This window comes from Microcaecilia unicolor, chromosome 7 (genome assembly GCF_901765095.1).
Source record: "Microcaecilia unicolor chromosome 7, aMicUni1.1, whole genome shotgun sequence".
Taxonomy (NCBI): Eukaryota; Metazoa; Chordata; class Amphibia; order Gymnophiona; family Siphonopidae; genus Microcaecilia; species Microcaecilia unicolor.
The window spans coordinates 49,526,371-49,647,530 of NC_044037.1; the positions used below are offsets into that span (position 1 = coordinate 49,526,371).

General features: G+C 43.2%; 1 protein-coding gene across 1 annotated transcript; it reads left to right on the forward strand.

The window, feature by feature from the left end:
- The first annotated feature begins 1,048 nt into the window (after nucleotides 1–1,048).
- Nucleotides 1,049–89,108, forward strand: LOC115474987 (sodium- and chloride-dependent neutral and basic amino acid transporter B(0+)-like). The gene is made up of 14 exons (XM_030210728.1): nucleotides 1,049–1,081; nucleotides 3,536–3,677; nucleotides 13,279–13,410; nucleotides 17,830–17,991; nucleotides 20,092–20,224; nucleotides 26,779–26,911; nucleotides 28,681–28,821; nucleotides 36,418–36,646; nucleotides 42,279–42,404; nucleotides 54,823–54,941; nucleotides 65,105–65,204; nucleotides 67,795–67,904; nucleotides 81,974–82,141; nucleotides 88,971–89,108. Exons 1-14 carry the CDS (start codon nucleotides 1,049–1,051, stop codon nucleotides 89,106–89,108), a joined length of 1,866 nt encoding a protein of 621 aa, XP_030066588.1.
- The last annotated feature ends 32,052 nt before the right edge of the window (nucleotides 89,109–121,160 follow it).

A 121,160-nucleotide genomic window follows, 5' to 3' on the forward strand; every position in this document is an offset into this window, starting at 1 on the left:
GGGTGGTATATTGGTGTATTAGGTTCTGCCCAGTGTAATATTTATGGTACAGTAAGGTTCAGAGTGTGTTTTTGCACAAAGTTGTGCATAGTGTTTTGCAGTTGAGCGATTGTGGTTAGTATATGCTTTGAGCAACCACTTTATTCTTTGACATATGATACATAGCTAATATCTAAATTTAATAAAAGGTATTAATTGTGACATTTATTTTTTTTTTTTCTGTGTGTGATCAGACAATTATGGATTTAAGCTCCACCCCTGGCCCCACCCTTAACCCCACCCCCTTTAGCCTCCCCAAACAGTTGGGCCACCGACCGCCTATGGTTGTCAAGATATAAATCCCCAATAACATAACATAACATAAATTAAAGAGTGATCTAGAATTTAGGGGGAATTCTATATAGCGCACCTGGAATTCTACCTGGAATTCTGTGTGGAAATCTAGGCGTATTCCATAACAATGCGTGTAACTTAATTGTCTTAAGCTAATCAGCATTGATAACAGCACTTAACAAGCAATAATGAGCACTAATTGGCAATAATTAGAATTTACATGCACAACTTGCTAAGCATATTCAGTAATGTACTACGCCTAAATTCTAGTGTGCGCAGTTCAAAAGGGGAAAAAGAGGCAGGGAAATGGGTGTTTTATGGGCATGCTAAATTTCCATGTGCTATTCAGAATATGGAACTGTGCACCTAAATCTATGTGCCAGTATTAATGCTATGTTTTCATTGGTGTAAATGGGTGCATATCAACAAAGCGTATTCTATATATTGTGCTTAAATCTTATAGAATATACTTAGTTGAAAGTGTTTTCCACACAGATTTTTTAGGAACCATATATAGATTCTGGCCCTTAGTGGCTAATATTTAATGCTAAAAATGATGGGTCATGGATCTGGGCAGCAAAAACCTGAGGGTGCAGTACAGTACAGGGGGGTGAAGCACTTCAGTGTACAAAAGAAGAGTGGGACTCGGGAGTGATTGTATCAGATGATCTAAGGTGGCCAAACAGGTAGAAAGGTGACAGTGAATGCCAGAAGGATGCTCTGGAATGAGAAAGCATGGGATGAAGGTGTAAGTGGATAGACTCAGAATTAATCTAAGGAAATACTTCTTTATTTATTTTCCAAATTTCTATACTGCTTACAGCAAAGTGGTTCACAAAAAAAACAACAAAAAACAAAATAAAATCCATAATCCAGCACCATTCCAGCATCCGGCACCCTTTACAGAAAAGGTGCTGGGTGCTTGGAATGGCCTCCTGATGGAGACGGTGGAGACCAAGACTGTGTCTGAATTCAAGAGACCATGGGACAACATAGAATCTCTAAGAGACAGATAGAGATAGTGGATGGTATAGGACCTCAAAAAGGAGAGGAAGATGTAGTGGATGGTGTAGATGGGAGGACTAGATAGACCATATGGTCCTTATCTACCATATCTACCATCATTTTCAATGTTACTATGTTGCTATAAAAGTGCAGGTTAAAGTATGTGCTGATAATTCTATCACTTTGTGTGGTTGACAGGACCTATTGTTTTGATTTGACTGCAGCTGCCCTTTGCTACCCCTAGAAGCCACAATCTAGTCTTGCCTATTGGTTTGGTTGGCTCTGTAAACACAGAAGGGTACATTTATGGTGCCTTTTACATGAGTTAACTATTCTAAGCAGTACCCAACAAGGTGGAATTTTAGCTGGCAAATTCTTTTGGATGCTTAGAAAGGAGACATTCCATAGGCGTAATTTGGGGTAAGCAGTGGGCAGGGAGGGGGGAGCGCCCCCTCAACTGTTGTGGTGCTAAGGTTGAATTGATCCTCCTGCCCAAGCTTCCTCTATGACTTTCTCATCCTATGCCCTTGTCCAAAATAAGCAGACAAACTACACCATTGATTCCAGGAAACATTTTGGTGACACAGCAAGGAACTACATGCATATGTTTCAGTTTTGAAAATTTGAGTGTAGTGAGCATGCCATTAATTTCATATCTTACGCCAGTGTTTCCTAATTCCAGTCCTAGGATACCCCTTGTCAGTCAGGTTGTCACGATATCCACAATGAATATGCATGAACTTGATTTGCATGCACTGTCTCCATCATGTGCAAATCTCTTTCATGTGTATTCATTGTGGATATCCTGAAAACCTAACTGGCAAGGAGTACTCCGGGACCAGACTTGGGAAATACTGCCTTACACCATCATTTTGGTGTACATTTTAAGCCAAACAAGTCCATTTTCAAAAACAATGCACGTGATAAGTTTTTGTTTTTTCATTATTAGAGTGGGGTAAGTTATTTACAAGTACAGTAGGTATTTCCTTGTCCCTGGAGGGCTTACAATCTAAGTTTATACCTGATGCAATGAAAGGTTAAGGACTTGCCCAAGATTACAAGGAGCAGCAGTGAAGTTTGAACTAGGTTCCCTGGTTGCCAGCCTGGTGTTCTAATCACTAGGCTATACCTCCACTAGCTTTAGCAGCTGCTAAAAAAGTGTATATTAGTTAGGCAATCTATTGAAAATTTATCCCACAATGTATAACCAGAGAACTGGCAACAGTAATAGTGCTTATAATGCAATCCTCAAAAGCCCAAATTTACAATGGTTTCTTTTACACTATATAAGTGAGCACAGCTAGCTCAAACCTTCAGGTAGATCCCATGGACAACTGCTGTACTCCCACTCACCCGTCCCGTGACCCCTACAATTTAGTCTATCAACTGACCTGATGCATAAAAGCTATACATCTGTGTTTCTCAACTTCAACTAGATCATTTCTGGTTGCTTTGGCTGTGCTTGGAAAAGCTATAACAGCTCAGGCCCTTTCTGGCACCCTTGTAAGTGGGGCAGGGAGAGAGTATAGAGGAGAGGGGATGTTTCTGAAAGGGGAGGCGGGAGTGAAGATGGGGGGGATGTATTTTTTATTTTTGCTTTATAAATGACAGTTCAGAATATTGTTCCTTTTTATACTATAATAAAAAGGTTTAAATATAAAATCAACTGTTTGAGGCTTCTGTGGACGGGGACAGAGTCTACGAGGGATGAGGACAGAGTCCGCAGGGATGGGGTGAGGACAGAATCCTTAGGAGAGGGGTGAGGAAAGAATCTGCAGGGACGGGGTGAGGACAGAGTCCACAGGGATGGGGTGTGGATGGAGATGGGGCTGGGATCTGGACAAAATTTATCTCCGTGTCATTCTCTAACTGAAATACTCCATTTGTCCACAGAACCAATTCAACAGGAGTAGTGGCAGTATGAGCTTTCTTGTGCTGCCCTGCTAGTATACCTCAACCCTGCTCCGAATGGAAGAGAGAGAATAATTTTACTTCTCAGAGACCACCAACAATAGTACCAATCAGTGTAATGTTTTTGGAGAAATGAGTACCCATTCACTAGGAGCTATACTGGGACAACTACCTTATTTGACACAAACTACTACATTTTCCAGATTGTAATCTGAAAGTGTTGGCTGTTTGCACAATTGATTCACCTGTCTGCACAATAGTAAGTTGTTCTGTTGTTTGTTCCCAGGATTCACACCCGGATGACGATGATGAAATAGAGCGGGGAATCTGGTCAAGTAAAACGGATTATCTCCTTTCCATGATTGGTTACGCAGTGGGTTTGGGGAATGTCTGGAGATTCCCTTACTTGGCTTATAAGAATGGAGGAGGTATAGTGTCTCCATCATTTAGCTTTTATCATCTTCTTTTCTTAAGGGATCTTTTACTAAAGTATGCTAAGCAGTGTGTCTATATTTAGGTGCACACAGGATGCCTATGTTGCACCTACTTTCCTTTATAAAATGCAAGTGTAATCAGATAGATATATGCATATGTTGTTAAGGCTTGAAATCCTTTAGGTTAATCTAAAGACCTGGGTTCTCAAGCAAGCTTTTGGGGACTGATGACTCCCTTGGGATCCCTGTGATAGTTGTAACCACTACATTTTATCTGTTTTAGTGTTCTGCTCCTCTATCCTTTCTCTTCATTAGAATGAATGTGCACCTTTCCTGTCATTAATAGAGTTATTTTTTTTTCTAAAAGTTTAGATTGTACACTGTTATGCTCTGCCAGTGCAGTTAGAGCAGTATAGCAAGTTTTAATAAACCATAAACCAGTGGTTCCCAAACCTGGTCCTGGAGGCATCCCAGCCAGTTTGGACAGCTGATCACAAGAACGTTCACAGCTCAGATCTCTTGATCAGTGGCGTTCCTAGGCTGCCTGACATCCAGGGCGGATCGTCGATGCCCCCCCCCGGGTGCAGCACACCCCCCCCCCGGTGAAATTACCCCCCCTGGCAAAATTACACCCTCCCCCCCGGGTGCATTTTTACCTGCTGGAGGAGTGTCGCGCGCCTGTTGGCCGAGTCCGCTCGTTCCCTCCCTGCTGCTCCCTCTACCCCGGAACAGGAAGTAACCTGTTCCACGCAGAGGGAGCAGCAGGGAGGGAATGAGCGGACTCGGCCAACAGGTGAGTGGCACCCCCCCAGCGGCGTGCACCCAGGGCGGACTGACCCCACAGCAGACCGCCCCCACCGCCCCCCCCCCCCTTGGTATGCCACTGCTCTTAATAAAGCCCTTGCAAAATGGGTACCCGTCGGGGTCTGAGGAGCCGTCAGAATGCTAAAGCTGATTACATTCTTCAGTTGATTTTCCGCCTTTAATTACGCTGAGAACAACTAATACTGAATATTGTTTAAAAAAAACTATAACAAAAACATTGCAAAAATATTTAATGAATTTGGAGGAGGGGGTTGGCCCGTGATTATAACCAACACAAAGGGGCAGTAATCCAGCAATTGAATGCCTCGATTTGTGGAACTATGAAGCTTTTTCTCCCCCTCTTTTCAAATCCAATTTGATACATATGTGGACCAGTATTGTCTATTCCTGTTATCAGTTTGCCTATTCAACAATTGTGAATAGACTTGGGTTTTGCTATTTTTGTTTAAGGGATCGTGACCTTCCTTAGAAATAAGCAGTATATTTTCCCCAAGTCCATCTTAATAATGGCTTATGGACTTTTCTTTTAGGAAGTTAGTCAAACCTTTTTTAAAGCTCGCTAAGCTAACTGCTTTTGCCACATTCTCTGGCAATCAGTTCCAGAGTTTAATTACATGTTGTGTGAAGAAATATTTCCTCCGATTTGCTTTAAATTTACTACTTTGTAGCTTTATTGCGTGCCCCCTAGTATTTTTGGAAAGAGTAAACAAGCGATTCACGTCTACCCGTTCCATTCCACTCATTATTTTATAGACCTCTATCATATCTCACCTGAGCCATCTTTTCTCCAAGATAAAGAGCCCTAGCAGCTTCAGCCTTTCCTTAGGGAAGTCATCCCATCCCCTTTATCATTTTCGTCACCCTTTTCTGTATCTTTTCTAATTCCACTATTTCTATGAGATGTGGTGACCAGAACTGCACATAGAATTTGAGGTGCGGTCACACCATGGAGCGATACAAAGGCATTATAAAATCCTCATTTTTTCCCATTCCTTTCCTAATAATACTTAACATTCTGTTTGCTTTCTTAGCTGCCGCTGCCGCACACTGAGCAGTGGGTTTCAATGGATCATCAACGATGACACCTAGATCCCTTTCCTGGTCGTGACTCCTAATGTGGAACCTTGCATCATGTAGCTATAGTTCGGGTTCCTCTTTCCCACATGCATCACTTTGCACTTGCTCACATTAAATGTCATCTGCCATTTAGATGCCCAGTCTCCCAGTCTCATAAGGTCCTCTTGTAATTTTTCACAATCCTCTTGTGATTTAACAACTTTGAATAACTTTGTGTCGTCAGCAATTTTAACTGCGTCACTAGTTACTCCCATCTCTAGATCATTTATAAATATGTTAAAAAGCAGGGTTCCTAGCACAGACCCCTGCAGAACCCTGCTATCTACCCTTCACCACATCCTCCACCAGTTGTCTGGTGAGGATCAACATTTACTATTCTTCCTCCTGATGATATCAACATCCTCCTCTTCCCCCTCCATGTCCTCTTGTTCTATTGTGGGGAATGAGGGTGATGGTGCTTGTGGAAGGTCATCTGCAATATAACCTTCAGCTGATGCCCATGTGTCTCCAAAGCTTGTGGCAGGGGTGGTGATGCTGTGTCTTCAGACAGGTGTGTGGTCTCGTGATGTTGCCCTTTTTCTCTGGCCTCCAACTCCTGTCATCCTGGTTGTTGGTTTGTGTTCTGCCTCTCAGGGGATGCTGGAACATCCTGTTGTGAGATATTTGCCTGGGATTCACCTGTGTGCATAGCAAATGAGAATGACATAGACATAACATTCATCTTGTGACTCCACACTAGGAAAAAAAAATAACTATCACTCCAGTTTCTTGCTCAGCCTAGTGCTGCTCCAACACAGCTGTCTCATACTTGTTAGCAGTGCTTTTTTTGTAAAAAAAAAAAAAGGTGCCGGTATTCATTATGAGTGGGGTCACCACAATGGCTCCACCCCTATGATAGCCACACCCACATTAGCCACACCCCTTATACCAGCCATGGCACATATAAACAGACATCATTGAAAGTATTATACTAGTACAGGAGAAAAAATAACGTGATTTGTTTTCATTATAAATAATTTCTGTAAGCTGTTACAGCTCCAGTATACCCAGTGCAAAATTATACAGCAGATGTAAATTCTCATATTGGACACATTCCAAACACTAAAATGAAAATAAAATGATTTTTTTTTCTACCTTTGTTGTCTGGTGACTTTGTTTTTCTGATCATGTCGGTCCCAGTCTCTGATTCTGCTGCTCTTTATCTGTTCCCTTAACTCTGTTTCCAGGGATTCCTTTCCATTTATTTCTTTACTTTCCTCCTTTCTTCTTCAAAGGTAAAAGCTGGGTCCTCCACAGACTTGACTGGAGGAGGTATAGAGTGGATCCAGTTTTTGCCTATTTTCTCCATCCATGTGCAGTTTTTCTCCTCTTTTCCCTTTCCCTCATCTCCTTCCTATTCTTCCCTCCCCTCCATCCATATGCATCTCCTGTCCTTCCTCTCTCTTCCCTCTCATCCATCCATGTCCAGCATTTCTCCTCTCTCCTCCCCTCCATCCATGTTCATCTCACTTCCTCTCTCTTCCCTCCCCTCCATCCATGTCCAGCATTTCAACTCTCTCCCCTCCATCTGTGTCCAGAATTTCTCGTCTCCCCAAAATCCATGTGCATCTCCTCCTCTTTCTTCCCTCCCTTCCATCCATGTACAGCATTTCTCCTCTCCCCCTCCCCTCCATCCATGTTCATCTCACTTCCTCTCTCTTTCCTCCTCTTCATCCATGTTCAGCATTTCAACTCTCTCCCCTCCCCACCATCCATGTGCATCTCCTTCCTCTGTCACCCTCTCCTCCATCCAAGTCCAGCATTTCTCCTATCTCCCGAACCCTCAATCTGTGTGTATCTCCTTCCTCTGTCTTTCCTTCCCTCCAACATTTCTCTTCCCTGCCCTCCACTCCATCCATGTCTAGCATTTCTCCTCTCTCCCCTCCCCTCCATCCATGTGCATCTCCTTCCTGTCTTCCCTCTCCTCCATCCATGTCCAGCATTTTTTCTGCCCTCCCCTCCATCAATCCATGTCCAGCAACTCTCCTCTCTCCCCTGCCCTCCCCTCCCATCCATGTCCAGGGTAAACTTCTACAAAATAGATGAAGATGTGATTCTATGTGCCCCAATGAAAGGAGAGTTTAATTCTACTTCCATTTAATTTTAATATATTCCATCATCTTTATAAACACCAGGCTTCCCAAGGCAGATTATAACCAATTAAGATGAACCCATCAGGAAACAGAATATTCTCACTGACATCTGGCCATCTGAATTGTATAGATGCACAGTGAAGAAAAATGAGCACAAACTACAGAATTTATAATTGCTGTTTCTACTAGCTACAATAATTTTCGAAGTTGTTTTAGTGATATTCAATTATGGTTTTTTTTCCTCCACCTTATAAGGCACTGCCTATCCAATAAAAACAACGTTAGACTTGTTACAGATGGACCGACAATAAAGAACGACAATGTGGATGCAGCAGCTCACAGGTTTGCTTGCTGCGTTTTGAGTCAACGGCGACGGCTGCGCGGGGGAGTGGAAACAGAAATTAATCAAATGTCTTCCTTATTTACAGTGGACTAGATAGGCTCACTTCCACTCCACTCTCTATTTACCGAAGTTGCAGCGGTGAACCGGCAGGTGGCGGCAGTAAAGGCAGCAAGCAGGCAGGCTCGACTCCGTCCTTCGCTTCCCTGCCCTCTCAGTGTCCCGCCCTCGCGAAAAGGAAATAACATCAGAGGAAGGCGGGGTGCTGAGAGGGCAGGGAAGCAAAGGATGGAGGTGAGCTTGCCTGCTTGCTGCCTTTACTGCCGCCGCCTGCCGGTTCGCTGCTGCGACTTTGGTAAATAGAATATTTTGCAGGGGGCAGAACGGAATGTAGGGGAGCTGCCGGCACTCAGAAAAAAAGGTGCCGGTACGCCAAACCGGCGCGTACTGGCACAAATATTCACTGCTTGTTAGTCAACACTGATACTCTGTGTGCACCCTACCCACACCAGATATGCATTCTTGGCTGTGCCACTAGATAATATAGGCCTCATCATGCATATTCTGAGACCCTGTGACAATGCACATATGTGTTTGTGGCAGCCATTGGAAACCACATGGTGTAGTGCTATTCGCAGCTATGTATCACGTGGGTGACAAAGAGGGGTAGTTTTGAAAGGTACGTCCAAGGTGCAATTTGGACGTCCTTGCTAAACGGCGAAATCCAGGGGCGGGGAAACCCGTATTTTCGAACCAAGATGGACATCCATCTTTTGTTTTGATAATACAGTCAGAGACATCCAAATCCTTAAATTTGGACATCCCTAGACATGGACATTTCTGACTTTCAGCGATTTTTGAAACCAAAGACGTCCATGTCAAAAACATCCAAATGCAAGTAATTTGGGCATGGGAGGAGCCAGCATTTGTAGTGCACCGGTCCCCATGACATGCCAGGACACTAACCGGGCACCCTAGAGGGCACTGCAGTGGACTTCATAAATTGCTCCCAAGAACATAGCTCCCTTACCTTGTTTGCTGAGCCCCCCAAAGCCCACTACCCCCAACTGTACACCACTACCATAGCCCTTATGGGTGAAGGGGGCACCTATATAAGGGTACAGTGGATTTGTGGTGGGTTTTGGAGAGCTCGCTGTTTCTTCCACAAATGTAACAGGTAGGAGGGGTATGGGCCTGGGTCCGCCTGTCTGAAGTGCACTGCAGTGCCCACTAAAACTGCTCCTGGGACCTGCATGCGCTGTCTTGGACCTGAGTATGACATCTGAGGTTGGCATAGAGGCTGGTATGACTTATTTTTAAAGATGTTTTTTGAGGGTGGGAGGGGGTTAGTGACCACTAGTGGAGTAATGGGAGGTCATCCCCAATTCTCTCTGGTCGTCATCTGGTCATTTCGGGCACCTTTTTGTGTCTTATTCGCAATAAAAACACATCCGGGTGAAAACATCCAAGTGTTCGTCAGGGACGTCCTCGTTTTTTTCGATTATGGGTCAAAGACGTCCAAGTGTTAGGCACGCCCAAGTCCCACCTTTGCTACGCCTCCAACATGCCCCCTTGAACTTTGGACGTCCTTGCGACAGACTGCAGTTGGAGACGTCCTAAATTAGGTTTCAATTAAACCGATTTGGATGTCCCTGGGAGAAGGACGTCCATGTTCCCATTTATGTCGAAAGATGGACATCCTTCTCTTTTGAAAATAGCCCGAAAGTGTACCATGTCACACAAAGTAGCATATATACTCCCCCCAAACCCCTAGCAGGCTATGAGAATGCCCCATCCCATGTATGTCAGCATTACAGGTGTTATGCCACATTGACATCCATGAGGCACCTCAGCAGGCGAGGACATAATTTAATCCCCCTCTATTCTATCTATCCTTATATGCCCCACACTCTGGGTGAGTTATATGCCGGTGAGCTGCCGTTTGGGCACAGATGTAGACACTGTCAAACATTGAGGCATATATCCCCAGCTACATACAATTTCAGATGCATACTATATGGACCTGTACACACGCATCAGACATAAATTAGAATTGCCATCTGAGTTGTAATGGCAAAGCACCCACATAGCTAGGGATGTTAATCACCTCTTTGTTACATAATACCATGACAGCACATTACATGTCATATAATACCCATACCAAGGGTTAGCGACAACAGCTGCACAAACAGTGATATGGGAGAGAGTGGATTTTCATACCTGTGCATTAGTTAGGCTATGCAAAATACCTAATATTGAAAAGTAGAACAGAATAACCACATGAAGTGGAGTACTTTCATGGCTCATCTGGCTGCGAGCTATCTTGTCCCACTACTCCTGAAATGGCCACCTCCTTCACAGTGTCTTGCATCCTCATTTCAAGGAAACTCAGTACCTGTCATTGTGTGTGTGTGTTTGGGCGGGGGGGGGGGGGAGCTGCATACTTGCAGCTTGCTTTTTCTCGGCATTATTGTGCAACATGCACCACTTTTTCTTCATGTCCTCCACATTTTGATTGTGCTGGTATATGCAGTTCACCTGGCTGTGTAGCAATCTCTTGCCACATACACTGCTTCTCATGGGCATCTGCTGTCCCAAACAGTGTGTCTTAGTACCAGGCCTGTGGCCATCTCAATCTCAGTGATTAGAAATTTGCCTTGTGCGAGTCTGGCATCTATCAGAAAATTCTCAAACCCAACAGAAGCTCAGTCAGTTTTGCTTTTTAAATAAAACCAGATAGAAATTTGCTAATGAGCCAACACCTACATAAATTGACTCAATTTATGCGGTGATTAATTAACCAGTTATATTTTGGAAACCACGATTCCCCAAGTTTGTCACTTATATCCGGGAATATTCAGTTTGCAGCTGTTTAGATCTTAAATGGTTATCACTGAATTTTGGTCTGTATGGAAATGGTTTGGTCAATGCACAGTTGCACAGGGTCAAGTATGCTGCCCTCATTATATAGCAAAGTTGTGGCCAATAATAATAATGTGTATGCTAGATAAGCCATTTATCTTGGGGGGGGGGGGGTGTAAATCAACGTTTCTAAGGTGTTGCAGATGTTATAAGGAAACTCTCATAGGTCAGACAGCCTATACAAAGTATCAGGATCAAGCGGTAGGGCAGGTGCAACAAGCCTCACCTCATATACTATCGTCTCACCCATTTCCATCTCACAGGCACATCTGTAAGGAGATGTGGCACCCTTTTGAACGTTTTGGATCTGCATGGTTATGAACCCACTGAACCTTGGAATTGTGAGAAAGAAGTAGCTGGATTCTTGTCTTTAACCTTCCAAGGATAAACTGTATTTTTTTCTGTAATCCCATTCATCTTGTTTTCATTTCTTGATTTTAATATGACAGCATCTGGGAAGGTTTGAAACTAGCCTTGTAACTCTTTATACTGTTTATCATAATCATCAGGGGTTGAAGCTACCTTCAATCGATTGTTAATGTCTTCAACAGTAGATTTCAGTTCTTGCTCTGCTTTAAAAGTGGTTTCAAATATCAACAGCATCAAGACTTTGCTGCTTCTATTAAGAATTACATTCCATTTAGACATAAAAATGGCATCATAGGTAAAAAAAAATCTTCGGCTCCTTGTTTATCTGGAGCCCCTTTGGTATCATATGCTGTTTAATATATTGAACCAATGTATCACCGTGCAGTTCAGCTCTAGTCAAACGTTTATACAACGATTCCAAATCAGACCAAGAGGATTCATTCTGATTATCATCTTGTAATAAAGCTGTACACTGTAGAATGATAGACATTTGCTCCTCTGAATAGCCAAAAGTGTGACATTTGGATTGAGCCATTATACTGATGGACTAATGAGATATACCGCTGAACATTTATTGTCAAAGTCCCAATGTCAAGTGCAATGCTGGAGATTCTATAGAAAGCTACCAAACAACTTCTCAGTGTATATCACATATGACTGAAGGAAACTTTAGTAATGTCTCAAAAGATTGACATACTGTTGCTTTGAAAGTATATATTTTGGGAATATCATTAATGAAGCTTACACTATGCTGCATACATGATGAGTTTAATTTACTTTTTGCAGGAGACCGTGAGTCCTGAAGCAGTTAAATGAAACATAGCTATGTCGGCTACTTGTTCTCCTGAACAAAATAAGATAAGTTTGACTTTCATGTTAATTATTTGAGGAATTCAAGAATTAATATATTCAAGTTCGGCATGAAAAAGATTGAAGATAAAAATAAAAATTTGAAAGAAATGGACTGATGACAGTTCATGATGTGCATGATTCTCCAGAGTTATAAATGAGTTACTTGGAGTTAGCCACTTCTGACTGGTCCGCTATAAATATTTATTTTTCTATGCAGTAGAGCTACAGTTTCCTATAGTCATATGTGATATGCACTGGGAAGTTGTTTGGTAGTTTTTGACAGAATCCCCCCCATTATACTTATTTGATATTGGGTCTTTGACAATAAACATTCAGTGAATGCCACCAGGCATACTATAATCTCAATCATAGGTCCAGTTTTACTGTTCATTGTGTGCTAATATTCCAACTCAATCAAGTTTCATTTTATTTTTGATATACTGTCTATGATAATCACAGCTAAGCGGTTTACAAATACAAATTAAAGATAAAAGGGGGAACAGAAAAAGAGTAAATAAGAAATTATATTTCAAAAAGAAAGAGGGAAGAAAAAGATAAACAAATGTGGCAACTCTATAAACCATAATGCAGGTTGCTCCCAAGGCTCCAATGGTGTCATATATATGGTGTCAGAAGATAACTAATATATGCAACACTCAGAAAATTATTATTAAAAGTAAGGCAAGACACTTGGAGTTATCCCAGAAATGCCAATAATCAGTGCTTGTATCTAGATCACAATTCAGACAAGTTAAGACAGCTGTTTTGTTGTCTTAACTTAGCTAGATAGTTATCCGAGTACCGACAGTGAATATCGATGGTATCCAGATACATTCTGGATCCACCTTGGCTTCACCCTTATACTGCCCCAGCATTATCTGGATAGCGCTGAGACAGTGAGTGGGGACTTTCAACACACTTATCTGGGTGGGAGCCTCCTACTGCTGAATATCACAGCCATTGTTTTTCAGAATGTGGCAGTGAGGTTTTGAAATATAAGTGAAATATCTAAGTTTTGTAATGAGAAGTGCAAAGAAGGTTAATTTCACAATCTGTAATTAAACTGTTTTTTTCTCAGGTGCATTTCTTATTCCATATACAATGATGCTGGCAATTGCTGGTTTGCCTTTGTTCTTCCTAGAATGTGCTCTTGGGCAATTTGCCAGCTTGGGACCAGTTTCAGTGTGGAGGTTTGCACCAATATTACAAGGTCAGTGACATTTTGTTTTTCATTTCTGTCCTTTTGACATTAACAATCAATATTAATGATTGATTGATTGGTTGAATCAGCCTCAATAAAAAATGAGATTAGCGGAGGACACCAAAGAAATTAGTGTTCCATAAGGCAACTTGAAAAAATGATAGAATGAACAAGGAACTCAGGTATGAGGGTAAAAAGATGGAGGGAAAGAGAAAAGAACATGTAACATTGGAAATGGAAACTCAAATATTTATGCAGTGATAATTGCAAATAAGATTTGATAGTTCCACTAAATGAAGACAGTTATTCTTCAATGATGCAAGCAGTGGGCATTAAATTAAAATAGGGAATACACCTATGGAAAATAGATGAAAATGTAATTAGAAATACACTGGATAGTATGTGTAGGAGTATCTTGTGTCAAACTGTTATAGGAGTTATAAATTTAATATCTAAGAAAATGAGCTCAGCAACTGAGAAAACAGAGGGAGATTCTTGTTATCTACAGATTCTGATTCAAAATATTCAGTTTATTACTTCAAATTATGTATCCACAAAAGAAAATCAAAGGAACTTTTATATGTTATCATTGAAAATTGCCTCAAGTGAAACTCTTTTCTAGAGAATAAATCAGCACTTAAAATTAAGATAAGATTTAAATTCATGCAATCTCTCTATATAATATGCTTGCTATGAAGTGGTATCTTTCTGACAGGAAAAAATGGCGTGCATATGTATACCCTGCTAAGGAACTGCTCTTGTAGCACATCAGGATGAGGGGGCTCCTGGGGACAACAGCCAGGCCCTTGCCATGGCCTTGATGGTACCAACATCACTGCCTTCTTGCTTCTGTTGCTGCCATGCTCCTACTTCTGTTTTCTCCAAACCAAATGGGTCAGCAGATTCAAAAGACAGCCGGCTTGCCTCACATGGGTCCGAGGGGGTAGCGGTAGCAGTACGGCAGCAGTTTGTAGATAGGGACAGCTGCGCTAGTGCTGTCAGGAAGGGACGAGTGTGTATTACCTCCAATATCTGCTAAGTTACTAACTGAAATGGGAACAAATGATGCCTAGAAGTATTTTCATCCTAGGGAATGCAATTATATATTCTTCTACAGATGACATGGATCACACTCATGCATTCATCTCCTATTTAGCAATATTTCATGGGTGAAGTTTTGAAGTAAATAACACAGAATCTCTTGTAAAATATGAGGATTCTCCATGTCTTGACTTGGACATGTGAATTTTATTTATTTATTCGTTCTTTTATCCAAAAACAAGTTTCGGTTCAATGTGGCTTACATTCAGTTGTCGGTTGGGTTACATATTATAGAGACAGTTAAGATTGGTGGATGGCGTAGGTTGGGTTACATAGTAATGAGACAGTTAGGATCAGTGGAAGGCGTAAGCGTTTTGGACAGTTAGAAAACATTCATGTGTTGGTTGAGCAACGGGAGTCTGTTATAGTTTGCCGTAAAACTTTCTGAAGAGATGTGTTTTCAGTTCTTTTCTGAAGTAGAGATAGTTGTCAATGCTTCTTATGGCTTTGTGGATTAGGTTCCACCATTTGGAGCTTAGGTAGTCGAATCCTGCTGTGTAGATTGATTTGTAGGTTATATTTCTGTATTTGGGTAGATGAAGTAAGGAGGTATTCTCTGGTTCCTGGTGTCGCATTTCTAGGTGATAGGTTGATCAGATCTTGCATGTATTCAGGGGTTATGCCGAACAGTATTTTGAAAATGATCATGCCAGTTTTGAAAATTAGTCTGGTCTTTATTGGGAGCCAGTGTAATGCAATTAACAGGGGTGTGGCTCTTTCATATTTTGGTTTTTTTTGAAGATTAGTCTCGTTGCCATGTTTTGAACAATCTTTAGTGTTTTCAGCATGCTTTCCTTACAGCTGACATATGCTGCATTGCAGTAGTTAAGTTGGGATAGTATTAGGGATTGTGCTATTAAGTGGAATGTCTTTCTGGGAATAAAATCTCTGATTCTTCTCAGTTTCCATAGCATTTTGAAGCACTTTGCTGTCACTGCTGAAACCTGATCTTCGAGCAACCTTTCCATATGTTATCTAAATCTGCCTCTTTATATTTTTACTAGTAACAGAGGCCCGTTTCTGAGCAAATGAAATGGGCGCTAGCAAGGTTTTCGTCGCCACCCCCCCCTCCCTCCCTCCCTCCCTGGCCAACCCCTTTGTTGTTCTGCCATAGCTGCGCCCCCAACATCATGACATTTGACGCGAGGGTGGGGCCCGGAGTGATTTCCCCCCCCCTCCCTCCCTGCCAACCCCTTCGTTGTTCTGCCATTGCTCCACCCTCGAGGGCGGGGCCCGGAGCGATTTTGGTGGCTTCACCACCACGAACCTTCGAACCTTTTTGAAGGAAGTCAGGGCTTGGCTTCACTGACGTCAGTGTCCTCAGAACGTTGAGGGTGAGTTTTATTATAGTAGATTATACACAAAATATGTTGCTTAATTAGCAAATATTTTGCTCTGACCATCTATATTTACTGAAATTTGTTACAGGATTTCCACACACTAATGGCATTTAGCATGTGTTTTTAGGAACTAGCTGTCTTTGCATAAAATGGGACTTGGAACATTAAAGTTTATTATCACAAGTTAACCCTGTAGCACCTTTTAGTAAATCTAGCTCTGAACTTGATGATCAAGACTCCATGCTATTATGCAGAAGGGCTGAAGAGGCTGCCCCCACTGCAGTCCTGTCCCCCCCCCCCCCCCATCCCCTTCCCAGGCTTAACAAGGGGATCCCTGGGGTTTAATGGAGTGGGATCAATGCCCATTTGCTCCCTCCTTGATGCTACTGGCCCTCAAAATGGCCACAGAGACCTCTAGAGGTAATACTGTAGTATTAGTGCTGGGGGGGGGGGGGTAGGCTTCCATATATGAGCAAAAGGAAGCCTGACCTATTAGCAGTAATGTCACATTATTACTGCTAGAGGTCTCAGTGGCTAATTTAAAGGCTGGCATTGTCTTGAAGGGAGCGAGTGAGCATCATTCCCACCCCACTAGACCCCAGGGACCCCCAGCAAGCTCAGGGAGTGGGTCAGAGGTGGGGGCTGCAGTGAGGAGTTTCTTTGGCCCTTCTGCCCTTTGGAGGAGGGCTTTAGGTCTTGGTGGAGGGAGAGGGTACCACATGGTTAAGTGTTTTCTCACCACATGAGAATTGTGGGGGATTTATTTGAGATGGTGATGGTGGTGGGGACTGCTGCCATGGGGGATGGATGCTGCAGGGAGGAGGGGTGGGCAGCAAGAGGTACTGGATATCAAAAGGATATCTATGGGAAGGGCAGACATCAGGGGGAGGGGGTGGCAGGAGAGGGGGTGATAGCCTCAGAGGGGGCCCAAACATCAGTATTTATATCTGCCCCTTACAGCAGGCACATACACATGCCTCAGACAGGTATAAATACCAACATCTATTTTTTTTCAATATAGACGTGGATTTCCTATTTGAAATGGGGAATCCACGTCTGTGTTTTAGGCCCACCCAGGACACTCCCTTCTCCCCGCCCTATCCATGACTCCCATGACTCTACTACTACTACTATTTAGCATTTCTATAGCGCTACAAGGCGTACGCAGCGCTGCACAAACATAGAAGAAAGACAGTCTCTGCTCAAAGAGCTTACAATCTAATAGACAAAAAATAAAGTAAGCAAATCAAATCAATTAATGTGTACAGGAAGGAGGAGCGGAGGGTAGGTGGAGGCGAGTGGTTACAAGTGGTTACGAGTCAAAAGCAATGTTAAAGAGGTGGGCTTTCAGTCTAGATTTAAAGGTGGCCAAGGATGGGGCAAGACGTAGGGGCTCAGGAAGTTTATTCCAGGTGTAGGGTGCAACGAGACAGAAGGCGCGAAGTCTGGAGTTGGCAGTAGTGGAGAAGGGAACAGATAAGAAGGATTTATCCATTGACATCCTTGACATCTATACCTAGGAAGTATCCCCACCTGTGAATGGCACTTTTTCTAAAATAGCATTTAAATATCTGTGCCTCTACAGATGTTTAAATGCTGCCATTTAGTCATGGGGGTTCTTCTAAAACAAGGATCAAAATCTTTCAAAGTTTGTGTAGATGAAGCGTTTATTTATTTGTTTACGTAATTTTTTTATTTTCACCTTTTAAATTTCTTTTCACATAGGGGTCCTTTTACAAAGGCACGCTAGTGTTTTCAGTAAGTGCTAAAAATAAGTGTGCTCTAAACGCTAGAGCTGCCCATATATTCCTATGGGCGTCTCTAGCGTTTAGTGCATACTAATCATTATCATGTAGTAAAAAATTTAATGCACCTTTGTAAAAGACCCCCATAGCTTATAAGAAGGACAACTATGAAGCATTTATATGTACCTTGCATTTGACATTTGTATCTATACTGAGTTTTTGTACTGGGTTTTTTTTTCCAGGTGTGGGATGTGGAATGGTTCTAATTTCAGCCTTAGTGTCTATCTATTATAATGTGATACTTTCCTACAGTCTGCATTATCTATTTTCCTCATTTCAACGTGTGCTACCATGGTCAGACTGCTTTTCGTGGGCAGATGAGAAGTGCAGCAGGCACAGCAAAGGTAACATTTTATATCATTTTTTGGCATGACAATCCATACTGCAAATGCCTTGATTAACTATAAAGGGGTCAATATTCTAAGATGTACTTTGTGTATGTGTGTGTGTGTGTGTATATATATGTATATATATATTGTCAGCATGCACCTCTCCGTGCTGTCTGCTCTCGACCCCCCAACACCTCTCCGTGCTGTCCTCCTTCACCCACACAATTGGGGCTAATCCACTTCCTAAGAGGAACTGCTTCTGCTCACTTGCAAAAAGGTAATTATTCACAGTACTATATTTATTCTGCAGAGTACTTTATTCCACAGCGGTACCAGCGGGAAAACAGTATGTCCACTGTACTACAGCTGCTGGTCTCTGTGCCCCTTGCTTCACTTCTCAAACACACAACAGTTCAGAACAGTTCAGTCTTAGAATTCGCTAACCACTTGGGATAAACCTGTGGTTCAGTCTATTCCTCCTCTCCTTTCTTCTACTGCCTAGGAGTAGGAGGCATTTTCACCACCCTCACTTGTCAGCCACCAGCACACTGACAACCTCCCACAAAATGTTCAGACTGACCTTCTTCAGGTACTTAATCCTGCTAGTTCCATGAAGTCAGATCTCCATTAGGCATTGTCACTTAGCGGCCCCAAACCTCTGGCTTCTCTCTCTGCAGTCTCACCCATTTCCACCTTCCTTTGTCCAGAGCAAAAGAACTCCATCTGCTCCTCCCCACTCTCCTTCATGACATTTTCACTTTCCTCCCCTAGTTCAATCTCCTTCCACTCCATGGAGTCTTCCCCCATCCTCTCCCCCAAGTGCTGCTCCTACCCCTGATAATCCTCCATCTCCCAATCACCCCCTGACTCTACTACCTGCTGGGAGTTGTGGTACTGTTTCTCTTGTTCCCTCCTCCCTTGCAAGTGTTGCTGGGCTCTGTAGTTCTTTTCCCTTCTCATCAGTCTCCTACTCCCTTTTCCCCTCTGAGGGTTCTTCTCCTTTCCTCGCTTACTGTCACTAACAGCTCTTCTCTGCCTTCCTTCTACCTCCTCCTTACAATATATATATATATATATATATATATATATATATATCCTCCCCCTGATAATCCTCCATCTCCCAATCACCCCCTGACTCTACTACCTGCTGGGAGTTGTGGTACTGTTTCTCTTGTTCCCTCCTCCCTTGCAAGTGTTGCTGGGCTCTGTAGTTCTCTTCCCTTCTCATCAGTCTCCTACTCCCTTTTCCCCTCTGAGGGTTCTTCTCCTTTCCTCGCTTACTGTCACTAACAGCTCTTCTCTGCCTTCCTTCTACCTCCTCCTTACAATATATATATATATATATATATATATATATATATATATATATATATAAAACTAGACATAGTTAGGACTGCATTATATGTGGTTCATCATGTCCAGTTACCTATCCAGGCATAGGCACTGACATTGAATATCTGCTGTACCTGGATAAGTCCGACTCTCTCTTCAGACTGCCCAACACTAACTGTATAGTTCTATAGTGGTCATTACTAATATTCAATATCAGTAAAGTACCGCTGAATATTAGTGGTTGGGCTAGCCTGTGTGATTTAGCCAGGCAGGAGTCTCTCCTACCCATTTAAATCATTTTTGAATGTTGGACCCATAATTGTTTTAATTTGTACATATGAAAATCTATATGAAGCTTTTTTTTTAATGATCTCCTTCCTTCTCCTGCTGGGATTTGTTACTACATACTTCAGCAGGTCTTCTAGGGCCATTGGTAGATAGGTTGAGGGCAGTGGCATCTCTCAATTAGAGCTTAGATGGAGAAAGTGTTGTATTAAAATCATGTATACCACATCAAACAACAGGTTTTTTCCAAATGTATTTCTAATAGTCATTCCCTATATATTTGCAAAATCATAGTTTAATTATAAAAACTGGTGTCATGTTTTCCTTCATGAATTTGATGTTCCAAACTGTAATATCATACACAACAAATCTGACGTTCAGAAATATTTTTTAAAATTTTGTAATAGGGCTGTTGCAATGTTAATTTCATAATTTTAAAACATTAATGATATGCATTTGTTCACAAATAAATATTCATAATATATCCTTTTTCCACAGGTATATGCAATGTAACTTCGGGAGGTACTGTCACCATAGTGAACTTGACATGGGTGAAAGAAAAGAATCTAACTTGTGACCCCAACAGTATAATTTATCAGGCAGTGGAACCCCCAAGCAAGCAATACTGGGAGTAAGTGCACATGGCCTTATATATCATTCAAATATATAGTAACCTTTGGAGTCTAGGCTTATATCTGTTTATGTGTATAATTAAATTTAACAAACAAGTTGAAAGAACACCATTACATTTGTTTCTAGCTTTCAAAGCTAAGCTCTCATCATGTGATCCGTGCAAACTCATAGATATTCAATATTAGCTGCCAGCTCACTCAGCGGGATTTAACTGGGCAGGAATCCAATCTTCCCTCAGCTGTATGGGAGTCCTTCACATACATTTCTGCCATTACAGGGTGCTCTTTCAGTATCATATTTTCAAAAGCTGTGCAAATTTATAGCTATGCTGCCTGTCTCGAGAGATTGAAAACACAATATTGTAGCATCACCCCTCACTGGCAGGAATGCAATTGGAGGACTCCCGCATAGCTTAGAGGTAGCATTGGTCATATCCTCAGTATATCACTTTCTACTGCAAGTGTTCCTGATGCCTTCAAACATGCTGTGGTTACACCACTCCTGAAAAAAACCTTCAATGGACCCTACCTGCCCTTTCAACTATTGTCCTGTCTCCCTCCTCTATTTTGCATCAAAGCTACTTGAATATGTTACCTCTGTCTTGACTTTCTTTCATCTTAAACTATTCTTGATCCATTACAATTTGGCTTTCACTTTCTACATCCTACAGAAACAGCCCTTGCCAAAGTCTCCAGTGACCTGTTCCAGGCCAGATCCAAAAGCCTTTACTCAACCCTCATCCTTCTTGACATATCTGCTGCTTTTGACACTGTTGATCACAACCTACTCCTTGATCTGCTGTCCTCAATTTGATTTCTGTTTGGTTTGTTCTGTTTTGGTTTTGTTCTTATCTCTTCCATCACACCTTTAGTGCACACTCTGATGGATCCTGCTCTACTACTAACACAGTATACCACAGGGCTCTGTCTTGGGACCTTTTCTCTTCTTTTCTAATTTGTTTCCTTGGTTCTCTCGTCTCCTCCCATGTTTTACAGTACCATTTTTACACTTATGACTCCTGTAACTACTTCTTTATACTAGAGATTTCACCAGGAATCTAGGCACAAGTCTCAGCCTGCTTGTCTGGCATTGCTGCCTGGATGTCACACTGCCATCTGAAACTGAACATGACCAAGACTGAGCTTCTTATCTTTCCCCCATTCTCCATTTTTGTAGAGATCACTGTCATCCACTCTGTCTCCACAGCTCTGAACATTGGGGTGCTCTTTGACTTCTCTTTCCCTTTCTCACCACACGTTCAGCACACTGCTAGAAACTGCCATTTCTTTCTCTATAATATCACCAAAATTTGTCCCTTTCTGAACACATTACCAAAACTCTTAACCACACTCTCTTCACCTCTCATTAAGACAACTGCAACCCGCTACTAGCAGGTCTTCCACTGAATCATTTTTCTCCTCTTCTATCTGTTCAGAATTACGTTGCATAACTTATCTTCTGCCAGTATCGACACACTAATATAACTCTTCTCCTCAAGTTACTTTGTTTCTTCCCTATCCATTTTTGCATATAGGTCAAACTCTTCTTACTGACTTACAAGTGCAGTCATTCTTCAGCTCCTCAGTATCTCCTCTCTTTCATCTCTCTGTACACTGCGGTGTAGAGCTTGAGTACAAAGGACAGAAAGAGAGGATTAGAGGAATAATACCTCAGTTAGGCTACTCGTTAAATTAGAATTTTAAAAGGCATTTTCCTTTAAAAGATTTGTAACTACAAGACTCACAAGGCAATAGGGCATATTGTCTAGATGCCAACTGAATTTCGGTTTTGACTTTGGCACTGAAACCGGCCCAAAATTTGGATTCAATTTTGTTTTGATTTCAGCCAAAAATGCTAGTGCATTTTTGTCCAAACCAAAACTGTACTGTGCTTTCCCATGACATAAAGAGCCTCCTTCCAGAACCCAAAAACCACAGGTAGGATCTCTCCTCCTCCACACACCCAACACAAGGAGTCCCCCCTCCCAGAACCCGGAACCTGGAAGCACAGGGGGGCCTGCCCCCTCCCCCAGGCCTATCGTATCATTGGTTATCTAGAGGGGGCATGAGCGGTCCCCAGTTTCTCCTACCAATGCTGATGCCGCTAACAAAATGGTTGCTGGGACAGAGAGAGACATGGAAGGAAGGCAGCAACTTCTAGGTCTGGGAGAGACAGGAAGAGAAAACTGCATTCCCTGGGTCCAGGAAGGGAAATCTCCACTCTGACATGGTTATTGCCAGGGGCTTGAAGCAGGACCAGGAGGGAAGAGGAGTTTCCTCAGACCGTAAGTCTCCATCCCAGTGCCAGGTGGTTGAGGGGGTTGAAGCAGGATCCCCAGGGGTACTGAGAACTAATGAGCAGGTCATAGAAAGTTCCCACAGCTACCAATCTCATGGGGAGACAGGATGGTGTGGGAAAGGTCCTCCAGAAGGTTTCCTATGGTGTGGGCATTGACTGAGTGCAGAGTGAAAGTGTGCCCTGTGGAAACTGGTCAAGCCATTACTAAGGAGCCTTTCCTGCTTATTTTCGAAGGAAAAGGGCGACCATCTTCTGACACAAATCGGGAGATGGCCGCCCTTCTCCTAATAGCGGCCAAGTCGGTATAATCGAAAGCCGATTTTGCCCACCCTCAACTGCTTTCAGTCGCAGGACCGGCCAAAGTTTAAGGGGGCGTGTCAGCAGTGTACCGAAGGCGGGAGAGGAGCGTGGTTAACAGATGGCCGGCCTCGACTGATAATGGAAAAAAGAAGGCCGGCCCTGATGAGCATTTGGCCGACTTTACTTGGTCCATTTATTTTCAGGACCAAGCCTCAAAAAGGTGCCCAAACCGACCAGATAACCACCGGAGGGAATCGGGGATCACCTCCCCGTACTCCCCCAGTGATCACCAACCCCCTCCCACCCAAAAAAAAATTAAAATTTATTTTTACCAGCCTCTATGCCAGCCTCAAATGTCATACCCAGCTCCATCACAGCAGTATGCAGGTCCCTGGAGCAGTTTTAGTGGGTGCAGTGCACTTCAGGTAGGCGGACCCAGGCCCATCCCCCCCCCACCTGTTACACTTGTGGTGGTAAATGGGAACCCTCCAAGACCCACCCAAAACCCACTGTACCCACATGTAGGTGCCCCCCTTCACCCATAAGGGCTATGGTAGTGGTGTACAGTTGTGGGGAGTGGGTTTTGGGGGGATTTGGGGGGCTCAGCACCCAAGGGAAGGGAACTATATACCTGGGAGCAATTAACTGTTAGCATACGCCCGTGCTGTATGTGCACAGCTGGGGCCGCCGAGAGACTGAGCCGGGCCCGGGACAAGGATGCTGCCGCCCCCCCCCCCCCAGGATCATCGCCACCGCTGCCGGGCCCCCCACTCCCCCCAGGATCGTTGCCACCACTGCCCTCGATCGCTGCTGCCACTGCCCTCCCGATCACTACTGCTGTCGCCACCCCCCTCCCCCCCAATTGCTGCTGCTGCCTCCCCACCCTCCTCGATCACTGCTGCCTGCCGCAACTGTTAAGTACCTTGGCTGGCAGAGATCCCAAGGCCCCACCATCAGAATAGATCGTTCTCCAGCGCTGCTCTTCTTCGTTCTGCCGTGTGGCCTTCGCACCTCTGCGCATGCCAAAGACGGCTTCACGTCAAAAAAAAAAAAGGTCGTCCCTGATGGGACTTTTTTTTTTTTTTCTACAGATTTTTTGATAGGCATCCTTCTTGGATGCGTTTTTCTTACGACCACTACCGGAGAGAATCGGGATGTTCGAGGATTATTTCGACTTCCGTTTCGATTATGCCCCGCCTCCAGGTCTCTCTCAGCCAATACAGCACGTTTAGCTGTCACTGGTGTCAGCTAAACGCACTGTGATTGGCTGAGAGGCCGTGGGGCGGGGGGGCTCACAATCGTCCATTAGCCCTCTCAAGGAGCTTCAGCTGGCGATGAGGAAGGGGGACAAATCTAACCTCCTTCGTTCAACTTTTAAAGCAATGATTAAAATAAGTAGTAGCCCTTCACTTGGAGAAAGCTGCAAATGTCTGAGTGCTCGTCAGGGATGTCCTTTTTTGTTTTTGTCAGTGAAGTACGTCCATGTTAGGCACTTTAGAAGGACGTCCCTGACGAGCACTTGGACGTTTTTTTTCCAGATTATCATCCTTCTCAGACGTTTTTGGAGCTCGCTATAGGTGTTGTTCAGCTCTGCAAGAATTTTCCGGGGAGGTTTGAGCAGGAAAATAGCCAAAAAAGACAGCTGTAAGCTTTGTACATTTTTTTCTCCTTCTGATTCCCTCACAGCAGCCGCCCCAACGAGAGGTGCAGACCTCCCATTAGGTTTTCCACGGTAAGGGGATCGGAAAACAGTAGTGCATCGCATCACATACACATTATAATACTAATTTGCTCATCTGCATTCCGTTTTTGTTAGCTGCTACCGTGACAAGACAATGCCCTTTTGTGCATGTCCCGGTTTACTACTTGCACGTTAAACTGGCTAGAGCCAGTTTAAAAACCACGTTGCTGGCTCGTTAAGTTTAGTGCATCTGGCCCTAAGTCCGTATGTCATGCTCTGTCTCTGGCCCTATTCAAATCCAGGCTAAACGTCCACTTTTTTCAGGCTGCTTTTTACTATTAACCCCTTATTCACCTGTTCAGTACACATGCTATTTTAATCATTCCCATAATAAAGGAAACTCTGTAATCTGTTTTGAATAGATTGTAAACTCTGTCAAGCAGGGACTATCAACAAAGTGCTCCATTCGGTCAGAGCCTCAGAGCAATCAAAGGGGATGTGCTTAACTGTCTGTTTTTTAAAATAACCCCAAAATTTATGATAAACGCTGTATCGTATCATATACCAATCATTTTGCATTCTCTCAGATCATAATGTTAAAATACAAAAGGCAGCAAACACCAAAAATCAAGAAAGTCTTCCATGATGGAGCTAGTTCCATAGAGTCATGAAGGCTGTTAAATCTTCACCATCAGCAAACTCAATGCAACATCGTCAATGCTCATAAGCGCCTCAGATAGTATTACTGTTCCATGAACATTCTTTAAGGAACTTTCAAAGCAAATGTGATGCTCCAATCCATTGATAAAGACAAAATGTGTTGCTTCCAATGCTCTTCAACAGAGGATTTTGGTTAAAATGACGTCTTGGTCTCAACATGTACCATGTTTCACAATATGCTTCCTCAGGAGACCAAATTCTACAAAAATGAGACACACAAAAATCTAAAAAAATGAACTAATCCTAACCTAACTAACTACAAAAACACTTACAAGTGAAAACCATAGCGCCTGCCGCATCAGGATCGGGAATCCGTAGCTCTCTGCTGATGGCGCCTCACTGCTCCAAAGATGCCAACATATGCGCAATGAAATAAACACTGCATATTAATATACTAACCACCCCACTAAAAAAGACGGAGTCAAGAATCACCTGGCCAGTAAAGACTAGTCCACCTCCTTATTGAGCCCACTGGGCTCCACCATGTCCCACAAGTAAATACATTTTTGCTTTTTAAAACGTAATTTCTTTATAATGTCACCCACCTCTATGTGAAGCCAATTACATAAGTACTACAAAACATAATTCACTCAAGGAATGTTTATTCTGAACCCAGTGAGCTACCAATGGGGTATCAACTTGCTGTAATCATATGTTACTTAAATGCTGAGCTATACGAATTTTGATCTTCCTAATAGTTTTCCCCAATATACTACAAATCGCAGGGACATTTGACAGCATACACGACTTCTTAAGAGTTACAATCTATGGAACTAGCTCCATTGTGGAAGACTTTCTTAATTTATTATATTTGTTGTCTTGTGTATTTTAACATTATGATCTGGGATGATGCAAAATGATTGGTATATGATATGATACAGCTTTTGTCAAATATTACGTATTAGCTGAGTAATAATGTGTGTAGATTTGTACCATTCCCAGAGGGGAGATTTTAAATGTTTTTGGTCTTAGTGGGGATTTGTATGATTAATGTTTTAGGATATTGATTTTGGTAAAATAAAGAGTAATTATTTAGAGTTTTGATAACAGGATATTTTCTTTATAAATATATTTTTAAATTAATGTTTCATATTCTTAACAAAATTATATATTGATTCATTTGGATTGTTGATTGTTTTTGTATGGTAGCCATTTGTGTATTACTAATGATATTCATTAGGGATATCTTGAAAACCCAACTTGGCTGGAAGTCCTTCAGTATAGGTTTGAGAACCACTGGTTTTGTAAATAGACCCCTACAATGGAGTTGTAGGAATTTGTTGTAATATTTTGTAAATATATATCTATATATATCTATATCTATATATCTATATCTATATATATCTATATATATATATACATCTATCTATCTATCTATCTATCTATCTATCTATCTATATATATATATATATATATATATATATATATATATATATATATATATATATGTATATCTATATGCTGCTACTTCCCATTCTAACAGCTAGTCCAGATTTAAGTAGAGGTACTCTGTATTCATAAATGCTTGTGTGTCTTTTTTTTTTTTGGTTCAGTAAAATAGCCCTCCGTCGATCCACTGGTATTGATGATACTGGTGGTATTGTGTGGTATTTAGCCTTTTGCCTCCTCCTGGCGTGGATACTAGTTGGATCATCATTGGTTAAAGGAATAAAATCTTCTGGAAAGGTACCTGGAGAACCCCCCTCCCCCCTCTAAATATCTGGCTTCATTTATGATTTAATTTGAAAAGTGTGACAGAAAATGTTTCTTCACATGTTTATAAATATTTGAAGCGTAGCATTCTGCGGCATTTATTGCTGCCATTCTTATAAGTTAAACCAAGTTATGACCTGTTAAATATATTTGTTTGACAATGTCAGTATCATTTTTTTCTACGCTGGTACCACATTCTCTCTTGTAGTATGTTCAGCGTATGCTTATATCCTGAGGCGCACATAAGGGCTCTAGGTGTATTCTATAAACTGAGAATAAATTTAGGTAGGGTTTATAGAATACACCTAGGCGGAATTTTTTTCGGTGCCAATTTTTCGGGCGCCATATATAGAATCTAACTGACTAATGCGGAGTTAACATTGGAGCACGTAGGGCCTCATAAATAGGGGGCAGTAAATGCTCCTGTGTTAATTTCTTAGAGGTAATATGCACTATTGACAATATGCGGTCTGAAATAAAAAAAAATAGATTAACAAATGGCCTAAAGGTTACCATGTTGAATCTTACTATACTGGAAGTCCTGTATTAAGATGTGCTAAGTACAAATTCTAGCGAGCCTTAGTAAAAGAGCCTCTGAGTGTATACTAATGAGTGTGCATTCCTAAAATGCATAAATAAAAAAATATATTTTATAGTTTATGTAGTAACTTAAATATAAATATTCTCAGGGATTATAGTGTTTTGCTTTGGAAATAAATGTATTGTTCTATAGAAGCTGTTATCCAGATAAAGGCCCTAACCTTGAATTTTCTGCAGCACTAAAGAGATTGTGCCAGTGCACTCTGTTTGAATTTTTAATGGCAGTATCTGGATAGTAACTAAATCAAAAATTGCTCTAACAACTAGCTATTAACCCAGGACTTCATATATATAGAATATTTAAGTAAAGGAAACTTCAAAAGCCTAGGGTGCCTACAATGATGGTCTTCCCCTTAATAGGCTCTCATCATAGGCTTCAATGTAACAGTGCAAAACAACTCCCTAACGGAGAAAAAAAAAACCCACTGCAGCCCCCCCATAAAAGAGGAAATTTCTTAATAATAATGAAGTACTAAGTTAATACAAAAACTATTAAGAAAAATGACTACTGAAGAAGATAATCATAAATTCAAAAACGTGCACAGCAAAAATGTAATCACTTATCTTCTCCACAAGGGTGGTGATCCAATGTCCAACCTTCATCCAGGGTGAGCTCCAAACATATTAGCTGAAGCAACATGCCATTTCCTCGACAAAAGGACCCTTCTGTTTTGTTACTGCCTCAGGAGGGATTAATTATAAACAACAAATATCTTCCAGTCTTAAGGATCTGGATAGTTCCAGAGCAGAGTGAGGCTGGAGCATGAATGTTCCATCTAACTCTACAGACAGTTAGAAATATTCAAACATTATCCAGAAAGCTATGCAGATAGATTTAGGATAGCAAAAAAGCTGACCTAACTATAACACGTGGTTTTTCAGATAGCAGCTGGTTACTGATTAATACATATATTCAGAACTGCCACTTTTACAGACTAGACAATTTAAACACCACGGCTGGTGTTTAAAAGAAATGCTGACTGTGGCCTCATATGTTTATGGGAGTAGCATTTGATATACTTGCTGTGTCATAATGTAAATCTTGCACTGCTACTGCTATTATTGTAAGAAGAATATTGAAAAGAATATACATGACAAGGGATTTATTCAAGTCAGTTAAATGTCTGCTGCGCTGTTGGCAGGTGGTATATTTTACAGCTCTCTTCCCATACTTTGTGTTGGTCGTCCTTCTTATACGAGGTATTACCCTAGATGGAGCTTTGGATGGCATTAACTTTTATATTGGGAAACAATCTGACATTTCAAAATTACAGTATGCAGAGGTAAGTCTTTTGGGCTGATGAAAATGAATTAACTAAATAATTATCCTTATCTGCACTAGAAAATGTGAAATAGTTTGAATGTTAAGAAACGGCATTATAAAATCAACGATTAACAATTTCCAAATTAAAGCTTCAGGAGTTGAAGACAATGGTGTAGTATTTTCAATATGTGTATTTAAGACCCCTACTTTGCTTTTGGAAATACTGTATCATTCAGTAGAGACCAAATTATTAATAACATAATATATCAGGAAAGTATTTTCTAGAAAAATCTGAATTTGTTAATTATATTGAGTGTCCCAAAGTATGGTCATAATTGCCCATGTAAGTAGTGTATGCTGGTCCTTTTGTATTTCTAGTAAGTTCATTGCAACTTGATATATGACAGCAGATAACTGTTTCCTTATTCCCTTCTAGAGTGCTTTAGCTATCCCAGCTATGAGCCATATAATCTTGTCCACCTCTTTGGTCCTGGGTAAAAAAGCATACAAAAAAGACAAATTCCTTTTCTCCTCATCTCTCCCCACATGTTTCAATCTTTTACTGAAAATCTCAACTCTTTTCTTAGCATTGTCCTCTATATCTGTCCCAGGCATGCTTAAATTACACCACAATATTGGTTTCTCCCACTATGCCAGAAGGTTAAGTACATGAGTGCAAAAGTGAGATTTGTTTGTTTTTCTGACTCGTCAGCATTGAATAACACTTCTGCAACTGGTGTCTCTCCTACATCTTCCTCGGTAAAAACTGAAGCAAAGAATTTATTTGATATCTCCACTATTGCCTGGTCTTCCCTGAGTGCCCTTTTTATCCCTCAGTCATCTAGCGGTCCAACTGATTCTTTTACCAGCTTCTTGCTTCTAATATACCTAAACAAGTTTTTCTATGTGTTTTTGCCTCCAATTGAATCTTCTTTTCAAAGTCTCTCTCTTTGCCTTCCTTGCCAGCATTTTGCATTTAACTTGCCATTCCTTAAAAGGTAAAGGGTCATGGATTTGATATAGCACTTTTCTGTGGGTACAACCAAAGCAGTTTACATATACTATATGCAGGTACGTTTTCTGTCCCTAGTGGGCTCACAACCTAAGTTTGTACCTGGGGCAGTGGAAGGTTAAGTTACTTGCCCAGGATCACAAGGAGCTGCAGTGGGAATGATATCCAGTTCACCAGGTTCTCAGCCCACTGCACTAACCATTAGAATACTTCTCCACTCCTATTATTTTCAGTCAGATCCTTCCACGTTCTGCTGCCATGAGAGGTCACAGCACTCACTTTGAAGGGCAGTGGCAAGGGGGCAGGAGTGAGGGGGTCTACCTAGACATCGAGAGTGGGCGGGAACTGGGGGGGGGTCATTCAGGGGGATAGGAGAGATTTAGTAAATCACAGTGAGGGAAGGGGTAGTAGGGGGGTATTAGGCTGGAAGGGGATCGGGAAGGTTTAATTAAAAAAAAAATAGTTATGCTGGTCCCAGCCGATATTCAGCCGTGGCCCGCATAAGCTCCGGCAGCCTGCCCGCCCTCACTTAGTCTCCAATATTTAGTGCCAGTGCCTGGACATGGCCCGGCACTGAATACTGGGGGCTAATTTAGCAGGCATCGGTGAGTGCTTAAAAAAATGGCTGACCGCCACCAGCTGAATATCATGGGGGTAGACTTTAAGAGGTGCTGAGCTGTAAAGTTCTACAGAAAGAGAATCAAAAAATTCTTGAATTTTAGAGCCCAGCGATACACAGACTGAAGAAGGCAGATTGGAAAGGCATAGAGAAGAGAAAGAGTCTTTGTCAAAAGTGTGATAGGAGCCTGAGTGGTAAAAAGAAAGAAAGGGAGAGATAGAATTGAAGGAAAGTAGCCAGGTAAAAGACAGAAAAAAATGATCAGACCAAGATAAAGAATGGCACCGAGAGATGACAATGGAATACAAATACCTCTTGTGGCTATGATAGCCAGGAAGTGTCCATCTTTCTTTGTGGGTTGAGAAGAGAGAAATGAAAAGCCTAGATTGCTCGGAAGTGCAAGAAAATCAAATTCAAGCTGAGTTGCAGGCTTGTCAACATGGATATTAAAATCACCCCAAAGAAGTAGGGGGCCTGGTCGAAGAGCAGATTGGACCAAAAGAGAATCTAAGAAAGCAGAAGAATGGGAACGTAATACCTTGGGTTTAAGTGAGGACAGAGCAAGCAAAATTACACCATCTCTGCATTTCCTGGGTCGGCAGGTAGTGAGAGGAATATATGTTGAAGGACAAAATCGAGTTAAATAAATGGACTCAACATTTCTGAGCCAGGTCTTCGTGAGAAGATATCCAATAACAGAAAGTACTTATTCTTCAAAGAGCAGATATTTCATAGGTTAAGTTGAAAAGGAACTACTAGACAGTTGACATTGAACAAAAATGTTGAACAGGTGTCCACTGACATGCTGGGTGAAAAGTAAGGAGGTAGGGCGAGGCTCAGTGACCTATATGAACTGGAATAGTGAAGTTAGTGTAATTGAGCATCATTTTAATTGCAGAGAAAGCAAACACAAAGAGAACAAATGGTAAAGCTGTCAGCATGCAAAGGAGATTACGAAGGAACATGCAAAGGAGCAGGACATAATCCTTTGTGGTCCTTCTCTGGTATGCAACAGGCGCGTACCGCAGTCAGTGTGGAATCTATAGTCTCCAGGGAAGTCTCTTTGAGTGCGGGGTTAGTGGGCATGGTTAGAACAGCAGCAGAAGCAGAGCGGAGAAAGGTGGACAAAGTGCAATGAGAGAAAGCACAACAATAAAACAGCAGCAACACATTATTCAGGTACAAATGGGTGTTATAGAGCTCGCCGCAGTCAGTGTGGAATCTGTAGTCTCTGGGGACATCATCTTGAACTTAGGTCAGTGGGCATGGTTAGAACAGCAGCAGGAGTGGAGCGGAGATAGCTGGACAAATGAACATGGAGTCAGTGGGTGTGGTTAGAACAGCTTCAGCAGCAGGACTTTGTCAGAAGCTTTCTGAAAATTTAGATACACTACATCAACCAGCTCACCTTTATCCATATGATTATTTATGCCTTCAAAGAAATGAAGCAAATCAGTGAGGCAAGATTTCCCTTGGCTTAATTCATGTCGATTCTGTCCCATTAAACCATGTTTGGTTATGTGTTCAGTAATTTTATTCTTTATAATGGTTTCCACTATTTTGCCTGGCACTGAATGTCCGGCTTATCAGTCTGTAATGTCCTAGATCACCCAAGAACCCTTTTGAAATATCAGCATTACATTGGCTGCCCTCTAATTTTCAAGTACTATGGACAATTTTAAACATAGGTTACAGATCACTATTTAGTGGTACAGTGGGGGAAATAAGTATTTGATCCCTTGCTGATTTTGTAAGTTTGCCCACTGACAAAGACATGAGCAGCCCATAATTGAAGGGTAGGTTATTGGTAACAGTGAGAGATAGCACATCACAAATTAAATCCGGAAAATCACATTGTGGAAAGTATATGAATTTATTTGCATTCTGCAGAGGGAAATAAGTATTTGATCCCTCTGGCAAACAAGACCTAATACTTGGTGGCAAAACCCTTGTTGGCAAGCACAGCGGTCAGACGTCTTCTCTAGTTGATGATGAGGTTTGCACACATGTCAGGAGGAATTTTGGTCCACTCCTCTTTGCAGATCATCTCTAAATCATTAAGAGTTCTGGGCTGTCGCTTGGCAACTCGCAGCTTCAGCTCCCTCCATAAGTTTTCAATGGGATTAAGGTCTGGTGACTGGCTAGGCCACTCCATGACCCTAATGTGCTTCTTCCTGAGCCACTCCTTTGTTGCCTTGGCTGTATGTTTTGGGTCATTGTCGTGCTGGAAGACCCAGCCACGACCCATTTTTAAGGCCCTGGCGGAGGGAAGGAGGTTGTCACTCAGAATTGTACGGTACATGGCCCCATCCATTCTCCCATTGATGCGGTGAAGTAGTCCTGTGCCCTTAGCAGAGAAACACCCCCAAAACATAACATTTCCACCTCCATGCTTGACAGTGGGGACGGTGTTCTTTGGGTCATAGGCAGCATTTCTCTTCCTCCAAACACGGCGAGTTGAGTTCATGCCAAAGAGCTCAATTTTTGTCTCATCTGACCACAGCACCTTCTCCCAATCACTCTCGGCATCATCCAGGTGTTCACTGGCAAACTTCAGACGGGCCGTCACATGTGCCTTCCGGAGCAGGGGGACCTTGCGGGCACTGCAGGATTGCAATCCGTTATGTCGTAATGTGTTACCAATGGTTTTCGTGGTGACAGTGGTCCCAGCTGCCTTGAGATCATTGACAAGTTCCCCCCTTGTAGTTGTAGGCTGATTTCTAACCTTCCTCATGATCAAGGATACCCCACGAGGTGAGATTTTGCGTGGAGCCCCAGATCTTTGTCGATTGACAGTCATTTTGTACTTCTTCCATTTTCTTACTATGGCACCAACAGTTGTCTCCTTCTCGCCCAGCGTCTTACTGATGGTTTTGTAGCCCATTCCAGCCTTGTGCAGGTGTATGATCTTGTCCCTGACATCCTTAGACAGCTCCTTGCTCTTGGCCATTTTGTAGAGGTTAGAGTCTGACTGATTCACTGAGTCTGTGGACAGGTGTCTTTCATACAGGTGACCATTGCCGACAGCTGTCTGTCATGCAGGTAACGAGTTGATTTGGAGCATCTACCTGGTCTGTAGGGGCCAGATCTCTTACTGGTTGGTGGGGGATCAAATACTTATTTCCCTCTGCAGAATGCAAATAAATTCATATACTTTCCACAATGTGATTTTCCGGATTTAATTTGTGATGTGCTATCTCTCACTGTTACCAATAACCTACCCTTCAATTATGGGCTGCTCATGTCTTTGTCAGTGGGCAAACTTACAAAATCAGCAAGGGATCAAATACTTATTTCCCCCACTGTACAGGTGATGGTGATTTACTACTCTTTAACTTGTTGATGTGGCTCAATGAGATTTGTTTCAGTTCCTCTGTATTATTTTACCCTTGAAATCCATTTCTGGCATAGGTAGATATCCGTTTTAGTAAATTCTGAAGGAAGGAATTCATTGCCATTGTGAAAAATTGAACTCTTAATCCTTCCTGTTTGGTAGGCCCAAACAAATACTATTTACAAATCTACAATTGCAAGGGAGCACCTGTAAATCCTGATGTTGATATATTCAGATATACATGTATAGTCCCTTTCTAAAATGGGGAATACACATGTAGTTTGTAGTTCTGCCAGGCCCTATCCAAATACTGCCATTTGCAGTCTACACTTGGAGGGGCATTTTCAAACGGGGACGCCCATCTCTAAGGGCGCCCATCTCTGAGGATGTCCCCGTGAAGGGGCGGGGAAACTCGTATTATCGAAACAAGATGGGCGTCCATCTTTCGTTTCGATAATACAGTCGGGGACGCCCAAATCTCAACATTTAGGTCGACCTTAGAGATGGTCGTCTCCGGTTTTCGGCCATAATGGAAACTGAGGACGCCGATCTCAAAAACGACCAAATCCAAGTCCTTTGATCATGGGAGGAGCCAGCATTCGTAGTGCACTGTTCCTCCTCACATGCCAGGACACCAACCAGGCACCCTAGAGGGCACTGCGGTGGACTTCAGAAAAAGCTCCTAGGTGCATAGCTCCCTTACCTTGGGTGCTGAGCCCCCCAAACCCCCCCTAATACCCACTACCCACAACTGTACATCACTACCATAGGCCTTAGGGATGAAGGGGGGCATCTACATGTGGGTACAGTGGGTTTCGGGTGGGTTTTGGAAGGCTCACATTTACCACCACAAGTGTCACAGGTGTGGGGGGGATGGGCCTGGGTCCGCCTGCCTGAAGTGCACTGCACCCACTAAAAACTGCTCCAGTGACCTGCATACTGCTGTGACGGAGCTGGGTATGACATTTGAGGCTGGCATAAAGGCTTGAAAAAAATGTTTAAAATTTCTTTTTAGGGTGGGAGAGGGTTGGTGACCACTGGGGGAGTAAGGGGAGGTCATCCCTGATTCCCTCCAGTGGTCATCTGGTCAGTTCGGGCACCTTTTTGAGGCTTGATCGTGAAAAAAAGGGGACCAAGTAAAGTTGACCAAATGCTCGTGAGGGACGCCTTTCTTTTTTCCATTATCGGCTGAGGATGCCCATCTCTTAACCACGCACCCGTCCCGCCTTTGGTACACTGCCGACACGTCCCCATGAACTTTGGTCGTCCCCGCGACAGAAAGCAGTTGAAGACACAAAAAATCAGCTTTCGATTATGCTGATTTGGGCGACCTTGGGAGGACGCCCATCTCCCGATTTGTGACGGAAGATGGGCGTCCTTCCCTTTCAAAAATAAGCTAGATAGTGTAAATATATATGTGTATATGCTAGCTTTCTAAAATCAGGTTTTACACTTGTAAGCCATTTTGGTCGTAGGAGGAGCCAGCATTTGTAGTGCAGTGGTCCCCTGACATGCCAGGCACCCTAGGGGGCACTGCAGTGGACTTCATAAATTGCTCCCAGGTACATAGCTGCCTTACCTTGTGTGCTGAGCCCCCCAAGCCCCACTACCCACAACTGTACACCACTACCATAGCCCTTACGGGTGAAGGGGGGCACCTAGATGTGGGTACAGTGGATTGCGGAGGGCTCGCTGTTTCCTCCACAAATATAACAGGTAAGGGGGGATGGGGCTGGGTCCGCCTGTCTGAAGTGCACTCACCCACCAAAACAGCTCCAGGGACCTGCATACTGCTGTCATGGACCTGAGTATGATATCTGAGGCTGGCATGAAATATTTTTAAACATGTTTTTTGAGGGTGGGAGGGGGTTAGTGACCACTGGGGGAATAACGGGAGGTCATCCCCGATTCTCTCCGGTGGTCATCTGGTCAGTTCGGGCACCTTTTTGTGTCTTAGTCATAGTAAAAACAGGTCCGGGTGAAAACGTCCAAGTGCTTGTCAGGGACGTCCTTCTTTTTTTCCATTATGGGTCAAGGACATCCAAGTGTTAGGCACGCCTAAGCCCCGCCTTCGCTATGCCTCCAACACGCCCCCTTGACCTTTGGCCATCCCTGCGACGGAGTGCAGTTAGGGATGTCCAAAATCGGCTTTCGATTATACCGATTTGGACAACCCTGGGAGAAGGACGTCCATATTCCGATTTATATCGAAAGATGGGCATCCTTCTCTTTCGAAAATGAGCCCAAATGTCAGTTTTTGTACCTGGGCCAATGGAGGGTTAAGTGACTTGTCCAGCGTCACTAGGAGCCACAATGTGAATTAAATCCAATTCTCTTGGTGCTTAGCTCACTGCATTAACCATTAGGCTACCCCCTCCCCACACACACACACACTCACTCAACAAGGAGGTCTGTTAAGAAAGCAGCCCATTAATCCAGAATTCCTCAAAATCCAGCATATGAAAATGTCTTCACTTGCATATGTAGCAAAATTTCATGTGAAATTGCTGATCTGCCATGAAAATTCATGCAGCTTAGTATATATATGAGGCTGAAGTTTTGGCCTCTCTCTCAGCCCTTATTTATTGATGGTTTGTTATGTTTCCATTAAATTACATCATAATTCATATAAAATTGTTTCCCATTTTAGGTTTGGAAAGATGCTGCTACTCAGATCTTCTTTTCTCTTTCAACGGCATGGGGTGGTCTGATTGCTCTGTCTTCCTACAATCCATTCAACAACAACTGTTACTTAGACTCCATTGTTGTTTGCATTACAAACTGTTTCACCAGTGTATTTGCTGGGTTTGCTATCTTTTCCATACTTGGACACATGGCTCATGTTTTAGGAAAGCCTGTATCAGAGGTAGCAGATTCTGGTAAGTTTTTCATTAATAAAACTCTGTAGTGTATATATTAGATATAGTTATTTGACTAATTTTAATGATATACTGCCACTTGGTGTCTCTCACGTTTCTTACTGAGGGTCATTCACTTAAAAAAATAATTTTAAATGGGTTCTTGTAAACTCCCAAACTGAACTGTCTGTGTAAGCCAATGATGCTAACCTAAAAATTAAAGCAGTTCTGAATGGAAGCCAATCCTAACCTATAAACCTTACATTGAATAACACTGCCCTATAGATATCTTCACTGGATCAAAATGTTGGTTGCCATAGTGATCTCAAGTAAAACATGACATATCAAGGACCAACCAGTTACTGAACTGGTGGGGCTAGAAAAGAATGAGAAAGTTACTGTACAATTAATATTTTCACCTTAGAGGAACTGCACCAAATCCATTCTACAAAACAAACTGACGTGTTATCAGATTGCCAGGTTTTGCTCCATGTAAATATTGGAATCTTAACTTATAGACACTGGGCCAATTTTCATGCTACCTGCACAAGTTCACAGATATTTTTTTACCTGTGTGCTCATACTTTTGCATGGGTCCTTTTGTTGCCTAAAACAATGTGTGTGTGCTCCCTTGCCTAATTCGATCCCAGGAATATCTCTCCCCGATCCAGATTAAAATACACAACTGGTTGAATTGTCCACATACTCTGATTCACATGCAGGAAGGGCAATCTTGAAACAGACCATTTCCACAGGTGAAACACTATTTTATCTGCAAGAGCTGGTTTTGAAAATTGACCTCTACTTCCACAAGGGTTTCCATGGTTTAGGTACTTCTAGAATACATATAGATTGGGCCATTTTATGTATTTATGTATTTATTTATTTATTTAGACATTTATATCTCACATTATCCCAAACATGAGTTCAATGTGGCTTACTATTAATAAACAACAGACAAGGTTTACAAAGCCATAAACAAAATTTAAAATATAGACCTTTTGATTGCCAGTTGCAATCTAAAATACTCCATCAATGGATAGAAACCTCTCAAAGAGACAAATTTTCAGTCTTTTACAAAATACCAAGTAATCAGGCTGACCCTTGATTGCCATTGGCAGTGAATTCCACCACTTATCACCCTGGTATCTAAAGTCAGCAGAGTGAACTGACTTGTAACGTACTCTCTTGCAATCTGAAAGATGAAGTCTAAGGCAGTCCCTAGAACCAGAGGTTATATTACGTTGGAGAATAGTTATTAAGGACTGCATATAATCTGGTGTCATGCTATATAATATTTGAAAGACAAAAATACATAATTTTAAAATAATCCTGGTTTTAATGGGCAACCAGTGCAGCTTGCATAATAATGGAGTGGCTCTATCAAAACATGATACCTTGAGGACAAGCCTGGCTGCAGTATTTTGGGCCATTTGTAGCCTTTTTAGGACACCCTCCTTACATCCAGCATAGATGGAATTGCAGTAATCGAATTGAGTTAAAACCAAGGATTGAACTAGTAGTCTAAAGATGTCTGGTGAGAAATATGATCTGATTCTCCTCAGCTTCCAAAGAGAACTGAAGGAATTTTTCACTACTGAGGAAACCTGAGGCTCGAATGTGAGGTGACTGTCAATTAATACACCTAGTACCCTAAGCATAGATTCTAGGGGGTATAACACATTGTCAATAGTAAAATTATTATATGTGGTACGGTCAAAGGGGTTGATTACCACAATAAATTTAGTCTTATCTCTATTTAACTTAAACTTAAATTTGGAAGCCCAGGATGCCAACAAATCCAGATCAAGCCTATTCTTAGGGACAATTTCTGGAAGACCAGTCTTGAAAGGGATATAGATTGTGACATCGTCAAAATAAATAAAAGGCAGAACCCTGCTGCCTCTAGCCTTTCACCTAATGGAGCCATCATAACATTGAATAAGATTGGAGAAAGCGGCAAGCCCTGTGGCACCCCACAGTCAGGAGACCAGGAAGGTGATAGAGAACCTGACAACTTTACCTGATATGATCCAGATTTTAGGAAGCTGTGGAACCATTGGTGGACCTTCCAACACAATCCAAACTGATCCAACAGGCCTAAAAGTAACTTGACAAGGTCAAAGGTACTTGACATATCGAATTGCATCACTAAAAACTAGACTGACTGCTTTCCTAAAATCAGATATTAAGGTGGTCAAGACCCTCTCAGTACTATAACAAGGTCTAAAGCCTGACTAGGGTTTATGCAAGAGGGAGAAAGAGGAAAGGTGATTCATAAGCTGAGTACCAACTATTCCCTCCATTACCTTAGTCAACAATGGGATAGAAGCGACAAGCCTGTAATTAGTAACATCTCCCAATAATGCTATGTGCTCTTAGGGATTAGGGTAAGTATTATGAAACATTTTGTGCTTAGGAAAAGCCCTTTGAGTCAGCATAAATGAGATATGAGGGAAAGGGAAATAGGACTTGAAATACTGCCTTTCTGAGGTTTTTGCAACTATATTCAAAGCAGTTTACATATATTCAGGTATTTATTTTTGTACCACAGGCAATGGAGGGTTAAGAGACTTGCCCAGAGTCACAAGGAGCTGCAGTGGGAATCAAACTCAGTTCCCCAGGATCAAAGTCCACTGCACTAACCACTAGGCTACATGAGCTTGAAGAAGATCAATAAAGCCTTCTGGTGCAGTTTTTAATAAATAACTTGGACAAGCATCCAGAAGGCAATGTGAGGAAGAATACTTTGCGAGAAAAGACTTGACAGTCTCATAAGTGGGTAACAATAGAGGGCCACAAACAGTCAGCTGCAATACCAGCATTCAGACTAGGCTGCTTGAAGCAAGATTGAATGTTAGTGGCCTTAAGTTGTAACACAGTCCCCCTAATGTTAGTTACTTTTTGTTCGAAATACATAGCAAATTGATTAGCAGAGGGAATGGCTACAGTTACTGATGTTAAGTTTTCAGTTGATACAAGCTTATTAATAAGGTTGAAGAGCGTATGGGTGTTTAAGTGGTTGTGACCAATTTGCTCTTTAAAGCAGAGGGTTTTAGCTTCTAAATCTTTTTCTTATAAGCCCTGATAGTTTTCCTCCAAAGCATTTTATTCTCATCAGATTTATGCCTGGACCACTTCTTCTCTAATTTTCTACTCTGCCTCTTCAGGAGAAGAATATCTTGATTGTACCAGGGAGACACCCTATGGGTGAGTTTGGGCAAAAACTTTGAAGGGAGCTGTATTATCCAGGTAAAACTACATAATTCATCCCACTTGCACAAGAAATCCTTGCTGTCTGCATCTGGAAGTTCTGGCCTATCAAAGATTCCAGATCAGAATTTTACAGGATCAATTCTGCCTCTCTATTTAAAAGAAGGAGAGGTGACAGTGGACTGAAAAGATCTAGTAACTTCCCTCCAGTAAAAAGTGAACTCCAGAGTCTTATGGTCTGACCAAAGGACATGACACCAGGATTGGTTTCCCAAGTAGAAATTCACCACATGCATAGTTCTATAAGCCAGCAGATCTAGCAGATGACCCCTAATGTGGGAGGATTGGAAGTGTGACAGAAGAAATCTCCAGGAGGCAAGGAAATCAAGTATTGTCTTGACATCCCAAGGGTTATCAAGATGCAAGTTAATATCACCTACTAATAAAACATTAGCAAATTTAACACAAATATTTGAGAGGAATTCAGTAAAATGCTTTCCAAGGCAGACCAGCTTCCTGGAGGGTGATAGAACAGAACAAGTCATATGGGCTCCAGCAATGCAGGATCGCTTAATTTGCAGGCAAAAATCTCAAGAGCAGAAGAGTTCAGTTGAGACAATAGTTCTACTTTGAAGAAGGCCTTATAAATGATGGCAATTCCACCTCCTCTCTGTTTAGCTCTAGTTTGATGAAGGACCTTGTAACCCAGGGGACATACAGCATTGAGTAAAGGATCTTCTGTTGAACAAAACCACATTTCAGAAACCAGCAACAACCTAAATTGTTTCTCCACCAACCAGTCCCTAATAATATCAGTTTTATTGACAACTGTCCTAGCGTTTACATATCAAATTGGAATAGGGTTGTAGGAGATGGAGACTGAACTAAATGTAGGTAAGTTGATTAAATGGCACCTGGAGAAGGAAGTGACTTGCCTCGCATAAGCGCAAGAGAAGCTTGACTGGAACAAGGTTGTATAGGCAGGGACTGAGCGACTAATCCTACGAGAGATTATAATAGGGATTGAACATGGAACTCCAGCGCAACAGTGTGAGGAAAGAGCCACTGTGCACAGATCAGCAAGCAGCAGAACCAAGGAACAAAGTTCATTTGACACAGCATGGTAAAACTCATAGTTACAGATTGTCAAGGGCAGATGAAGGACCAAGGAGCTGCTCTACTCTGGCAAGTCATGCACGACGCTGCACAAAGGGATGCACAAAGGGACATGCCCATTTGGCATGCTCCTTCAGCGGGACACCTTAGAGCAAGTTCTCCCTATGTTGTTAGAAAGTGCTGATGTCAGAGCTAGCAGCGCAATTCAAATTACAACAGTCTGTAAGCTGGCAGGAGAGAAGCTTGTGGACTTGCAAGCACATTTTCAAAGGGAAATTCCTTGCAAAGTATAGTACAGGTACTCATAAAGGGGAAGGGACTTTACAACCTCATTTTCCCTGGGTAACTTCTTAGTTAACTGAGTGAAATGGCCTGAAAATTATCCTCATAACACCTCTGCAATGATTATTCTAAACAATATTGTTACAATCCTAAATTGAGAAAATGGCCTTTATTTTAGTAGCCCTAGTTGTGATTTGTATGTGTATAACTGCACTATATGTAGATTGCAAGAGGACGTGGTTCGGGTGGAACAAAGATCCACATGTATCCCCCATTTCCGAAAGGAAATTCACATGTGTGTCTCAATATATCGATGTTGGGATTTACTGCTGCTTCCATGCATGAGTATATTTGTAAAAAAAAAAAAAGGTTCTTTGGGCCAACACTCAACAGGAAGGATTGAGGGAGTTCTTTTTAATCCCCCATAGTTTTTTTTCTCCTCCAAAAGGAAAATAAATGATTGAAATCTCTGTTATTAATTAACAGCATGTATACATGTAGATTTGCATAAAGGCAGGCATAGACAACTTGTGCGTGTGTGATTTTCTTGTGTAACTTACACATGCAAGTGACATGTAAAAGACAATGTATCTCAATGTACATCTCTAAGATATATGTGTACAGTATGCCTGTGTTTGTGGAAACCTACATCTCTATGTTGTGAAATACCTACTTAAATGTGTAGGTTGCTGAGCTCCTCTGTTCATTTTTTCAAAGTGTATGTTTATTAAATGGCTGCTCCCCTTGCAAAGGCAGGCAGATTCCCATGCACTGCTCTTATGATGGCAGATCCTTTTCTAAAACATTACCAGAATTATACGTGTCTCAACCTGGACTTTATCAGTCTCAGTTTCTATGATTTATCTAAAATGGTCTATATAGCTGGGAATGTACTGAACTATATAGAACCAGATGCTCTAACACAATTTTCCCATCATCGGGGCAGTTTTCAAACAGTCTGCCTAGGTGCAAAATACTCACAACTGGAAGAGAAAGTACACACAACTGGAAAATAACGTTTAATTTTTACCTTCTTTCTTAGGGTTTGGATTGACATTTATTGCTTATCCAGAGGCATTGACTCATCTGCCATTGTCCCCTCTTTGGTCCTTTCTATTTTTCTCTATGATTGTGACATTGGGCCTGGACTCTCAGTTTGCATTGATAGGTGCGTAGTAATTTATTACTTAAAATAACTGCATTTATCATTTGAAAATCTATTCTGTTTCAGATTGTCAAAATGCTAACTCCAAATACTGAGCCCATGATGGTTTAGCGGCTTGACCACTGCAGGCTGAACGTAATCCAAATATTAATTGCCTGGGCCATGTCTGGGCAGATGTTATGTGGGTGCCAATTGATACTCAGTGCTTGCTAACCAAGTAAAGATAGGACTGCCTTTTGTGTGGTTCTGTCTGCCCGGTTAGCTCTGCGGGCACAAGCACAGAATATCATTGCTGCCCACATAACTGCTGACTTCTTCCTGACTTCATACATTGACGTTATGCTCTTGCATGTGTAGTTACATGCCACTGAATATCCAGTAAAGGCCTGCTGAGCAAGGTTTAAGTGGACAGGAGCCTCTCCTGCTGGTTTAAACCCCAATGAATATCTACCCTTAAGTTTGTTTTATGTTGATATCATAAAATCTTTGTCCAAATAAAAATCTATTTTGACTACAGCTGAACAAATAAAAGTAATATTGAAAGAAAATATGGCATGTTTTAGAAATGTCTTCCCTTTGCAAATATTTGATGTTTGTATTCACAGCATTGCAAATTAAGGGGCCCTTTTACTAAACAGAAGGAAAAAGTGGCCTTAAGTGCGCCCTTATCACGGATCTTTCCTGTGCTGAGGCCATTTTTACCGCAGGTGTAAAATGGACAATTTTCAGATTTTTCCATTAATGGCCATATGTTAATTTTGCAATTAGCATGTGGCCATTAGTGTATGAACCCCTACAACCACCTATTTTGTAAGTGGTAAGGACTCACGTGCTACCCCTGTCCTCAAGTCGCTTCACTGGCTCCCTATCCGTTTTTGCATCCTGTTCAAACTTCTTCTACTAACCTATAAATGTACTCACTCTGCTGCTCCCCAGTATCTCTCCACACTCGTCCTTCCCTACACCCCTTCCCGTGCACTCCGTTCCCTTGATAAATCCTTCTTATCTGTTCCCTTCTCCACTACTGCCAACTCCAGACTTCGCGCCTTCTGTCTCGCTGCACCCTACGCCTGGAATAAACTTCCTGAGCCCCTACGTCTTGCCCCATCCTTGGCCACCTTTAAATCTAGACTGAAAGCCCACCTCTTTAACATTGCTTTTGACTCGTAACCACTTGTAACCACTCGCCTCCACCTACCCTCCTCTCCTCCTTCCTGTACACATTAATTGATTTGACTTGCTTATTTTATTTTTTGTCTATTAGATTGTAAGCTCTTTGAGCAGGGACTGTCTTTCTTCTATGTTTGTGCAGCGCTGCGTACGCCTTGTAGCACTATAGAAATGCTAAATAGTAGTAGTAGTAGTAGTAGTAGTACTAATCGGCTAGCACATGCCGATCTGATCCTCCCACTCAATCCTTCTGATGCCCTGACACAGTCTGATGCTTCCAGAAGGCCTTAATAAAGGGATCATGTTATGCAGCCTCTAACCCCCCCCTAAACCTCAAGACAAGCCCCACCCACCAGGGATCAAGGGTGCCAGAGCTTCTCATGAGGGGTCAAGGGGTGGGGGTCTTAACTGAAGTTTAAGAGGTCTTTTGGGGGAGGTTGGGCTTATCTTGAGGTCTTTGGGGGAATGGGAGGTCTTGACTGAGGGCCTTGTGCTAGCAGCTTGTGAAGTTCAATGCAATCTGCATTATTCAATTTGCATAATAATGAAATGCTTACCAGGCATTTGCATTCTTTGCATCTCATTATTGTGCAGTCCATGGTAACATAAACTAATGTGTGTTACAGTAAAAATAACGTACGTGCAGGACGTCAAACTCACAGAAACAGAAGCCTGCCCTTGCAGATCAGCAACGCGGCTGCGCCGGAGAAGAGGACTTCAGCTGGTGGGGGTTGGGGAGCCCCACCAGCAAAGATACCCGACGGCAGTGGGGGAGGGTTTGCGGTGGGAGGGGGGGTCGAAGGGGTTGGCGGTGGGAGGGCCAGGGCCAAATCCATGGGGGCCCATGCCCCCTTGGCCCCACGTGGCTATGCCCCTGTTGCGAATGGTAATGCTTCTTTCCCCCCCACCTCCACCACAATGGATTTATCTATTTATATTTTGGTCTTTTAGCTCACCTTTCCCCAAAGCAGTTTACAAAGTGGTTTATAGCAATCTAAATACAAGGCAGGAACAGAGCTTGGCTGTAGCAGGAGCCAGGAATGGAACCTGGCTGTAGAAGGAACCAGGAATGGAGCTTGGCTGTAGCAGAAACAGAGCTTGGCTGTAGCAGGAACTAGGAACAGAGCTTGGCAATAGCAGAAACAGGAGCAGAGCTTGGCTGTAGCAAGAGCTTAGCTATTGCAGAAACAGGAACAGAGCTAGACTGTAGGAGAAGCCAATAACAAGGTTTAACTGTAGCAAGAGCCAGGATCTGGGTAAGACTGTAACAACAGTCAAGAGTACTGTTAGACTGTAACAGGAGCAGGGTCAAATAGTAACAGAAACCAGGAGCAGGGTTTGGCTATACCAGGAGCCAGGCTTTCAGGAACAAGATTCAGAAACAACACAAACAGGAACAAGGATTCAGGGACAAGACACACAGAAACAAGGATTCAGGGACAAAACTCACAGGAACAAAGCTAGGCAGGACTCAAGGCATCCATGAACAAGATTTGTAAAAGCAAGGCTTTCAGGAACAGGGTTCAGAAAAAAAGACACACAGGAACAATTAAGGGACAAGACTCACAGGAACAAAGCCAGGCAGGAAACAAGGCATACAGGAACTGGATCCAAACAGAGAACACAAAGACAAGGCTAAGAGAGACCTCTTGCAAAGGCAAAGCATGAAAGTCTCAGAGGTCCTTATAAAGGTCCTCACTGATGATGTCAAAACCTCTGGTGACCTGGAAAGGCTTGAATGCAGGAACACCAGAGTAAGGCTTTGATAAACTGGAGTGAGACTTGGATGCAGGAACACTAGAGTAAGGCTTGCATAATCTCCTGTTATGAGGCTTGGATAATGGAAACATGTAGCGGAAGCACCAATGCAAGAAAAAGGCAGTCCGGAGAAGCTACAGAGCCAGATCACTGGAAGAAGGTGAGTCTGGATCCAGGGGCATGGCCATGGCTGTGACATCTCCCCTTAGCTGTTTCTTCTCCAAGCTGAAGTGCCCTAGCCTTTTTAGCCTTTCCTCATAGGGAAGTTGTCCAATTTCCTTTATCATTTTTGTTCCCCTTCTCTGTACCTTTTCTAATTCTGCTGTATCTTTTTTTGAAATGTGGTGACCAGAATTGTACACAGTATTTGTTCCAGTCTTCTAATTTCTTTCATTTCTCTTTATGTGTTTGTCTCTCCATAGCCTGTCTCTCTACCTTTTCTCATCTTACTTCCTTCTAGTGTCACCCCTCTCATGCCACTTCTCACCTTCATGTCTCTTACCTCCTTCATGACCTCTCATTCCGCTCACCTTTCTCTCAGTCCCTCTTTTCCCAATCCCACACAGATACACGCCATCTCTTTCAGCTCCTCTTTCCTCTGTATCTTGTGTCCTCGCTGCATAGGCGGTCGGTGGCCCAACTGTTTGGGGAGGCTAAATGGGGCGGGGTTAGGGGTGGGGCTTAAATCCATAATTGTCTGATAACACACAGAAAAAAAAAAAAATAAATAAAAATAAAAGTAACAATTAATACCTTTTATTACATTTAGATATTAGATATGTATCATATGTCAAAGAATAAAGTGGTTGCTCAAAGCATATACTAACCACAATCGCTCAACTGCAAAACATTATGCACAACTTTGTGCAAAAACACACTCAGAACCTTACTGTACCATAAATATTACACTGGGCAGAACCTAATACACCAATATACCACCCATACAGAAAATGCAGACCGTCAACAATATGAAAAAAGGATCATATTATCACAATTCTCATGTAGAGCGACAAAACATCCTAATTCATGTTTAATGTGGGATAAAATGCCATGCACAAGTAAATAAATATAAACATTTAATGTTGAGCACCTGATTCTCAAAGTGGACGTATTCCAAACACTATAATGAAAATAAAATGATCTTTTCTACCTTTGTTTGGTGACTTTGTTTTTCTGATCATGCTGGCCCAGTATCCGATTCTGCCACTATCTGTCCTCTTAACTCCGTTTCCAGGGCTTCCTTTCCATTTATTTCTTTACTTTCTGCCTTTCTTCTTCATTTCTTGTCCTACATCCGTAAGTAAAAGCTTGGTCCGCCGCAGACTTGACTGTCCAGTGGATCCAACTTCTGCCTATTTTCTTCATCCATGTGCAGTTTTTCTCTCTTCCTTTTCCCTCAACTCATCTCCTTCCTCACTCTTCCCTCCCCTCCATCCATGTCCAGCATTTCTTCTCTCTCCCTTCCCTCTCCTCCATCCATGTCCAGCAACTCTCTTCTTCCCTGCCCCCCTCCAGCCATCCACACTCACCCAGTGATTCTCTTCGCCCCCCTGCCCCCCTCCAGCCATCCATACCCACCCATTGATTCTCTCCTCTCCCCTGCCCCCCACCAGCTATCCACACCCACCCACCCATTGATTCTCTCCTCTCCTCTCTGTTCCCGGGCAGATTTTCTAACAGGAGCTGCTCATCCAATCAGAGAGCTCTATTTGAATGCAGATTAACATACAGACACTCTAATGGGAATTTTTAGTCAAAAACACTAGCTAAACCCTTCGTTTTTGGATCAAAATTCACATTTTTGATCAGAGCCATGCCCTTACATTAGGGCTGTAAACATTTCCAACAATTTTTACCCATAGATATGCAAATGAGAACCTCCCAAAACAGACTAATTTGCATATGGCTTGACCAAATTTGAGTACATAGCATACCAATCCCACTTCCTAGCACCTAAATTCTGCAATTAGATTTAATGCAAATACTTTTAAAACTTATTTTTAGCACTTCAAATTTCAGGGGTCAGTGCAAGTGTCTTTGGTGTGATGTGCTCATATGCAGGAATTCATCCTAGTTAAATATCTCCCTGGCAACCCAGGACACCTCCAGCCAACCCCCCTGCTCTGCTCTCCCAGCAGTAAGGTAATCAAATTACAACTGGTTATACACAAGGCTAGAGAGGCTTTCACTGCAGCTGCTGCTAAGCAGCGGGACTCGCGGGAGAACTAATACTACTACTATTTACCATTTCTATAGAAACAGCTGATCCATCCTACTGTGACTGGGGAGGCATAGCCTCCCCAAGCCTTGTATACCGGGCGCCTATGCCTCGCTGCCTACTCTTCTTCCTCTTTACAAATCATGCCTCTTTCTCCCAGCATCTTTTCCCCATCACAGCCCATGTTCCCTCTCTGAGTTCCTCTGTCCCTCACAGCCTGTTTTTTCTTCAGTAACACAGCTCCACTCCCAGCTGCTGTCCCCATCACTCAGCCTCTCTTCCCTTTAGAGCTTTCAGACACTTCCAACTCTATTCAGTAACATTCTCTCTCCCAACCAATACCCCTTTCAGTTCCCTTCACTCCTTCCTAACTTCCTCTATTCTTTCCTACAACTCTGTCCCCATTACCCAGCTTCTTTTCCCCTTACAACCACTTTCTGCCTCTTCTAACCCTTCACAGCAGAATTCTCTTTCTCTACCAGTAAACCATTTCAGTTCCCTGTACCCCTTCCTTGCCCCCTCTATTCTTTTCCCCACAGCTCCTCTAACAGTGCTTCTCCAGATTACCCAATCACCCAGCCCTTCTTCCCCTTACAGTTATATACTGATTCTTATAGCCTTTCACAGCAACATTCTCTCTCCCAGGCAGTAGCCTATCCCCATCAACCAGCCTGTCTTCCTCATATAGCTCCTTTCTGCCTCTTCCATTCTTTCACAGCAGACTTCTCTCTTAGACATCGCTATTCCTCTCCCCATAGCTCTATTCCCAGTGCATGTCTCCATTACCCAGCCCCTTTCCGCTTTACAACTTCTTTCTGTTTCTTCCAGCTTTTCACAACAGAATTCTTTCTCCTAGGCAGTACCTGTTTCAATTCACTTACCCCTTCCTATTCTTTCTACAGCTCCACTCTCATTTACGTTTACATGAGACACTTATACCCTGCAAAATCCCAATGGAGCTGCTTGTGGTTTACAAAAAATGTTATCACTGAGCATTCCAAGAGAGCTACAAGTAGAATACAGTCAGTCTAATAAAGTACATTTCATTTATTATTAAATTGGCTAAAAATGTACATTTTAAGAGCTTTCTTAAATTTTTTAGATTGAGTTAACACTTGAATATTTATAGGTAAAGTAGTCCAGTGCTTGACAGATTGGAATGAAAGAAATCATTAAAAGTTGATCTATAAATTACTGCCTTAGGACTGGGATATTGTAATAGTAATACCAGTCTATTAGAAGAAGCACCATATTTCTGAGAAGGGATTACTAAATCAGATAAATACTCATGAGATGATCCATTTAAAATTGTAAAAATAAGTGTGCATAATTTAAATATAACCCAAACCCTGACAGGAACCAGTGAAGTTCTCACAGTAACGGCGAAGAAGGCTCATATTATGAGACTTGACAAATCAGTCTGGCCGCCATATTCTGATAAGTTTGCAATCTCTTGTAGAGCCCATCAGATATTCCCACTAATACAGAATTACAATAATCTGTGTGAGGCATAGATCTTATTCTTCTAAGTCTTTCTTTATCACTTGACCAACATGGGTCAACAGTATTTTCAATTGTTTTTCCAACTGGAAAGAAATGTTCACAGACAAAAGTAGAAACTTCAAAGGGTTAAAATAAATTACCCAGAGCTATAAACTTAGTTTTTATCATTTTTTAGCTTTATCTTGAATACAGAAGTCCATTCATTCAGTATTCTAAAACCGTGGTCAAACCTATGTGCTATTTTTTCAGAAAAAGATTTGGTCAATGGAATAAATACTGTAACATCGTCTGCAAAACTTGTCTTTAACAAGAGGAATGGCTGAGACATTAAAACATTAAATAATATTGGAGAGAGAAGTGATCCCTGAAGGACGCCACCCTCTGGGATCTAAGAGGAAGAGATTGTCAGCTCTTTTGACTTGGTACGATCTGTTCTTAAGAAATCCCCCCATCCACTGAAGGACAGCTCTACCTAGTCCATAAAAATCAAGTAAAGATAGTAGGATCTCATGATCCACCAAGTCAAAAGTGGCTGACATATCAAATTGCATTACCAGAATTCTATTGCCTCTACTTATTTCCCTTCTTGCATCTGCTAACAATGACGTCACTTCCGTCTTGGTACTAAAAAGGCTTCTAAAGCCTGATTGGGACACTGGAAGAATGGTGACTTTCTAGATATTCCGTCAGTTGTTTAGCTACAATAGATTCTGTCAACTTAGGTAATAAAGGTATAGAAGCTATTGGACGATAGTCTGTGACTTCAAATAGTGAAAGTTTGGATTTTTTTGCAATGGGAGTGAGCTAAATTTTACCTTATCTCCTTATTGAACAAACCTCTGCTCAATAAGTCCTCGAAGCATTTCTGCAAATGATGCAAATATACTGTAGAAGGATGTTTCAGAAATGTATTAGGACAACTGTCCAAAGCACAAAAAGATGAAGATAGTAAGGAATTAATTCTGTCACTTGGGGTATCTTGCAGCAAGTCATGGTGTAGAGTTGCCCATGTGAAACGAGATATTCCCCACTACTTTAAAGCTACCCCACTGTTACTAAAACTACATTGGCTTCCAATTAAAGCATGTATCACATTTAAATTATGCACATTTATATACCAGATAATTTATGGTATGTCACCATCATACATGCAAAACTGTAATGAGTTGTTGACAAGAAACACTAATAATTCTTCCAGAGATCCCCTTGCTTACATTACCCACAATGTGTCAGGCTTCTTCCCTGGAAGCACTGGGTTTGTGAGCCCTTGGCAAGGTCACTTTCAAAGCAGAGACGAGGCAAGGCTGGACTGGAACCCCGGACTGGAGTTCTGCACTGGAATACACAGGACTAGAACACACCAGACGGGTGCGCACTGGACTGGAACCCACTGGACTAGTATACACTGGAGTTGAGCCCACTGGACTGGAACACACGGGACCAGAACACACTGGACCTAGGCTTCACCTACGCTTAGCCACGGTTCCCCGAAGGTTGAGCCCTCAGGTTCGGGCAGCCGGCAGGGCTTACAGGAAAACTGGAACTGGAACTAGCAAGCAGGAACAACAGGAATCAGGATACAGAAGTGCCCCCAGGCACCTAGGCGAAAGCAAGGCAGACAGGCAGGGAATGTCCAGGTTCCGGCAATAGTCAGGTCTGGCCACAGGCAGAGAATATCCGGGTTCAGGCAGTAGTCAGGCCAGGCAGCAGGCAGAGAGTAATCAGATTCAGGCAATGGTCAGGTCAAGTAGCAAGACTATGGCTGGAGCTCCAGTAGCAAGGAGTACTGGCAGCACACAGGACTAGGGCTGAAGCTCCAGAAGCAAAGGAAAACACACACAGGAAAACCAGAAAGCTAAACACAAGAAAACTAGTGAAGCTATACACAAGCTAACAAGCAAAGCTATGCCCAAGCTAGTTAGTCACAAGCTAGAAACTCACACTAAGCAAAACACAGGAGAACTAGTAAAGCTGTACACAAGCTAACAAGCAAAGCTATGCCCATGCTAACTAATCACAAGCTAGAAACTCACACAACACAACACATAGGAGAACTAGTAAAGCTGTACACAAGCCAACAAGAAAAGCTATGCCCAAGCTACTAGTAACAAGCTAGAAACTCACACTGAAGTGGTCAAGGTAGTAGTGCACAGAGCACGCTAACATACCAGGGACCTTAGACGATGCAAAGGCCAAGGCTGCAGTCTCTAAGTAATTAATAAAGCCCTTCAACACCTGAGGAGCAGCTGCAGCCATCAGTAAGCAACTACGGAGGCTGTCCAGGCACAAACAAGAGAGACAAGTCTGGCAGCCTGGAAGAACCGGACCGGACTTGGCTAAAGTCTGGAACGGGTAGGAACAGCAAGACAAACTATGGCAGTAACTGGCTCTGGCCACCAGCAGGTGAGAGGAGCACAAACCAAGGAGCAGGCAGAGCGCACACAGAACATAGAGAGACTTAGAATACCTAGGTGCAGCACAGAGGAGCAAACAGAGCCAGGCTAGAGACAGAGGTAGAGCTAACTCAGGCAGCACCCCCAGGTGCAGTAGAGTCATGCTGGAAGCAGCCAGCACACAGAAGGAAAACTACTCCAGAAAGGATAGGCAGAAGCCAGCTTAGAAGCTGACCCCCAGAAATAAAGTAAGTGTGAGGGTGGTCACAGCCACAGACGTGACACAATGTAAGAAAATTAAATATAAAAAGATTTATAGTGCTGGGATCTCATAATAATGCACAAATAGCTGGAACTCACTACCCAAACAACTTAGGCACATAAAAGAATACTGTTCATTTTGTAAACTGTTAAAAACATACCTGGTAAAATTGACTATTATTGATGAAAGAATCCAATCCAATATTTAACGCACCATAGCTTTAAGTTCCTGTTGTTTTCATTATCCATCACCCTTATTGTAATCTAAAAATTGTACAATCTGTCTCTGTTTCAGTGTAAGCCACATAGAACCTGAACTAGTTTTGAGATGATGTGGAATACAAATGTCATAAATATAAATAATTAAATACTTTCTGAAGGCTGCAATTTTGATGGTTATGATAAAGTACTGCATTGGGTTTTTGTGACGAGTCTATTGTATAACCTCTGCTACAAAACTATTGACCATTTTAATTTGATCTATCCTTGGTTACAGCAGTTCCCTCCTCCCACTGAAGTCCATCAGTTAGACACAGCCAGCCAATAGACTGCAAAACAGCTCTCTCTTCCTCTTGTTGCCCATAGGTCAGACATTGCATTCAGTAGGGTACAAGAGAAGGTGTGAGCAGTAACTGGAATAGAGAACAACTTCCTTTCTTCCTTCCTTTGCTGCTCTGCAGCTTGGCGGTTTCTGCTCCAAATGTAATAAAATCTATCATAATATTATTGGGGGTGCCCAAGCACCCACAGTGCTAGTGCCTATGTAGGATATCATCTTCAGCTGGCAGACCAGCCTCCAGACTGATCACTAAAAACATCAAAATTAAGCTCTCAGCATCAGGAAATACTTACAAAGGATCTCCTTTTTCCTCTTTCAGGCCAATGCTTTTGAGCACATTTCACTGCAGGAAAGATGGCAGGGGTTTCATTCCAAGTATTTTCTGATCATGAAAAAGGTGGGAGAATACTGCCCAATTCTAGACCTGAAAGCTCTGAATATACATCTCACAAAACAAAAGTTCAGTACATATCCTTAGGCTCTCTTGTTCCACTTCTTCAAAAAGAAGACTGAATATATTCTCTGGATCTAAAGGATGCCAACACTCACATACAGATACATTCAAACCACAGAAAGTATCTGTGATTTGTCATAGGGAAATACCACTATCGTACTGCATACTGCCATTTGGGCTCGCATCAACACCTTGGTTTTTCACCAAGTGATTGGCAGGTTTCGCAGCGTATCTATACAGACTGGGGGTGCATATGTTTTCTTATTTGATGATCGACTAGTCAACCATGCAACTCAGGAGCAGAAAGATCTGTTCACTCAACCATTCCAGTTTTGAAGTTACTAAATTATCCCAACTCGCATCTAGAATCAACATAAAAATTGGAATTCATAGAAGTCTTGCTGTGCACAGCAAAAGATAAAATGCAGGAGAGTCACCAAGTATCAGCTAGTGCAATGTTGTGGATGCTAGGTCACATGGCATTAACAGTCCATGTCACTCCGATGGAGCATTACTCCAAGCATCACTCCTTGGAGTGTCTGTACCCTCATCAAAAGAAATTGAATGATGTGATACCCACCAGTGAGCTTTCTCCCGACTTGCTCCCACACTCTGGAACTTATTTCCAGAGGGACTACGTCTAACTTGAGACCACCTCTATTTCAGAAAGCAAGTGAAAGCCTGGCTCTTCTCCCATGCTTTTAATACATATGGTGATTGACCATATACTCACTCCACACCTGGACTAGTTTACTGCATACCCTGTAACTTAGACCAGTTCCTCATATCTTGTTTAACTGTACATAGAACTTGCCTTGAGTTTAGCCACCCAGCTATTTATCCCAATTGACCATGTACTACTCATCTTGTTGCCATCTATATATCTGCACTTGGCCCTTGGTGACATATAGAGGTTATTTTCACAGCACTTAGACTTACAAAGATGCCTCATTGTATTGTAGGAACGGCACTAGCATTATAGCTATGTTATTCGAATGTTCTAATGTCTGCTATTAGGTGTTCCATGACTAGTATGCTGACATTGTATTATATCTATGTTATTTGAATGTTCTTCCTTGCTGTCTATTATCGTATTGCTTGAATTGTACTGACATTTATCATGTCTGTTATATGATTGTTCTACAGTGCTGTTAAAAGTTTATATTTCTGATGCTGTTTCTTGTTAGTCCTATTGCTAGGTTTCAGTTCGCCATTTCCATGTCTACCTCACTGACTGTATTTCTATTTATGTTTGATCATTTTACTATTGTTATGCTGTTAAAATTATGTTTTTTGTTAAACTATACCTGCCGTACACTGACTTGGGTGAATCTCTTTATAAAGGTGGTTAATAAATCCCAATAAATAAATAAAATAAGTTGAAACTACACAGACAAACAAGGTAGAAACCTGTGAATAATTATCTTCTAGGCATCAGCAGGAGAGGCGCCCCTTGAAGAACTCACTGTACTATCATGAATTGTGTACTTGATTAGAAATCAACTACTGATCCAATGGGCTCCTCAAAGTATATCTCATTTGCTGTTGCCCAGAGGATCAATATTTTACTAGTATTTTATCTTGATTGTGTGGTTCCCATGGCTTCAGCAGTAAGTTTCTAGTCTCTGTTCCCCTTGGCGAGTTTCACACTGGCCAAGCAAAAACAAGTGCTTTTTCCTTGCCCCCTACATTATAATGGCACCGAAAATAAATTGATTTTCAGGTCATTTGATTTGTTGTGTTTTATTGTATTTTTCAAATGACATAATCTCTCTATTAAAAACGGATGGAAAAAAAAAAAATGGATGGAAAACACCACTTCTAGAGTGCAAAATTGCTTGCCCCATTGACTTGGATAGAAATGAATGAAACAGAATGGATGATTGATCCAAAAATGAAGCAAACCAAAAGATTTTTCAGATGGGAATGACACAAAACAATATAGCTAATATACTTTTTAAATGATAGCGCATCCTATAATTTACAGTTATTCTATTATAGCCATTGTTAAATCTATGCCCTTTCTGATGTATATATTTTGCTGAATGCCTTGCCCTGGAAAATATGCAGTATCCAATGCTCTTAAAACATATTGTCCTTTGCAGAAACAATTACAACAGCTATTGAAGATATGTTCCCAAAAGCAATGAAAAAAAAGAGAATTTCTATCACTACTGGCTGTTGTGCAGTTTTATTTCTTCTTGGTCTCCCCTGTGTCACTGAGGTATAGTAACAACTAACTGTTCATTGTAGCAACCTGAGAATTAGTTAAACCTGGTAAAATTCAAATTGCATTTCAACTGATGTGTATCTGCTGCATTAAAGGGAGATAATATGTATAGGTGGTATGTAATTCTCCTCTATGAATGATATCAGAAGACTACCAGAATTTGAAGCAGTACATCTTGCCAGCTACATCTATACATATGTTGATGGAAACATTTATACTCTCCTAAGAAACTTTCATCACTGTATACTGAACGTGGTCTTCTTTGTACTGATTTTTCATGCATTTTCTTAGCAGGGAACTATGGGGATCAGTATTTGGTGGTCCAGCAAAAGTATAAAAATATGGATATAATTTATCCATACTTTACATGATCATGCATATCTGTTTATCTGTTCATCTGTCTGTCTACCCATCTATTGATTGTAATGTTTGAGGTGATAGTAACATAGATCAGACCTCAAATTCAGGTCTATGTGGTCCCAGTTTCCCAGGACAATCCTAGAACGTTGGGAGGAATGAAAACCAGGGCTGCACTAGAGCGGGTGGAGGAAAAAGTCAGAGGCTACATAGGAACAATTCCAGTGGACCGAGATCCTGAAGAACTGGGTTCAATGACCTTGGGCAAGTCACTTAATCCTCCATTGCCCCAGGTACAAAACTTAGATTGTGAGCCCACTAGGGACAGAGAATGTATCTGCATATCAGACTAGATTCAGTAAATGGTGCTCAAATATTGGCGCTGAAAAAATTGGCACTCAATGCTATTCTATAGTGAGCACTGAAATATGGGAGCCCATTATAGAAGTGTATTGAGCGCTGACTTCGTCACCTAATTTGGGCACCAGGAGTTAGCCTGCTGAAACAGGTATAACTGGTGCCCGATTTGGGTGTATACCCCCAATATTCTATAACACAGTGCACAAATTTTAGGAATGCCCCTAACCCACTCACGCACCGCCCATGGCCATGCCCCCTTTTGGGCTGTGAGCTACCGGCTTTGGGCACGCATTGTTATAGAATTGTGTGACAAGGTGTGTGCACAAATTCAAATTGGTGCCAATTAGTGTCAGTTAACATCCAATTATTGGCACTTATTTGGCTCATTAACCAATTTAGTTGAGTGCACATTTTGGATCGGTGCTCAGTTTTGGGTGCCATATACAGAATCTGGGGGATAATGTGTACAGTGCAGCTTAAGTTTAGTAGTGCTATAGAAATGATAAGTAGTAGTAGTAATTCAATAGGAACCTATCAGGGGGAAAGCTATGGAGAGGCAGGTTTTCCACAGCCAGTATATAATGGCTTTTAGGAAGACATCAGAGGTAGAGTTCCAGCCCAGGTCTTATGGGGAGGAGTAACCCACTCCTATGGAGGAAGAAAAGGCTGACATTCAGATAATGGGGCCAGAGACTGAATACATGGATTACACTAACCAGAAAACAGAAACTTCAAGGAAAGGGATGGAAGTTGGAATGTAATTGTATGAAGTACTGAAGCTAATCCTTTTTGTGAAAACAAGCAGCCAGTGGGTGGGCAGCAGGAAGATACAGCTTAAAATTCCAGCCAGTAATTTACTCTTAACAGATTAAAATAGAGTGGAGGTAGGCTTCATTTTCCGATTGACAAAAAAAAAAAATTTAAATAATTTGATGATGTGACTAAGGAAGTTATATTTATTGTTATTTATTTATTTTAAAAATATATATATTCCTCTCAGTCTTAAAATTCTAGGTGGGTTACAGTGTTAAAAAAATGCACAGGCTTCTGTATACACACAGTACGTTTGACAATGGATAACACCATAAACACATGACACAACTCCATACATTAACCTTATAAAATCACTCATAATTTCCAAAAACTGTTCCTTGATTCTACACGAGTCACATGCTAACTTTAGTAAAATCGGGGAGTACCTGAAGAAAGGGCTGACAGGACATAAAAGAAAGGAGCAATAAACTACTACTGCTACTTTTAATTTCTGTAGCCAGTGATGGCCCGACCATTAGGCCACCTAGTGCGGGGGCAGTGGCGTACCAAGGGGGGGGCGGTGGGGGTGGTCCGTCCTGGGTGCACGCCGCTGGGGGGGTGCTGCGCACCAGTCAGCGTCGTTGGTTTCCATGCTCCCTCTGCCCCGGAACAGAAAGTAACCTGTTCCGGGGCAGAGGGAGCATGGAAACCAACGACGCTGACCAGCGCGCGGCACCCCCCCAGCGGCGTGCACCCGGGGGGGGGGGTTCTTTTGCCAGGGGGGTGTCTCTTCATCGGGGGGGGCGGGGCGCTGCACCCGGGGGGGGCGGGGCGCATCGGTGATCCGCCCCGGGTGTCAGCGCCCCTCGGAACGCCACTGGGCGGGGGCCTCAGGCGGCACACTTCAGAAGCGGCATCTCGAGGGGGCGGCAGCTACAGTGATTCCCATATGCTGCCCTGCCGCCATCAGCACCCGCCTCTTCCCTTTACTGTGGCTACCCGCTCAGGCAGCAGCAGTAAAGGGAAGAGGCGGGTGCCGCCGGTGGCAGGGCAGCATATAGGAATCACTGCCACTGCTGGGTTTGGAATGTCACCATAATGAAGTAAAACGCCCAGAGGGGCAGCATCTTGACCCGGGGGAGGGGGGCGGCATGTAAGATCCGCCTCAGGCAGCATCTTGCCTTGAGCTGGCCCTGTCTGTAGCACTAGTAGATATATGCAGCACTGTACACAAACATGTAAGATTCCATCCCTGCTCAAAGGACTTTACAATCTGTTCAGGACAAACAAAACAAATAAGGAATTAGTAGGTTGCAATTGTTATGGGAATGATTAAAACAAACATTGGTGCTCCATAACCACATGTTCCTGGAAATTTTTCAAATGGGCAAATCCATTAAAAGGAAGACATTTTTTTTAATCTTTATTTATTTATTAGGATTTATTTACCGCCTTTTTGAAGGAATTCACTCAAGGCGATGTCCAGTAAGAATAAATCAAACATGAGCAATAGTCAAATACAGCAGTAAAAATATTCAAATAACAATACAAAGTATGGCAATAGTATGCTACTTACAATGTCAACACAATACGTATATGGGATTCATATCTGGCATCCTTACCTCCTAGAGCTTGGAGTTTTTCTTGAACTCTTTCTAGATACTACTTAAGGCTTGCATATTTTCCTTCAAAGGCTTCAATGTGATATCTGTTTTGTTTGCTATTTTAAATTACTCATGGAAACCGACTGCCATTAGGAAGCAGTCCGTTTCCTTTGAAGAGTGAGCCACAAGAACACAGGCTCTCCCCTGCATTACTAGTACTACTACTAATACAACTACTAGCATTTATATAGCGCTACCAGATGCACGCAGCGCTGAACACCTGACATAGAAATTCCCTCCTCAAAGAGCTTACAATCTAGATATAACAGACAGGCAAGACATTACAGGCAAGGGAATTACAGGGTAAAGAGGAACAGGGGGGAGAAGGGCAAATGAGTAGCGGTTAGGAGCCAAATGCAGTAATGAAAAGGTGAGCTTTCAGCATAGATTTAAAAACAGGTAGAGATGGAGCTAGACGTATGGGTTCGGGAAGATGGTTCCAGGCATAAGGTGCCACGAGATAAAAGGAATGAAGTCTGGAGTTAGCGGTGCAGGAGAAGGGCAACGTCAAGAGAGATTTGTTCAGAGAGCGGAGTTCACGGGGAGGAGTGTAGGGAGAGATGAGAGAGGAGAGGTAATGAGGGGTCATAGAGTGGATGCATTTAAAGGTCAGTAAGAGGAGTTTGAACTGTATATGGAAGCGGACAGGGAGCCAGTGAAGTGACTTGAGGAGTGGGCTAGTGTGGGCATAACGATTCTGGTGGAAAATAAGTTGAGCTGCAGAATTCTGGACAGATTGGAGAGGAGAAAGATGATTGAGCGGAAGACCAATGAGAAGTAAATTGCAATAGTCCAAGTGAGAAGTAACAAGGGTGTGAATAAGGGTTTTGGTGGCGTGTTCAGAAAGGAAGGGGCGAATTTTGCTAATGTTGAAGATAAAAAAGCGACAGGTTTTAGCGATTTGTTGAATATGAGCAGAGAAGGAGAGAGAGGAGTCGAAGATGACTCCAAGGTTACGAGCCGAGGAGACAGGGAGGATATGAGAGCCATTAACAGAGATAGAGAATGGGGGAAGAGGGGAGGAGGGTTTAGGGGGGAAAATGAAAAGTTCAGTTTTAGCCATGTTTAATTTGAGATGGCGTTGAGACATCCATGCAGCAATGTCAGAGAAGCAGGCAGAGATTTTGTCCTGGATTAAGGTTGAGATTTCAGGGGTTGAGATGTAGATCTGAGAGTCATCAGTGTAAATATGGTAATGAAAACCATGGGATGAGATCAGAGCACCAAGGGAGGAGGTATAGATGGAGAAAAGGAGTGGTCCAAGGACAGAACCCTGAGGCACACCTACTGAAAGTGTGGAGTGAGAGGTAGGAAGAGAACCAGGAAAGAACAGGGCCCTGGAATCCAAGCGAGAACAGCGTATCGAGAAGTAAGGTGTGGTCAACAGTGTCGAAAGCAGCAGATAGGTCAAGAAGGATGAGGATGAGCATTAGATGATATTTGTGAGCAATATTGCTGAAGGATTAGAAGGAAGTTTGCCTTAATGTAGATGACATGAAGAGTTGCAACAGAGCGGATACCCCAGAGAGAATGGACAACATGAGAAGTGATCTACAAAAATTAGAAGAATTGTCTTATATTTTGCAGTTAAAATTTAATACAAAGAACTACAGTGATGCACTTTGGGTGCAAAACTTCAAAGAAACTATATATGATAGGGCGTGAGAGGCTCTTATGCAAAGAGGTGATAGTGTCTGAGGGTCTCATGATAGCAAAACAATGTGATACGGTGGTGGCCAATGCTAGAAGGATGATAGACTGCTTATAAACATAACCAGCAGAAAAAAGATGTTTATGCCCTTACACAAGTCATTGGTGAGGCCCCAGTTAGATATTGTTTTCAGTTTTGGAGGGTGTATCCAGTGGCGTAGGAAGGGGGGGGGGCGGTGGGGCGGTCCGCCCCGGGTGCACACCGCTGGGGGGTGCTCTCTCTCTGTCCCGGAGCAGGGAACCAGCGAGGCGCCGACACCCCCCAGCGGCGTGCACTAGGCGGATTGGCTCTCCCGCCCACCCCTCACCGCCTTCCAGGTATGTTCTTCTCGGGGGGGGGTTGCGCTCCGGAGGGGGGAGGGTGCGCCGCGCTGCACCCGGGGGGGGGTGCGCAGCGGCAACCCGCCCCAGGTGTCAGCTGCCCTCACGACGCCACTGGGTGTATCTTGCTAAGGACAGAAAAAGACTTGAAGCTGTTCAGAAGAAAGCAACAAAAATGGTATGGGTTTGTGCCAAAAGATATATGAGAAGAGACTTGAAGACCTAAATATGTATACCCTAGAGGAAGGAGGGACAGGGTTGATGTGATAATAGACATTTAAAAACTTGACAAGTATTAATGTTCAAATCGTTTTTATTGACGAAAAATTCAGAAGATACAAGCAGAATACTGCAAAACCAATACAATACAGGTGCAACAACAATTTCCAACCTTTCTTTTGTCGTCAATAGGTTTGCATATATCCCCAATCGACCCACCCCCTCTCCCCCCCCCCACCCTAACCCCTCTTGCTTATGTGTCCATCTTGTTATTGATGACAAAATACAAAAACTACTTATACAACCATCCTGCTTATAATCGAAAGAGAAAAATGCCTATATTGCGACCCAAATCGGGATATGGACGTCTTTCTTCCGTGGGCCCCCAAATCGATATAATCGAAAGCCGATTTTGGGCGTTTCCAACTGCAATCCGTCGCAGAAACGGGTAAAATTGACAGGGGCGTGTCGGAGGCGTGGTGAAGGCAGAACTGGGGCGTGGTTATCGGCCGAGGAGAGATGGGCGTCTTTAGCTGATAATCGAAAAAAAAGCCGTTTTTACCGTGATTTTGGTTCACTTTTTTTGACCCTTTTTTTCACGAACAAGTCCCAAAAAAGTGCCCCAACTGCCCAGATGACCACTGGAGGGAATCGGGAATGACCTCCCTGGACTCCCCCAGTGGTCACTAATCCCCTCCCACCAAACAAAAAAAACCCACTTTAAAATCTTTTTTTCCAGCCTCTATGCCAGCCTCAAATGCCGTACCCACCTCCATGACAGCAGAATGTGTTCTATCCTGTGACAGCCTTTCCCTGGTTCTGATGTGGCTCTCGAGTGAGTGTGACACCTTTTCTGTTATGTAGGTGTAGGGTATTGGGCTCCGTGATTCCACTAGCTTGTGGCAAATGCTCACGATGTTGGTAGTTGGTAGGCTCTACTCCCATGGTGCTTTTCCCCCTGCTTACTGGGTCAGAGTGTGCCCTGTTTTGTTTCTGGTAGTCCATGAGGTAGTGGCCATTTTTGTAAGCCAGTTTTAGATCCCTTTCACGTGTTAGCCATGTTACAGAACTTAGTTCCTACCTTGAATGTGGCTGAAAGAGGGCATTGTACAGCATTCTGCCAGCTCTGACCTACTGCTCATCTCAGTACCAGGGAGACTCGTTGCCAGTGGGGCACAACCTCTGATCTGCAGTTAACTGTGAGTAAGCGTGCTTATTCCAATAAGCACGGAGCGATTAGTCTTCAGGTGTCAACTTGTGTGCCAATGTTATATAGCAGCAACAAGTCCTAGAGGCCTGCGTGTATGCAGGTCCCTGGAGCACTTTTAGTGGGTACCGCAGTGCACTTCAGCCAGGTGGACCTAGGCCCATCCCCCCTACCTGTAACACTTGTGCTGGTAAATGGGAGGTCTCCAAAACCCACTGTACCCACATGTAGGTGCCCCCTTCACCCCTAAGAGCTACGGTAGTGTTGTATATTTGTGGGTAGTGGGTTTTGGGGGAGGGGGGTTGGGTGCTCAGCACCCGTGGTAAGGGAGCTATGCATGTGGAAGCTTTTTCTGAAGTCCACCGCACTGACCTCTAGGGTGCCTAGTTGGTGTCCTGGCATTTCAGAGGGGCCAGTGTACTATGAATCCTGGCCCCTCCCATGACCAAATGGCTCGGATTAGGATGTTTTTGAGCTGGGCGTTTTTAGTTTCCATTATCGCTAAAAAAAACAAACGCCCAGCTGAAAAATGTCCATTTTTTCGAAAATATGGTCTGTCCCGCCTCTTCACGTACCTGTTTTCGGACATAGACACCCATGGAGATAGGCGTTCGCATTCGATTATGCCCCTCCATATCTTCCCAATACTCTTAATATCCAATAACAGTAACCACTTTTAAGTAGCATCAACACCATCTTTAGTATCATACCCACCACCATACAAACAAATCTTTTCCAGAGATGGGGATGTGGTAAAACTACAGATTGCAGGGAGGTAGACTTAGGAGTAACATCATTAAATACTTTTTGACAGAGAGGATGGTGAAAACCTGTAATATTCCCTATGTGGAGGTGGTAGGATCAAAAATAGTGATGGAATTCAAAAAAGTGTGGGATAAGCAAAGAGGATCCTTTTAAAGAAAGAGGAGGAAATTAAAGCAAAACATACATGTCCTTCATACTTTAAAAAAGGCATAGAGGGGTGTTGCCTGAACGGATTGATATGTACAACTCAAAACCTTATTGGGCAAACAAAATAGACCATACAGGTCTGTTTATTTGCCATCATTTACTATGTTACTGTAACCCTGGTCTCAACACAAAGTTCCAGGCACCAACTAGCTCTTCGGATCAGCACCTCAACCAGGGTCACTACAAAAGTTTTATTTCTTTACTGAGCTGGGCGCAGGCCAGGGCTGGGCTGGGCTTGATCCTGGTAGGCCGTAGGTTTTTAAGCCTCACTTGTACTTTTTTTTTTTTCAGTCTGGGAGCCAATGAAATTCACTCTCACTCCAAAGAAGCTTTCCACTCCAGGATTTTTATTTTATGCAAACAGAAATTTACAGGAACGCTGCAACAGGCAGATATCCAAACTTCATACTTAATATCAAACAGTTTCTTTTGTATCCAAACAGATTACTTTGCTGAAAAAGAGGTTTTCATGCCAGTCCAAGCTCTTGGACTCTTAATTGCTTAATTAATAGTCTCTTTATAAATCCTAGGATATTTACATATTTACAACACCACCAGTCTTCCAATACCCATCCTTTCTAGCAGAATAATCCAAGGCTGTGCTTGCCGCATGTGTGTGGTAAGCTGTCCCACTGGGCTTTATCCAGACCTCCTTGGAAGTGCTCTAGAGGGGCACATCCATGAGCTGCTGCCTCTGGTACCAAACAGACTGCTTCCTGTTCTGCTCCCGGGCTGGGTTATCCCTTTCTACCCACCCAGAACACTCCTCACACTCCAGTTAATGTTTTGTTGTCAAAAACTTCCTCTTAATTCAGCCTTAGATTATTAGGCAACCAAAAACAACATGATTACTAATCATATCACTTTTATAACTTCTCAACTCCACCCCAACTATGACACCAATTGTCAATTACTCTTTGCAAAACCTTCCCCTGGATTGAGCTCTCCCCCTCTTATCCATACTGCTCTCCCTCACTCCAGTGATTCTGGAGAGTTCTACAGCAGTCTAGTACTCCCCAGAGGAAATTTCCAAACTCAGTTTACCAGGGAATTACTTTACTATGATACTTTCACCCTTCCCTCACCTACCTTCTTTCTCCACTTTCCTATTTCCCTCTCTCCTTTCCTTCTATTTCTTCCTTTCACCCAGTGGCTTACCAAGGGGGGGGGCGGTGGGGGCGGTCCGCCCCGGGTGCACGCTGCTGTTCCGGGGCAGAGGGAGCTGCAGCGAACGAGCAAAGAAGTTTAGTGAACTCGGAGCAGGCGTGCGCCGCGGCACCCCCCCCCCCCCCCAGCGGCGTGCACCCGGGGGGGGGGTGTCATTTCGCCGGAGGGGGGGAAGGTGTAATTTAGTGGGGGGGGCGCTGCACCCGGGGGGGGGGGCGCATCGCAGCTCCGCCACGGGTGCCATCCAGGCAAGGAACACCACTGCTTTCACCCTTTGCTCTCTTCTGTCTTTCATCTCTCCCCTTCCTTCTCCACACCCTCTCTGCTCATCTCTCTCTTTTTGCCCAGCCTCCCCATTTCCCTTCCATTCCCCTGCCTCTCTCTTCCCCATTTTTACCTCTTTCCACCTTCCCTACCAAATAGTCTACAGCATGGTCTGTGGGGACTCAGACCATGTGCAGTGCTGCTGGTCCCCCATAGCCCCCTCTTCCTTCTACCCATGTGCTTCCATTTTTAAACATGAAACACACCAGTAGAGAGAGAACTGGACTGTGAGGACTGACAATGCTGAGGATGTTCTGATTCCCCATAGCCTACACTGCACTGTTATGTCAACTCAGGCTGCTTCCTATTGTGGGCTTGTGCCAGTAGATTCGAACCAAAAGCATTTGTGGGGGGAGGGGGAGCAGAACTGTTCCACAACATGCCCTCCCCAAAACTACACTTATTCTAAATTGATATTTCTTACCTAGCCTCCTTTCTGGTTCAATTGACCTTATGGGGTAAATATTCAGCCGATGGCAGTGAGCCGACATTATTCCTGGATATTTAGTGCTGGGCTATGTCTGGGCTTCGGTGCTGAATATACAGTTTATGCGGTGCTGCCTAACACATATCCGGTTAAGTAGCTATTCAGAATTTAACTGGCCATGGGTTGCTGCATAAAGATAGGACTGTGTTTTATGCGGTCTCATTTATGCGGCTACCCTAGTCAGTTAAACGCTGAATATTGGCACTTAACTGGCCAAGTGGTGACTCCACTCCAGGAATGCCCCCAAAATAGCTGGTTTTCATTTAGGTGCTAACCGCTAATGTTCAGAGGTGATAGCTGGTTAAGTGCCACTGAAAATTAGCGGAGAGCCCCGAATAAATGATTTCACCAGTCAGTGGCCGTTTCTGGCCAGTTAAATCATTTTGAATATTGACCAGTAAGTGTTCATTCATAACCTTGTATTTCAAGAAAGCACAACCCAAAAGGTTTAACAGATTGGTCAATTGAAACATTAGCCAGCCCAATATGGCTCCAATTTTCTCCAGGAACAATTCAGCTTCTAAAAATGTGTTACTAATCATCAATGGCTGGTTAATGATGCTAAGACCTTAATAAATGCTTGATGTAGTGATTTCTTTTTTCCCCCCTTCTTTAGGCGGGAATATATTGGATTGTTTTGATTGATTCATTCTGTGGTGGATGGACTCTTCTTATTGCAGCTGTACTGGAGCTGATGGGAGTCTGCTGGATGTATGGTAAATATTTTTTTTAAGTCTCAGTGAAACTGATGTACTGAAGTTTCATAAAATGGGCTGTTAATATAGGTTAATTATTTCATTAACAGGCAGAGGAGTGGCCTAGTGGTTAGGGTGGTGGACTTTGGTCCTGAGGAACTGAGTTTGATTCCCACTTCAGGCACAGGCAGCTCCTTGTGACTCTGGGCAAGTCACTTAACCCTCCATTGCCTCAGGTACAAATAAGTACCTGTATACAATATGTAAGCCACATTGAGCCTGCCATGAGTGGGAAAGCGTGGGTACAAATGTAATTAAAAAAATAAAAAATATGCTACGGTATTGTGTAAGCCACATTGAGCCTGCAACTAAGTGGGAAAATGTGGGGTATAAATGTGTTAAATAAATAAAATATAGGTGGCTGGATACTCATTTGTTTGGAGAGGATGAAGTGAGATAAGGAGGGAGGATGAGAAGACAAACATTTGCCTCTGAGGATGTGCCTAAGGTTGTCAGTTCTGAGAGGGGAAAAAACATCCACATGCATATCTTCTCATATTTACCACTGTCCACATTGACTTTATTATTTCACAAATTTTACATAACAGAGATAGACCATTTTATATTACATGGTTCAGCCTTAAATTCCAATTAAATTCTTTGTACTGAATACATTTTTTGTATTTACAGGATTGTTTTTCTAATATGTTAATTTTGTGAGATTTTGTATCCTCAAATATTTATTGTATTTTGAACAGAGGGGGAAAAAAATCTCCTGTCAGACATTTATCTTCTCATGTGTACCACTGTCCACTCTATATTTGTATTATGTCACAAATTTTACTTTGCAGAGATAGACCATTTTATATTAATATGGAATTCAGATAACACCGCCCTCTATGGTTTTCTTAAACCTTTTTTTTTACTGTATATGTTCAGACATACACAATTATGCCATCACAGGTGAAGTTCATTATACATAAAGGGCTGCACCAAAATGAAATACACCTAGGTATTCCTATAAAATACGCCTAAATTTAGGTGTACATTAAGAATAGGCCTAAATTTCTGCACGGTTTATAGAATACACTGAGCACACTTCTGCATGACTAAATTTAGTCGTGGGTAGTTACAACAAGTAAAACTTGGTGTAAATGCCGATGACTAAATTACTTGGGGACCAGGTATATTCTATAACCACATGCATAGATTTTAGATATGCCACGACCTGCCCATTCCACGCTCCCTTTTCAACTGTGTAACTTAGAATTTATGTGCATTGCATTATAGAATACACTTAGACAGTTCTGCATGTAACTAATTAATGCCAGTTAGTGTCTAATTGCTTGTTAAGTGGCAATTATTGGTGCTGATTGACTTATTAACTAATTAAGTTGCACACATAAATTCAGAATATGACTGGCTTTGTGCAGGCAACTTCAGTCATGCTACATAGAATCCTGGGGAAAGGGCCTAAATCTATATATGGTCACCTAAAAAATCAGCTACACCAACGGATAAGCATGCCAGATGTTGGATGGAAGCTGGGGATTACTGGCATTAGACCTTTTTGGAGCATGGCACTGAGAGCACCAAAGCATACGCTAATATCTTCAAACGCTCTTTATCAAGCGGGAGTCCTAAGATATCTGGGTCTTTCTGTATCATATGCAAGAGTGGTTCTAAATAGAGAGCAAAGAGCACTGGTGAGAATGGGCAACGGTTGTATTGAAAATGTGTGTGTTCGTGTTCCATTGACCAAGATTGCTGCTCTAGGAGCTGAATAGAGTGTGCACAGGGCCTGACAAAACCTACTACTACTACTTAACATTTCAAGAGCGCTACTAGGGTTACGCAGCGCTGTACAATTTAACAAAGAGAGACAGTCCCTGCTCAAAGAGCTTACAATCTAATAGACAAGTGAACGGTCGGTCCGATAGGGGCAGTCAAATTGGGGCAGTCTGGATTCACTGAACGGTAAGGGTTAGGTGCCGAACGCAGCATTGAAGAGGTGGGCTTTAAGCAAAGACTTGAAGTCGGGCAGGGAGGGGGCTTGGCGTAAGGGCTCAGGAAGGTTGTTCCAACCTGTTACTCCCACTTGACACAAGAGCTGAAACAAGTATGACCCATTAACATGGTCAAATGCCTTTTCAGCATCTAACCCCACCAAAATGCCAGGCTCCTGCAGTTCCTGTGCTCTAGATACCACTAGCAATACTTTATGAACATACATTACCAAATGGCAGCCAGCAATAAACCCCACCTAGTGTTCACCTATCAACCATGGTAAAATTTGTGCCCATCGATTAGCCATAATTCAGGCTAGCAATTTAAGGTTCACATTAAGCAATGATATCAGCTGGTATGACTTGCACAAGTTACGTGCTTTACCTGCTTTCAGTATAAGGGATATAAGTGCATCATTACCTCTGATAGGGAATGAGCCTTGCCGAATGCTAGGTTACTACAACTACCTTACTTTGCTTAGAGATTATGAAAGGGTGCATGAGATTGTTCTTACTGGTAATAGTGCCTCCCATTACTAATAGAAAAAGAAACAAAAACAGAAAAACTCATATTCAGATTGCTTCTTTCTCACACTTTACAACAGGGGGAAACCGATTCATTGAAGACATAGAAATGATGATTGGAAAACAGACCTGGTTATTCTGGTTGTGGTGGAGGATGTGCTGGTTGTATGTTTCTCCTGCAGTTTTAACAGTAAGTTAGTAGTTTAGCTGTATTAAGGCATGTTCATAGAAAAGCCTTTGAGTTAGATCTACCAATAATGTTCTCATAGCAACTTATAGGCACATGTAACCCAAGTCCCATTGGTGACTTCTGATCCACTCCTCAGGGGTTGCTTTGAAGGAAAGAGTGGATCCTGGTTAGTAGGGGGAGACAAATGCCCTAAGGCCCTCACTGCCTTTCTACTAAAACCTATAATCTTCCCTTCTCCACTCCAAAAAAAACATGTCCAGCTAGATGTATTTCCTAAAAATCACCTTTATTAATGAAACCCCCCAAAATACAAAAGACACCCAACAAAATATAAAAGCAGGAACTAAATTCAATGCAGTAAATAAAAAAACAGGAGCAGTGTAGAAATCAAAATCCTCATTCGCAGGTGCCCTCAGGTTCTTCTCAGTAATCCTAAAAACATTCTTTCTCACATCTGTACATTTAGGTAAGGCACAAGGAAAGATTACAAAAAAAAAACCCCAAAAAACAAACAAACAAAGATTCCAAAGTCAAAATAGCACAGTTCTTACTATCTACTTAGTATACACCAGGACTCAGTCCCTCACAGATCAGCATTCACTTCTAAGATTGTCTGTTGGGATGTACCCTCTGATCCGACAAATATCTTTAGGTATACCAAAATACTATTGCATCTTAACATTTTCAGGCAGATCTTGAGTTCCTTTAAACTATTTGCTTCTTTTCCACTACTGAAATATACCATCAAAAATCTCTCCAACAGATCAATCTGAATATAGGCAAAAGAGAATATCAACAGAAAAAAAAATCAAATAACACTACTTATTAAGGCATAGTTTCTCGACAAAGTTTCTTAGAATCTAAGAGCCAGCCCAAAAGTCTAGGCACCAGCTTGGAACAACTGGAATTTTTATTAATTTTATGCACATTTATAATGTGTTCAAGATGTTGCATAGCAAATTATTTAACACAGTAGCAGGGAAGGAGCAGATAGGAGGCAACTGTTCTTTGCTTCACCCACCCACCTACAGCCTATCTGACAATGGAGAGATGCTTTAGGCTGTGGTTGGTGGGGCAATGGGAGATAAGCCAAAGCTGCTGATACTAAGGGTGAGTGGAATGGTCACCCGCCCACAAACCTCCAAAAGCTACAGCCTTAGCCTCTCTCCATTGCCCACCTGCCCCCAGCAGCTGCAGAATTAACCCCTCTCCCTAGCTAATTCCATCCACTCCTAGCAAACACAGCCACTCTTCATCGCCTACCCAGCTAGCCCAGCAGCAATCTTGGCTCACACCCCCATCCATAGTAGTAGCCTCAGAACCTCTCCTCTACCCCTGAAACCAGTAGCTTTTCTCAATCCCTACTCCCATCCCACCCCTAATAAAACAGATTCTTAAAACAAATTTAAATTTGTCCTACCAACAGGGCTGCTGTAGAGTCATCTCCTCAGCAACAGTACTCCTTAAGGGCCCCTCCTGATCAAGGTGACTCCATATGGGCTGCCTCTCCAGGGTGGATACCCCAAATTTCTCTCTCTCTTTTCCTCCCCACCAGTGTGTACACACACCTCCATAGCTCTCTCTATACAGTGGGGGAAATAAGTATTTGATCCCTTGCTGATTTTGTAAGTTTGCCCACTGACAAAGACATGAGCAGCCCATAATTGAAGGGTAGGTTATTGGTAACAGTGAGAGATAGCACATCACAAATTAAATCCGGAAAATCACATTGTGGAAAGTATATGAATTTATTTGCATTCTGCAGAGGGAAATAAGTATTTGATCCCCCACCAACCAGTAAGAGATCTGGCCCCTACAGACCAGGTAGATGCTCCAAATCAACTCGTTACCTGCATGACAGACAGCTGTCGGCAATGGTCACCTGTATGAAAGACACCTGTCCACAGACTCAGTGAATCAGTCAGACTCTAACCTCTACAAAATGGCCAAGAGCAAGGAGCTGTCTAAGGATGTCAGGGACAAGATCATACACCTGCACAAGGCTGGAATGGGCTACAAAACCATCAGTAAGACGCTGGGCGAGAAGGAGACAACTGTTGGTGCCATAGTAAGAAAATGGAAGAAGTACAAAATGACTGTCAATCGACAAAGATCTGGGGCTCCACGCAAAATCTCACCTCGTGGGGTATCCTTGATCATGAGGAAGGTTAGAAATCAGCCTACAACTACAAGGGGGGAACTTGTCAATGATCTCAAGGCAGCTGGGACCACTGTCACCACGAAAACCATTGGTAACACATTACGACATAACGGATTGCAATCCTGCAGTGCCCGCAAGGTCCCCCTGCTCCGGAAGGCACATGTGACGGCCCGTCTGAAGTTTGCCAGTGAACACCTGGATGATGCCGAGAGTGATTGGGAGAAGGTGCTGTGGTCAGATGAGACAAAAATTGAGCTCTTTGGCATGAACTCAACTCGCCGTGTTTGGAGGAAGAGAAATGCTGCCTATGACCCAAAGAACACCGTCCCCACTGTCAAGCATGGAGGTGGAAATGTTATGTTTTGGGGGTGTTTCTCTGCTAAGGGCACAGGACTACTTCACCGCATCAATGGGAGAATGGATGGGGCCATGTACCGTACAATTCTGAGTGACAACCTCCTTCCCTCCGCCAGGGCCTTAAAAATGGGTCGTGGCTGGGTCTTCCAGCACGACAATGACCCAAAACATACAGCCAAGGCAACAAAGGAGTGGCTCAGGAAGAAGCACATTAGGGTCATGGAGTGGCCTAGCCAGTCACCAGACCTTAATCCCATTGAAAACTTATGGAGGGAGCTGAAGCTGCGAGTTGCCAAGCGACAGCCCAGAACTCTTAATGATTTAGAGATGATCTGCAAAGAGGAGTGGACCAAAATTCCTCCTGACATGTGTGCAAACCTCATCATCAACTAGAGAAGACGTCTGACCGCTGTGCTTGCCAACAAGGGTTTTGCCACCAAGTATTAGGTCTTGTTTGCCAGAGGGATCAAATACTTATTTCCCTCTGCAGAATGCAAATAAATTCATATACTTTCCACAATGTGATTTTCCGGATTTAATTTGTGATGTGCTATCTCTCACTGTTACCAATAACCTACCCTTCAATTATGGGCTGCTCATGTCTTTGTCAGTGGGCAAACTTACAAAATCACCAAGGGATCAAATACTTATTTCCCCCACTGTATATCTCTCTCTGCCTTCCACCAACACACACACACACACACACATAGGAGCCAACTATTCAGAATGATTGGGGATGTTAAGCTCATCACAAACTATTCATCCTTGGACAAAGTGAATACATTTGCTCAATATTGGGTGTGCTCAAGCATCCACAGAGCTAGCACCTATGCACACACACACTCATAGCTCTCTCTCTCTCTCTCTCTGCCTCCTTCCAGCACATGCACACATACACACCCACAGCTCCCCTTCCGCCTTCCATCAACACCCCCCCCCCCCAAATAAATCTCTGTCAATTACCACCCCATATACCCTCCTGTAGCATACACTCCCCTCTCTGGTAGCTGTCTCCCAATGATGACCCCACTCCCATCAAAACTGAATTCTCAAACTGCTCTCCAGCTTTTTTCTTGTTTGCATCCACAGAGTCAGTCCTCTTGTCTGTGATGGCAAATGATCATGGTAAACATAGCTGTTCAGGCTGGCGTGAGTGGGTGGGTATCTCTCTTTTCTCTATACAATACCTGTTTTCACACAAATAAATGATCCCACTTCCTAATCAGCAATCAGGTATCTGGGGTGGCTCGGCTTCACTATCTGAAGCCCTAGACCTCTCACTCCTTCGACCCCACCTTCCAGCTCCAGTCCAGTAAGAATCAGAAGAAGGAAAGAAGAGAAGCTGTGCATCAGGCCACATCCTCTTCCTCTGCCTCTTTGGTGCTAAATGCAAAATTTGTACCACATGGTTCAAATTTTACACTCCATACCAAGTGGCAGAAGAGAAGCCTATGGCCTGATGTGTAGCTGCTCTGCTTTCCTTCTGCTTCTATTCAGTGCCTACTGGGGGCTTGCGGTGGGTAGGGTTGCCAACTTTTTGAAAGAGAATAACCAGACACCTGCCTCTCTCATGTCCTGCCCGTCCCTCGCCACACTACTGTTGCACCTGTTCTTTACCCTGCCCCTCAACAACCAAGTGTCCATGCTAGGGTTGCCATCTTAGAAGAAAAACAATGACTCGTGTACGCACATTCTATGATTATTCTATGATTATTTGAGTATTCACAAACCCTGCTTGATGTTATAACAAACTAAAATTAAATTAAAGATTTGAAGTCAACTCAGTAAGGCCAACACACAATCCCGCCACTGAAAAACACTCATGCAAAAATGCACTCAGAACCTTACTGTACCACAACAGCATTGTGACGAAACAGGGGACTTATGTCTGTGACTTTTTATGTGAATGTATAACATATTTTTCCCCAGTGCATTTCCCTTGTTTGGCCACCAGATGGTGACTGTCTTTTTTTTTTTTTTTTAAAGCTGTTAAGAAATGACAGTATTTTTCCCACCTGCACTGAGGTAATCTTAAATCTCAGGGCCAGATGCACTAAACTTAACAAGCCCTTAATGAGCCATTAACGAGCAAGTAATAAACCCTGGCATGCACTAAAGACTTTTTTCCGACCATGGTAGCAGCTAACGAAAACGGAATGCAGATGAGCAAATTGTGTAGAAACCCCTAGGATCCAGCATACCTCCATCTCACTCCTGCTCCCCCTCTCCAGGGTCCAGCACACGTCCATCTCCCTCCAGCCCCTCTCCAGGGTCCAGCACATCTTCATCTCCCTCCAGCCCCCTCCTCCCTCCCGGGGTCCAGCACATCTCCAATGGGTCCAACATATTTCTCACTCATCCCCACCCCTTGAGTACAGCATTTCTCCCTCATCCACACACTCTCCTCCTGGGCCCTCTAAATTTGCCTCAATTACCGGCAGCAGCAGCAGCAGCAATTAAGGCACACTGCTCTGGCCAGCTCTGCCAGGTCTTGCATTCTATGGGGTAACTTCCTGCTTCTGCACAGATGAGACTTGACAGAGGAAAGGCCACAACATCATAAGTGCATAAGTATTGCTATACCGGGACAGACCGAAGGTCCATCAAGCCCAGCATCCTGTTTCCAACAGTGGTCAATCCAGATTACAAGTACCTGGCAAGATCCTAAAATAGTACAATACATTTTATGCTGTTTATCCTAGAAATAAGCAGTGGATTTTCCCCAAGTCCATTTTAATAATGGTCTATGGACTTTTTATTTAGGCAGTCATCCAAACCTTTTTATAAACCTCGCTAAGCTAACTGCTTTTACTACATTCTCTGGCAACGAATTCCAGAGCTTAATTACATGTTGAGTGAAGAAAGATTGTCTCTGATTCGTTTTAAATTTACTACTTTGTAGCTTCATTGCATGTCCCTTAGTCCTAGTATTTTTGTAAAGAGTAAACAAGCGATTCGCGTCTACCCGTTCCACTCCACTCATTATTTTATAGACCTCTATTATATCTCCCCTCAGCTTGAGTAGTGTGCCTTTATCACTGCCGCTGCAGGCGATTGAGGTGAGTTTAGAGGACCTGGGGTGGGGGGTAAGTAAGAGATGCTGGATTTGAGTGCATGGAGGGTGGGTAGAGGGAGAGATGCGCTGGCTGGTGCTGGGTGGGGGAGAGAGAGGGACTGCAGACAGGGACAAAAAAAGCATTTTTGGGGAGCAAAGCCTAGGTGCCAGGTCTGATTTTATTTTAGGCGCCATGGCAACCTGGCTCCTGGGGTTTGTTGTACATTTATGCTTCATAGGTAGGTAAATGTCTCTATCATATCTCTCTATCATATCTCCCCTCTCCTGCTTTTTTTCCAAAGTTTAATAGCTGCCCTCTGGACTGATTCCATCCTGTTAATATCTTTTTGAAGGTGTGATTTCCAGAATTGTACACAATATTCTAAGTGAGGTCTCACCAGTATTTTATACAGGAGCATTATCATCACCTCCTTTTTCCTACTGGCCATTCCTCTCCCTATGCACCCAAGCATCCTTCTAGCTTTCATCTTAGCCTTTTCTACCTGTTTGGCCATCTTAAGATCAACACATACTAAGTCCTGCTCCTCTTTCATGCACAAAAGTTCTTCACCGCCTAAACTATACTGTTCTCTTGGGTTTTTGCACCCAAAATGCATGACCCTACATTTTTTACCATTAAATCTAAGCTGCCAAATTATAGACCTTTCCTCTAGCTTCGCTAAGTCCTTCCTCATGTTATCCAAACCATCAGGGGTGTCCACCCTGTTGCAGAGTTTGGTATAATCCGCAAAAAGACCAACCTTACCAGTCTGCCCTTCAGCAATATCACTTACAAAAATGTTAAAAAGAACCAGTCAGCGGCATACCACTGATAATGTCCCTTTCATCAGAATGAGCTCCATTTACCACTACCCTCTGTCACCTTCCATTCAACCAGTTCCTATTCCAGTCAGTCACTTTAGGGCCCATACTGAAGGCACTCGGTTTATTTATTAGTCATCTATGCAGAACCGTGTCAAAGGCTTTGCTAAAATCTAAATACATCACATCTAGCGCTCTCCCTCGATACAACTCTCTGGTTGCACAGTCAAAGAAATTAATCAGATTTGTTTTACAAGACCTGCCTCTAGTGAAACCATGTTGCCTTGGATCCTGTAATCCATTGGATTCCAGAAATTTTACTATACTCTGTTTTAAAAGCATTTCCATTAATTTACTTACCACAGAAGTCAGACTTACTGGTATGTAGCTCCCAACCTCTTCCTTACGTCTGCTTTTGTGGATAGAGACCAAATCTGCCCTCCTCTGGGACCACTCAGCTCTAGAGAAGCATTGAAAAGGTCAGTTGTCACAGATGATAGAAGCAACTCCTGAAGGTTGCTTGAATTTGGGGGATCACTGTGACAGTAACAGGCTCATTTTCGAAAGAGAAGGACGCCCATCTTTCGACACAAATCGGAAGATGGGCGTCCTTCTCACAGGATCACCCAAAATGGCATTATCGAAAGCCGATTTTGGGCATCCCCAACTGCTTTCCGTTGCGGGGATGACCAAAGTTCATGGGGGCGTGTCGGAGGTGTAGGAAAGGCAGGACTTGGGCATGCCTAACACATGGGCGTCCTCGACCCATAATGGAAAAAAATGGCGTCCCTGATGAGCACTTGGACGACTTTACCTGGTCCTGTTTTTCTTACCACCAAGCCACAAAAAGGTGCCCCAACTGACCAGATGACCACCGGAGAGACTCGGGAATGACCTCCCCTTACTTCCCCAGTGGTCACCAACCCCCTCCCACCCTCAAAAAAAATCTTTAAAATTATTTTGTGCCAGCCTCTATGCCAGCCTCAAATGTCATACTCAGGTCCATCACAGCAGTCTGCAGATCCCTGGAGCAGTTTTAGTGGGTGCAGTGCACTCCAGGCAGGCGGACTCAGGCCCATCCCCTCTACCTGTTACACTTGTGGTGGTAAATGTGAGCCCTCCAAAACCCACCAGAAACCCATTGTACCCACATGTAGGTGCCCCCTTCACCTGTAAGGGCTATGGTAGTGGTGTACAGTTGTGGGTAGTGGATTTTTTTTTTTTTTGGGGGGGGGGGGTTATGGGGCTCAGCACACAAGGTAAGGGAGCTATGTAACTGGGAGCAATTTATGAAGTCCACTGCAGTGCCCTTAGGGTTGGTGTCCTGGCATGTCAGGGGGACCAGTGCACTACGAATGCTGGCTCCTCCCATGACCAAAGGGCTTGCATTTGGTCGTTTCTGAGATGGGCGTCCTTGGTTTCCATTATCGCCGAAAATCAGAAACGACCAAGTCTAGGGACGACCATCTCTAAGGATGGCCTAAATTTCAAGATTTGGGTGTCCCCAACCGTATTATCGAAACGAAAGATGGACTTCCATCTTGTTTCGATAATACGGGTTTCCCCACCCCTCCACCGGGACATTTTGCGAGGACGTCCTCAGCAAAACTTGGGCGTCCCTTTCGATTATGCCCCTCTAACTGTATCCCAAGGTTCTTGACTTGTGATTTAAGGAGCAGTTCGTATCTCCCAAAAGAGATTTTGATGTCGGCTATATGCCCACTTGGTAGACAGATTATTCAGGGCTGTAAGCAAGTCTGGTTCAATGGGTATAAGTAGCTACTCATCACCTGCATAGATGTAGAACTGAGGGGGTCTTTTACTAAGGCACGCTGGTGTTTTTAGCGTAAGCTAAAAGTAGGCATGCACTAAACACTGAAGACACTGATGTATTCCTATGGGCGTCTTTAGCATTTAGAGTGCGCCTATTTTTAATGAATGCTAAAAATGCCAGCATGCCTAAGTAAAAGACCTCCTGAGTATCCATTTACAAAATCAGCTTGGCTAGTGGCTTCAGGTAGATATTAGACTAGGTGGCAATATCAATCCTTGTGGTACCTTGCAGATCAGTGCCCATGTTAGTCATGAGGTGCTGCCAAGCAGTTTGGACTGTTGCCTATCTAATAGGTAGGATCTGAACCAGACAAGTACTGTGTCACTAGTACCTATTTCTGCTAGTTATGCTAGCATGATATTGTGATCCACAGTATTGTGTGGTCTACAAAATCAAATGCACTCTACATGTCAAATTGTAGTAATAGTATTTTCTGACCTTGGCTTATCAGTCTTCTGAAGTTTGTTATTAATATGGTTATGACTGTTTAAGTGCTGTGTAGTGGTCTGAAGCCTGATTGTGAGCTGTGAAAGAGAGAGAATTGTGTTAAATATTCCATTAGTTGTTGCGCCACTAGACCCTCTATCATTTTGGTCAATAGTGGTATGGAAGCCACTGGTCTATAGTTTGTGAGTTCACTGATCTTTTTAGTTGCGTTCTTGGGGATTGGAGTCAGTATGATTTTTCCCTTATCAAAGGGTAAGTACCCGTTCGAAAGCATGTATTTCATGTGTTCCATAAGGCGTTCGATAAACCAGTCTGCTGTGTTTTTCATCAGATAGTTGGAGTAGTTGTCTAGTATGCAGTTTAGCATGTGTGTATTTTGTTGTTATTGTTTTAACTGAGTTGTTTGTAGGTGATTTGAATGATGACCAGGTTCTGTCTACCTTGATGTGTTTAATGTCGGTTTCACTCTCTCAGTCATGTAAAAAACCTGTGAGGTTTGTTTGTGTTATAGTAAGGTTTGATCTCAGATTGGTTATTTTTTCTTCAAAGTATTTTGTGAGCTCATTTGCTGTTGATGGAGTTTCATTTGATACTAGTAGGATTTTTGTGTTTAGTACATTGTTCATGAGTTCAAAAACCTTTTTTGTGTTCATCTGATCTGGGCTCAGATATGTGTTGCAATATTCAGCTTTTGCTATTTTTATCTTGTGTTTATATGTTCGTAAGGCTTTCCGTCATGTTACTTTATTTATGTCTGATTTGTTTCTGGACCATCTTCTTTCTATTTTTCTGCATAATTTTTTCATCTCTTGTAATCCATTTTTAAGCCAGGGTCAAGATTTTTCTTGCATCCTGTTTTCATTTTGAGTGGTGCTATTTTATTTAATGTATTTTTGCTTAATTCATCGCAATTACTCATGAAGTGGATGTCACTGGGTGATGTGTCTGTTTGTTTGTGATTTGCTGTTTGCCAGAAGGTGTGATTGTCCACCTTTCCTCTTGTTAAGAACTTGTACCGTTGGTAGTTGCCCACTAGAAAGAGTGGCAATCACAATTTGTGAGGCTCTTGCTTGCCTGCTGCACAATTGTTGATGGGCAGGGATCGAGGCAGCAGATAGTTGGTCAAAGGCCTCTTAGAATATTTGGGTTAAAAAGAGTCCCATATGTCTGTGTAAGGAGAGAGCAAGTTTATGTACTCCTGCTTAACTGAGAGGAAACTGGATGAGACTGCCTATAAATCTTGGTAGAGACTTTTAATTTTTTTGGCAAAGTAGGCAGCAAAATTATTGCAGTTCAGTTTTGACTGGATAGGATGGTTCTGTTTGGAGGTTGCAGTAGGCTCTTGACTATGCTGAACAATTGCTTGGTTGACTGGGCAGCCCGTTGGATGCATTGATAGAAAAAATGTTTTTTGGCCGCTGTTAAGGCTTGGCAGTACTTTAGTTTAGACTGTCCTCATCCAGGTGGGATTTACACCATCTCCTTTCCAGTTTCCATCCTTTGCGTTTAAGGTTCCAAAGTACTGGAGAGAACCAAGGTGAGTGTTTATGAATGGGGCATAAGACCTTTTTTAGTGGTGAAGTTTTATCTAAGGCCTTGCCTAAATGTGTATTCCAAATTATCAACCTGCTGTAACACTGTAGTTGTCTTTCACATGTGGATATTCTAAGGCCTCTAGGAAATTCTCCACTGTCAGCTTTTTCTTGTCTCTGATCTCCTTCCAATCTCTCTGAGGTGCCATTTGTTTCAGGTGGTCACTTAGAAAAAATTTGATTAAAAAGTAGTCTGTCCATGATAGAGGTGTTATTTTAATTCCATTGTCCCAGTGCTCTGGGATGTCAACCCCCTTGTAGACCAAGTCTAATATATGACCCTTTTAATTGATCAACTGTGTGAATCCTAGTGTTGTCATCGTGTCCAGGAAGACAGCTGTGATGGTATTTGGGGATTCGTTATATATAGATTAAAATCTCTCAGGATCACCAGCAGAGTGTAATTCAAGGTCCCCTGTGTATACCATGAGTAGCCAGATTGGTTTATCCTCTTCTAGCCGGATTAAAAGGGATTCTGATTCATTTAGATGGGGGATAGTGATTCTGTCTTGAGTCAGGGCTGCTACCCCTCTACCCTGTCTACCTGGTCTTGGTTGATGTTGGATGTTGAAACCTGTTGGATATAGTTCAGACAGTGGTAAGCCCCCAGATTTATCTAGTCAGGATTCTGTTATTCCTAAGCCTCCCCCCCCCCCCCCCCCCCCAAAAATATTCTGCGCTATTTAACCGGCCAGGAACAGCCCCTGGCCGGTTAAATAGTGCTTAACCAACTATCTGCCGGTTATCTCCCACTGAATTTGCTTAGCAGCTAACCGCTTATGTTGGGTGATATAACCAGCTATCCGCTAATATTCAGTGCATCGCTGGCTAAGTTTGGCGGCCAAATTGGGTCGCCAAAATAGAAGGCCTGTCTTTGGCTGGTTTAAACTTAACCAGCCAGTGCTGAAAATTGGCATGGCCAGTTAAGTTTAAACCAGTCAAAAATATACTGAATATTCAATGCTGGTCCGTGGAAATGGCCCGGCCTTGAATATCTGGCCTCACCACTGACTGCAGGACTTAGCTAGGCTGACTCCTGCAGTCTGAATATCGGCCCCAAGACGTCTAGATGCTGTTTACAAATGACATCATAGATCATCCAAAGGGTGATCTAGGGGGAAGCTAGGGTATGGTTGCAAGGTAATCATTTGGGTACTGTAAAGCAGGTGTTTCACGTCTTGCACCTTTGACTTCTCTTTGGTTGTTGTGTTTTATAGTTACCATTTCCACACACCACTAGAATTCCATAGGTCTCTTGCAGCCAGATGATCAAAAGCCCTGCGCTGTTCCAAACAGCGCTCTAAAAATAGCTCTGGAACAGCATGTGGCATTATTAGACCTAGGATCAGAGATAATTGCATGCAAATTTAAGCACGCAATTCTCTCTGATCATGGGGTAGAAGTGCGGGACAATTGTGCCTGAGCATGAACTCAGCACAATCCTCCCGCACTTGTTTGACAGGTCTGAGCTGTCAAAAGTCCAAACCTGTAAAACACAGGGGCTGGAGGTCCATGGGATCACCAGACCCCAACTACTCCTGCCCTGAGCAAGGCAAAATGGGGACTGAAGGTCCAGCGGACCTCCGGTCTCCCCAACGATCCCCCTCCCCCAGGTTCAGGGAGGGCTGGAGATCCGGTGGGTCTCCAGCCACCCTAACTCCCCTCAACATTAAAAAAAAAGTCCCTAGTGGCCCAATGCGCGACCAACCCCCCTCTCAAGCGACAGGGGGGGCTGGAGGTCCACTGGACTTCCAATCCCCCCTGACCCCCCCCGAAATATTTCATGGAGGGTTGGAGATCCGGTGGGTCTCCAGCCCCCCCTAACCCCCCAACATTTTCAAGGGTCCCTGGTGGTCCAGTGTGAATCCCCCACTCCCCACCCCCCTACCTTGGGTTGGAGGATGGAGGTAGTCTGCCTCCCTCCTCTTCCTTCATCGCCGCAAAATGGCGGTGCCCAGCCCTATCCAGTGTATCCTGGGATACACTGGGCGGAGCTTCACACCATATAAGTGTTGGTCTCAGCACTAGTTCCATATAAATACCCAATAGCATTTCACATATTCTCAAAAATCTTTACACCATTCTCCATTTACAACATCAATGTTAATTATATTCCCATTCCTTTAAGTTTCTCAGTCATAATACTTTCTCATGATTTTTTTTACATGTCTTTTGTTGTAATTAGTTTTTATTGACTTATACATTTTACATTGCTCAGTTTTACTATTTGCATTATGTACATTTTAAATATTATAGATGTGACATCTGTTTTTTTAATATATTATTTTAAATATATTTTTAAAATAATATTTTATACATTTGTGAAATATTTTTGTTCATTTAGAATTATCCATGTGACCCCTGATGTAGGCAACATGCCGAAACACGGGCCGTGTCGGATCCCTTAACATTTACATCAATAAAGTGTTTCTCCATAACATCTCCAGTGGTGGATTCGTCCTTTGATCAGCCTCTACTTTTTCCTGCTTGTTAAAATTTCCAAGTATGACATAAAATCCAGATAGTGCTATTTTGTACTGATTGAAGTAGTTTGATCAGGAATGGAAATGAATGGGGAAAAAATGAGGATGTTATAATGCCTTTGTGTTCAATTCTGGTTGCCATATCTCAAAAAAGATATAGTGGAATTAGAAAAGATGCAGAGAAGGCCGATGACCCTTCATCTGCCAAGGGTGCTATGGAGTTCATTGATTAAGCCTGTCAGGGTGGTCACTGTGTTGTGATCAGAATGGAAGCTGAATTGACAAGGGTGATGAATATGAAGGGCCGATGGAAGGTTTCTTTAAAATGAGAAGAACAAGGGCCTGCTTCCAGGCGTAGGGTTTTTACCAGTTGCAAGACTTTTTTTTAATCATTTAATTCTTTATTAATTATTCCTTTATAACATTCACAAAATGAACATAATAATCAGAAATCTCTGAAAATTACAATTAAGAAACTTAAATATACAAAAGAAACTATTTAGTAAACTTAGACCACAATATTTGATCCAAGATCAGGAAAAAAATACAAATAGAATTATCAAAATTGACTAAATTATCCTAGAACAGAGGTTATACCAGCGATAGAATCAGACAGAAGCATTATTCTGGTTAGCTACCTCAGGGGGGGGTTTCATACTTTCCTTAGAAATTACAAATTCTTGAAGTTTCTTGGGGTCAGTGTACATAAGTACATAAGTAATGCCACACTGGGAAAAGACCAAGGGTCCATCGAGCCCAGGATCCTATCCACGACAGCGGACTTTTATTAATGATAGTCATAGTGAGGGGAAGAAGACTAAGCATGGGGATGCCAATCCATTTAAAAGGAAAAAGATCTAGGGGACTAGTGATTTTGGAAGATGACAGCAGTTTCATGAGGGAAATCTCCGACCATATTGAAAGAGGACCTGAGTTGTATCTCTGTTTCATGCTGTGCAAGAACAGAGCCAATGAGAGAGTAGGGAGGGATGAGGACTGAGAGTAAGAAAGGAGTCAAGAAAGAATGTCACAAGTCAGAGGGAAACAAAGGAAATAGGACCCTGGTACTAGAAAAGCAAGTTAGAGGCACCCAGAAAGAAAAAGGTAAGTGAGAGGAATCAAATAAAAAAGAACATGGTACAGAGGGTAACAGAAAGTTCTTTACGGTTGTCAAAAGATACTTCAATGCATTTAAGCAAAAATACAGATAAAAACTCTTGCTCCTAAAATAAGAGGGTTGCAGTCTGGTGCATCTTGTAACTAATGCATGTCATTGTGAAGCACACTTTACTAACATTTCTTTTTCCATTTTCACCAGATAATATTATTTTGGTCTTTTGCAACATTTTCTGCACCAACATATGGCCCAATTCAATATCCCACTTGGTCAATTGTACTAGGCTGGCTTATGACAATTTTCTGCATCATCTGGTTACCCCTCCTTGCCATTCTACATATTTCTAAAACTGAGGGAACCCTGTGGGAGGCAAGTATCTGAACAGAATATTTCTAAATCTTTAGAATAATTACTTTGAAAAACATGTTTGCTGTTGCAGACTAACTTAGGAATAAGTTAGCAGAAGTCATCATATATCTGTATATCCAAAGGAAAATAAATAATGGTTGAATAGACAAAATATGAGGACTTTGGTTCTGTCAAACTGAGTATTTTTGCTGTGGGAGTCAACTTTAATTAAAGCAGAGAAGCACTTTTATGTCAAAAATAGCTATTTCCAGTTGTTTGACCTTTCTATGTGGCTATTAGGGGTGTGTAGACAAATTTTTAATTTTGTTTCATTTTTATTATTGTAAATATATTTTTGACTCATCATTTTTTAAAATATTTTCTGATTTCCATAGGATAGGATCATTTTTTTTTCAATGCATCATATTTAGGAGCTAATTTATGAAACAGAAAAACGTCCAAAAAGTGGCACAAAGCAACATTTGGATGTCCCCCCCCCCCCCCCCCATGTCCAAATTGCTATTTTCAAAATTCATTTTAAGACTTTTTCTATGCAGTTTATCTGAAGTGCGTCCAAATCACAAAGAGGCATGTCAAGGGCATATTGGAGGCAGGATTTAGGTGTTCTAACACTTGGATATTTTTCTGCCATAATGGAACAAAGCAGAAACGCCCAGGGCTAAAACCTAGATGTTTAGGGCTAGTCCTGTTTTTATAATGACTAAAGTCTCAAAAAGGTGCCTCAAATGACCACTGGAGGGATTAAGGCATGACCCCCCCCCCCCCCCCCCCACTCCCTCAGTGGTCACTAACTCCTTGCCACCTCCAAAGATGTAAAAGAAACAGTACATAAGAAACTCTCTCCTATAATATGCAATATGTAGAGTACAAAAATGTGAGAAAGGGAAAAAGCCTCTGCACCCACACCTCCACCCAACAAACATTAACAGGTGAAGAGGACTTGAACTGGGTCAAAATATCTTCATCGGCATAAAAACCCCTTTTATACTAAATTTTGTTAAAACTCCACAGAAACTTAAATTTTAATGGATCCATCCAAAATCGTGGTAAACAAAAGAAAAAAGCAAACTCAGTTTAAGATTCAAACGTGTATATAAAGCAGTGCTTTTTTTGTGCTGGTACGGCGTACCGGCACCTTTTTTGTGAGGTCCGGCTCACCTGCCCGCTCCTGTTCATGCACCCGTGCTCCCCCCCCCCCCGCCCTCCCTCAGCACCTCCCCTGCCCTCCATCAGCTCCCCGACTTTCCTTGAAATCTTTAATTTACCCAAAGTCACGGCTAACCGGCAGTAAAATCAGCTGGCAGGCAGGTAGGCTTGCCTCCTCGTCGCTTCCCTTCCCTCTTAGCGCGTCCCGCCTTCCTCTGATGTAATTTCCACGAGGGTGGGACGCGCTGAGAGGGAAGGGAAGCGATGAGGAGGCAAGCTTGCCTGCCTGCCAGCTGATTTTACTGCCGGTTAGCCGTGACTTTGGGTAAATTAAAGATTTCAAGGAAAGTCGGGGAGCCTGCCAGCTGTTTTTACTGCCAGTTCAAAGCGACTTCGGGTAAATTAAAGATTTCAAGGAAAGTCGGGGAATTGAGGGGGGGGGGGCTGGGGTTTGAACGAATCACTGGACATGAAGGGGACAGAGGGCAGGGGAGAAAGGAGAATTGCTGGACATGGATGGGAGGGGAGGGCAGGGGAGAGAGGAGAATCGCTGGACATGGATGGGAGGGGAGGACAGGGGAGAGAGGAGAATCACTGGACATGGAACAGGAGGGCAGGGGAGAGAGGAGACATGCTGGACATGGATGGAGGGGAGGGAAGACAGGAAGGAGATGCACATGGATGGGAGGGGAGGGCAGGGGAGAGAGGAGAAATGCTGGAAATGGATTAAGAGGAGAGCAGGAGATAGAGGAGAATTGCTGAACATGGATGGATGGAGGAGTTGGCAGGGAGAGAGGAGAAGTGCTGGACTTGGAAGGAGGAGAGGGGAGATAGAATTATTGCTTTATATGGATACAGGGGAGGGAATAGAGAGGAGAAATGATGGACATGGATGGAGGGGAGGAGAGAGGAGAAGTGCTGGACATGGATTGAGGGGAGGAAAGAAAAAAGTGGCGGAGTGGCCTAGTGGTTAGGGTGGTGGACTTTGGTCCTGAGGAACTGAGTTCGATTCCCACTTCAGGCACAGGCAGCTCCTTGTGACTCTGGGCAAGTCACTTAACCCTCCACAGCCCCATGTAAGCTGCATTGAGCCTGCCATGAGTGGGAAAGCATGGGATACAAATGTAACCAAAAAAAAAGAAGAAGATGCACATGGATGGAGATGAGGGAATGGGAAGAGAGGAGAAAAACTGCACATGGATGGAGAAAATAGGCAAAGGCTGGATCCACATTATACCTCCTCCAGTCAATTCCACAGAGGAGGACCCAGCTTTTACTTATGGGTGTAGGGCAAGAAATGAAGAAGAAAGGAGGAAAGTAAATAAATATATGGAAAGGAAGCCCTGGAAATGGAGTTAAGAGAACAGATAGAGAGCAGCAGAATCAGAGACTGGGACCAATATGGATAGAAAAACAAAGTCACCAGGCAACAAAGGTAGAAAAAAATCATTTTATTTTCATTTTAGTGTTTGGAATATGTCCAATTTGAGAATTTACATCTGCTGTCTTATTTTGCACTGGGTATACTGGAGCTGTAACAGCTTACAGAAATTATTTATAATGAAAAAAAATCACATTACTTTTTTCTCCTATACTAGTATAATATTTTCAATGATGTCTGTTTATATGCGCCATGGCTGGTATAAGGGGTGTGGCTAATGTGGGTGTGGCTATAATAGGGTGGATATACTCTAGTATCTCTGGAGTACCTTAAAGTCCTGGTTTCTATGTTATATGAACCTCCTCAAACAGAAACCGTTTTTGACATAAAACTTTTTTTTATTTTTCTCTCTGCAATATCAGTGAAGAAAATACATGCACACAATGTGATTAAATCATAGTTGTGTGAATATGCAAGTATATGACATTTAGGGATGGTAGGCAGGGCTGAGTGCGATGATGGTTTGATATGGTCCGTTGCTTTTTTGTAGACCAGCCACAAGCAAATGGAACTGTACTGAGCACTCTTATATATGATTTAATCACATTGTGTGCATGTATTTTCTTCACTGATATTGCAGAGAGAAAAATAAAAAAAAGTTTTATGTCAAAAACGGTTTCTGTTTGAGGAGGTTCATATAATAGGGTGGAGTCATATGTGGTGACCTCGCCCATAATGAGTACCGGCACCTTTTTTCTACAAAAAAAGCACTGATATAAAGTCAATAACACTGACTGTGGTCAGAGTTTCGCTATAATCAGCTGTCTCAAGGTGTGAACAACCAATCAGTTAGGGAGTACAAATCGCCTTCAAACCCTAATACCTACATAGAAAGGTCAAATACCTCGAAATAGCTATTTTTGACATCTCAATTTCAATTTGTTTGCTTTTCCTTTGCTTATAAGAGCACTGTCAACCCCAACCCCACCAATTAAATTCTCTACCAATTTTTTAAAAAAGTCTCTTTTGACTTGGCCCTATCCTCTCCCTTCTGATTCCACATCCACATCTTATCATTCAGCTGTGAAGTTGAAAGGAGGGAAGGCTCAGTCCCCAATCATTGCTGTCTCACCAGTGACACATTCCAAAATAGCCATGGGGGCTCACACACTAATGGCCACATGCTAACGGTAAAATTAACGTGTTGCCCTTAAGTCAAAAAATAAGAAAAGAAGCCATTTTACCCATGTGGCAAAAATGACCTTAGCATGCAGGAATGACCCATGTACGCATGTGCTAAGGCCATTTTTTACAGCAGTGGGTTTAAAAGCAAATCTTCCAAGGACAAATTCCAAATTATGAGAAAATATGACAATTCAAACATTTATCTCACATAGGACCCCAATTTTAAGGCTATGGATGATTTCCATTTAAATACTTTAGGTCTCCAACTAAGGGGTCCTTTTACTAAGGTGCGCCGAAAATGGCCTGCGCAGATTCATCTTTCAGCGCGCCTGCAAAAAGGCCTTTTTTTAAAGCCAAAAATGGCACGCAGCAAAATAAAAATTGGCGCACATCCATTTTGGGCCTGATACCTTACCGCCACCCATTGACTTAGCGGTAAGGTCTCACACGTTAACCGGGTGATAATCATCAGCGTGCGTACACTGCCGATTACCGCCCAGTTGGCGCCACTAAGTAAAAAATAAAAAATAATTTCAGACGCGCTTATCGGACGCATGTAAAAAATGGAATTACCGCCCGGGGCATGAAGTAGCTGGGCGGTAGTTCCAAATTGACGTGTATTGGACGTGCATAGGTACCTACGCACCTTAGTAAAAGGGCCCCTAAATCCAGGGCTTTTTTTGAGGGGGTACTTGGGGGTACCGAGAACCAGAACCTTTCCCATTGTCTGCTAAAATTGACCCATAGACCCCAAGTTTTAATGAAAGAGCTCAGGTTCTACCAATTCAGTGTTGTTTTAGATTCTGTGACTGGTTGCAGGGGGCCTGGCTATTATGGGATGGGTGCCTCAGTGATTACCCCACTCCTGAAGGGTGGCCTAGCATTTGAGTACAGGCACCTTTTTTGTAGAAAAAAATGCAGTGCCTAAATCTTGATATTTTGAGATAATTTCATAATGGTGTACATATGGAAAAGTACACACATACTTTTCTGTTTTTATGCTAACACTTTGAAAACTATGCCATAAAACTATTGGGGCATTTCTATAGGCTGGCACTTAGTGCCATGTAGGCATATCAAAGTCACCACTGATTGACAAGCACCTATGTGCACTATACTGTATTCTAAAAGGTGGTGCCTAAGTGCCATAGTGCCTAACTGCAAAGAGCATACATGTGGGTGGGCGTGTGTCCCAGTTACACATGTAGTTGATAGAATACTATAAATTACATGTGTCACTTGGCTCACTTAGGGTTGCAAGCTTATGCCTTCCATTGATATGGTGTAAAAGGGTGCACCTAAAACATGGGAGCACCAATACCGACATATGCTAGTATTCTATAGAATTGGCGCTAACCCCTAATTATGTAAAAGCCACCAGAAACTGCACACACAAATTTGAGAGTATGCCCAATTTGTGCACGCAATTTAATTAACAGGCTAATTAGCACCAATAATTGGATTTTTATCAAGCAATTATTGGCACTAATTATATTTAATTGAAGTTTACATTTGTAAATTTAGGCACGGGATCTGCACCTACTTTTTACATGGGAGGTGCATGGGTGGAACAGGACATTCCTAAAATAAACATGCATTATTATAGAATAACGAGCATATGCGCCTAACATAGGTACATATACATTTGTACCACGTTTCAGTTGGTGCAAATGGTCGCGCCTGAAGTTGGCCACAATTCCCGGACATAAGTGCTATTCTATAAACTGCAGCTAACTTTAAGCGCAGCTTATAGAATAGTGCTTTTTTTTTACACCATATATAGAATCTAGCTCTAAGCGCACAGCATTCAAGCACCTAAACTGAGGCACCAGTTTATAAAATTACTGTATATGTGCTTAGAATTACTCCTGCTCTTTGGGGTGTGCACATTTTCTGAGTCGACTGACATGCAAGCGTTCTTGTGTTGAGATGGAAAAACTAGGGGATCCTTTTACCAAGCTGTGGGGAAAAGGGCTGTGGGGAAAAGGGCTTTGTGTTAGCGGCGGGGGCTATTTTTCCCATGTGCCAGGTCACTTTTTACCACAGTAGGTAAAAAGCCCCCAGACAAACATGGCCAATGCGGTAAGAGTACTCTTACTGCATGGCCTTGAGATAGGGAGTCCTTACCGCCACCCACTGAGGTGGCGATAAGGGCTCCTGTGGTAACCCAGTGGTAACTGGGCAGCATGCGGCGATGCCCGATTACTGCCACGCAAGCCATTTCCAGGGGTTTTCTTTTTCCCCTGAAATGTCACGTACTCGGGGCAGAACTACCGCCAGCGGCTGCATTGGGCCGGCGGTAGTCCTGATTTAGTGTTCAGTAAACCTGTGTTTACTGACATTTTGTAAAAGACCCCCTAGATCTTTGCTCTTTAGAATATGTGCAGATTGTCTGTTGTAGGTATTTTTAAAAAATGATGTATGTTTTATTGTAACCTGCCTAGTTAATATGCTGGCTAGAAATAAGAAAAATCAATAAGTAAATGCACATCGTCAAATTTTCAAAAATATGCACATACGTGAAAACTCCTCATTAACCCTGCCATCAAAACTTCCTCGGCTTGCTGTGGGTAAAATTTGTACATATAGAAAGCACAAACGTTTACCCACATATTGAGCAATTTTGTAAAGGCTCCTTTCTACGGATAGGGCACTGATTTATCCATGTCAAAATCGGTAGGCTTAACAAAGTAATGTCTACTATTAAATATTATAGTTTAGCGTTTCTGAGTTGTAAAGGTGTAAAATAAAAATAAAAAAATTTAGACTCCTCTTAAATATTTGGCCACCAAAGTTTGGAATGAGTTACCAAATTGTATAAAATTCTCCTATTCTCTTTTCTTTAGGAAAGTTAGAAGACCTATATGTTTTCTGATACAGATATAGACTGGTTTGTGATCTGCTTATAATCTTTATCTTCATCTTTGTTTATACTATGTAATTCCATCCATTTGGGGTGCTTCTTATTCTTTACTCTGCAATGAATCTGTTTGGAGATATTGCGGAATATAAGCCATGCATGGAAATAGATTTGATGTATCACTTTTCACCAGGAATAGTAGTATTGTCTAATTTGCAAGATCTCTAACAGAAGAAATATTTCTTCTTTTCAAACAGCGCATATTAAAGAATTGTAAACCTGCTGCAAACTGGGGACCAGCCTTGAGAAAAAATCGTGGGGAAAGATATAGAAATATGTTAGATTCCAAACGCGGCCGCAGAGGGCTTGAGATACCAGCTATTAGTAGTAATTAATAAATGTGACAACAAGACTTATTTTCAACATAACTCTTCATTTCTGTATGAATGTACATTAAATATATTAAAAGATATAAAGCATTAAATGCAGTTTCTTCATTTAAATGTGGCAATGATAAAAATATAGGGGCCCTTTTACTGAGCCGCATAGGCACCTACGTGCACCCAACGTGTACCAATTCAGAGTTAACGCCTGGCTACCACATAGCTCGTGTGGTAATTTTATTTTTTATGTGCGTCCACTATGCGCGCCGAAAATAATTTTTATTTTCTGGCGTGTGGCAGAAATCGGGCGGTAAATCTTCCTTGATGCACGTAGACAATTACCGCACGGTTAATGCGAGAGACCTTACTGCTAAGTCAATGGTTGGTGTTAAGGTCTCAGACCCAAAATGGATGAGCAACAATTTTTATTTTGCCGCACATTCATTCTCGGCAAAAATTTTAAAAGACATTTTTAATTATTGCGCTGAATATGTAAAGGGATATAGAATATGTATAGGGACGACCATCTCTAAGGACAACCTAAATGTCAAGATTTGGGCATCCCCGACTGTATTATCGAAACGAAAGATGGACATCCATCTTGTTTTGATCATACTGGTTTCCCCACCTCTCCACTGGGACATTTTGCGAGGACATCCTCAGCAAAACTTGGGCATCCCTTTCGATTATGCCCTTCTATGTCTTCAAATATCAATCAAAACCACCTATATTTTTGCTGTGATCTTAAATTAAAAAGGTAAGACATTCCACATTGGAGGCCCGAACCCCACTATATACCTCTTTCTCCAAGAAACACAAATTGAATTCCTTGGCTTATGGGAGAGATAACTTCCATTGATTATCAGAACATAAACTACGTGCTGGAACATACCATGTCAGCCAATGGGTCATATAAATTGGAATTAATCCATGTAAGATTTTAAAAACAAACAAAAATTTTAAACATTATTCTCGCCCAAATAGGCAGCCAATGTAATGCAATTAAAAACGGTGTTGAACTATTCCATCTATAACCTGCCCAAATCATCTTAGCTGCTGCATTTTGTAAAACTTGAAGTCTGGTTAATTAACCCTCTGGTAATCCCAATAGAATGCTATTACAATAGTCCAAAGTAGACATAACAACCACTTGAATTGCTGTTGGTCCAAATATGGCTTAATAAATCTAACAAGCCAAAGTTTACCAAACGTATTCTTCACCACAAAATTTAAATGAGAGTTCATAGACAAATGGAAATTCATAAAGACCAACCAATAGAAGGAGCAAGAAACAATACCAGAAAATCAAACAATTGAAGTTTCTTGTCACATGGCAGCCAGCCAAATGTAATTTGTTGAAAAATTAACTGAAGAAAAAAAAGGCCTCAGAACACTGACTACCAGTTTCAATCAACAGGGTTTAACAGCAAAACATCATGGGTCTCAAAAATAAACTCCACTAATATGTAATAAAACCAGTCATACTTAATATAAGGCTTGACAAAGTTTACGAAAACAGGAATAGTTCAATGATTTGTATAAAGCCAAATTAAAAGGCAATGCACTTAGCCGAGTCTTCCTGTGGCCATTCCAAATACAGGCAACTTTCACACCACTCCTCTTCACAGTATTGCATAAACTGCTCTTTAGAGCTTTAGCTTTCCATGTTCTTGCCGAAAGGGCTGCATCAGGAGAAATATCTCTGTTCTAGCAACACAACAATTTCAAAAGCTTAGTCTCTTTGCTCAGAGTGATCATAGAAACAGCAATATTTGAAGAGATTATGAGACTTAATTGATTCTTTGCCCCCACCTATAACATTTTAGGGCCCTGTTTACTAAGGTGCGCTAGTGTTTTTAGCACGTGCTAAAAATGATCGCATGCTAACTGTGTAGATGCCCATAGGAATATTATTGGCATCTACACGGTTAACATGTGCTAATGGTTAGCGTGAGCTAAAAACGCTAACACGCCAAAGCAGCTTAGTAAACAGGGCACTTAGAGAACCGAAACAGAATCCGTAAAAAAAAACCTATCACTCATTTAAACAAGTACTTGCTGAAATACCTCATCTATCACTTTATAGGCAGCATCTACAGATATTTTGTAAGCAAAGAACAAAACAATATCCTCAGTATAGGAGTAGTATGTTATCTCAAATCACTGTAAGATTTTACCCAAAGAATGGAGATATACATTAAATGAAATTGGCGAAAGAGGGGAACCTTGTGGAACTCCATAGAATAAATGTTAATGGCAAGAAAAATCACCCTGCCACATTTCTTTCATTTCCCAAAGCTTCAAAAAGTACACACACCAACTGGAAACCTGGCCAGCAATCCCCATGGCAATTAATTTTGCAAGCAGACTATCATGATTCACCAAAGCAAATGCTGCCATAAGATCCAGTTGCCTAACAAAACCCTGTTGTTGCTTATCTAAATGGATTGCTAATTTCTATAGAAGGGTGGCCAAAAAGGTCTCAGTGCTGTGCTGACTCCGGAAGCCAGATTGATCCGGATCTAAAAGCTCAAATTTTCTTAACATGTTGATGAAGTTTCTCTGCTGCAATTGCTTCTGATAATTTTGCCATAATAGGAATCTATGCTACTGGTCTATAGTTTGAACAACAGCAAGGATTACTGTCCTGGGATTTCAATAGTGGTGTGACTAAAGTATCTTCAAAAATCTTTTTTTATTTATTTATTGCATTTGTATCCCACATTTCCCCACCCTTTTGCGGGCTCAGTGTGGCTTACAATACGATATGAAAGATGGAAATATAATTTGTTACAACTTGGTTATGGATTACATTGTGAAGAGTTATACAAGACAATCAAAGTGTTGTTAAGGAATATAAACACTGGAACCAAACCTTGAAACATTGGAAGGAGACAGCGGGAGGTTAAAAGGGCATTATGTATGGTATACATATTTCTGTGAGTAAAGGTATGAGTGAGGTGAGACTACGGGGGATGAGAGTTCAGAAGTGGATGTATTGATGCATTAGTGAACAGTGAGTGTGGACTTTATGTGTTTTGCTTCTTTCCATAGATTTTTTCAAAAAGACGGGTCTTCAATAGTTTGCAGAAGGAGGTTTGCTCGTGGATCGTTCTCAGGTTGCGCGGCAGTGCATTCCAGAACTGCGTGCCCACGTGAGAAAAGGCTGACGCGTGTAGTGTCTTGTATTTTACGCCCTTGCAATTAGGGAAGTGGAGGTTGAGGAAGGTTCGGGATGATCTTTTGGCGTTTCTGGGTGGTAGGTCTATTAACCCAGACATGTAGGCTGAAGCTTCTCCGTGAATGATTTTGTGGATTAATGTGCATACTTTAAAAGTAATGCGTTCCTTGAGTGGAAGCCAGTGTAGCTTCTCTCGTAAGGGTTTTGCACTTTCATATTTTGGTTTTCCGAAGATGAGTCTGGCTGCTGTATTCCGGGCTATTTGAATGACCTTCCTTAGGGTTCTTTTATGAAGCTGAGGAGGTCCATGCTGGCATTGGCATGTGTTTTTGATGCGTGCCAAGGCCCAGTTTTACTGCAGTAGGTAAAAGGCAGGTTTATTTTTTTTTTTTTTTAAGAAATGGCTGTGCACACGCAGCCATTTCAGGAGGGGGGAGCACTTACCATCGAGGTGGCAGTAAGGGCTCCCGCGCTAACCCGGCAGCACTACAAAAATTGAAATATTTTTGCAGCACTGGAAATGGGGGAGGAAACTAGAGCTGGGCTGCTGAGGTAGCCCGACGGTACTTCCCCTTTAGCGAGTGGTAAGCCCGCGTTGGGCTTACTGCCACTTCATAAAAGGAGCTCCTTAAATAACAAATTTATCATCATAGTCAATCACTGTAGGATCTCTTCTGGGAGATCCTTATAGAACAGGGTAGTGGTCTAGTGGACAGTTTCCCTTCCCAAATGATTTAAGAAGCTATAGAATTTCAGATGAAGAAACTACCTGAAAAACATCAACATTTAGTTGCCCTCTGCTAAGAACTAGCTGCTGCCATAATCACCTTTTCCTCACAATAGTGTACAAAATCATCAGCCGTCAAAGTCAGTTGTTGTTGTGAGTCTGCTAAGGAAGACGGTTTTGTTGTCAACTGCTTAACAACTTAAATAAACCTTGAGACAGATTCCCATCTTTCAACAGCTGATTTTGAAAATACCTCTTCTTATCTCCCGTTATTGCCCTTTTAGACTGGGAGATCTGACGGATTTAGAGAAATGGAAAACAGGCTACATATCAAGGTGGGTGAGGATAGCTGCCTTAAAAAAAGAATATACTGCCAAGGCTTCTGTTTTTATTCCAGACCTTTCTGGTGTAGGTTTCATAGCATTTCAGTAAACAATGTACAGTTATCACACTGTTTGTCCAGCCATTGTGTCGCCCCAATTACCAAAGTGTAATTATGCAGTCCTTGGCGGTTGGTAGTCTTTGTTGCTATTTTTAGAATGTTTGCTGACTGCAAGCAAATCTGGGCCAAATGAGCTGCGCGGCCCAGTTTTGAAAGATGGAATTAGTCAGAGTCTGTATTTCACAAAGTCAGGTTAACTGAATAAATGCCAGGCACCATAGTTCTATACAGCTTTGCTATAAAGTGGAATGCAGCGCTTCACGGTAGGACCCTTTTTCTCCCACAACCAGCAGATTACAGGAATAAGCATTTTATTAAACCCAAAGCCCAAAATGGCCATGTTTCACCTTAGACAAGCTGCCAGGGGCAAACTGTCAATGTGGACACATAGAACTAAAAAACAAAATAATAAGTAATTCACATACAAACTTATCCACATAAATATATAAATAATAATAGCATAATGGTAAAATCAACACATAAAAAAGTGCTATTCACATAAATAGTAAAACAGAATTCAAGGAACCATAATGCAAGCAGTCTGTAATGTAGTCAATGTTTCATTCAATTTCACTAGCTTACAAATATTTGTTTCTATTTCTTTCCATGAGGTGTGTGAAACATGCTCAACCTTTCAAGAATCATGCACAATTCAAAGATGCAGACTGGACTAAAAAGGAGACATATCTATAGGTGATTCAAAACACTCTTTCCTCTATTAGTATAAAATGTGTGGAAAAAGCAGCAGAAAATATTTTATAAGCAAATTGCAAGCATAGGTTTACTGAGGCAAAACTTAAGAAAAGAATCTGAAACATAAATAATCACAATCACAGCAGCCTCTCTCTCTCTCTCTCTCTCTCTCTCTCTCTCTCGAGCAGCACTCCTTCTGTTTTGGGCAGTTGATAAAACAACCATGCTTATCGTGTTTCAGGTGTATCTGCATTGCACTAAAGGTCAAAGGTTCTGGGCTATAAATAAACTTTAAAAAAACTAATAGAACCATGAAAATTGTAAAGCTCTCAAGTGGTAAACTTTAAAAATCATAATGGTATGCTCTAAAATGCTGAAAACCTACAAAAAAACTGCATTTAAAAGACATTTCAATTTAAAATGGATTGCCTTTTTCAAAAACTTTTCTCGTCTGACAACGTGGAACCACTAATTTGTAAGTAAAAATAGCACTTAAAATGCTCAAAAATGATCTAAATATATTAAAATTGTATGTGTTCCAGTGTTTTTTTTTTTTCTGGAACAGTACAAATGTAGTAGATTATTGTTGGTTGCAGTTGACAAAAGTCTGAATTGAATGTCTGTAGGTTTATCTCTTTTCTAAATTAATACTCTGAGTAATTTGGTATTGAATGTGTCATAATATGCATCATAATAGTGTAGATTTGCGTATGTAATATAATAAAACAACCGATTTATTTTTAGAGCATGGAGTCAAATGATGATTCGTATAGGTTTGTCATCATTATGCAATAACAGAACATCTTAGACTAGAATAATTAAGGGCATATTAAAACTTCACATTTTGCTTGATGAAATTAAGTTTCATACAGTAATAATTATGTAACCAACTTCAGGCACACAAAGAGCCAAATTCAGTAAGTGGTGCTCAAAATTAGGCACCGGGAAAAATCCATACTAAGTGCCATTCTATAAAGAGTGCTTCGGGCTGAGGGCCTTTTAAAGAACAGCACAGTGGTTCCCAAACCTGGTCCTGCAGTCACTCCAGCCAGTCAGGTTTTCAGGATAACCACAATGAAGATTCATGAGAGAGATTTGCATGCACTGTCTCCACTGCATGCAAATGTATTTCATGAATATTCATTGTGGATATCCTGAAAACCTGACTGGCTGGGGTGCCTTCAGGACCAGGTTTGGGAACCTCTGGAATAGCACTTAGTGCGGATTCCTGCGCCTAACTTTGGTAAAGAGGAATTATACCTGCTGAAACCTGGTGTAAATTCCAACATGCATGTTGGACATGCAAACTCAGTATTCTATAACACTCCACCTAAATTTTTGGAATGCTCCTGACCTGTTCATACCCCTCTTGTGGCCACGCCCCCTTTGGTGTTGCACGTGAGACACTTTGGGTGTGCAATGTTATAGAATAGCACCTAGATAAATGCAGGCATAAGTCCAAATTAGTGCCAATTAATGCCAATAATTGATTGTTAATGGCTTGTTAACTAATTAATTTGCTCATGCATTTGCCCTGTGCACGAACATTTGGGTATTATATATAGAATCTGTGGGAAATGTACCCAGTTCTGGTGGTGGGAGTTCTAATTCCAACCCTGGGTTCTTTGAAGGTAATTGAGAAGGCTATGTGATGAACCAGGCTCAGAGGATCCCTGGATGAATTTATTTTGCTAAACAGGGATTCCTTCCCGACTGTAGCAGAAACAAACTTCTCCCCTTAAGTGAATGGCTCTCCTTATGCATGCCATACATACTTAGTGGCAACTTTCACCTCAGTTGAACTCAAAACCCTTGTCAAAGTGTTCAGTGCAGCAATAGGACTGGTAGATTAAAATAACAATTTAACAAACATTTGGTGTGTCTTCAATAACTTAACAGATTCTGACCTCCACAGCAGAAGTTCAATAATCAAACAAATAAACAAACAACAGACACTAGCTTTTTTTTTTTTAAATAGCAAAACAAAATTCTTAATACAAAAATATAATTTCTGGAAAGATTTATTCACTTAGGTCAGAGGTGTCGTGTCTATAATTCCTCTCAGGGTCACTTCAGAAAGAAGGAAAAGATGGCTACATACCTAGAAGCAGAGTGTTGAATTTACTCCCTCCATTGACAGAAATTGCTTCCACTGGCTGCAGCTCTAGTAGGCACCAGCAGAGGTGCTTATCAGTAGACTTAGGGAGGTATTTATCAAGCAGCGTTAGGGCCGATGCTCCTGGGTGGAATTTAAAAAGGCTACCTCCAATGAAGCCCTGCACCCACCCTCAAAAAGTTCAAGGCCCTACCCCCACCCACCACAAGGTCCAAGCCCCTCACTCCCCCTCCCCCACATTTCCCAATATCCCTAAAGGGACAAGCTATGTATTCATTGGTGGTCTAGGGAGGTCTTTGGGCAGGCCCAGTCTGGTGCCTTTTACAAATGGTGACCCTAACGATAGTCTTCCGCAACTCCTTTAAGGGTCATGTTTTCATAAAAGATACGGTAAAAGGTGATCTTTTATCGCACCATGATAACTTCCTCCAAATTACTTATTACCTCAATTTATTTTAAGGGAGGTCTTTGTAGCAAATTCTCATGGAAACAATCAAGCTTATGTGTGAAAAAGTTTGCTTTCTGAGAAGCAGTGGTCTCAAATCCTCAGGCATGTGCTGTAAATAGAGAATGGTTATAAACTTCTGTATCAGTGGTATCCCACTCCCACTAGACCAATGAAGATGGGGACTCATCCCTCATGATAAAAAGTTAGCGTAACTGAGGCAGGGCTGATGTAAGGATAGTTGGTGCTCTGGGCAAACTTGTGTGCCTATCTTCACACTACCCATTCTGGCCCCTCTTGAAACCTATTGGCTCAGCCCAGCTCCCCTGGAAGTCCTAAGCCAGCACTTAACTCAGCTGCACAGCCCCTGTGGCTAGCTGAAGGAAAGACATTTAATAGCACACAGTTTCTTCTACTGTGTGGAGCCAGTCTTACAGAATGAACTAATAGGAGATCTCACAGCTCCTACTGTGAGATTAACCCTGTGCAGAAGAATATACAGTGCTATTGTATCCTCCTTCCTGATGGCCATAGGGGCTGAGCCACCAGGATAAGCACTGAGAGACAGCCTGACAGGGTGGGAACTGGGAGGGAGGGTATTTGAATTACCTGCGCACTGCCTTTTGCCAACTCCAGAATCTCAGCACTGTAGGCAAACACTTAGTTTGCTTATTGGAAGCAGCAGCCCTAGATTGGGGGGGACAAATCACATCAATGGTTATAACAGAAGCAAAAAACAAACATCCTGAATACCTGAATTGGTTAATACTCTATTTACCATTAACTTTCTCTTTGCTTGGGCTAGGGAGGGACGGAACAAGATGGCGGCACGTTAGACTGTGAGCTCTCTCTGTGAACTGCTGGTATTTTCTGTTTTCTTTTTTTTTACTTTAACAAATTAAAAATGCCTCATACCAAGTGGAAAGGCTCCGTGAAGGTCGTTACCCCGACAACCAGAACAGCATCGCCAATCCAGCAGAGTATTGAGAGGTTCGCAACAAGGAATTTCACTCCACAGAATGTCGGAGTAGTTCCCGCGGTTGTCTCGGAGCAAGGAGAAGCCGAGATCCAGGGACTGGATGTTACACTCTCACCTCCATCTCTCATTCCACCGCCGCCCCCTACTGGCCTTGATACACAAGCAAGTTCTTCCGTCCCTGAAGAGGAAATAGGAAGTTCTTTGAATCGGGGTCTTGTGGACGAGGACACAGCAGGAGGTCGGAGAACCTCGGTTCTTCCGACTGGGCATCATATCCCAAAGATTGATTCGGCGGTGGTAACGCTGGAAGCTATTTGGAGCACACTCCAGCGTTTGGATCAGAGTGTCTCAGATTCTGCAAATCAAACTATTACGCTTGTGAGTACCATAAAAGACTTATCTACAGCTTTTTCCACTATGAAAGTTGAATTAAAAGGTAAAATAGATACTTTAAAAGAAGAAGTTAAAAATGTGAAAGAAAGTTCAACTTTTTTGATCAAAGACAATGCAATATTACACTGAAAAATGGAACAATTCGAAAATTATAATCGGAGGTTAAACCTCCGTTTATTGAACTTTCCTCGTCTGCCGGTATAAACTCCACTGGAAGCATTTAAGCGTTACCTAATTGAAAACCTCAAATTTTCCCCAGAATCTATTCCACAATTAAATAAAATTTATTATATACCCAAAAAGAAAAAAGCAGAGAATTTACAGATGCAGTTACTTCAAGAACAGGGGGAATTGAATGTTTCAGATTTGTTGGAGATGTCTTTGACTACAACATCCGAAAGACAAACTTTACTGGTTTCTTTCATATTTGAGCAGGACATGGAAGCAGTGAGAAGATTGGCTCTTAAGAATTTACAAACACAATTTTGTGGAGGGAAAATATGGGTATTCCCAGATGTGACTAAGCAAACCCAAGAAAGGAGGCCTTCCTGGCATTAAGAGCCAAAACTGTCGCTTTAGGAGCGTCGTTTAATTTAAACTAGTCCTGTAAATGCAATGTTAAGTATCTTGATGTTAAATATGTTTTCTTTCTTCCAGAACAATTGAGACATTTTAATGATTCAAAAAGAATATAGATTTGTAGGATCTGTAAGGTCAAGATCTTAAGGAACGAGATAAGTTATAATTTGATTTAGAGTGAATGGAAGTGTTAAGCCTTTACTGAATTTTAATTTTTCCTATAAGTCTTATCTCCTGAGTTTAAAGAATCCTCCCCTCCTATTTTGTGGTCTAATACAAGATATAATTATCTGTTTTTCATGATCAAGATGTTAATGCTTGTAAAGATTAAAAGTGTGAATAAATAAAAAATAAAAAAAACTTTCTCTTTGCTTAATTTACAATTTCTCATTCATAATATATTTTCTAAGTCTTAATATCCATAGTTATCCCAGTATGTTTATGATACTGTATTGTAAAATTGGATTCTTACAACAAATTACTTTCTTATGCATTATTCTTTGTTATGTATCCTATACTGTTTATTGTAAGCCACATTGAACTCAAACTTATTTGGGATAATGTTGGACATAGATGTCAACCAAAAAACAGCAGATATTTCATGTCGATTGTGAATAAATAACAGAGGAGGAGAGGACCTCAGACCAGTGATACTTTTTTAATCAATTGAGATTATATTCGTGTGGTTACAAATGTATAATCACTGGTCCTCTACCAACCTCCTCCCTCAATATTCGTTAGTGCGCTTTTAATATTTATTAATACTGGATTTCTCAGACGTATTCAGTGAACATTAAACACCACAGCTACTTAGCTTAGCTTATTGCGGCTCCAACCAACGGCTCCCCAACGGTCCCATTTCGCCACATAGGGCTTCGTCAGGGGAAGAGCACCCGCAATGTTGCACTGTGGTAGAAATCCGGTAAGCCAATGTAGCCGCCAAAATGTGTGCACATGTTCTATAACTCAGCAGAGTGATCCCCTTTTGTTTTTGTTACTTGGACATAGATGTCACAAATAAATAAATAAATAAATAAATAAATAAATAAATACTGGGAGGGCTTTTGTGGAAGCCAAATGCTCATGCTTACCTGCACAAGGTTGAAAATGCATGGGCTAAAGGAGGAACCAACAATCACCTATACAAGTTGGCTATGAATCATGAACAAAAATATTTTGGTATGATATGTATTGAAGGAATTTTACAATTCCTTCAATACATACAATCCTACAATCAGATTCAAAATTGACTACTCCCCAGAAAAAGTCAATTTTTTGGACACCACAGTCTCAATCAGCAATGGCGATATACAAACATCCATATACAAGAAACCCACAGACAAATGCAGCTACCTCCACAACTACAGCTTCCACCCTTCACATACAAAAAGATCCATTATTTACAGCCAAGCCACAAGATACCACCGTATCTGCTGTGACCCAGGGGACAGAGACAGACACCTTGAAACCCTGACTGTATCCTTCGAACAGAAAGGCTACAACCCCAAAATAATCTCCAAGAATATTGCCTCCTCCCTCAAAACACCCAGGGAAAATCTGCTACAGTACAAAGAAAAAAAACCCCACAGACAGAATCCCCCTTATAGTGACATATAACCCAGAGCTGAAAAAATTAAGAAAAATCATAAGAGATCTGCAGCCTCTACTCCAGGAGGATAAATTACTGAAAGAGATATTTCCATCCCCACCAGTGCTGGCTTTCCGACAGCCACCCAACTTAAAACACAAGCTAATTAGAAGTAAGCTCCCAACACAGACTCAAAAAGAAAGAATGGCACACATCCTTGCAATATATCCAGCTGCAAACTATGCCAAAATAGCTCACAGGACCCCACGATCATTCACAAAGGAAAAATATACAACATTAAGGAATCTTTCACATGCTCATCTTCCAACGTGGTATATATCATTCAGTGTAAAAAGTGCGATGAAGGCTGCTACATTGGAGAAACACGTCAGATGCTAAAGAAGAGATTTAATTTACATAGAGGGGCATAATCGAACGGAAACGTCTATCTCCATGGACGTTTATCTCCGAGAACGGGTCCGTGAAGGGGCGGACCGAACTGTATTTTCGCAAAAAATAGACGTCCATGTTTTATTCGACAATTTGTGAGCTGGGCATTTTTGTTTTTCAGCGATAATGGAAAATGAAAGCGCCCAGCTCAAAAACGAATAACTCCAAGACATTTATTCGTGGGAGGGGCCAGGATTCGTAGTGCACTGGTCCCCCTCACGTGCCAGGACACCAACCGGGCACCCTAGGGGGCACTTCTACAAAAACAAAAAAAAAAGGTAAAAGAGCTCCCAGGTGCATAGCACCCTTCCCTTGTGTTTTGAGCCCCCCAAATCCCCCTCAAAACCCACTGCCCACAAGTCTACACCATTACTATAGCCCTAAGGGGTGAAGGGGGGCACCTACATGTGGGTACAGTGGGTTTGGGGGGCGGTTTGGAGGGCTCCCATTTACCAGCACAAGTGTAACAGGTGGGGGGGGATGGGCCTGGGTCCACCTGCCTGAAGTCCACTGCACCCCCTAATAACTGCTCCAGTGACCTGCATACTGCTGCCAGGGAGGTGGGTATGACATTTGAGAGTGAAAATAAAAAGTTGTGAAATGGCATATTTTGTGGTGGGAGGGGGTTTGTGACCACTGGGGGAGTCAGGGGAGGTCATCCCCGATTCCCTCCAGTAGTCATCTGGTCATTTAGGGCACTTAATGGGGCCTTATTCGTGGAAAAACAGGGTCCAGGAAAAGTGCCCTAAATTCTCGCTACAAATGCATATTTTTTTTCCATTATCGGCGAAAGGCGCCCATCTCTGATCGGCCAATAACCACGCCCCAGTTCTGCCTTCACCACGCCTTCGACACGCCCCCATCAACTTTGTCCGCATCCGCGACGGAGTGCAGTTGAAAACGTCCAAATTCGGCTTTCGATTATACCGCTTTATTCGTTTTTGTGAGATAAACGTCTATCTCCCGATTTGGGTCACAATATAGGCGTTTTTCTATTTCGATTATAAGCAGGCTAGACACCATATGAAAAACGCTAGTACCAATAAGGATGTCACGCCTGTGGGGCAGCACTATACAAAACCAGAACACTGTACCAGTGATTTCATGGTAAGAATTCTGAAAGGGAACTTTAAAACAATACAGGAACATAAGACCTTTGAAGTCAGAATGATTAAATATTTTGACATCTGGGTTTTCTAGCCCATTATAAGCCATAAAATTGTACTGCTTTGTCACCCTCCTGTCTCCATGCATATCTCCCTGTCCCTCATCCACCTGACTCTTCCTGTCTCTCACCTATCTACCCCCATCCTGTTAGACTGTCACTGAAATGCTTTGATGTTTCACTTATATATACTGTCATCTACCAACATTTGCTTATTTCCGATCTGACAAAGAAGGACAACCTTCGAAAGCTAATCAAGAAATGCACTAAGTTATGTCCAATAAAAAAAGGTATCATCTTATTTTCTTTTCCATGTTTTATTTTGTTTTATTTCTATTGATTATGAACAAAAAAAGAAAGAAGGGAATGCTAAATAAAAATGCACACACATACACCCCCTTTAGATTACAGTACATCTTTTGGAAGTTGAGCACCATCAACACCAACCTCTAAAGTTCAAAAACAGCACAAGAAGGCAAAAAGCACTGCCAATGCAAGCAAGGACGGGCACTTGAAAAAAAAGAAAACAAAAAAGACCCCCACCAGCTAAGGTATTTACTGCGGCAGTGGGTGGGAAGTGTCAGGACAGCGGGAGGGAGGTGGCAGGGCGACGAGGTGGCAAGGCGAGGGGGGTGGCGGTGAGGCGGCAGACTAAAAGTGCCCCCCACCTCGTGCTCTGGCCCCCTCCCACCGTAAGCTTTGGCTATGCCCCTGCTATAAGCATAGTCAAACAAGGTACCAAGCCAATGCAAAGAATGCAAATACTAAGTCCACCTATAGAACTACAGGGCAAGCTATGTTTTTACGGCATTTTCAGGCAGCATCTTTTGACGCGCATTACGACAGGGTGCACTTTATGACACACTGAGCTATCCTACGCAAGGAAGCACACAATGGCGTGCCCCATCTATGCACACGCGCGTTGTTCCTGGCTTCTTTTAGCGCATCAAATTAGTGTACGTGAACCCCGGCTGCTTTGCATATATTATCACGCTATTTAGAGGGGGTTAACACTACTACAGCGCTGCTTATATCTGCATATATTAACTCTGATCATGACTGCGCTGCTGTTCCTTGCTAGTGCAATGGTAGAATTGGCTGTATTTTGAGAGCGCTATCCAGAATAGCACTGGGTTTTGATCATCAGCCCACCAGTTAGGGATGTAGGCTTCTCTTATCAGTTTATGTAAAGTCAGGTCAGTAGGTACTCAAGTACTCTAGGACATACCAAAGAAGAGTGCTGGTACCCAACATAATGAAAGAAGAAGAGAGAAGACTAACAAGATTGCTGGAAGAAAGTTAAACGACAACAAAACATAAACACTGAAACACAGGGATAGTACAGAAAAGAGCTGCTGGGACAGACAGATAGGAAATTTAGAATTTTTACTTACCTGATTCCGGGGTTGTTCTTGAGGGTGGTTCTAGAAGACAAGATATTAACACAAAATCAGTTCTGGAAAAAAATTTAATCTTTAAAGTTCACTTAGAGGGGCATTTTCGGTATGACGCAAGAGATGTTTACTGCAAAATGTACAAAATTGGAGGGATATAATCAAACCAAATTATAAATTTGTTTAGAGATTCAGAAATAAGCAAAATATATGTCTCGAATTAGCACGTTCTCAAAGAGCGGCAAAACATCTCCGCTGTTTTACTCAGAAGACACAGTTTCTAGGCTTCTATTTAAATACCACCACCACCTGCCCCTTAGAACTGTCTCCCTCAGAGCCTGGAGACATATTAGAACATATTGCCCCATTCAACAGTAATCATGTTTCTAAATGTGCCAAAAGAGAAATAAAGAATTGAGGGGGGGAAAAGGCATTGCTGAAATCAGAATGTCTGCCACTGCCAATGTCTATAAATTATGCCCCCCCCCCCCAACAACCATACCAAGCTATAATGAGGGGCAGCATAGACCTACACCTCTTCCCTTCCATTTATCCTGGCCCCCACCTACATAGTGATGGGAACATTGGCAGAAGATCCCTAATGTACAGTCAGATGGCCATATGCACACCATCTTTACTCCATTGCCCATCCCACATACAGTGGGGGAAATAAGTATTTGATCCCTTGCTGATTTTGTAAGTTTGCCCACTGACAAAGACATGAGCAGCCCATAATTGAAGGGTAGGTTATTGGTAACAGTGAGAGATAGCACATCACAAATTAAATCCGGAAAATCACATTGTGGAAAGTATATGAATTTATTTGCATTCTGCAGAGGGAAATAAGTATTTGATCCCCCACCAACCAGTAAGAGATCTGGCCCCTACAGACCAGGTAGATGCTCCAAATCAACTCGTTACCTGCATGACAGACAGCTGTCGGCAATGGTCACCTGTATGAAAGACACCTGTCCACAGACTCAGTGAATCAGTCAGACTCTAACCTCTACAAAATGGCCAAGAGCAAGGAGCTGTCTAAGGATGTCAGGGACAAGATCATACACCTGCACAAGGCTGGAATGGGCTACAAAACCATCAGTAAGACGCTGGGCGAGAAGGAGACAACTGTTGGTGCCATAGTAAGAAAATGGAAGAAGTACAAAATGACTGTCAATCGACAAAGATCTGGGGCTCCACGCAAAATCTCACCTCGTGGGATATCCTTGATCATGAGGAAGGTTAGAAATCAGCCTACAACTACAAGGGGGGAACTTGTCAATGATCTCAAGGCAGCTGGGACCACTGTCACCACGAAAACCATTGGTAACACATTACGACATAACGGATTGCAATCCTGCAGTGCCCGCAAGGTCCCCCTGCTCCGGAAGGCACATGTGACGGCCCGTCTGAAGTTTGCCAGTGAACACCTGGATGATGCCGAGAGTGATTGGGAGAAGGTGCTGTGGTCAGATGAGACAAAAATTGAGCTCTTTGGCATGAACTCAACTCGCCGTGTTTGGAGGAAGAGAAATGCTGCCTATGACCCAAAGAACACCGTCCCCACTGTCAAGCATGGAGGTGGAAATGTTATGTTTTGGGGGTGTTTCTCTGCTAAGGGCACAGGACTACTTCACCGCATCAATGGGAGAATGGATGGGGCCATGTACCGTACAATTCTGAGTGACAACCTCCTTCCCTCCGCCAGGGCCTTAAAAATGGGTCGTGGCTGGGTCTTCCAGCACGACAATGACCCAAAACATACAGCCAAGGCAACAAAGGAGTGGCTCAGGAAGAAGCACATTAGGGTCATGGAGTGGCCTAGCCAGTCACCAGACCTTAATCCCATTGAAAACTTATGGAGGGAGCTGAAGCTGCGAGTTGCCAAGCGACAGCCCAGAACTCTTAATGATTTAGAGATGATCTGCAAAGAGGAGTGGACCAAAATTCCTCCTGACATGTGTGCAAACCTCATCATCAACTACAGAAGACGTCTGACCGCTGTGCTTGCCAACAAGGGTTTTGCCACCAAGTATTAGGTCTTGTTTGCCAGAGGGATTAAATACTTATTTCCCTCTGCAGAATGCAAATAAATTCATATACGTTCCACAATGTGATTTTCCGGATTTAATTTGTGATGTGCTATCTCTCACTGTTACCAATAACCTACCCTTCAATTATGGGCTGCTCATGTCTTTGTCAGTGGGCAAACTTACAAAATCAGCAAGGGATCAAATACTTATTTCCCCCACTGTATATGCAATACTGCATATACTGCACTGAAAGGCCAACATGCCACCTCCTGCCCCCATGGTCACCCCAGCTCACATTCCACCTCTTTCCATCCATCAGCTCAACCATTGTCGCCCTGGAGATTGGAAGAAGGGCTGGAATGTTGAAGGTTTAAAACAGAAGATCCCTTAATATTGGTACGGTGACCTGGACAAAACAATACAAAGCAGGTCACAGTATGGCCCCCACTGATCACCTACCTTGGCACTGAACTCTGGAACCATCTACCCAGAGATGGGAGGGGGCTGGGAAATCAGCTCTTTCTACTGTACCTATGCTGCCACTAGGCATGTGTTGTGGGTGAACGTTGGGGGCTGCAGGGTCTGTGACAGAAGCATTAGCTGACAACTGGCATACCGTTCCCCAAGTCCAGCTCCATGCTGAAGGCTGGAACCTGGGTTGCCTCACACGTGTTCCTTGCCAAAGGTGCTAGGTATATAGGTGCCCTCCTGGGCCCAGATTAAACTGCACTTGTACTGCTTTGGGCCACAATTAGCATGCTCAAAGGTTTTCCCTATCTGTTCGTTACAGCTTGCATCAGGTGACCAGTCCCCTAAACTCCCAAAAATCCTGCAGCTCCACACAGTTTTGACACACAGCAAAGGGCTGCTCATAGTAAAGGTATGTGGTCTCGCACTAGCAACCTGCCTGGCAGCAACTAGCAGATATGCATAGGCAATTTCATTATCTCTGTATTTGTTCTGGTGTGTTCTCCTGTGTTCATTTTGTGTGATTAGGCCCAACCTATAACTAATGAGATTTCTTTCTTTTTCATTTAATATGTGTGTGTTCTGTAGCCTTTTTTTTTTCCTTCTGTGCTTTGGATTTTGTCCTCTTTTGGATAGAATGGAAATAGGGTTACCACATGGCTCCAAGTCATGGAGGACAGATTAAGCCAGTCCAGGTTTTACTTCCATTCATAGTGCTCGTCTTTGTCTTTCATCTGTTCTCTATTGGGTATTCTCTCTTTCCATTCTTTACTCCTGCTCATAAGTATGACTCTTACTCCCCTTTGTATCTGACTTTCTTCTCATGTCTTTGCTTTCTCCCTTTACTATCCAGCTTCTCCAAAGAGTTAACGTACTCTAGTCTGGGATTGCTGCCAGTGGATGCATGTATTCCCTCAGGTTGGCTCTAAAGGGTGTAATTGCCTGTGCTATCATTTTGTGCGTTTACACCTGCCTCATACTTACTAAGCTGACTTTTTCAGTTTGTCAAACTGGTTATCCTGGAATTCCACTTTGATGTATCTTACCCCATCAGTGGAAATATGTAATCCTGATGAATCATGGTTCAGCCCTGAAAACCAGTTTCTATGTTGTTTCTTATAAGAATCTGGAAAGCTGTCCAAACTCTAGCAGCACAAATGTTTCCTTCAGTTTCAAAGATATCCCAGTGACAAGAAGAAAAAGTAGAGATTTACAAACATACATAAACAGGGCACTTATGTAGATTAAAAATTAGTTAGCAGTCTAAAAATGCCAAACTTTGGAAGGAAGCTAGAGAGACAGGATAGGTTTTTAAACTGTTGCCTCAGATTACATAGAAAAGCCATAAGTGGAAATCATATCTGAGTGGAACTATATTCACTCAGAGGTGTCTGCAGGTCTAATCTGGCATGCCTGTTTATTATTTATTTCAAACTTGCTATCAGGGCAGGGGAAATACTCTTGGGCTGGATGTCCTTCACTAGCCAAAGCTCATTTTCTGGGAACTTTGTACCCTGATGGTCCTCCATCAACTTTAGTTGAGCTGCAAGTATCAAGTAGGCAGATATTCCACTCAAAGCAGCAGCAGAATCAACACTAGGTTCAAATCAGTCTGAAAAGCTTTTTAAAAAAATAAGTAAATTAAAACAGGAACTCATTAGTATACAGGCACATGGGATCCCTGAAGGAGAGGAAGGGGTAGTAGATGGTGTGGATGAGCAGACTGGATGGACTATGTGGTCCTTACCTGTCACCATTTTCTCTGTTTAATCAAACAAGTGTAAATAAAGTATTCATCTAGAGCAGTGGTTCTCAACCCAGTCCTCTGGACACCCCCAACAAGTTGGCTTCTCAGGATATACACAATAATTATGTAGATTGTGGTTATCCTGATAATTCTGTTGGTTGGGTATGTTTATTTATTTATTTTTATTGATATCAGGAGTAATAGGAGCAGCCTTGGGGTTATTGTTTGCCCAACAGGATAGATAAAAGGACAGGAGTTTGTGCAAATATGTACAGCACTGAAATACTCAAAGACAGATGTGGAGTTGCTAAGATTATCACGAATAGTCTTGAGCGAACAATGTTCATAAAGAGTTCTGAAGAGTTTACCTGCTGATTGCATTCAATAAAGCTCCTGGAAAGCAGAGCAGTTTTTTTTAAGGTGACAGCAAGAACTCTTGCTCTTAGGCCGAGGAAAATATCACTATTACGTTTCTTTTTATGCTTCCAATACCCTTGATTGCGATTCCGGACCATTGACCCACTCCCAAGCACGACTGCAAGCGAATTGGGACTTGAGCAGTCCTTTTCCGAAGCTGAGGCAAAAGGGGCCTGTGCTGGCATCGGCGCATGTTTTTGATGCGCGCTGAGGTCCCCTTTTACTGCAGTGGGTAAAAGGCAAGTTTTTATTTTTATTTTTCAAGAAATGGCCGCGTGGCAAGTGCTTCACTTGCCGTGCAGCCATTTTGGTGGGGGAAGCACTTACTGCCACTCATTGAGGTGGCGGTAAGGGCTTCTTCGCTAACCCGGCAGTAACTGGACAGCAAGCCGAGCGGTACTTGCCTTTTAGTGAGTGGTGAGCCCATATTGGGCTTACCGCCGCTTTGTGAAAGGGCCCCTGAGTGCGGTGTGTGTGGTCCCCTATGACACCGTGATAGAGAGTTGTGTTTATGGCCCGGGTTGGGTTGACTGTGCAGAACTGAACTTAGCTAACTGGAGCGAGAGACCCGGGTGTTACACTTATAATTAGTTCATTGCTACCACATGGAAGCAGGGGCATAGCCACACCTCGCTGGGAGGGGGGCCAGAGCCCGAGGTGGGGGGGGGCACTGTTTAGCCACCCCCCACCGTTACCCCCCAGCCGCCGCAGCTGCTGCCACATTGGACCCCCCTCCCGCCACCAACCCTCCCCTGCCGCCGTCGCCGCCCGCCCCGCCGCCGCATCAGATACCTCGTTTGCTGCAGCCAAAGAAAGTCTTCTTTAGTTCAGCGCCGGAGTAGCGCCTTCGTTCAAGGAAGTTTCTGCTGTGATCAGCTGTTTCTGACGCCTTACGTGCAGGACGTAAGGAGTCAGAAACAGCTGATCACAGCAGGAACTTCCTTGAACGAAGGCGCTACTCCGGCACTGAACTAAAGAAGACTCTCTTCGGCTGCAGCAAACGAGGTATCTGGTGCGGGGGTGGGCGGCGACAGCGGCGGGGGAGGGTTGGTGGCGGGAGGGGGTTCAAGGGGATTGTCGCCAGGGGTGCCAGGGCCAAATCTACAGGGGCCCAGGCCCCCTCAGGCCCCACGTAGCTACGCCACTGCATGGAAGACAGGCATCCTGTGCCTTTAGACAAGACTAAAGTGTGATTAGGAACAGTAAGTCTTCTGTATGCAGGTGTATCCATTTGTGTGAAGATGGCGTGGTTCTGTGCATATTTACTGGCCCACATCCCTATTTAGAACAGGAGGCATATAAACTATCATTTAAGGCAGTATGCTGAGATGCATGATGGTTGTTTTATAGAAAGTGGCAGAGACCCTGGCAGAAATATTGCAGGGTCTGCAATGTGGGGATGAAACCATTCTGTATGTTAGATGAGGCTTCAGTGGCCAGTGTCCCCAGCCAAGCTGTCATGTGTTGGAGTGAAAAGAGGTGTTATGAGTTGGATAGGCTGTAACAGCAATGTAGCCTTGGTACATTGTAAGCAACAGCATGTATGGTCTTGTGAACACCATCCCTTCTTGAACAGGACAACTGTCAAAGGATGAAGAATAAAAAATAAATTTTTATTTATTACATTTGTACCCCGCTCTTTCCCACATACAGCAGGTCCAGTGCGGCTTACATAGTAAAAGAAAGCATCTTACATGGTAAAGAATACAGTAAAAACAAGGAAATGTAGAAACAGTATTATAAATTGTGATGATCATAACTACTTACATTATGAAAGGCATTACAAAGGACATGTGAAAAGAACGTAATGAAGTAGAATAGGGAAGGTAGACAAGGATATGATAGGTGAAAGGGAAGGAGAATGGAAGGGAAATGGTAAAGAATGGAGGGAAGAAGATGAGGGATTGAGTATAACATTGAGGTATGTTCGCGATGACATTGTTCTATTTCTAATTGGGAGGTCAATACTACTACTACTACTTAACATTTCTAGAGCGCTACTAGGGTTACGCAGCGCTGTACAATTTAACAAAGAAGGACAGTCCCTGCTCAGGTGAGCTTACAATCTAAAGGACAAAATGTCAAGTTGGTGTAGTTTAGATTTCTGAGTATAGGTGTGGTGGTTAGGTGCCAAAGGCGACATTGAAGAGGTGGGCTTTGAGCAGTGATTTGAAGATGGGCAGGGAGGGGGCTTGGCGTATGTGCTCAGGGAGTTTGTTCCACGCTTGAGGTGAGGCGAGGCAGAAAGGGCGGAGCCTGGAGTTGGCGGTGGTGGAGAAGGGTACCGAAAGGAGGGATTTGTCTAGAGAGCGGAGGTTACGGGTAGGAACGTAAGGGGAGATGAGGGTAGAGAGGTAAGGAGGGGCTGCGGATCGAGTGCATTTGTAGGTTAGTAGGAGAAGCTTGAACTGTATGCGGTACCTGATCGGAAGCCAGTGAAGTGACTTGAGGAGAGGGGTGATATGAGTATATCGGTCCAGGCGGAATATAAGACGTGCAGCCGAGTTCTGAATGGACTGAAGGGGGGATAGATGGCTAAGTGGGAGGCCAGTGAGGAGTAGGTTGCAGTAGTCAAGGCGAGAGGTAATGAGAGAGTGGATGAGAGTACGGGTGGTGTGCTCAGAGAGGAAAGGGAGAATTTTGCTAATGTTATAGAGGAAGAAGCGACAGGTCTTGGCTATCTGCTGGATATGTGCAGAGAAGGAGAGGGAGGAGTCGAAGATGACACTGAGGTTGCGGGCAGATGAGACGGGGTCGATGAGGGTGTTATCAACTGAAATAGAGAGTGGAGGGAGAGGAGAGGTGGGTTTGGGTGGGAAGACAAGAAGTTCGGTCTTGGCCATGTTCAGTTTCAGGTGGCGATTGGACATCCATGCAGCAATGTCGGATAAGCAGGCCGATACTTTGGCCTGGGTTTCCGTAGTGATGTCTGGTGTGGAGAGATAAAGCTGAGTGTCGTCAGCATAGAGATGGTAGTGGAAGCCATGAGATGAAATCAGGGAGCCCAGGGAAGAGGTGTAGATTGAGAAAAGGAGGGGTCCAAGGACAGATCCCTGGGGGACTCCGACAGAGAGTGGGATAGGGGAGGAGGACGAACCCTGAGAGTGTACTCTGAAGGTACGATGGGAGAGATAAGAGGAGAACCAGGAGAGGACAGAGCCCTGGAATCCAAAGGAGGACAGAGTGTCAAGAAGTAAGTTATGATTGACAGTGTCAAAGGCGGCGGATAGGTCAAGGAGGATGAGGATGGAGTAGTGACCTTTGGATTTGGCAAGGAGTAGGTCATTGCAGACTTTAGAAAGTGCCGTTTCTGTCGAGTGCAGGGGGCGAAAGCCGGATTGAAGCGGATCGAGAATGGCATGAGAGGAGAGAAAATTGAGGCAACGGCTGTGGACGGCGCGTTCAAGTATCTTGGAGAGGAAAGGTAGGAGGGAAATGGGGCGGTAGTTGGAGGGACAGGTAGGGTCAAGTGATGGCTTTTTGAGGAGGGGTGTGACTACGGCATGCTTGAAGGTGTCCGGGACAGTTGCAGTGGAAAGAGAGAGGTTAAGGATATGACAGATAGGGGGGGTGATAGTAGGAGAGATGGTGTTAAGTAAGTTGGTGGGGATGGGGTCTGAGGAACAGGTGGTGCATTTCGAGGAGGAGAGGAGATGGGCGGTTTCCTCTTTGGTGATATCAGGAAAAGAGGAGAAGGAGGCCTGGGTTGGTTGGTTGAGGAAGTGGGTAATGGGATGAAGAGGAGGGGAGGGTGGTGAATTCAAGGTTGATCTTCTGGACCTTGTCGCGGAAGTAGTCAGCCAGTGATTGAGGAGAGAGTGAGGGGGTGGGGTGGGAGCGGAGGGCACTTTGAGGAGGGAATTGAGGGTGGCGAAGAGACGACAAGGGTTAGAGCTGAGGGAATTGGTCAATTGGGTGTAATAGTCCTGTTTGGCGAGGAATAGGGAGGACTGGAAGGAGGATAACATGAATTTGTAGTGAATGAAATCAGTATGGGTGCGAGATTTCCTCCATAGGCGTTCAGCCGATCGGGTGCAGGAGCGAAGGTATCAGGTGCCAGAGGTCAGCCAGGGCTGGGGATTAGTACGCCTTGTGGGGCGGGAGACAGATGGTGCAAGGGTGTCAAGAGCAGAGGAGAGAGTGGCATTGTAAGTGGAGACAGCCTTGTCGACAGACTCTGAGGACATGATGGAAGGGAGGTGATCAGAGATAATAGAGGATAAGGTGGGGGGGTCGACAGCCAGGAGATTCCTGGAAGTGGTGGTTAGAGTTGGGCGAGACTGAGGGGGAGGGTGATGAAGTGTGAATGTGATCAGGTGATGGTCAGAGATAGGAAGAACTGATGTACAGAAATTGGAGGGTGAGCATGTAGAAGAGAGGACGAGATCAAGACAGTGACCAGATTTGTGAGTAGGGGTGGTGGAGCTCACCTGGAGGTTGAAGGAGGAGGTTAGAGTGAGGAATTGAGAAGCGTATGAGTTGGATGGGTTATCAGTGTGTATGTTGAAGTCACCAAGAATGAGGGATGGGGATGAGGGCTCAAGAAAAACGGAGAGCCAGGAATCGAAGTCGGTAAGGAAGGAAGGGAGGGACTTATCAGGGGGGCGGTAAATGACTGCAACTCTTAGTGGCAGCGGGTGGAATAGACGGATGGAGTGAACTTCAAAGGATGAGAAGCAGTGAGACTGAGGTAGGTGGAGAGGTTGAAAACTGCAAGAGGGCGAAAGTAGTATCCCGACACCGCCACCGCGGCCAGCTGGGCGGGGCGAATGGGAGAAGAGATAGCCTCCGTGGCATAGGGCAGCAATTGAGGCAGAGTCGTCAGGGGTGAGCCAGGTTTCAGTTAGGGCGAGCAGATGAAGGGAATGGGAGATGAAGAGATCGTGGGTGAAGGGAAGTTTGTTGCAGACTGAGTGGGCGTTCCACAGGGCACACGAGAAGGGGAGGGAGGAAGGGGAGAGGAGGGGAATGGAGATGAGATTGGAGATATTGCGGGAACGTTTGCATAGATGAGGCGAGGACAGGTGTGGGGGGCCTGGGTTGGGATTGATGTCTCTCGCGGATAGCAGGAGAAGGAGTAAGAGAGAGCGGAGAAGGATGGGGGAGGTAAGGCGACGAAGGCGACAAAGACGGGGTGCGCATAAGAGGAATGGGGAAGGGTTCATGGCGGGAAGGAAGTGTTGAAGGTTGAGAGCTAGGAAGGAGGAGGAGGTCAGTAGGGATGGTGAGGTGGTGGGGGACAGGGGTAGGTAGGGTATTGCAATGGTGAGTGGGACGGGAGAGGACAGGGCTGGGCAGTGAGTTCGTGTGGGGAAAAGATTAGGGAGGGATAGGGCAATGAATAGAATGTGAGTGGGGGCCATAAGTGATAACTGAGGTGTTTCGGGCAGGTAGCTGGACTGGGAGACAGGCAGGTTGAGGTGAGCAGTCGGGGAGGAGAGTGATGAACTGGCGAAAAGATGGACTGGGAGACAGGCTGGCAGGTGAGCAGTTGGGCAGGAGAGTAATGAGCTGGTAGGCAGATGGACAGGAGAGTGATGAGCTGGTAGGGAGATGGGCTGGGGCAGGCAGGAACAGGTGATTGGGTAGCGGGCAGGCAGGTCGATTGGCTAGCAGTTCGGTACCGTAGCAGGACTGGAACAGTCTGGAGTGGTTTGGAGCAGAAGAGAGCAGAGCTGGACCAGGCAGGCAGGTCGATTGGCTAGCAGTTCGGTACCGTAGCAGGACTGGAACAATCTGGAGTGGTTTGGAGCAGAAGAGAGCAGAGCTGGATCAGGCAACTGGAACAAGCTGGATCAGGAGGGCTGGAAGAAGCTGGGTCAGGCGGGCTGGAATAAGCTGGCTCAGGCGGGCTGGAAGAAGCTGGATCAGGCGGGCTGGAGCAAGCTGGAGCAGGTGGGCTAGAGCAAGCTGGAGCAAGCAGGGAGAAGCCGGATCAGACAGACTACGACAAGCTGGACTAGAAGGACTGGAGCAAGCAGGGAGAAGCTGGATCGGGCGGGCTGGAATAGCTGGGACAGATGGACTGGAACAAGCAGGGAGAAGCTGGATCGGGCGGACTGGAACAAGCTGGAGCAGATGGACTGGAACGAGCAGGGAGACGCTGGATCAGGCGGACTGGAGCAAGCTGGAGCAGATGGATTTGAACGAGCGGGAGAGCTGGATCAGGCGGACTGGAACAAGCAGGAAGAAGCTGGCTCAGGCGGACTGGAACCGGCAGAGAGAAGCTGGATCAGGCGGACTGTAACAAGTTGAAGCAGGTGGCTGGAAGAAGCAGGGAGAGGCTGGAACAGGCGGACTTGGAGCAGATGGACTGGAAGGTGGACTGGGGCAGGCCGATGGGTTGGAGCAGGCCGCTGGCGCAGGTGGAATAGAGCAGGCAGGGAAACGCTGGGCTGGCAGACTGGAAGAGGCTGGTGCCGCTGGACTCCGGCACATCACGGTCCCTGACCCTGTCGTCAGCCTGGTCGTACAGGTCGCTGGATCGGCGGGCTGGAACAGACCAGGGCCGATGGACTCTGCCTGCTATCGGTTGTGGTCCCGCCCCCGTCAGTCCAGTCGCACCCTGAGTCCACCGCAGTCGTCTTGGTCCACGTGGTCTGCAACCGCAATCAGTGCCCAGGCCGTTTCGGCCAGGGAGTGCGGCAGCAGCGCACAGGCCCTCGGGCGCAACCAGTGCGGTAGACTACAGGCCACCCGACCTCTCCGCGCATAGACCCTGAGCCCTGGTTCCCCCGGAGTGCACGGGCCAAGGCAGAGAGGCCGCGGGAGCCCTGGGCAGCCGGACGACGGAGGGGACGGGCCGTAGCCACGCGGCAGGCAGGCAGACAGTCGCGATCGGCCCGGGCCGCTCACCCGCACTGCAGATCAGAGAAGCCGTCACAGTCGGTATCGCGCGTTCCAGCGTAACCGAGTGTGCGGCGCTTCCTTCCTCCCCTCCTCGACCAGTGCGGCAGGGATTCGACCGGTGGGCGCTTGCCTTGTTCCCAGGGCCTCCACGAGGCAGCAGGCAGCCGCGGTCAGCCCCAGATCCGTTTGCCTACCCCTCAAGGCCGCGCAGTCGACCCAGGTTCGCCAAGTTGGGTACGGAGCGGCCTCGGTTCCGTCAGGACCAGCGTAGGATGGCCCAGGATGGTGCAGGTAGGTCCGTATCTCCGGGACCTTCGGAGCTCTTCACAGAGCTCCCTACCAGGCGGCCATCTTCAATTTATTCAATCAGGTTGTTCATATAACTGGGGGATTCTCCTGATATGATCTTACTGATAATTGTATGGACCTTGAAGTATATTCTCTCTTTGATGGGGAGCCAGTGAAGCCTTTCTCGAAGGGGTGAGGCGCTTTCAAATCTTGACTTTCCAAACATAAGTCTGGCTTCCATGTTCTGGGCCATCTGGAGACGTTTCAGGACTTGGGATTATCTGGTAAAAGGGGTCATTTGACATTTTTGCATGGTTTAGGTTGCATGCCAACATAGATCTTTGTTTATTTCAACTTGCTAAGGCATTGGAATTTGTTTTCAGATGATGATATGCAATTTGTTATGTTTAAGTACTGAGGTTTTTTTTTCTATTTCTACTTATGAAGTTAGAACGAATAAGTTTTGGATAGAATTTGTGAGTGAGGCATGCTTACAATTGATGTGTATGCAGGCATTTCTTTTTTAGTGGGGGAATAGCCTAAAGGTTAGCTCAGCGGGCTTTGATCCTGGAGACCTGGGTTCAATTCTCACTGCAGCTTGTTATGACCTTGGGCAAGTCACTTAAACCCTCCATTGCCCCAGGTATAAAAAACTTAGGGGCCTTTTTACTAAGCTGTGTAACCACCTACGCATGCCCAACGTGCGCCAATTCTGAGTTGCCATCCAGCTACCGCGTGGCTCTTGCATTCACTATGCACATCCGAAAATGTTTTTCTGGCACGCATCAGCTATGCACGCTAAGTGGCATTTGACACACGTAGGTCATTACCGCCTGGTTACCACGTGAGACTTTACCGCTAGGTCAACGGCTGATGGCAAGGTCTCAGACCCAAAATGGACGTGCGGCAATTTTCATTTTGCTGCATGTCCATTTTTGGCAAAACTTTTTAAAAAGGCCATTTTTTGCAGGTGCGCTGAGAAATGATTCCGCACGCCCCCAAAACACATGTCTACACTACCACAGGCCATTTTTCAGTGCACCTTAGTAAAAGGACCCGTTAGATTGTGAACCCTCTAGGGACAGAGAAAGTACTTGCATAAAATGTATACAGTGCATCTAGTAGCACTACAGAAATGGAGGTGTCTTGTACTTATTTCATATGGATATCACTGTCTGTGAATGATCGGTGTTGTGGTCTCAGTTTTTTCTTCTGTAGGGGACTAATATTACCAAAGACACTTTGCATTTTGGAAAAGAGTTAAAAAGGGTCATGCATATGGGCAGTGGTGTTCCTAGGCTGGCTGACACCTGGGGCGGATCACCGATGCGCCCCCCCCCCCTCGGCGAAATGACACTCCCCCCGGGTGCAGTGTGACCCCCCCCCCCCGGCGAAATCACCCACCCCCCCACCCCCGGGTGCAGTGCGACCCCCCCCCCCCCCCGGGTGCATTTTACCTGCTGGGGGGGTTCCGCGCGCCTGTCGGCTCCGAGTCCACTCGTTCCCTGCTGCTCCCTCTGCCTCGGAACAGGAAGTAACCTGTTCCGCGCAGAGGGAGCAGCAGGGAGGGAACGAGCACACTCGGCCAACAGGCACGCAGCACCCTCCCCAGCAGTGTGCACCCGGGACGGAACGCCTCCACCACCACCCCCCCCCCCCCCCTTGGTACGCCACTGCATATGGGAAAAAAAGTTGATTATTTAATTTAGATCTTGTCTACTCTGCCTTCTGTGCAGGCTCTGCTCAACCATTGAGTCATTTTTCATTTCAGTGGATTCCTGAAACAGTGTTCTTGGTCATTTCAAATTGAGTGAATATAATTCCATAAATGTTTACATGACATGATACTAACCACAATCATATCACAAGGAAGTTGATACCATGGCTAACACCATTTCTTATACTGCAGAATTTTAGAATTAAGCCAGCCACTGCCATTTTTATTACTATTCCATTGAGGACAGTAGATAAGAATTCCTACCTGAAGATACAACAAATAGGAAAAGGCTTTAAAGAACTTGTTAAAAATCTCATTGTGTTTCAAATGAATGCACATTTCCTTTAATCATCAGAACAGACTTTCTCACCACAGATTTCAATAGGGCGATATTGCACATCTTTTCTGGATCCACAAGACTATTCTGACACTCATAACATTACTACAAAACAATGGATTTATGCTGTTTTAGTAGAGTGTCCAATATTATATATAGTAATGCATTAAGGAGAGCCTTGAATCAAACAGACTGAAAATTCTGCAGGAAACAAAATATTTCTTGGAATCACTATGGATTGAAATTTCATATGTAAAGGGGGAAAGGATAGTGATAGGAGTGTACTACCGTCCACCTGGCCAGGTTGAACAGACGGATGTGGAAATGTTAACAGAAATTAGGGACGCAAACAAACTGGGCAACACAGTAATAATGGGTGATTTCAATTACTCCGATATTGACTGGGTAAATGTAACATCAGGGCATGCTAGGGAGGTAAACTTCCTTGAAGAAATCAAGGACTGCCTTATGGAGCAGCTGGTACAGGAGCCGATAAGAGAAGGAAAAATTCTAGACCTAGTCCTTAGTGGAGCGCATGATCTTGTGTGGGAGGTAATGGTGCTGGGGCCACTTGATAACAGTGATCATAATATGATCAGATTTGATATTAGCTTTGAAGTAAGTATACATAGGAGATCAAATACGATAGCGTTTAACTTTAAAAAAGGAGACTATCATAAAATGAGAAGAACGGTAAAAATAAAAACTTAGAGGAGCGGCTGCGAGGGTCAAAAATTTACATCAGGCATGGTTGCTGTTCAAACACCATCCTGGAAGGCCAGGCCAAATATATTCCGCACATTAAAAAAGGAGGACAGAAGACCAAACAACAGCCGGTATGGTTAAAAATTGAGGTGAAGTAAGGTATTAGAGCTAAAACAAAATCCTTCAGAAAATGGAAGAAGGATCCGACTGAAAGTAATAAGAAACAGCATAAGGAATGTCAAGTCAAAAGCAAAGCGCTGATAAAGAAGGATAAGAAGAACTTTGAAAAAATGATTGTGTTGGGATCAGGGGATCCAAGATGGCTGCGGTATGATTGGCGTCAGCGGACGCGATACATTTCAGCTCTAGTTGACACTAGAAGGAGAGCCTTACCTACCGTTCGCGATGGGTAAGAGACGGGGGAAGGTCAGGGAGACTCCCTCTCTCCCTGGAAGTAAACCCCCGCTCCAACAGTCGACGCTCGAGCGGTTTGGAATCGCCTCCGGTCCAGAAGTGACATCTACTCCTGCTGCTGGAGCCAGCGTATCGGAGCTGGCCGAAAGTGTTAACGGGGCCTCTTTGAGCCCTGTTTTGCGTGCAGCGCCCCCTCAACCAGGAAGTGAGCGCTTCGTGATGAGTCCTGCTGCTCAAACCCCGAATGGAGAAGAGAGCATTCAGGGAGGGAACCTACACGAAGCCGGGACAATTGCTGCCAGCCTGAATATACCAGAGGGTAGTTCTGCTCCTGTAGTTTCTACTACAATTGTGAGTATCCTGGAACAAACTGCTAGAGCACCTCAACTGGTTTTCGAGGGAAAAGAAAAACCTGCTGTAGTGACGCTTGAGTCACTTTGGGAACTGAATTCTTCCACTCTCTCTGCCCTACAGACTTTGATAGCAAAGAATACTGAAAGTATCAAGGCTATAGCCGAAACTGCACTAAAACAATTACAAATTAATGATTACCAAGCCATGGAGGTTAAAACTCTTTCTGAAAAATTTGCTAAAATGGAACTTGTGGAACAATCTTTAGTTAAGGACAGGTGTTTTGCCTCTAAGCGCTTGGAGTATTTGGAGAATCAATCAAAGAGACTTAACCTGCGTATTATAAACTTTCCAAAATCGCCACTTATTACTTCAGTACAAATGGTTAAGAAATATTTGGTGGAGGTTCTGGGAATGACTGATAGTTCACTACCACCTATTACAAGAGCATATTATATACAGAGTACTGGTAAAGTACTAGAAAATTTAAATCCTTCAGGTGGAATGAATCTAACTGAGTTCCTAGAATCCTCTCTGGAGGTGGTCACGCAAAGGTTAACTTTGTTGGTGACATTTGCTCTTGAGATAGATAGAGATGCAGTGCTCAGGATGTCCTTGAGACATCTTAATTCTTTATTTTTGGGCTCAAAAGTAAGGGTTTTCCCGGACCTTTCCAGGGAAACCCAGAAGAGACGAAAGTTATTTTTATTATTGCGCTCAAGGGTAGTAGCACTTGGTGCAAATTTTCAATTAAAGTTTCCTTGTGTTTGCAGGATTCTATACCAAACAAAGCAATTTCAGTTTTTTGAACCCAGTCAATTGGAGGATTTTTTGAAAAGCAAAGAGGGTGTGATTGTGAAAATTTAGAACCAAATGTATCACTGTATAGCAGCTTGGAATAGTTCATTCTGAATATGACGCAATCTGTTGATAATTATAATTGATTGAGCTTTGTTTAGCTTATAGTATATATAATTTTCTTCTTGGGTCAATTACATTTACTTGTGGACGATAGGCATTACTTGTTTTTTAGTATTATGATTTTGTAATTAAAGATATTATTATTGCATGTATCGTGTAATATTCAAGATTGATTGAATATTGTATAATGCAAAAATTTGAAAAATAAAAATTAATAAAAATGATTGTGTTGGAGGCAAAAACACATAGTAAAATTTTTTTTAGGTATATTAAAAGCAGGAAGCTGGCAAAAGAATCAGTTGGACCACTAGATGACTGAGGAGTAAAAGGGGTGATCAGGGAAGACAAAGCCGTAGCGGAGAGATTAAATTAATTCTTTGCTTCGGTCTTCACCAAGGAAGATTTGGGTGAGATACCGGTGCCAGAAATGGTATTCGAAGCTGACGAGTCAGAGAAACTTAATGAATTCTCTATAAACCTGGAGGATGTAATGGGGCAGTTCTACAAACTGAAGAGTAGCAAATCTCCTGGACCGGATGGTATTCATCCCAGAGTACTGATAGAACTGAAAAATGAACTTGCAGAGCTATTGTTAGTAATATGTAATTTATCCTTAAAATTGAGCATGGTACCAGAAGATTAGAGGGTGACCAATGTAAAGCTATTTTTTAAAAAAGGTTCCAGGGGAGATCCGGGAAATTATAGACTAGTGAGTCTGACGTCAGTGCTGGGCAAAATGGTAGAGACTATTATTAAGAACAAAATTACAGAGCATATTCAAAAGCATAGATTAATGAGACAAAGTCAACATGGATTTAGTGAAGTGAAATCTTGCCTCACCAATCTACTACATTTCTTTGAAGGGGTGAACAAACATGTGGAAAAGGGTGTGCCGGTTGATATTGTGTATCTCGATTTTCAGAAGACGTTTGACAAAGTACCTCATGAAAGACACGAGAGGAAATTGGAGAGTCATGGGATAGGAGGTAGTGTTCTATTGTGGATTAAAAACTGGTTAAAAGAAAGAAAACAGAGAGTAGAGTTAAATAGTCAGTATTCTCAATGGAGAAGGGTAGTTAGTGGGGTTCCCCAGGGGTCTGTGCTGGGACCGCTGCTTTTTAACATATTTATAAATGACCTAGAGATGGGAGTAGCTAGTGAGGTAATTAAATTTGCTGATGTGGAGGTGCATAATTGAACGGGGCCGGCCATCTATAAGGGCGGCCATCTCTAACGATGGCCTTGTCAAGTGGCGTACCCGACTGTATTATCGAAACAAGATGGCCGGCCATCTTTCGTTTCGATAATATGGCCGGGGCCGGCCAAATCTCAACATTTCGGCCGCCCTTAGAGATCGCCGGCGTTAGAGATGGCTGGCATTGGTTTTCGCCGATAATAGAAACTAATGGCAGCCATCTCAAACCCAGCCAAATCCAAGCCATTTGGTCATGGGAAGAGCCAGCATTTATAGTGCATTGGTCCCCCTCACATGCCAGGACACCAACTAGGCACCCTAGGGGGCACAGCAGTGGACATCACAAAGCTACACATAGCTCCCTTACTTTGGGTGCTGAGCCCCCCAATTCCCCCCCAAAACCCACTCCCCACAACTGTACACCACTATCATAGCCCTAAGGGGTGAAGGGGGGCACCTACATGTGGGTACAG

What these genes read in the sequence shown, in the direction of transcription:
- LOC115474987 (XM_030210728.1), top strand. Translation starts at nt 1,049, where the DNA reads ATGCTCTGGAATGAGAAAGCATGGGATGAAGGT. An exon ending in GTTTGCACCAATATTACAAG is followed by an intron (nt 13,411 to 17,829) that starts GTCAGTGACATT and finishes TTTTTTTTCCAG; the next exon opens with GTGTGGGATGTGGAATGGTT. An exon ending in CTGAGGGAACCCTGTGGGAG is followed by an intron (nt 82,142 to 88,970) that starts GCAAGTATCTGA and finishes CTTTTCAAACAG; the next exon opens with CGCATATTAAAGAATTGTAA.